General features: G+C 47.4%; 1 long non-coding RNA gene across 1 annotated transcript; it reads right to left on the bottom strand.

The window, feature by feature from the left end:
* Nucleotides 1–11,330: 11,330 nt before the first annotated feature.
* On the bottom strand, nucleotides 11,331–89,383 carry LOC119967498. Its single transcript, XR_005461001.1, has 5 exons — nucleotides 89,263–89,383; nucleotides 85,112–85,284; nucleotides 78,032–78,226; nucleotides 55,944–56,085; nucleotides 11,331–11,446 (listed from the first exon to the last, which is right to left on the bottom strand). It is a non-coding gene; the product is annotated as an uncharacterized LOC119967498 (long non-coding RNA).
* Between the last annotated feature and the right edge of the window lie 54,796 nt (nucleotides 89,384–144,179).

The following is a 144,179-nucleotide window of genomic DNA, read 5'->3' on the forward strand; positions in this document are numbered from 1 at the left end:
ACCACCCGGCCCCTCGGCTGCTCCTACCTCCACCTGCTGTACCGGTACGGCAGTGCTGTGCGCACCAGTGAGTGTACCAGACGCCTCATCACGAAAGTGCCCAACTGAGGTGAGTGTCTCTGCGATGGTGGAGGGTGTTGAAGACAGCAGTGGTGTTGTGTCGTGCGCATCGTTCGAACCGAGTCCATCGTCCCCTGGGGTGGCGCCTCGTCTCCACCCGTCCGCTGTGTGTCACTGTCCTGTATTTCAGTGTCATGTGTGTCGGTGTCCTGGGTAGTGGTGTCCTGGGTAGGGCTGTCCTGGGTAGTGGTGTCCTGGGTAGGAGTGTCCTGGGTAGGGGTGTCCTGGGTAGGGGTGTCCTGGGTAGGGCTGTCCTGGGCAGGGGTGTCCTGGGTAGGGCTGTCCTGGGTAGGGCTGTCCTGGGTAGGGCTGTCCTGGGTAGGGCTGTCCTGGGTAGGGTTATCCTGGGTAGTGGTGTCCTGGGTAGGGCTGTCCTGGGTAGGGCTGTCCTGGGTAGGGCTGTCCTGGGTAGGGCTGTCCTGGGTAGTGGTGTCCTGGGTAGGGTTATCCTGTGTAGGGCTGTCCTGGGTAGGGGTGTCCTGGTTAGGGGTGTCCTGGGTAGGGCTGTCCTGGGTAGAGCTGTCCTGGGTAGGGCTATCCTGGGTAGGGCTGTCCTGGGTAGGGCTGTCCTGGCTCGGCTGTGACGGTGGCTGCTCCCCTCGTCGTTGGATGTAACACGCCTGCGCGCCGCACCCGCACAAGACAGGGGCATCGTCTCCGTGTTGCTCTGGGTCTCCCCTGGCCGCCCTGGGGAGTCCTGCGGGCGGTCGGCATCCACGGGGACGGGTGCCTCGACGTTTGGTCCTGCAATACACAATGCAGCAGCATGGTTAGACACACAGGCGGTGATCGGGGGATATGGGGGAGGGGATATGGGGGAGGGGGGTTATGGGGATATGGGGAGGGGGGATATGGGGGATATGGGGGAGAGGGGATATGAGGAATATGGGGGAGGGGGGGATATGGGGGAGGGGGTTATGGGGGAGGGGGATATGGAGGAGGGGGGTATGAGGGATATTGGGGAGGGGGGATATGGGGGACATGGGGGAGGGGGGATATGGGGAAGGGGGATATGGGGAAGGGGGATATGGGGATATGGGGGAGGGGGAAGGGCCGTGCGTGGCTCACTTACTGGTGGGCCCCCAACCTCTGCATCGGCAACCTCCCGGTCCTCAGGTCCGCCTGCCAGTTCCAGGGCCCTTTCCTCATGGACAGTGAGTGGTCTCTCATCAGCCGGGCACCCTCCAGACCTCTCACGGTCCCTGTTGTTGCATGCATGCTTCTCCTGTGGGGGGCGGGCGGTGGTTGGCAGGGGTAAAGGGCAACAGTGTTAGACAGGTATATGAATGAACGCCAGCGGTTGCACGTATATTGGCAGAGGTGCGCAGCACATTAGGGCTAGGATTGGGTTTGCGTTAGGGTTGGTTGCACCTGGGGGTGTGCCCACATCGCGGGGGTGGGGGGGGTACTCACCCTGGCTGCCCTAACGAGGCCGTTCACCTTCTTGTGGCACTGGGTGCCTGCCCTCGGTGTCACAGCCACAGCGCTAGCGGCCTCTGCCACCTCCCTCCACAGGCGCCGCCTGAGGTGTGGGGCAACCCTGCGGCCATGTCCGGCGTACAGGGCCTCCCTCCTCTCCTGTACTGCGTCCAGGAGGGCCTCGATGTCGGGCTCCTGGAACCTCGGGGCTGCGCGGCAGCCGGCCATCTTAGCAGGTCTTCCGGGGGGTGGGGGGTCCGTCTTTTGTGCTGTGACGCCACGCGGCGTTAATTACGCTGCGCAGCGTCAAGTGACGCGGTGCGTCCATGGTGGGTGACGCCGTCGCGGATGGCGTCACGCCGCTGCTAGCCCATTCGGGCCCGGAGACTTCGCGACATTTGAGGGGGCCCGACGCTGGAGTGATCTGTGCCGCTTTTGGCACCGGTTCCCGGCCATCATGCTGGTTTTGGAAGAATCCAGCCCCGGAAGTCTACAGAGGGATTTAGATAGGTTAAGTGAATGTGCTAGGGTCTGGCAGATGGAATACAATGTTGACAAAAGTGAGGTTATCCATTTTGGTAGGAATAATAGCAAAAGGGATTATTATTTAAATGATAAAATATTAAAACATGCCGCTGTGCAGAGACCTGGGTGTGCTGGTGCATGAGTCGCAGAAAGTTGCAATAGGTGATAAAGAAGGCAAATGGAATTTCGTCCTTCATTGCTAGAGGGTGGAGTTTAAGAGTAGTGAGGTTATGTTGCAATTGTATAAGGTGTTAGTGAGGCCACATCTGGAGTATTGTGTTCAGTTTTGGTCTCCTTACCTGAGAAAGGACATACTGGCACTGGAGGGTGTGCAGAGGAGATTCACAAGGTTAATTCCAGAGCTGAAGGGGTTGGATTACGAGGAGAGGTTGAGTGGACTGGGACTGTACTCATTGGGATTTAGAAATCTTATGGAAACGTATAAAATTATGAAGGGAATAGATAGGATAGATGCGGGCAGGTTATTTCCACTGGTGGGTGAAAGCAGAACTAGGGGGCATAGCCTCAAAATAAGGGGAAGTAGATTTAGGACTGTGTTGAGGAGGGACTTCTTCACCCAAAGGGTTGTGAATCTATGGAATTCATTGCCCAGTGAAGCAGTAAAGGCTCCTGCATTAAATTTTTTAAAGATAAAAATAGATAGTTTTTTGAAGAATAAGAGGATTAAGGGGTTATGGTATTTGGGCCGGAAAGTGGAGCTGAGTCCAAAAAAGATCAGCCATGATCTCACTGAATGGCTCGAGGGGCCAGATGGCCTACTGCTGCTCCTATTCTTATGTTCTTCTTGTGTTCATATGTGAAGCTATTTGTCAGCTTTGTGAACGCTACGTCAACCATCTTGAATTTAGCAACACAAAGAACACCACAGGAATCAGTCACTGAGAGAGGAATGAAATTGTCAAGGTTCACGAGGCTGTGTGCAAAAATGCTTCATAAACTGTCCGGTGAAAGAAAGTTGGCCAACTGGTTTTCCTGCTGCAGAAGATGGCTCATCATAAGCTTATAGGAAATGTATACTTGTGAAGTCTGGCCATTGGTAAAGGGTGTCCACACAGCAGTCATTTACTATTGTCAGTGCTCCAGCTCATCCAGCCATATAGATGTCTGCACCATTGCAACTGCAACAGGTCATGATGTTATGAGCCAGGGTGTGGAAAACTCCAAATTATATCATGGAGTTCACCTGACCTACAACTGTTTATTGAATTTGGCTAAGATGAGCAGAAGAGCCTACCTTTCAGGTGTTATTCAACAGGCTTCTTTGGCGCTTTTAATAAAAAAAAGCAAGCTTTATTCTAAGAATTTAGTTAACATTTGTATGAACACACACAGTAAGATTTTTTATCAACTACAAACATAAAGACCCCACACAGCTACAATAATCTATGTATAACCTGAATGAATTCCCCCTTAACTGTTCCAATTCAATAACAAAATTCAAGTACAATCAGAAACCCCTTTTCAAAGGTGTGGCCCAGCACATAGCATTCTTATGGGTATAAGACTTGTTATTGATACTGGTTTAAATTCCTTCCAGAAAGCAATTATCTCTTTTAAGTTATCAAGCAATCTGGAAACAGCTTTTAAAATGAAGATAGAGAAATGTTTCTTTCAACCTGTGCAGTTCAAACCAGTCCAAATTCAAAGCAAAAGTAAAAACTCACAGTGCCACAGCCCAGTTCCACCCACACAATGACATCACTGAAGCCATGTGATAGGACAAAAACATTTCTTAAAGGGACACTCCCATGAGAATGACACCATGCGGCAAGTGAAATGAGCACGGTTACTCAGGGGCTGATGTCAGGACCTCACATGCAAATCTTTCATGTTGACCTTTTACATGTCATAATTTCAAGTGTGCGCACCCAAATTTTCCTCACCCATAACCGTGACATCAGTTGGTTTTGTTGGGCTTTGTAATTCCAAGAGAGTAATCCAGCAGAGTCCTATAAGCTCCAGAACATACCAGGCCATTTTGGGGTCTCGCACAGTGGTTCCAGCAGTCCAGGACTGTCCTGGATTCTCAGCAATCGATGGAAAAGCTGTTTGGATACAGTTCATTTGATGGAACCGCCAGGGATTCATCCTACCATAGCTGGCAACCGTACACCTATTAACGGGCACAACATGGGATGATGGGTTGAAGCAGGACATTTAATTACACCTGATTAGTGAAAGTACTTACTCATCAATGTCGTCACATTAGTGAAAGTCCTTACTCATCAATGTGGTTTATTGGCCGGCATGGTGGTGCAATGGTTAGCACTACTGTGTACTGCGCTGTGGACCCGGGTTCAATTCTGGCCCTGGGTCACTGACAATGTGACGTTTGCACATCTCCACATATCTGCGTGTGGGCTTCACCCCCACAACCCAAAGATCTGCGGGGTAGGTGAACGGCCACGCTAAATTCCCCCTTAATTGGAAAAACAAATTGGGTGCTCTAAATTTATTTTTAAAACAATCAATGTGGTTAACCAGTTGTCTTGAGTTGATGTGGAGCTTGAATGTGGTCCATTGAGGTGATTTTTCTGCGAAGGATCCGAAAGCTGTGAAGCTTCCCCAGTTGAATAGTCGATATGAATTTGTTATTGTTTTCTTGCTTTCTCTAATCCAATCTAGTTAGTTTTCTGGAAGTCAATCCCTGGTACCATGTTATATTACGTTGTGTAATATCTTGTTACTTATCTGCTGTCTGCTAAGATGACCATATGCTTGATGTTCAGTAACACTCCAAGTCTTCAAATAAAACAAATACTGTTTATTGAGTAACGATAACAATTTAACTATGAGTTCATTCCCTCTTCAACAACTAAACTATAGATTAAATTAACAAGACTAAATGTATATTAATGATGATTAACTGCACCTGCACACTACGCTATCTCTCTCTATCTCTGGTCACTAGTCACTCCTAACATGAAGAGGCGGAAACTCTCCTTGAGTTTATGTTTTATACCATATCAGGTGCTGCTATCTAGTGGTTATCTAGCTGTTACATATCTAGTGGTTATCTAGCTATTACTTCTGTATGTTAACCCTTTACATACACACAGCTATGCAGATCACTGCAACCTGCTCTTATAGCTCTTATATGGATGGTCCAAATAAGTTTCTGTTCAATGGCAGGCTGCAGGATGTTGATAATGAGGGATTCAATAGTAGCAATGCCATTGAATGTCGAAGGGAAGGTGGTTAGATTCTCTCTTGTTGGAGATTGTCCGTGCCTGACGCATTTGTGTCACAAATATTAATTTATGCTGAACAATCTTGACTAGCAGTGTTTCGATTGGTTCATCAATCATGTTGGCATGTGCTAAGGGCCATCTGACACTGCACAAGCGCACTTTCGACATCGGGAATCAGGCTTCGCCCATCCTGTATTTCACAGCATGCAAAGTACACTTGCAGGCCCCTCTGTCACATTGCATTTCAAGGTCAATCCCTCAATGCGGCTGAATACAAACTTATGAGGTGAATATTTCAGCCATTGCGATGCCAGAAAGTCTCAAGGACATGTGGAAATTTCTCTCCTGTTATGGAATTGGCATCCCTTGGCATCTAAGATCTCAAGAGCAGGTATATTAAATGGTTTGACAGCCATTTGCTTCTCAGGGTACATCCATATCCACAATGTTGGTTATGAGAAGTGCCTCTGTGTTATATCTTCCCTGTTGCTAATGGTGCCAGCAACAAAGCCAACCCTGGATACTCAGGCCTACCTTTCAACATTTCCGCCATTGTCCCCCTCTTCATACTCCTCCTCCTTGGTTCCATCTTCACCAACAAAGTTTAATATCTCACCCCCCTCGACCTGCTCTTCTTCCTCCGGTGAACAATCTTCATCACCGGGCTCTGAATCCGACATGTTTACACCCCTTTTCCGCACCATATTATGCAGCAGGCCACCAGCATCCTTGGCGCCCATGTAGGGGAGTATTGCAATGCTCATCCTGAGCGATCGAGACATCGGAAACACATTTTAAAAATGACAATAGCTTGCTCAATTATTGCCACTGTCTGATACAAAACTGCTCTGGCACCATTTCTCGATGGTAACAATGGAGTAAGCAGCCTTCTCCACAACGGATAAACTTTGTCACCCGGTAGCCAGCCATAAACCTGTGGTATCGGCTCAAAAAGGTGCCGCGGGTTGGATTCCTTTAGGATGAATGAGTCATTGCTTCTAGGCATTCTTGCACAGACGTGGTGGAAAACCTTATTGTGGGCGCACACAAGCTGGATGTTGATATTATAAAACAGTTATCCACCTTTCTGCCTTAACAGCAATGTGCATGTAACCTTTTATGTAAGATTCAGCACCCTAGTCTCCAAATCTACTACTTCACTCTCCATCCTGATAAAAAATTATATCATGTTATGGTCGCTCATCCCTAAGGGGTCTCGCACAGCCAGATTGGCAATGATTCCCTTATAATTACACAGTACCCAGTCTAAGATGGCCTGCTCTCTAGTTGGTTCCTCCATATTGGTCAAGGAAACCATCCCGTATACACTCCAGGAATTCCTCCTCTACACCATTCTGGCTAATTTGATTTGCCCAATCTATGTGAAGATTAAAATCGCCCATGATCACCAATATTCCCTTATTACATGCATCTCTAATTTCATGTTTAATGCCATTCCCAACATCACCACTGCAGTTTGGGGGTCTATATATGACACCCACTAATGTTTTTTTCCTGTTGGTATTTCTCAACTCTGCCATACAGACTCCACATTGCCAGAGCTAATATCCTTTCTCACTATTGTGTTAATTTCCTCTTTAACCAGCAGTGCCACTCCACCACCTTTTCTTTTATGCCTGTCCTTCCTAAATACTGAGAACCCTGGGACATTCAGTTCCCATCCCTGGTCACCCTGCAGCCAGGTCCCTGTAATCCTAATTATATCATACCCATTAGTGCGATTAGTTCATCCACTTTATTGTAAATGCTCCATGCATTAAGGCACAGAGCCTTTAAGTTTGTATTTTTCCCATTGTTTGTCTTGCTCCCAATACTTTCCTCTTTTACCCCTTTGAATTTTGCCCTTGGTTTCGCATAATATTACTTTTCTTATTCACTTTTCTACCTTTTGTTTTGTCCTTGCTCCCTCTTTCTCTGACTCCTTGCATAGGTTCCCATCCCCCTGGTGTATTAGTTTAAACCCTCCCCAATTGCTCCAGCAAAAAGGACATCAGTCCCAGTCCTGCCGAGGTGTAACCCCGTCCAGTTTGCACAGGTTCAACCTCCCACAGAACCGGTCCCAATGCCCCAGGAATATGAAACCCTCCCCCTGACACCATCTCTTCAACCATGTATTTATCCAATAAATCCAGTGATTTCTACTCTGACTAGCACGTGGCACCGGTAGTAATCCTGAGATCACTGCCTTTGAGGTCCTATTTCTTAACTTCCTTCCTAGCTCCCTGTATTCTGATTTTAGGACCTCATCCCTTTTTTTACCTATGTCATTTTTTTTAACCTATGTGCACCATGACCACTGGCTGTTCAACCTCCCCCTCCAGAATGTCCTGTACCTGCTCTGAGGCATCCTTTACCCTAGCACCAGGGAGGCAACATACCATCCTGGAGTCTTGTTCGCGGCCACAGAAACACCTGTCTATTCCATTAACAATCGAGTCTCCTATGGTGGCACATTTAGTACCCCTCCCCTCTACTGCAGAGCTAACCGTGGTGCCACGGGTTTGGCTGTTGCTGGTTTCCCCTGAGAGGCCATTCCCCTCAACAGTATCCAAAACGGTATATCTGTTCTGCAGCGGAATGGCCACAGGAGATTCCTGCACTACCTGCCTAGCTCTATTGCTCTGTCTGGTGGTCACCCATTCCCTTCCTGCTGCGGAGTCTGAGCCTGCGGCATGACCACCTCTCTATACGTGCTATCCATGATGCTCTTCGACTCACGGATGTTGGATAGTGTCTCCAGCCGCAGTTCCAGCTCTGAAACCCGAGCTTCCAGGAGCTGTATCTGGAGACACTTCCTGCACACTTGCTGACCCTAGGGACTAGAACTGTCCCCAGCCTGCCACATGGAGCAAGAGGAGCAAACCACAGCTTGGAGCTGTCCTGCCATGTCTTATCCCTTTAAATTAAACTTTTGAAATTAAACTTTTGAAATTATGGTTGGTAACTATATCAAATCACTGTCCATGCACATATTGGTGGAATTTCTTTACACCGTATATAACTGCTAAGCCCTCCTTCTCAATCTGGGGGTAAATCCACTCTGCTTCTGAAAGGTTCCTCGAGGCAAATGCGATAGGGCACTCAGAACCATCTGTCACCTTGTGGGGTAATACTGCCCCTACACCCGTCATGATGCCATGCTGACTCAGCTTCATTATGCTATGTATTTTTTTTTTTAACTTTTATTTTTATAAATTTAGTGTCAATTAAGGGGCGATTCTACCCTACACATCTTTGGGTTCTGGGGGTGGGACCCACACAGACTCAGGGAGAATGTGCAAACTCCACATGGACAGTGACCTGGGGCCAAGATCAAACTTGGATCCTCGGTGCCGTGAGGCAGCAGCGTTAAGCACTGCGCCACCAGGCTGCCCTTTATGTATTTCTAAGTGACCTGCTATTATATCCTTTATAATGGATAATTTTCCCAATGACAGGGTGTTACATGGCAGTTTTCTAATCCTCTGGGACTTTATATAGGCTTAGCATAGTTCGGACATCAAGGTGGCGCAGTGGTTAGCAGTACTGCCTCATGGCACTGAGGACCTGGGTTCAGTCCCGGCCCCAGGTCATTGTTGTGTGGAGTTTGCATATTCTCCCCGTGTCTGCATAGGTCTTACCCCACAACCCATAAGATGTGCAGGATAAGTGGAGTGGCCAGGCTAAATTGCCCCTTAATTGGAAAAAAAAGAATTGGGTACTTTAAATATATAAAAAAAGTTTAGCACTGTTGTTTCTGACCCACGTTGCTCACTCTCAAACTGACAGCTAAATTCTTCCATGGTATGGTCACTGTTTCCTGGGGGATATGTTACTCTGGATATGTTACTCTGGAATTCAGTACCTCCTTACACATTATCAGATCCAAAATAACCTGCTCCCTTGTTGGATCCACAGCCGGGGAGGCACAATGGCACAGTGGTTAGCACTGCTGCCTTGCTACACCAGGGACCATTGTGCGATTCCACTCTTTGGCGACTGTCTGTGTGGAGCTTGCACATTCTCACCATGTTTGAGTGGGTTTCCTTCAGGTGCTCTGGTTTCCTCCCACTGTCCAAAGATGTGCCGGTTAGGTGGATTGGCATGCTAAATTGTCCCTTAGTATCCAAAGGTTAGGTGGGCCTAGGTGGGAGTACTCTTTTGGAGAGTCGGTGCGGACTTGATGGGCTGAATGGCCTCCTTCTGCACTGTAAGGATTCTATGATTCTAATATTGTTCTCGGAAACTGTCCAAAATTCACTCTGAATTCTTCCTCATTTTATTTTCATTACATGTGGATTCTACATCTTCTGATCCAATATAATTTCTTGTTATCGTACTTATCTCGTAAAAAGCCAGTCTACCAACTTTCCCTTCCTGCCTATTCTTGCAAAATGTCATATACCTCTGAATATTCAGTTCCCATCTTTGATCTCCTCAAGTTCGATAAAAATATTGCTTTCACACACCGAGAATGTATTCTCTAGCCTTTCAATTGACTTTTTATCCTTGTTTCAGAGAATTTCAAGTAGCCATCTATTTCATCTTCAATTTTTAAAAGAATCTACCAATAATGTGTGTTATGTCATGTCCAGGGAGGTGAGTCTAACAGACATTCATGTGTTAGATCATGACTTGTATTTCCTCACAGTGCAGTGTAATAGAGCCATTCGTGCATCATGGTAGTCCACACGAGTTTTCAGCCTGACACTGCAGACTTCAAATTTAAAACGTGGAAAACAAAAGGATAAAAGCAAATTACTGCTGATGCTTGAATCTGAAACAAAAACAGAAAATACTGAACGATCACAGCAGGTCTGATAGCTTCTGTGGAAAGAGGGGGGAAGGAGGAAGGAGTTCAAAACAAAGGTATCCCTCATTCACTGAAGTTGAGCCAGATAGCTTAGTAAATGGAGCATAACGCTGTGGGAGTTAAGGTTGCCTGTCTTTCAATCTGTGAGGCATCATTATGTTGATGATCATGATACCGATTATTTTCATTATTATCATATTCTCCCCTTTTCACCTCATTGCCTTCCACAATTGAGAGGACAAGTGGGAGGTGTGCTCTTTGGCTTTCACTAATGTTGCTCAATTTCAGCACTTACAAGACGTGTGAGAATGTTAAAAATAGAACATGAGGCTGGGGTAGATTTACATCGCCGCTGCTTTCAAAGTAATCCTTTCAAGCAAATTGCCCCCAGCTACTTTTTAATTCAATGGATGAAATTTTGGCAACACTGATACGTTCCATCTGATGACTGCCATATAGTTTTGGCAAAATTCTACTCCTGTCTAATTTTCCCACTCTCCCTGTACACAATCCCTTCATTCAGTGTCTCCTCTGGGTGCTATATGGGGAAATTACTTGTGTGCACCCTCGTTACCCAGGCATCTGATGCACTGAGCATCAAACTTTAGGATTTTTGACAGTTCTTAGCAGAGCCATCAGATGGGAATATTCAGGCAGGCAATAAAATCCTGACACTTATTCATTTCCTGCTCTACGAGTGTAAATTAAGAGAGCATGTTTCCTACGTCACAACAGCGACTTCACTTCACAAAGCACTTTTAAATGTCCTCAGGTCATGTAAAGCAATATGCAAATATAAATCTTTCTTTCTGTGTTTTAATCTACCACCGTTTCTAGGCATTTTGACCTTCAATTTTTTTCAGGTCTTTATGTGGTCTGTTACTGACTGTCAAGATATTCAATCGTAAGTCTCAAAATGCCCTCTAAACCTTTATTGCGATGTAGAAGTCCCATCAAAATAAAGTCTGGCAGTTGTCTTAATTTGCTGAATATGCTTGCATCTATTAAAAATATGCTTGTCTGGAATAATATTGTTTTTAATATATTTGCCTATTTTCTGGCTTTGTCCCCACTACCTCTGAAGTCACTGAGGGATAATTTTAACATTCAACAGATCAGCCGCACATTATGGAACTCCATTTTATTTTTCTTCCATTTATCTGCGACCATCAATGGTTAAAAAGTTAAACTCCATCCCACTGACTCCTGTTACAATATGGCATCACACTCAAAGGCCAATTTTCATTATGAATTCAGGTAATGAATGGCGGTTGTCATTTTGTCCATGAGAACCATTACTGCCCAGTGTGGATTTACTTCCACCTTATGTCGTGTTCACGCAAGTGTTGAAAACAATCTGCAAGATAATAATAATCTTTATTAGTGTCACAAGTAGGCTTAAATTAAGACTGCAATGAAGTTACTGTGAAAATCCCCTAGTCGCCACACTACGGTGCCTGTTCGGGTTCACAGAGGGAGAATTCAGAATGTCCAATTCACCTAACAAGCACATCTCTCAGGAATTGTGAGAAGAAACCGGAGCACCTGGAGGAAGCCCACGCTGACACAGGGAGAGCTTGCAGACTCCGCCCAGATAGTGACCCAAACCGGGAATTGAACCCGGGTCCCTGGAGCTGTGAAGCAACAGTGCTAACCACTGTGCTACTGTAACGATTAGCCCATTTGATTATTCACTTCCTAGTCAAGGTTAAATCTCACAGCCCAAATCTGATCAGCTAACTCAGTGCCTATCCGATGGGATTACAAAGAAATTACAGCAAAGAAACACGCTCTTCAATCCAACAAGTCTGTGCCAGTGCTCACACTCCACCTGAGCTTCCTTCTACCTGTCTTCATTCCACACGATCAGTGTATGTTGTTATTCTTTTCTTTCTTAGGTGCTTATCCAGCTTCCCCTTGAATATATCATAGTCACCTCAACTACTCTATGTGGCAGTAAATTCCACATTCTGACCACTCCTTGGGTAAAGAATAAATCTGAGATAAACTGAATTTTGTGATTTGCCTCTCCATCACTCAGTGCCTTTACTCATAATAGAATTGCAAGCCCTTAATAGACATGTCCTAACACCAGCCTAGTTTTATCAGCACACAACAATAATCGGTCATTTTAACTACAACTTGGGTCCACAAATGTTGTCCTTCACAATAGAAAACAACTGATAAAATATGTTTTTTTGCTTTTACTTTTCTTTTTCATTCACAATACTGCCCGTTATGACCATTCTATCAACAACATTCCCTCTTCAGGTGGGGAATGGCAGCCTGATTTATTCACTTTATATGGCTTGTATCGGTTCCATTGCAACTGAGTAACAGCAAATGACTATCTGACGAAGAATTATCCCTCCTTCCTTGCTCACTTTCTCTCTACTGAAACAGGAATCGAGGAAACGTCACCAATGGAGAACAGAATTTTAATTCAGCCATTTATTTGAACCCTTGCCATATGACTCGAAATCAGAGGCTCTACAGCCACACAGACACTCTCAATTTTTGGAGTTGAAATGAAATTTATTTTGCATATAGTTTAAAATGGGTGCAAACTCCACTGTTACATGATTGTTTTGTTATGGTATCGCAGAGAAGTTCGTGCAGTACCGTGGTGGCTACTGGGGAAAAGTCTGCGGATTTCAAGCAATGTAAGAATGTTCTAAAGTTTTATAATCATATACCTTGTTTGAGACCAGCCATCTTCAATGAGAAGCCAAGAACAAAAGTGCAGTCCCCTAGAAAGTTAATTTGTAAAATTAACTTTGTAAAATATAGATGTTTTGCTGTTCGTCACGGTAGATTTCTTTGCATTTAGTAAAACAGGCCAAAATTCACAAGGCGGGATTCTCCGTTAGCTGATACCGAAATCGCAAAATGCAATTGGCTGGAGAATAGGTTCCGCCGCCAAAATCGTGGCCGGCACTGATTTGACGCCAAACTGCAATTCTCCGTTACCTCGACAGCAGCGCCAATGTGGTCTGGAACGCACGTACAGTAAACACTCTTTCATGTCATTGGTGAGCCCAATCTGGGGCCTCGCGAAGCTCCGCCTCCGATGGGCCGAGTTCCCAACAGCGTAGTTCACTTGTGCTTTTAAAAACCGTGAAACCGGTGTGGCTGTTGCTGAGGGAGGGAGAGGGGGTACGGAAAGCACCAAAATCACCATAGTTTGCTGACAGTTGTGCTGCTGGCTGGGTCGCATCTGCCAGGGCCGGGGAAGAGTAGTGGGGGCGTGGCCAGGAGGTGGGCTGTGGGGTCATTGTGGATGGGTACCGAACTGCAACCATGTAGATGTGCATACCGCTAACAGCCCACTGTGAACTTAGGGTCATGGATTGTATAGGAGTCCACCCAGACCACCCCACTAAGTGCCCTCTGGCCCCAGCTGACCCATCAGCTGTATGGGCATGCTCCAGCACAACCAGTGGTATTTGTTGGCTGGGATGAGTGATACTTAGAATTTAAAGATGGTACAAGACAAGGGGAGATAGGTGCTATCTGGCGAAAGCACATTCAGGTTGACGTCAGGTTATTTTCACACACAAAGGGTGCAATTTTCCCAAAATTTGGCAAATTGTCAGTTCTGGCACAAAAACCGGTGTGAATCCTGATGGCCAAGTGGCCTGATCCAGATTACAATTTTTAGGTACTTTGGAAAAAAAATTATTTGCTCACAGGCACGTCAGAAAGATGGCAGTGAAGACGCCAGCTCCCCGCTTCACAGAGGGGGCCCCACCTATCTGCTTGATGCCGCAAAGAAGAGAAAGGGAACAATCTACTCTCAGGTTGGCAGGAAATCCTCCAGCAAGATCACAATCGCTTCTTGGAAGATGGTGGCAGCACTGGCCACTGCCAGCAGCCTGCTCAACAGGACAGGGGTGCAATCCCACAAGAAAATGAATGACCAACTCCATTCTGCCACAGTAAGTGTTCCCAGTCTCCTCTTTGCACTCCAAATTGTCGCACCCCTCAGAATGTAACCTCGCCCCCACATGCTGCCACCTAGCAGATTCTCCAGCACCCAACCTCCCGCAAGCTTCCTCACACACCCCGATATTCCTCTTCTCACAACCCTCCCTGCTCATGCGCTATGCCCACACACACACCAGGTTTCTTCAACATCTGACCCGCCAGGCGGGATAGCTAACATTATCTCCATTTGTGTTCCTGCAGGATAAGCTTGCTCACAACTGCCGCCAGCGAGCGAAGATGGGCGGTGCAATGCCAGAGCTGAAGATTCCAACTTCTTTTGAGGAGAGAGTCCTGTAGCTCTCAGGGGAGGAGCAGGAGGATACAGTCCATCCATCACCTCACGGATGCACATATGAGCGGATGCCTGTGAAATACCACAGAGGTTCCCTGTGGAGCCCTGGAAGGAGCCTTTGGATGGCGTGATCGTTGATGGCCACATTGAGTGGGTGTCCTCTGCCGCCACATTCACAACGACATAGCAGGTCCCAGGCTCCTTCGCAAGGCTGAGTCTTTGACGGAACGTGCTGTTGGACAGTTCTATGAAGGACACACGAGTCTGGTAGATCCTTGGTCCTCTTCAGCACTTTTGTTCCCTCTGTATGGCTGGTGCAGTCACCAGCCACTGGTCCTGCTTTGTGGCCCCCTGGTCTTGTTCTTCAGGATCTTCCCTTGGAGTTGCTGCATTCTGCTGTTGGGCCTGGGTTCCTCCAGTGCAGTGGTTAGTAAGAGAGCCAGCTCCACTGGCTCTATCCCGAAACTGATGGGAATCCTGTGAGGGGTGAGACAGAACGAGAGTCCTGTTCATGTCGCAGCTGCTGACCATAGTTATCTCCCCTGACCCATTGCCCTTCCTGACCTGGAAGTACCCAGGCCCAGAGTTTCACTGGTAGCGATCTCAATTCCCAGCTCAGGTGTCCACTCATCTCCAGAAAAGGGCCGGCCCCCGGCAAATACCCTTGCCCGTTGAGACACACCTGTAGCCTTTGGTTTGTGGTTCATAGAATCTACAGTGCAGAAGGAGGCCATTCGGCCCATCGAATCTGCACCGGCTCTTGGAAAGAGCACCCTACCCCCTACCCAAGGTCAACACCTCCACCCTATCCCCATAAGCCAGTAACCCCACCCAACACTAAGGGTTGCCATTGTGTTATAAATTTAAACTAGTGTGGTGAACCACTGTGTGCACCTGTATTAGGGGATGTTAGGTAGGACCTGCACTACAGGTTCGCCGGTAGCCCCTGTCGGATGGCTCCGCCCATATGAAGCCGTATAAATATGCGTGTCCTCCTTCTGATCAGCCATTTCGCCAGCTGCAGTAGGAGGCCACGCATCTGACTGTAATAAAGCCACAGTTGCACCAATCTGAGTCTTTCGTGCAATTGATCGTGTATCAATTTATTACACTCAGATTTACTAAGAGATGGGTATCAGAATCAAACCAGATCACCTGCAACTGGATCCGTACTCGCCCACGCCAGAAAGGACTTTAATCACTGGCTAACTCCGGACTCATTTTTAACAGGGGGTGAATGTGGTGAACCACTGTGTGTACCTGTATTAGGGGATGTAAGGTAGGACCTGCACTACAGGTTCGCCGGTAGCCCCTGCCGGCTAGCTCCGCCCATAAGGAGCCGTATAAATATGCGTGTCCTCTGTCTGATCAGCCATTTCGCCAGCTGCAGTAGGAGGCCACGCATCTCACTTTAATAAAGCCACAGTTGCACCAATCTGAGTCTTTCGTGCAATTGACCGTGCATCAACTAGATCTGCAATGAATAAACAAAGTGGGGCTGAATAGCCTTAGAATTTCTCCCACACCATAACTTTGGCAGAAAATCTTGTTTGTATATATAACAGGGCTCCTGCCGAACCTCTGCTAAAGGTCTGGTGGCAAGGTAGGAGAAACCTCAAGGAAATCCATCTCCATAACATTGTATGAAAGATGTAGCGCAGATATAAAGAATTAATAAGAAAGGTGAAATAATAACCAGAGAATACAGTCTCATATTATTCGTCATAAATGCTATAAAGTCAGGAATTTTTGGATTGCATTTATCCCTAAAATAGAAAAAGTTCTATTGAGAAAGTTACCTCTAATATATTAGGGAGTTTTAGTCATGGATTTCCCTGATGCCCTGCCATCAGGAAGCAGCCAAATCAGGACCCTACTACAGCCCTGGTCAATGAGCCCCATGCCAGATCCCAGCAGATTAACATGATCAAGGCGAGTGCATTTGGGTTAGGGTACCTGCACTGTTCTATTGATAAGATGAGGAAGCAGGGTACAAATGTTTCTTTGGGAATGCTTGGAAAGTACCAAAGGAAAAGCAGTTCCACGTGATATTCAGCTGAAACAAGAATCCTCTCTGGTACAACACAGACAGAGTCTAGACTCTTTATTGCAGCCTCAGGGCATTCACATTCCACTAAGGCTTTCTTGAGGGTGTAAAAGGTGGAATTCCCTGGGTATTTAGAGAGGCTGTGTGTTTGCGTATGAATGTGTGAGAAGAGAGACATTAGCAATTGCATACCATCTTAGCTCTTGTTCCTTGTTCTATAAACTTCAGAAAGTATATGATCCCCTGCAAGAAATAGTATCTGTCCTGTTTGCAATTGAGTTATTTTTTCCAGAGACTTATTTTTTAAAGCAAGCTCTAATTATCTCACCCACTTATTACCTGTTATGTTGAAAATTAGCTTAGTTTTCTTTGTAATTCATTCTGAATTTTAAATTGTGAAAGAAATAATATTACATGTGGTATGTTGTGAGATGCAACATTAAGAAATGGGAAATGAGCACTCAGTGTCTTTCGAGCTAACTGTGTAATACGAGGAATTCCCTCAGGCATTATAATGGAGCTAAGGAAGACCTGAATTATACAGGAAATTGGGTTTGATCGATGACAGAGATTATGCACAATCATTTGTTTTGCCTCATGAAGCCATCTCTTTATATTTGAACTAATTGGCCAAGCAAAGAAGCAAACAAATTATGTTTGCATTTGCTCTACCTGCAAACCAGTTTGCAGCTTCCGTCAGAGAGAATTGTGCAAAGAAAGATTAGAGTAAAAAAAAACAATGGATGTTTAATGAAAAATCGTAAGCAAATACTTATCAGCTTTCCAATTTTTAGCCTTCACTGTTTTCTGACTGCAGGTTAAAAAGCATCACAGGAAATCCGATGTGAAAAAATATCTTAATGTTTAGGTGAAAGTGAAACAAATTGTAATTAGAAATCTTTGGGTTTCAATCAACAAAACCAATCAGGAAGAAATGGTACAACATTTTGCGTAAACAACACACAATTCCTTCTGTCTACACACATTACAATGCTAAAAGGGGAGTGCAAGCACCATTAGCTGTCGTCTCAGTGCGTCCCTCTGGAGCTTTGCTCAGCTGTCTGTGTGCGGCACAGGCAGCTAAAGCTATATTAATATTGGCACACAAAAAAGATCTGGAGGCCAAACATTGACAATCCAATACTGCTATTGTAATAATAACGGAGTGGAATTTCTTATCAGCTGGAAAATAAAGAGCCTAACCGCATCAGAATTCCAGGAGTTAAGCAATTTTAGTGCATGTAAATCTCTCGCTGATGAGACACCAGCAACGTTAAATCATCCTCTGGCAAAAGGGAATGCATCACTTAAAGAAACAAGGCTGTTTTAAGGAATGCTTTCCTTGCAGCAGCTGATTGCTTTGTTACTAGCTGTTGTAAGAAAGTTGTCTTCTCAATCTGACCTTCGAAAGGCTACCATCACTATATCAATTGTTCTCTGCGGAGACATGGCAGCCTTCCGCCTTCCATCTTCACAATGAGGTCAATAGTGGAGCACCTCAAAGGAGCACCAGTAGGAGAACACTTAAGATTACACACTGGTATTTGATTGTGTTTCTTTAAATTGTCAATGGGTGAGTGTTGATCAGGCAATGTGATTTGATAAAAATGTCCATCCTAGTTTTTAGGTTGCTGCGGTCCTAAGGTGGATGGAAGGAATGGGACTGATACTCGTGGAGATTTCAGTTCAGGACAATAGGGAAGATTTTGCCAAAGGGCTTTTCACTGACTTGCTGTTGGAGAGCTCTTGAGACTGACAGGATTGGTCTGTCTCACTCTTTCCTCTGTTCCTTCCTGGTCTTCAGATTTCTCCACATCCTCACCTTCCTCCTCAGATGATTTGATGAACCAGATAACTTGATAGAAACACTATAAACATAGAAAATAGGAGATGGAGTAGGCTATTTGGCCCTTCGAGCCTGCTCCATCATTTTACAGATTCATAGCTGATCTTTTATCTCAACACCATACTGCTGCTCTCTCCCCATACTGCCTGAAAGCTTTAGAGTCTAGAAATCTATATATTTCCTTCTTAAATGTGTTCAGCAACTTGGTCTCCACAGCTTTCTGCGTTGGAGGATTCCACAGTTTCAAGGATAACATATCACAATAAAACATGTTTTCACGGTTCCTAGGAATTGTCTATGAGGATCTAAAGGAATCAAGGATTCAATAGTTATTCCAGACTAAATACAGATTCAACAGTTGGATCTTACTAAAAATTATGGCCCATGACATTGCTGAAGGATTACTCAGCAAGGATACTTCTGTTACAAATATGTGGTTGTACAATATTGTTATGTTTTGGGACTGTGTCTTTAATTTTGGATAAAATTAAAGGGATCACGTGGCCTGCTCTGAAGTCAGCTTAACAACAAGCCTGAGTGATGTGATTGTTAAAGATTAAAGGGAGGTCTAGGTTGTTTGTTGTAGGAAATGTGTAAGACGTTCACACTTGGGGACAATACCAGCAACATCTGTGTTTAAAGTGGTTGGGCAGATATTCTCTAAAGCCCCAGGGAACTGTTGAGTTGTGTTGGGTTATAAACAGTTATGCTTTAACTTCCATTTATTTTCAAGATAAAAGCGAGGTGAGGTCTCAAGGATTGCTAATTAGTATTTCTACCTGGATATAAGGCTGAAGTGGCCTTTTCATGGAAATGGGCTTTGAGTGTGGTTTCTAAGATATCCCTGAAACCTGCAGACACAGTCCATCTGCTGGGATCAGGGGAGAGAGAGCATCTAGATCTCTATGGTTCACCATGCAGCAATGCAGGTGTGAGCTCATGTTCAGATCAAAAAGACCTGCTCGTGAACAAATTTAAAAGGTGTCTAGAAGATTTGCAGCTTGCACTAAAGGGAGAATTTCCAGGAAAATATTTCACTGTGAAAGACAGTTAAAAGCTACCATGTTGGGAAAGGAAAGGAATAAAAGTAAATCTCAGAAGCTATGAATCATATTAGACTAGATCCAGTAAAATTGAATTTAAGGAACATGCAAACATACTTGTGAACTGTTTTTGTTTTGGTGGTGATTAAAGTAAAAAGGGAAAGTTCTGTTCTGTAGTTTAAAGTAGAAATTGCCTATGAAAATAAAGTCAAAAGCGCTTTTAGTCTGGAAACAGTCGCAGCGAAGCAGTCTAGAAACATGTCCTGCCGTCAGTTATTGTTGGAAAAAACAAAGGGCGTGGGGAAGATTTTCCGTGTCCTCAGCGTAGGTCACCATTGGCTCCCGGCGGGATGTTCTGGGATTTCCCATTGAATCCAACCAGATCCACCATCAGTGGGATAGGATGACCCCACTGGTGAGAATGGTTGTAAATCCTCCCCAAAGAGTGCAATCACAGGAAAACCAGCAGAGCTGGGCAAATGAAAGAGTAAGACTGAGAACAGAGCCGGTCGATATAAGAATGTGAGAAAGAGTGAAAGCAGAGTGATAGCCTGAACTTTGGAGCTCCTGAGGTGACATCAGTATTCAAAGGTGATATGGGGAAAGTGAAAGCAGCTGATTAGGTGAGTACGATCGGGTAAGTACTTACTACTTTTATCACTTATAGTTTGTAAGGTCTATATTTTGTGGTCAATTGTTTGTAAGGGCTATATTTTGCAGCAATGAGTTCAGGGAAGAAGGGCCCTAGATTAATCAATATTATTTGAATTTAAGTATCTTCCAAAAGGTTGAATTTAAAGCAGCAAGACATGGCAGGAGAGCTCAAAGTTGTGATGTGCTCCCCCTGCTCCATGTGGGAAGCCAGCAACAAATCCAGTGCCCAGAGCTATCGTGTGTGCAGCAAATGTCTCCAGCTGCAGCACTTGGAAGCCTGAGTTCTGGAGCTGGTGCGGCAGCTAAGGACACTGTGAAGCATCTGCAAAACAGAGGGTATCATGAATAGCACGAATTGAGAGGTGGTCACATCGCAGGCAAAGGTGTCACAGGTGGGAAGGGAATGGGTGACCACCAGGTAGAACAAGAGGCCTAGGTGGATACGGCAGGAATCTTCTGTAGCCATTCCCCTGCAAAACAGATATACCACTTTGGATACTGTTGGGGGGCGTGACCTATCAGGGGAATGCATCCTTCGGAGTGGCCAGGTCGACCTTGGGTGCGACTACACCTCGTATTCATTGGTTCATTCATGGGCTCCATGTTAGAACAAAGAACAAAGAAAAAATAAAAGTACAGCACTGGAACAGGCCCTTCGGCCCTCCAAGCATGTGCTGAAGATGCTGCCCGTCTAAACTAAAATCTGTATCCCTCTATTCCCATCCTATTCATGTATTTGTCAAGTCTCCCCTTAAACGTCACTATCGTACCTGTCTCCGCCACCTCTTCTGGCAGCAGAGTCCAGGCACCCACTACCCTCTGTGATTACACCAATGTCTCCTAGTAATTGACCTCTACAACCTGGGAAAAAGCTTCCGACTATCCACTCTGTCCATGCCCCTCATAATTTTGTAGGTTTCTACCAGGTCACTGCTCAACCTCCTTCGCTCCAGTGAGAACAAACCGAGTTTATCCAACCTCTCCTCATAGCTAATGCCCTCCATATCAGGCAACATCCGTCAAACATCCTTTGCACCCTCTCCAAAGCCTCCACGTCCTTCTGGTAGTGTGATGACCAAAATTGAACACTGTATTCCAAGTGCAGCATGACTTGTCAATTATATTCAATACCTCCTTGACTACCTTCTCCACCTGCATTGCCACTTTGTGGCCTATGGAACTGTATACCCAGATCCCTCTGCCTGTCAATACTCTTAAGGGTTTCACCATTCACTCTATATTTCCCACCTGTATTATATCTTCCAAAATACATTATCTCACATTTGCCTGAACGAAACTCCAGCTGCCATCTCTCTGCCCAAGTCTCTAACCTATCTATATCCTGCTGTATCCTCGACAGTCCTCATTACTATACGCAATTCCACCAACCATTGTGTCATCCGCAAACTTACTAATTATACCAATTTCATTCTCCTCCAAATCATTTATATATACTACAAACAGCAAAGGTCCCAGCACTGATCCCTGTGGAACACCGCTAGTCACAACCCTCCATTCAGAAAAGCACCCTTCCACTGCTACTCTCTGTCTTCTATGATCGAACCAGTTCTGTATCCATCTTGTCAGCTCACGTCTGATCCCGTGTGACTTCACCTTTTGTACCAGTCTGCCATGAGGGACCTTGTCAAAGGCCTTACTAAAGTCCATGTGGACAGCATTCATTGCCCTACCTTCATCAATCATCTTTGTCACTTTCTCAAAAAACTCTATTAAGTTAGTGAGGCCCGACCTCCCCTTCACAAAACCATGCTGCCTCTCGCTAATACGTCCACTCGCTTCCAAATGGGAGTAAATCCTGTCTCGAAGAATTCTCTCTCAATAATTTCCCTACCACTGACGTAAGGCTCACCGGCCTGTAATCCTGGATTATCCTTGCTACCCTTCTTTTTTTTTTTAAATTTTAGAGTACCCAATTAATTTCTTCCAATTAAGGGGCAATTTAGCGTGGCCAATCCACCTAGCCTGCACATTTTTGGGTTGTGGGGGCGAAACCCACGCAAACACGGGGAGAATGTGCAAACTCCACACAGACAGTGACCCGGAGCCGGGATCGAACCTGGGACCTCGGCGCTGTGAGGCAACAGGGCTAACCCACTGTGCCACCGTGCTGCCCCTTGCTACCCTTCTTAAACAAAGGAACAGCATTGGTCATTCTCCAGTCCACTGGGACATCACCTGTAGTCAGTAAGGATACAAAGATTTCTGTCAAGGCCCCATCAATTTCCTTTCTTGCTTCCCTCAATATTCTGGGGTCGATCCAATCAGGTCCTGGGGACTTGTCTACCTTAATGTTTTTCAAGACGCCCAATAGCTTCTCTTTTTGGATCTCAATGTGACCCAGCCTATCTACACACCCTTCCCCAGACTCATCATCCGCCAAGTCCTTCTCTTTGGTAAATACAGATGCAAAGTACTCATTTAGTACCTTGCCCATTTCCTCTGGGCAAGATTCCTTCCCCTGTCCTTCAGTGGGCCAACTCTTTCCCTTGCTGTATTCTTGCTCTTTATATATGTACAAAAAGCCTTGGGATTTTCCTTAATCCTGTTTGCCAATGACTTTTCGTGACCCCTTTTAGCCCTCCTGACTCCTTGCTTAAGTTCCTTCCTACTTTCTTATATTCCTCACGGGCCTTGTCTGTTCCCAGCCTTCTAGCCCTGACAAATGCTTCCTTTTCCTTTTGGACTCAGTTGGGAAGGCCTGCAGTAAACCCCCAACATTGTAAGGAGCATCCTTAGATCGATAGTCCAACTAGTGCACCTGTCCTATTCTTGAGCTCTACCTATACTGCCTTTCTGCCCCCTGAGGTGTCCTCCCGCACTACAGCTAACTATTCTCCCTAACCAGTAAGTAGTGCAAGTCCCCCACCCCTTTTACACCCTCCTCAATCTCACCTGAAACATCTAAATCCTGGAACGTTATCCCAGGTTCCGCAACTTGCCATACTTATCCTTCATTCTCACAGGAACATGCCTGTCCTGAATTCCTATCAACTGATAGTTGAATGCTCCCACATGTCAGATGTTGATTTATCCGCAAACATCTGCCCCAAGCTAGATTCTTCAGTTCCTGCCTAATATTGTTATAATTAGCCTTCCACCATTTAGCACCTTCACCCGAGGACCACTCTTATCCTTGTCCACCAGTACCTTCATACTTATTGAATTGTGGTCACTGTTCCTGAAATGCTCCCCTACTGAAACGTATGCCACCAGGCCGGGCTCATTCCCCAATACCAGGTCGAGTACTTGAGACAAGTTCAAATATATCAATGCACTAGTTGGACTATCGATCTAAGGATGCTCCTTACAAACTCTGCCCCATCCAATCCCCAACACGAAGTGAGTCAATATTGAAAAAGTTAAAATCCCCCACCAAAACAACCTTGTTGCTTTTACACCTTTCCAAAATCTGCCGACCTATCTGCTCCTCTATCTCCCACTGACTGTTGGGAAGGCCTGCAGTAAACATTGTGACTGCACCCGTCCTATTCCTGAGCTCTACCTATACTGCCTTTCTGCCCCCTGAGGTGTCCTCCCGCACTACAGCTAACTATTCTCCCTAACCAGTAAGTAGTGCAACTCCCCCACCCCTTTTACACCCTCCTCAATCTCACCTGAAACATCTAAATCCTGGAACGTTTAACTTCCAATCCTGTCCTTCTCTCAACCAAGTCTCTGTTACGGCAACATCACCGTTCCAAGTACTAATCAAAGCCCTGAGTTCATCTGCCTGACCTGTTACTTCTCACTTTGAAGCCGTCCTACTGTGTTCAGCAGCATCTCCCTGCCTGCTCTTCCTCTGAGTTTTACTGGCCCTGTTCTCCAGTTCCCCCTCAGTTATTTCATCTTGTGACGTATTGCTCTGGGTTCCATCCCCCTGCCACACTAGTTGGGGCAGCACAGTAGCACAGTGGTTTGCACAGTTGCTTCACAGCAGCAGGGTCCCAGGTTCAATTCCCAGTTTGGTTCACTGTCTGCGCGGAGTCTGCACATTCTCCCCGTGTCTGCGTGGGTTTCCTCTGGGTGCTCCGGTTTCCTCCCACAGTCCAAAGATGTGCAGGTTAGGTGGATTGGCCATGCTAAATTGCCCCTTAGTGTCTAAAAATGGTTAGATGTGGTTACGGGATAGGGTGGAGGTGTGGGGATAGGTGGGGTCCTCTTTCCAAGGGTCGGTGCAGACTCGATAGGCCGAAAGGCCTCCTTCTGCACTGTAAATTCTATGTTTCTATGAAATCCTCCTGACACTAGCAAACCTCATGGCCAGGATATTTATGCCCTTCCAGTTTAGATGCAACCCATCTTTCTTGTACAAGTCCCACCTGCCCCAGAAGAGCTCCCAATGGTCCAGCTATCTGAAACCCTCCCTCCTACACCAGCTGTTTAGCCACATGTTTAGCTGTACTGTCTTCCTATTTTTAGCCTCACTGGCACGTGGCACAGGGAGTAATCCTGAGATTACAACCCTAGAGGTCCTGACATTCAACTTTCTACTTAACTCCCTGAAATCCTGCTGCAGACCCTTGCCCCCTTCCTGCCTATGCCATTAGTACCAATGTGTACCACGACTCCTCCCCATTCATGATGCCCGCTACCCGTTCTGAGACATCCTGGACCCTGGCAGCAGGGAAGAAACATACCACCCTGTAATCTCTTTCACATCCACAGAAACACCTATCTGTGCCCCTGGCTATAGAGTCCCCTATAACTGTTGATCTTCCGCACTTTGACCCTCCCTACTGAACATCAGAGCCAGCCGCGGTGCCACCGCTCTGGCTGCTGCTGTTGTTTTCCCCTGATAGGCTATCCGCCCCCAAACAGGATCAAAAACAGTATACTTGTTGGAGAGGGGGACAACCACAGGGGATTCCTGAACTGACAGCCTGCTCTTTCTGGCGGTCACACATCTGTCTGCCTGCACCTTGGTTGTGACCACGTCTCTATAACTCCTTTCTATGATGCTTTCTGCCACCTGCATGCTCCTAAGTGCATCCAGCTGCTGTTCCAACCGAAACACACAGTCTGTGAGGAGCTGCCATTGATTACTCTTCCTGCAGACATAGTCGACCAGAACGCTGGAAGCATCACAGATCTCCCACATCTCACAGTTAGAGCACTGCACCCCACTGATTGATATTTAAACACTAGTTAATTAATTTAAAATAAATACTTATTAAATTGTTATTGGATTAAGTTACAATTAACTATATGGTCCCTAGTACCAGATTTCTACTGTAAAATTAAATGCTAAATACTAATCTCCACCCTCAGCTTCAGTTACTCCTCTACCTAGTTAATTAATTTGTTTAAAATAATGTTTTTGTTCAAATTTAACACAGATTCCCTCCCAGCCTTACAGGTCACAGCTTTACGGTGACATCACCTGAGTCAGTACCACTTAACTTCACAGACTACACTCCGGATTTCTCCTGCTCACTTCTGGTCCCGATGTGAAGGCCACAGCTCCCTGACGTAATTTTTTATACCACTTACCTTCCCAGACTGCACTCCAGATTTCACCCGCTAAGCTCTGCTGCCGATTCTTAGCATTGATGCTCACTCCAAGTGGTTGGATTTATAGGAAATGAAGTGTACAACCTCACCAGGTAGAGAAATTGCAATAGGCATTTTCCACCCATGAGTTGCCTGAGGTGGGATGGCTTTTACCAGTAAAGCAGCCCAATATTTTATGAGGACCAATGGTATTCAACATATTCAAATTTCTCCCTACCACCCTGCTTCAAATAGACTGGCAGAGAGAACTGTCCAGACATTCAAGGCTGCCATCAAAAAGGAGTCTTCAGCCCCTTTATAACTCAGACTGGCCCGGTTTTCACTCACCTATCATATGATGCTTCACGTCATCACAGGTCCACACCCTGCTAATGGGCAGCTGATTTAGAATGCAATTAGACCTTATATTCTAAATTTGGTGAGGAGAGTAGAGACTAAACAAAATGAACGGAAAAGACACCACTATCCAAAGAAAGTTGAAAGAACATTTGTGGCGGGTGATTTCATTTTTTGAAGAATTTCAGTGCTGGCCCTAGTTGGATCCCAGGAACGGTCATGATCAATAGAGGTCCAGGTTCATGCGAAATTGAAGTACAAGGGAGTAGATTAAAAAATCACTTGGACCACTTTAGAAAAAGAGAACTGCACATGGAACTAGTGGGGCAACCTGGCCCTGGTAGACTTTTCAGCGAGATGGATGTGGATGAAAGCAATGCCACATCCAACTGCCTCAAGGACGGATGCAGTGTTGATCCAAGGAAAACTGATGAAACTATCTGTCTGGATACACCTTCACCTATCGAGAGTCAGCCCATTAAGGGCCAAACACCAGTCACCTCTATTGCTAAAGCAGCCGTCAGTGAATTGCATCACTCTCAAAGGATTAAGAATCCCCTAACTGACTGATCCTATAAGAGACTGTTTTGAGAGACAGTTGTTGCACTTTTTCTCAATAGTTCCTTTTTTATTTGAGAATTTTCACCAGGGCCTAAAGCGGAGGGATGTGGTAGCTTGCCCCTTTTGGGGGGGGGGGGGGGGGGGGGGGGGGGGGTTGAAGTCCCTGGAAGGTCAGGTGACCAAATCAGCCAATGGGGCCAGAGAGTGTGAAACCTGGAGCGCAGTTTCTAGTCAGTTAGGAGTTTGGAGTCTTGGAATATGGCAGCCTTTTATCTAACTGTGTATATTTTTTCTTACTTTAATAAATTGTTAATTTGTTAATCCATCTGGTGGTCACTCGTCTGTCAGGACGTTACAGGAAGGTAGAGAGAAAACACAGAATCATAGACATGTCAGCCTGATTTCGGTAGTGGGGAAAATGCTTGAGTCCATTGTAAAAGATTGAATAGCAGAGCACTTGGAAAACAGTCAGTGTGGATTTATGAAAGAGAAATCATGCTTGACAAATCTACTGGAATCCTTTGAGGTGTAACTAGCAGAGTTGATGGGGGGGGGGGGGGTCAGTGGAAGTTCTTTATTTGGATGTTCAGAAGGTTTTCGACAAAGTTCCACATAAGAGATTAGTGTGTAAAATTAAAGCAGCTGTGATTAGGGCTTGTGTATTGAATTGGATAGAAAGCTGGTTGACAATCAGGAAACAAAGAGTAGGAATTAACTAGACTTTTTCCAAATGACAGGCAGTGCGGTATCACAGGGTCAGAGCTAGGACCCTAGCTATTTACAATATATATTAACAATTTAGATGAGGGAATTAAAGGCAATATCTCCAAATTTGCAGATGACACAAAGTTGGATGGGAGGGTGAACTTTGAGGAGGATGCAGAGATGCTTCAGTGCGATTTGGACAAGTTGAGTGAGTGGGCAAGTGAATGGCAGATACAGTATAATGTGGATAAATGTGAACTTATGCAATTTGGTATCAAAAACAGGAAGGCAGATTATTTTCTGAATGGCTACAGATTGAGAGAGGGGATTGTGCTATGAAAAATTAAATGAAAATTGCTTATTGTCACAAGTAGGCTTCAAATGAAGTTACTGTGAAAAGCCCCTAGTCGCCACATTCCGTCGCCTGTTCGGGGAGGCTGGTACGAGATATGGGTGTCCTTGTACATTAGTCACCAAAAGTAAGCATGGAAGTGCAGCAGGCAGTAAAGAAGGAAAATGATATGTTGACATTCATAGCGAGAGGATTTGACGTGCAGGGATGTCTTGCTACTATTATATAGGGTGTTAGTGAGACCACACCTGGAATATTATGTGGGTTTTGGTCTCCTTATCTGAGGAAGGATATTCTTACTGTAAAGAGGGTGTTGGCGAAGGTTTACCAGACTGTTTCCTGGGATGGCGGGACTGACCTATGAGGAGAAATTGAGTCGCTTTGGATTATATTTGTTGGAGTTTAGTAGAATGAGGGAGGAATCTCATTGAAACCTATAAAGTTTTAACAAGACTCAACAGGGTTGGTGCAGGAAGGATGTTTCCGATGGCAATGGATTCCACAACCAGGGTCACAGTTTAAGGATATGGGGTAGACCATTTAGGATTGAGATGAGGAGAAATTTCTTCACCTGGAGAGTGGCGAGCATGTGCAACGCGCTACCACAGAAAGCAGTTCAGTCCAAAACATTGTGGACAGAATTCTGTCCTTCATGCTAGGGGGAAATCCCTGGTCCTGCTGGCAGTGCACCCTCTCCCATGTTTTTCCCGGCTGTATGAGTTTTTTCAGAGTAGGAATTCCCATTGACAGCGGCGGGACGGGGGAATCCCGCACTAGCAAACTGTTGTATGTTTTCAAGAATTTAGATGTAGCTCTTGGGACTAAAGGAATCAAAGGGTATGGGGGGAAAGCGGGAACAGATTACTGAGCTGGATGATCAGTCATGATCATAATGAATGGTGGAGCAGGATGCAAGAGTTGAATGGCCTACTTCCTGCTCCTATTTTCTGTATTAGTCTGTCTCTTACAGTAACAGTCTTAAAACATGTAATCTTGTGACATCTTTCAGCTACCAACTGGAAGTTAGAATTTCTTCTTGTTAAATTATCGGGCTCTACGGGACTGCATCAGAACAAAGAAATATATTTGAAAGACAGGACCATCATCAATATTTGTTACTCTCCAATAGGGGACTTAACATTTGGCTAACATGGTTTCTCTGTAACGCACCTCAGAAAAAGTTAGTAAAACAGAAGCTTTTCTGCTGTATGTTGCACAAAAAAATAAGGCAATATGTATGTAGGAGATGCACAGTTACAAGAAAAGTAGTTGTTTTCTGTTGGTGAATGCCATGGAATTCTGCAAAGGTCCTTGAATATGCACATGATGCAGTTCAGGTTGCCCTACGCCACAACATCTTTCAATAAACCCTGACGGTTATGTGCTGCTGAGTGCAGGTGCTGATTTTAATGATTTAAATGTTAAGCAGCAAGTCAAAACAGTGTATCAGTGACATGGTAATACAGCAGTACACTGCAAACACTCAGATCCTTGTCAAGTCTCCTGCTGTTGCCTGGAACGAGCTGCTGGCAAATATATGATACACCAGTTTGATCCCCAGAGGAATCTAAGGGAGCAAAAATTCATTAATGCTCTATTAATGTTAAACAGCAAATCACAACATATCAACATATACTTAGTGGGTGTCTAATCTCTAATGTTCGTGTCATTTGTCCTCACACCGGTTTTGTCACTTTTTCAATTACTTTGACATGTGGAGCCATTTGGGGACTCTGGTTACTGAGTTCAGCAGATTATAAACAGATGTGAGGAAACTCTCCAGCTGTTGTATTTTTTAAGGTACAAAATTCACAATCTAAAATTTCTTCAGAAAATTAAGAATTTTTATGCTTGGCAACAATAGAGTTAAAATCTTACAGCTCATGAAAACTAGAAACCATGTTCTGTGGTACATTAATCACTATCATTATACAGATAGTAAGCAAGGAAGCATGGCTTTTATTAGGAGGACATCTATGTATTATCCTATCTGTCTGACAATGATTTTTTTTATCCCAGTGACAAGTCTGGTATCTCCAAGACTGCAAGGTATGACATGAGCAATCTCACTTTGTGAAGAGATCAGGATGTGATTAGATCGACGATTATCCTGTGGGGCCATCTGTAGTCTTCCCCACTGAAGTTCAGCAGCCACCCACCTGTCATAGTGTAAACACTGTGATAGCAGTGCAGAGGAGCATGAGGACATGCAAAGGCAGCTGCAAGACGGACACTTGTACATGGCTAATTTGTTGACTGATTTATGCAATATGGCAATACCTGATTTATAACTTTGGGTTGGAGTTTTTGTTTTGTGGTGACTTTTTATTTCAGTATTTTGGCCAAGTGAATGCTGTGATGATCGTAGCAGAGAGAAGGTCAAATGTGGGACAGTTGTGGGACTCATACCACAAAAGGCTGAAGCAATCACAGGCAACCTCAGCTGGTCACCATTTGGTTTGTGGCAAGGACTATGATGCTTTCATGATTGTAGAATCATAGAATCCCGACAGTGCAGAAGGAGGCCATTCGGCCCATCTGGTCGGCAGTGACCCTTCAAAAGGGCACTTTACCCATGTCCACTCCACCCTATCCCCGTAACTCCATAACCTAATAAACACTTCCCTAGACACGAAGGGGCAATTTATCATGGCCAATCCACCAAACCCACACATCTTTGGACTGTGGGGAAAGAAAACGGAGCGCCAGGAGGAAACCCACGCAGACAGGGAGAAGGTACCAAGTCCACACAGACAGTCACCCAAGGTTGGAATTGAACCCGGATCCCTGGCATTCTGAGGCAGCAGTGATAACCACTGTGCCACCCAGTAGATGACAGAAGCTGAAAGACAGCTGCAGTAAAAAAAAAACTAGAGAAGAGGAAATCCCACAGAAAAGAGGCTGGCAGAGTTAAATACAGAAGCTTGCAGAGAAAATAAATTTTGTTTCAGTTGGGAAAAGTAAATATTACCAGTAAAGAAAAAGAATTGCTGCTGTTCAAAAATTTAACAGAAAAGGCACTGGATGGTGAGACTGGGCAGGATTGCAGGATGAAACAGGCCATGATGATTCACGGGTTCTTCGAAGAACTGTTGGTTCATTTAAAGAGGTCCAGTTGCAGATGCATTGTCTTAACATTGCGTCAGATCACATTTCATGTAGTAACATGATTTTCATTAGATGCATGCTGTCCACATGTGCATGAGTTGTGCACTAGTGTCATGAGCTATGCAGTCAACAGATGGCCCTCAACACCCAGTGGACACCCTCTATTTTGTTATAGTGGTTACAATGCAAATTTTATGATGGAATGCCACAGAACAAAGGCATCATAACCGCTGTAGGGATCCCAGGCATTGATCTGCATGATACACTGTGTAGGAGCGCACAATTGTATAGATCAGTACTAAACCGCAGTCGAGCAAGGTCTCCCAGGCGTGGCTGGTGAGTCACAGGTGAGTCTGGTGTCGAGGTAAGCTTGTTGAGCTGTAAGGCTCATTTAAATATTCAGATCCGGATCTTGCCTAACGAGAGCAAGATCCAGATCATGCCAGATGGAGCGAGTTGGGTGACTCACACAAGTTTTCGCGCCCAGCGCGGAGCCTGATTTGGGGCTAGTACCATTCACCCGTTGTGCCCAGATGCACATTGGGTGCAATGGTATTACTGAATCGCACCCATACAAGCTCAACTTCACGTTCACTGTCAATGCCATCTTCAACCTGCTGTCAGGCTGTAGTTGCATCTACAAAAGGTGGCACATTTCATTAAGGACCTTCTTAGTAAAGCAAAGTTTAACACATTGGCCCATAACTTCCTCAAAGCAACAATCTCTGGTGGATTGCCACTCTGGATGACCTTACTAATTGCAAAGCCATGTCCCGCCAACCTTCCTCACTCGGACTGGTTGAGACAAGAGCAGTGATGCTCCCGGCTCATTGGCGTGGGGTAACTGGGGCACAGAGAAGAAAGGAATACCCCCTTTTAATGGCACTGACTGCAGGAAAGGAGATTTATAAAGGGACAATTTAAAGGGAGAAGGTAAGTTTCAAAGGGTTCAGATAACTGTGGGGGATGGGGGAGGGGGGGGGGGGGGGTCAGGCGGCGGGCGGATCCACTAGGGGATCATGTGTGCAGGATGTCCCATGCGAGGCTGGATCGAGATGTTTAAATAGTTATTCTGCAGTTAGAAATGATTTTTTTTTCCCCTTTCTAACTCTTTCGGAGAAACTATCAGGGTAAAACTGGCAGAACTTCAGGGCAATTGCCAGATTAACCCTTACATGGGACCTTCCTAGAGGAATTACCAAGTGCATCTTTGGGCTGTCCCCTAAATGCGACCCTGGGGAATCAGGAAGTAATGGGGCACTGAGGTTTAGATAGGAGCATTGCTCCCTGAGCACCCCTGGTATATATGGCTTCCTGCTGACAACCCTTCCTCCCCTCCTCCACTCTCTTCCCACAGCCAATTGTCTTGCTCTCTGTGGACTTCAACAAGTTTAAAGAATTCTGGTAACTACCAAAAACTTCCACAATCGTAACATCAACCAATATAAATCAAGTGGCAACTAATCTGAAAATAATTGATAATCCCTTTAAATAGCATTTCTGCTGTTGAACGTATGTTTATCTCTGTGAGTTTAAGAGGCAACTGTAGCTGAAGTGTTGAACTCCAAAATTGCAGTGCTGCTGTCAAATCCACGTTGCTTGTTGATTCATGTAACAATCTAACTTTGCTACGTTCCAGCAGGTTCACTAACGCACTTACTAAACTGGCATTGGGTGTGGTTAGAATAAACTGTGGCTTCATGCATCATAGATGCCAAATTGGAGGCAAAGGAGACCCTGCAGCACCAACAAAGAGGGCAGTACATAACCAAACTTTGCACGTTCAAGTCTCCAGCTTTATCTTTTGAAACTGAATTAAACTTCAAATATTCAGCCAACCAAAAATCTCAAAACACAAGAAAATAGACATTGAACATTTGCCAACTGAATTTTCCCCTAGTAATAAACTGTGATCAAGTGTCTGCCTCTGTGATAGAAAAACTACCACCCCCCCCCCGCCCGTGGAATGGCACCCCCCCCACCCCCCCCCCCCCCCCCCCCCCCGGACTGTGGCGGCGCTGGACTCAGTCCGCAGCCACCACGCCGGGTTCACAAAAATTATCAGAATGAGTGACCCACGGCGTCAGGAACTCAGCCCATTGGGGGCGGAGCATCGGGGAGGGCCTCAGGTGACGTCCTGAGGCCGCCCCAACGGCGTGCGGCACACTCTGTTAGTACGCTATTTTGGAGGGGCGGAGCATCGCAATAGCTCCCCCACCTCCCGATTTCGGCGCAAACAGGGATTCTCCAGCCGATTGCCGAACACAATTTCGGCGTCGGAGACTGGAGAATCCAGCCACTTATGTGGTTTAACAGAATACAAAACTTGTAAACATGTATTAGATAAATTATGCACAGCGGTAGTTCATAAAAATTAAACTAATGGATGTCATTCAATGTATAAACTTCAGCATTCTTTTAGTTCAACAGTTTTCAAAATGTTCTGTATTTTTCCAAAGTTCCTTGGTTCTGGGGCTCTCTGCAATATTTGGTCCACTCTGGACCTTCTGTGCTTCCTTTCAAAAGAGAGCAATCCCAAAAGTGTTATAATGCAGAGAATGTTTTATATACTATATAAATTATGTATGTGCCAGCAACTCAACAATTACAAAGAACAGGAAAAAAATCTCTCACAGAATTCATGAGAGATTGTCGTGACAGCAAAGTTAAAAATCAAACGTCCTTGAGAACGAAGTTCCATCAGCCCAAAGGTCTAGGGACCCCCTGAAAAACTATGATTTACGACAATTGTCGAGTGAAAAAAAATATTTTGAAAGAGCAATAAGATTATTTTCCCTCTGTGAGACAACACCATCTTCTTGAGGTCAGCTAAGTGGATGGGCTGTTTGATGTCAGAACCTCACTGGAACATGTTAAACAGAAAACAATGATAGTTTGTGCCTTTCTGATCCACATGGACAAGCAAGGTTAAAGCTGCATGATCACATTGTTTTCTTTGATTCCAAAATAGCTCTAAAATAATGTCAATCTAATAATGTCAGATAATTGTGAGGAAAGAGCTGTGCTTCGAAAGCTAGTGTTTCAAAACAAACCTGTTGGACTTTAACTTAGTGTTGTAAACTTCTTACGATGAGAGAAAGGACATTGGCAAAGCCACTGACTAATATCAAGGATAAATCTATTTTTAAAACCTATAATGAAAAACTAGTACTGAATATATTTGGGGCAGCACGGTAGCATTGTGGTTAGCACAATTGCTTCACAGCTCCAGGGTCCCAGGTTCGATTCCTGACTTGGGTCACTGTCTGTGCGGAGTCTGCACATTCTCCCTATTTGTGGGTTTCCTCCGGGTGCTCCGGTTTCCAGATGTGCAGGTTAGGTGGATTGGCCATGATAAATTGCCCTTGTGTCCAAAATTTCCCTTAGTGTTGGGTGGGGTTGCTGGGTTATGGGGATAGGGTGGAGGTGTGGACCTTGGGTAGGGTGCTCTTTCCAAGAGCCGGTGCAGACTCGATGGGCCAAAAGGCCTCCTTCTGCACTGTAAATTCTATGAAATATCCAAGAAAACAAGAAACAAAATCAGAAAGCCCTAGAAAAACACAACAGGTCTGGCAGCATCTGTGGAATGATTCTGAAGAAGACTCACATTGACATGAAACATTGGGCTGGATTCTCCATTTGGGAGACTATGGGCTGAATTCTCTGATTTTGAGGCTAGGTCCGGAGGAAGTGTCCAGTTTTACAATGAAAAAGTCGGCGTCACCCGGGCACCGATACTCTGTCCGGTAGGGGGCTAAGCAGCGGCATCGGGTAACATTCCCATCGTTCCTGACATATATGGCCAGAGACCTGCCGGGTCCGTGACCGCACATGCGCATGGCGAAGGCCTGCAGCGGTCACGCAGTACAACATGGCGCCGGCCGCACACGGTCCAAGCTGGCCAAATAGTGTCAATAGTGTCAAATAGTGTCACGCTCGCCACTCCCAGACCACCACCCACCATTCCCCCCAGCCCTCTCTGAAGCTCCCCCTCCCAGCAGCACGGCTCCCCTCCCAACTGTTGCGACGCTAGACACAATCCGCAGCCGCCTCGCCGGGTTTACGAAAACTCAGACCACATGCGGCCTGTGAGGTCGTGAACTGGGCCCACCGGGGCGGAGCATTGGGGGAGGGCCTGAAAGCGACAAGCTGACACAGACGCAACAGCGTACGATGCGCTCCTAGATTGTGCTACTTTGCAGGAGCATCCGAAAAACGGCACCGACCCAGATTCTCCGCCCGATCGTTGGATACAATTTTGCCGTTGAGCAACAGAGAACCCGCTCTAAGTTCCCCCGCTGCAGTAGAATCGCTCTTGTTCAGCGTTGGCGTCAGGTGCAGTGCCCAAAAGCGATTCCTTCTCCCTTGCCATGCCAATTTATGCAAGGCGAGAGGTCATGGGATTCCGTTACGAATCTCGGTATCGGGCCACCACTTTGACTTGGCAGCTGGCCCACCCCTCCCCCCACAATACAAACCCTGTCACGGTATGCCCCACTGGCAAGTAGAATCATCCTTTCCCCCACCCCATGGGAATTATGGGTCAACCCCCCATCACACCATACTTGCATGAGGGTGACCTGACTCCCATCACCAACTGTTCCACCAGACCTTCAACAGAGACCCCATATCAGAGCCCCCCATATCAGAAACTCCCCCATATCAGAGAGAGACCCCCATGTCTGAGACCTGATATGGGGGGATCTCTGATATAGGGGGGCTCTGATATGGGGGCCTGATGGGAGTGGCTGAGCGGAGGTATGGGCAGTATTTACATTCTTGGGGGCAGGGACCATAGAACATAGAACAGAGAACATTACAGCGCAGTACAGGCCCTTCGGCCCTTGATGTTGCGCCAACCTGTGAAACCATTCTGAAGCCCATCTACACTATTCCCTTATCATCCATATGTTTATCCAATGACCATTTGAATGCCCTTAGTGTTGGCGAGTCCACTACTGTTGCAGGCAGGGCATTCCACGCCCTTACTACTCTCTGAGTAAAGAACCTACCTCTGACATCTGTCCTATATCTATCTCCCCTCAATTCAAAGCTATGTCCCCTCATGCTAGACATCACCATCCGAGGAAAAAGGCTCTCGCTGTCCACCCTATCTAATCCTCTGATCATCTTATATGCCTCAATTAAGTCACCTCGTAACCTTCTTTTCTCTAACGAAAACAGCCTCAAGTCCCTCAGCCTTCTCTCATAAGATCATCCCTCCATACCAGGCAACATGCTGGTAAATCTCCTCTGCACCCTTTCCAATGCTTCCACATCCTTCCTATAATGCGGCAACCAGAATTGCACGCAATACTCCAAATGCAGCCGCACCAGAGTTTTGTACAGCTGCAACATGGTTCCGAAACTCAATCTCTCCACCAATAAAAGCTAACACACCGTATGCCTTCTTAACAACCCTCTCAACCTGGGTGGCAACTTTCAGGGATCTATGGACATGGACACCGAGATCTCTCTGCTCATCCACACTACCAAGAATCTTACCATTAGCCCAGTACTCTGTCTTCCTGTTATTCCTTGCAAAATGAATCATCGCACACTTTTCTGCATTAAACTCCATTTGCCACCTGTCAGCCCAGCTCTGCAGCTTATCTATGTCCCTCTGTAACTTGTAACATCCTTCCGCACTGTCCACAACTCCACCGACTTTAGTGTCATCTGCAAATTTACTCACCCATCCTTCTACGCCCTCCTCCAGGTCATTTATAAAAATGACAAACAGCAGTGGCCCCAAAACAGATCCTTGTGGTACACCACTAGTAACTGGACTCCAGGCTGAACATTTCCCATCAACCACCACCCTTTGTCTTCTTTCAGCTAGCCAATTTCTGATCCAAACTGCTAAATCACCCTGAATCCCATGCCTCCGTATTTTCTGCAATAACCTACCGTGGATGGACTTTCAGACACCTCTGTTACATGCCTACCCCTGTGACTCACCATGAACCCACCGTGTCAGGGCCACACTGGAAAATACTTGCATCAATCCACACCCGCACGAATCCTGGCCAAAGGGGCCAGAGCATCATGGACCCGTGAAGAACTGAGCTTCCAGCACGTTGATCAGATGCAAATCAGTTGAAATGATTAATTTGCATCCTCCCGCTGGCACGGAGCATGTAGCTCGCTGCTCCAGTGGCAGCAGGGACTGGAGCATCATCACCGATCCCATTTTTAGCCCAACGCTTGATTGGCCACCACATTGGAAACCTTGCTACCAGTGTCCGGTGGTTGAGAATCCACCCCATTAACTCTGTTCCGCTTTCCACAGATGCTGCCAAACTTGCTGGGTTTTCAACACTTTCAGTTTTTATTTCAGTTCTCCAGCATACACGGTATTTTTCTCTTATCCAAGAAAAGCAGAACTCAAACAGAAATGTAAAATGATTACCTGTAATCTGTACAATCAGGCAACGAAGGTGCTGGAAAAGAAACAGCTACTTTAAAAGACCCCAGGCGCTGACATTGCAATGAATAGGACATGAATTCTAATTTTGAGTCACATTGGGATTTTTCAAATATTTATCCTTGCAATATGGAAAATAAATTTATGGATATTGAACAACAACCCACATCAGAATGCAGCAGAGACACTCTGCACATCTTCACACCAGAAGTTATTGTTTAAACTAAGCAGAATCATCAGTAATAGTCTCATCATGCTTTTCCATTCTGTTGCCTGAAACATCCACTTGCAGAAGAAAGCAAATCTTTAAATGACAGCACGCACCAGACATAACTCATGTCAAAAATGCTCCAGCCTATGTAGATTGCAACCAACAACATAATGCAAGTCTTATGACTTTGGTAATCAATGTGGCTAAATTGTGCTCGTAAATTGAACTCACACAAAACAGAATGTGGCATGAAACACAACTCCTACTTCCTGCAGAAGTGGCTCATCGTCAAAGTACATTCTGGAAGAATTTGTGTTGTAAAAAACAGGACTATGGTTGCTATTCCTGGAATAAACATCCTTTTACCAGAAAGAGAAATTAAGCAGTTTTAAAGGAGCTGGAAACCTCTTGACCCTGGTGGAATGTGTACAAAATGGGGGGCGGGGGGGGGGGGGGGGGGTGATGGTGATGGGTGGGGGTGATGAGGTGGGGGGGTCACAAAGTATTTTATGCCTCTGGAAAATGCTTGAAACTGTGTTTTAAAAAGTGGATTTTTGTTTTATTTGAGAAGAGAAGCATCCACTACTTGAGAGGAAGGCATTTTTGCAGCCTAGAGCCAGTTACATCCAGAAGTGAATATATGCTGCTCTCGAGTTGCTCAACATGCTGGAATAGAGTACCCTCGACTTGTCCTTATGTCTGCCTAGAATGCAGTGCAAGAGTCATTGATTGTTTCGTGGTACGACACTGTGAGACCAAACTTTGCCAAAATTTCTTTTAGTTATTTTATTCTTTTTTAGGGGGTTACATAGAACCATAGAATTGACAGTGCATAAGGAGGCCATTCAGCCCATTGAGTCTGCACCATCCTTCGGAAAGGGCACCCTACTTAAGCCAACGCCTCTACCCTATCCCCGCAACTCCACCTAACCTTTTGGACAATAAGAGGCAATTTAACATGGCCAGCCCACCTAACCTGCACATCTTTGGACTGTGGGAGGAAACCGGAGCACCCGGAGGACACCCACGCAGCCATGGAGAGAAAGTGCAAACTCCACACAGTCACCCAAGGCCGGAATTAAACCCAGGTCCTTGGAGCTGTGAGGCAGCAGTGCTGACCACTGTGCCACATGCTGCCCAGGGGCTTTGTGTGTGTGTGTTGATGAGTTCTGCCTTCTTATTCAATCAGATTGGTTTTAAAGTAAACTAATAAGTTTTATTCATCCATGGGATGTGGATGTTGCTGCCTGGGCCACCATTTATTGCCCATTGCTCATTACCCTTGAACTGAATGACTTGCTAGTCCACTTCAGAAAGTATAATAGTTAACCACATTATTGAAAGAAGCCTGGTTACAGTCTCTTTTATTCTGAACAACAGAGGTGAAGATAAATATTTGGTCATGTTGGCGAATGAACTGAGCTAATATTGTGACCTATGGAGTATTGAGGCTAGGTGAACCGGGCACTTCTTCCATCCATTCCAGTCATAACAAGATTGGCAGCAGTTCTGTGCTTCCCGAAAATGCCTAAATATGCTAACTGTTCCACAGAGAATATAGATCTAGAGGAAGTGGAGTTAAAATTTGCAACCAATACCAAAATGTAAGGTAAGGCTAAATATTCAGGGCATCAAAGTGACAATGACTTATTAGTAAGACGGTTGAATGGAGAACAATTAGTAGATGATAGCCAATGTTAGTGTGTGGTGATACACTTTGGTTAAAAAACAGTAATAGATGTGAACTCACTGTTGTGAAAAGTGGGTACATTTGGAATTATAGCTTCACAGCTATAAAAATAGCTGATTGTATTCAAGGTTTTTTCTCAAGAGGTTATAATGAACCTATGTAATAGCTGGGTCGCTGGACAACTAATCTAGAGACCCAGGGTAATGATCTGGTGATGTGGGTTCAAATCCCACTACAACAGGTTGTGAATTTAAACTCAGTAAAATATCTGGAATTAAAAGTCTAATGATGACCATGTCGACTGTCGTAAAAAAACATCTGGTTCACTTAATGGGATGAAATCTGCCATCCTTACCTAGTCTGGCCAAAACATGTCTCCAGACCCACAGCAGATGTAGGTGACTCTTAAATACCTTCTAGAATGTACTAGCAAGCCACTCAGTTGTAGTGAACCCCTACAAAAACACACAACAAAAATGAAATCGGACAGACCACCTGGTATCAACCCAGGCACCAGAAACAACAACGGCAAACCAGCTCTGTCGACCCTGCAAAGTCCTCCTTATTAACATAGAATCTATGGCATGGAGCCAGGCCCTTCGACCCATACTGGTCCATGCCAACCATAAAGTCCATCTAAGCTAACCCCATTTAATTGCATTTGGCCCATATGCCTCTAAACATTTCCGATCCATGCATCTGTCCAAATGCCTTTTAAATGCTGTCAATGTCCCTGTCTCAACCACTTCCTCCAGTAGCTCATTCCACATTCGTACCACCTTCTATGTAAAAAAGTTGCTCCTAGGTTCCCATTAATTCTTTCCCATCTTAACGTAAACGTATGCCCTCTAGTTCTCGATTCCCCAACCCTGGGAAAAAGACTGAGTGCATTCATCCTATCCATGCCTCTCATGATCTTATACACCTCTATAAGATCACCCTTCAATCTCCTACACTCCAAAGAAAAAACTCCCAGCCTGTCCAATCTGTCCCTATAACTCAGTCCATTGAGTCCTGGCAACATCCTTGTAAATCTCTTCTGCACACTCCAGTTTAATAACATCATTCCTATAGCAAGGCGACCAAAACTGAAGAAAATACTCCAGATGCCGCCTCATCGATGTCCTGTACAATTGCAACATAACTTCCCAACTTCTAAACTCAGTGCCCTGACTGATGATGGCCAGCATGACAAAAGCCTTCTTCACTTCTCTATCTAACTGTGACTCCACATTTAGAGAACCATGCACCTGAACTCTAAGGTCCCTCTGATCCAGGATACTCCCGAAGGTCCTACTATGCAATGTGAAAGTCCTACCTTGATTTGACTTTCTAAAATGCAACACGTCACACTTGCATTAAACTCCATTTGCCATTTCTCACCCACTTCCTCAGCTGATCAAGATCCTGCTGCAATTTTTGATAACCTTTCTCACTGTCTGTAATACCACCTATTTTAGTGGCATCTGCAAACCTACTGATCACGCCTCGTACATTCTCATCCAAATCATTGATATAGACAACAAACAGCAATGGGCCGAACACTGACCCCTGAGGCACACTACTAGCCACAGGCTTCCAGTCAGACAAACATCCTTCTACCATTACCCTCTGCTTCTGACCATCAAGTCAATTATATATCCAATTTGCCAGCTCTCCCTGGATTTCTTGTGATGTAACCTTCCAGAGCACCCTACCATGAGGAACTTTATCAAAGGCCTTACTGAAGTCCATATAGATTACATCTGTTATCCTGCCTTCATCAACCTTCTTGGTCACTTTATGAAAGAACTCTATCAAATTTGTAAGGCACAATGCCATGCTGACTACTAATCAAACCATGGGCTGGATTCTCTGCTTCTTAACCTTTTTCCGAGCTCTCTATAATCACTCCTCAGGACCTCATCCCTATTTCTTTTTACGTCATTTGCGCCAACGTGCACAACGACTTCTGACTGCTCCCCCTCCCCCTTGAGAATGTTCTGCAGCCGCTCCAAGATATCCTTGATCCTGGCACCCAGGAGCCAACATACCCTCCTGGACACCCGTTAGCCACAGAATCTCCTGTCTGTTCCCTAACTGTCAAGTAACCTACACTATGGTACTGTTTACATTTATCTTTTCCCGCTGTGCCCCAGAGCCAGTGGTAGTGCCAAAGATCTGGGTACTGCTGATATCACCTGAACGGTCATCCTCCCCAACAGTATCCAAACAGTATACTTGTTTATGAGGGGAATGGCCAAAGGGGACTCCTGCTCCCTTTGCCTTTCCTGGTCTTCACCCAGCTACTCTCCACCTGCACCTTAGGTGTGACCGCCTCTCTAAAACTCAGGTCTATAAAGTGCTCAGCATCCCGGATGATCCTGAGTGCTCCCTAACTCGGTCTCCCAGGAGCTGCAGCCAGGTGCACTTCCAACAGGTGTAGTCATCAGGGACAACGGAATTTCCCTGAGCTCCCACACCCTGCAGAAGTAGCATATCACTGCCCTCATGAAATGAAATGAAAATCGCTTATTGTCACGAGTAGGCTTCAATGAAGTTACTGTGAAAAGCCCCTAGTCGACACATTCCGGCGCCTGTCCGGAGAGGCTGGTACGGGAATCGAACCGTGCTGCTGGCCTGCTTGGTCTGCTGTAAAAGCCAGCGATTTAGCCGAGTGAGCTAAACCACCCCCTAACCAGTCCCAACTTCACTAAGAGTAAAGTTAAGAGGACGTTACCTAAGATTACCTGTACTCTGCTAAGACACCATTCGCTGAAGCCTCTCTAGCTAAAGACTCACCACTCAAGCACCCTGCTGCAAATTTTTTAATAGCGCACCTCCCTCTCTGCCTCCCTTTTTCTCTTGTGGTCCTCACAGCAGCAGGATTCTTTGGTTCAAGGTGGAGAGAGGGAGGCAAACACTGAAGTAGTGCTTGGGGTTTAACTGTCCCTTGACAACAGCTCCTCCACAAACCACTCTCTGGAGGCACTGACCACCTGATGCAAATCTTCCCCACAACAGCCAATCAGCATCGCCGCTCTGCTGGACATCTGGGAGCTTGTACCAAAATTGGGAGAGCTGTCTCACAGACTAGTCAAGCAACAGCCTGACGTAGTCATACTCACAGAATCATACCGTACAGACAATGTCCCAGAAATCACTATCACCATTCTTGGGTATGTCCTGCCGCACCGCCAAGACAGACCCCAGAAGAGGTGTCGGCACAGTGGTGTGCTGTCAGGATGGAGTTGCCCCAGGAGTTATCAACATCGATTCTGGGCTCCATGAAATCTCATGGCTTCAGGTTAAACATGGACGAGGAAACCACCTGCTGATTACCACGAACCATCCACCATCAGCTGATGAATCAAAACTCCTCCATAATGAATACCACTTGGAGGAAGCACTGAGGGTGGCAAGGGCGCAGAATAAACTCTCTCAGATGGAGAAGCCCAGCACATCAGTGAAAAAGATAAGGCTGAAGTATTCACAACAATCTTCAGCCAGAAATGGCAAGTGGATGATCCATCTCGGTCTCATTTGGAGGTTCTCAGCATCACAGATGTCAGTCTTCAGCCAATTCGATTGACTCCACATGATATCAAGTGATGGCTGAAGGTACTGAATACTGCAAAGGCTATGGGCCCAACAATATTCTGCCAATCATACTGAAGACTGCAGAACTTGCTGCACCCCGAACCAAGCTGTTCCAGTACAACTACAACACTGGCATCTACCCGGCAACGTGGGAAATTACCCAGTTTTGTCCTGCACACAAGAAACAAGACTAATCCAACCCAGTCAATTACAGCCCTATCAATCTACTCTCCACCATCAGCAAAGTTATGGAAGAAGTCATCAACAATGCTATCGAGTGGCACTTACTCAGCAATAACCTGCTCACGGATGCTCAGTTTGGGTTCTGCCAGGGTCACTCAGCTCCTTACAGCCGTGGTTAAAATATGGGCGAAAGAGCTGAATGCCAGAGGTGAGGTGAGAGTGACTGCCCTTGACATCAGGGCAGCATTTGACTGAGTATGGCTTCAAGGAGGGCTAGCAATACTGGAGTCAATGGGAAACAGGGGTGGAACTCGCTGCTGGTTGGAGTCATACCTAGCACAAAGATAGATAGCTGTGTTGGTTGGAGGTCAATCATTTGGAAGCTTTGGAACGGGTGCAGAGGAGATTTACCAGGATGTTGCCTGGTATGGAGGGAAAATCTTATGAGGAAAGGCTGATGGACTTGAGGTTGTTTTTGTTAGAGAGAAGAAGGTTAATAGAGGCATACAAAATGATCAGAGGGTTAGATAGGGTGGACAGCGAGAGCCTTCTCCCGCGGGTGGAGGTGGCTAGCACGAGGGGACATAGCCTTAAATTGAGGGGTAATAGATATAGGACAGAGGTCAGAGGTGGTTTTTTTACGCAAAGAGTGGTGAGGCCGTGGAATGCCCTACCTGCAACAGTAGTGAACTCGCCAACATTGAGGGCATTTAAAAGTTTATTGGATAAGCATATGGATGATAAGGGCATAGTGTAGGTTAGATGGCCTTTAGTTTTTTCCATGTCGGTGCAACATCGAGGGCCGAAGGGCCTGTACTGCGCTGTATCGTTCCATGTTCTATGTTCTATCTCAGCCCCAGGACAACTCTGCAGGAGTTCCTCAGGGTAGTGTCCTAAGCCCAACTTTTTCAGCTGCTTCATCAATGACCTCACTTCCATCATAAGGTCAGAAATGGGAATGTTAGCAGATGACTGCATAATGTTCCACACCTTTCGCGACTCCTCAGATAATGAAGCAGTCCATGTCAAAATACAACAAGACCTGGACAATATCCGGGCTTGGGATGCTAAGTAGCAAGTTACATTCATGCCACACAAATGCCAGGCAATGACCATCTCCTACAAGAGAGGATATAAACACCGCCCTATGACATTCAATAGCATTACCATCACTGAATCCCCCATAATCGACATCCTCGGAATTACCATTGATCAGAATCTGAACTGGGCTAGCCATATTAATACTGTGTCTACCAGAGCAGGTCAAAGGCTAGGAATCCTACGGTGAGTAAATCACCTCCTGACGCCCCAAAGCCTGTCCATTATCTACAAGATACAAGTCTGGAGTGAAATGGAATACTCTCCACTTTCCTGGATGAGTACGGCTCCAACAACACTCAACATGCTCAACCAGGACTAAATAGCCGCTTGATTGCTCCCCCTGCCACAAACATTGAGTCACTCCACCACCGACGAACAGTGGCAGCCGTGTGTATCATCTACAAGATGCACTGCAGGAACTCACCAAGGTTCCTCAGACAGCACCTTCCAAACCATGACCACTACCATCTAGAAGGAAAAGAGCAACAGATACCTGGGAATCCCACTACCTAGAGGTTACCCTCCAAGTCACTCACCACCCTGAATTGGAAATATATCGCTGTTCTTTCACTCTCACTGGATCAATACCCTGGAACTCCCTAATAGCACAATGGGTGTACCTACACCTCAGGGACTGCAGTAGTTCAAGAAGACAATTCACCACCACATTCTGAAGGGCAACTATGGATGGGCAATAAATGCTGGCCTAACCAGTGATGCCAACATCCCTTAAATGAATTTTTAAGAAATGTAAAACGTTATTGAGAGTGCCTTATGTAATATTGGGCCTAAAACTATGGGAAGGCGATTGAAGCTACAATGTAGATATACAGGACTGCTGCCTTAAGAAATTACATATGTGATAAAAGACTTGAACATTTTTTGTTAGATCAACACATATTATGGGGCAATTTAATAGGAATGCTTAAAATCATGAAAATAGGGCAAACTGTTTCCATCAGTTGAGGGGTCAAGGATGAATGGCGATAGACATAAAATACACTGTAACAGGGTTGGAACAGAGGGCAGAAGAAATGGTTTTACATAGTGAGTTGTGAGGCTGTGAGATTCACTTCCACGAACATGGCAGACAGAAACTATGGGCTGGATTATACCAGTTCTCCAGAGACAGGCTGTGATGTGGGAGGGCTCATAAAATGGTAGCAGAAAGCATTGGGATGAAAGCCTGATACCTTGCCACAGCCACCGGTTAGTCCCAGAAGTAGGAATGACAGCAGCACAGCTGTTTGCCCACCAGGCACAGAGGGCCAATTAATTTAATTAGATAACCCATGAATGGTCACTCTCTGCCCCTGACAGCATTGTGCTGCATGGACAGGCAGCTAAGTACGTTGACTTCCCAGGGAAGTCCATTCATTCTGTTCACTGCATTGCCCACAGAGAGGCTCATCACATTGCTCCGATGCTGGATAGTTCATCGCTTTAATCACTGGGGCTTGCTTGCCTTACTCGGGTTTATTTTTAAAAATTCTTAACTGGCCTTCAAGGGCATCAAAACATGGAGGCATCCTCTTCTTCTCCCTACAACCTCAGCAGTGGTCACCTTATCAGTGGAACTACTGAATCATAGAATTTACAGTACAGAAGAGGCCATTCGGCCCATCGAGTCTGCACCGGCCCTTGGAAAGAACACCCTACCTAAGCCCACACCTCCACCCAACCTTCCAACCTAGTAGCCCACCTAACCATTTTGACTTTAAGGGCAATTTATCATGGCCAATCCACCTAACCAGCACATCTTTGGACTGTGGGAGGAAACCGGAGGACCCGGAGGAAACCCACACAGACACAAGGAGGACATGCAGCCTCCGCACAGACAATGACCTAAGCCGGGAATCGAACCTGGGACCCTGGAGCTGTGAAGCAACTGCGCTAACCACTGTGCTACCGTGCTGCCCCGTGCAGATCTTGTGCTGCCAGACCTCCAATTGGGTTGGCAGTTCTGAGAATTGTAGGATGCAGATTTTAATTGAATTACAGGATTACAGAATTACTCTGTGCAGAGGGAGACCATTTGGCCCATTTGTGTCCGCAATTGAGCATTATAACTTAGTGCCATTCTCCTGCCTTTTCACAATACTCTTGTACATTGTTTCCATTTAAGTAATCATCTAATGCCCTCTTAAATGCCTGGATTGAACCTCCCTCCACCACACTTCCAAGCAGCGCATTCCAGACCCGGCCACTTGTATGAAAAATACTTTTCTCACATCACAATTGCTTTTTCCTGAAAATCAGTTTAATCTGTACTATCTCGTTCTTGATCTTTTTCCAAGTTGGAATAATCTCTGTCTAATCTCCCCAACTCCCACATGATTTTGAAAACCTCTGTTAAATCTCCTCTTAGCCTTCTTATTTCCAAGGACAACAGGCCCTACCTCTCCAGTCTATCCTCATAACTGAGTTTATCATCCTTGAAACCATTCTTGTAAACCTGTACTGCACGCTCTCCAATGCATTCATAGCCTTCCCATAGCATGGTACCCAGAACGGCACATAATACTCCAGCTAAAATCTAACTAGTGTCTTATATAAATTCAGCATAACTTTCTGGGTAGGTGGGTGAAAGAAATGGGCTTGAAGGGATATGGAACCAGGTGGATAAATGAGATTATAACTGTTTACTCACATGGCAGATAAATTCCAACATGGGCTGATTGGGATTTCTGGCCCAATATGTTACAAAGTTTGTATACCACTGCTGGTATATCAACTGCTGTACATAAATTATTCTGATACACTACTAATACTACCTACACTGTACAAAACACATTTTCAGTCTTCACTCAAAAACACTGGGCGGGATTCACCAAGCCCGCACCAGGTCAGAGAATTGCCGCTCCGGGCGTCACGGCACCAGTCGGGGCCGTTGAAAGCGGCTCCCACGGCGATTCTGTGCGCTCAACAGGCCGAGTGCCCGCCGAGTTCTGCCGAGTAGTTTGCGTATGGTCCTACCTGGCGGGACCTTGGCGTTCTGGCTGCGGGGCCATCCCGGGGGGGGGGGGGGGGGTGTCTTCACAGTGGTCAGGCCCCGATCAGGGCCAACCGATCGGCAGGCACGCTAATTATGGGCGGGCCTATGTTCCTCTGTGCCGGGCCCCTGTAGAGCTCCGCCATGTTGCCCACGGGCCGGCGCAGAGACAGCCGTGGTGCGCATGCACGGACCTACACGGGTCGGCTTTCCGTGCCGGAGCAGCCTCCCCGGACAGGGGCCGGAATGTGGCGACTAGGGGCTTTTCACAGTAACTTCATTGAAGCCTACTTGTGACAATAAGCAATTTTCATTTCATTTCAGTGATAGCCCCCGAGGAAGGGGGGAATGTCTGGGCCTGGAGCCCCGTTGACGCCGGCGTCACTCACGCCGGTTTTGATGTCGTGTCAACACTTGGCCGGGATTTTGGAGAATCCAGGCCATTGTTCATGAGTAAACATATACAGTGATTGGGGACTTCCGGTGATGCTGGGTGGGAGGCAGTCGCACACTGGAGGGCTCCCGCTCAGGAATAGGAATTTCGGAGTTTTAACACCCAGTCCTGGGGGCAACGAAGGCTGAAAAGCTGTAAGTAGCCACAGGGAGGAGAAATGTCGAGGTTTAGGAGAAAAACGACCGTGAAAAAGGGGGTTAACAAAAGTCCGCCGGGGAGTGAAAAAGTCAGCGCAGGAACTGTAAGGAATGTGGAGGCTGGAGCACCAGGGGAGGCCGCATCGCTCACAGCAGAAGAAATGACCAAGGTGATGGCTGTGGAATTTGAAAAACAGTTCACAAAACACATGGAAGGGATGAAGAAGGATATGGGGGCGATATTGAAAGTGCTGGTGGAGGAGGCGATTGCCCCGGTGAGGGTGGCTGTATCAAGCGTGGCGGCGGAGGTGCAGAAGCAAGGTGAGACGCTGAAGGAAGTGGAAGAGGCATTATTGCAGCACAGTGGTCAACTCACCTCGATGGGGAAGGAGTTGCGGAGGGTGATAGAGACTAACAAGTGTCTGTGAGCCAAAATGGAAGACCTGAAAAACAGATCCAGGCGACAGAATGTGAGGATTGTGGGTCTGCCCAAAGGGCTGGAAGGCCCGAGGCTGATAGAGTATTTTGCCACGATGTTGGCGAAGCTATTGGGGGAGGGGGATGATCCCTCCTGATATGAACTGGATTGGACTCATCGGTCATGGAGGCCTATACCAAAGGCGAGTGAGCCGCCAAGAGTAGTAACTCTGTGTTTCCGTAGGTTTAGAGTGAAGGAGAAAGTTCTGTGCTGGGCAAAGTAGAAGCGGGTGGTGCAGTGGGCTGCAGCTGGTATACACATATACCAGGACATTACAGTGGATCTGGTGAGGAGGCGGGCTGCTTTCGGCCGGGTCAAGAAGGCACTATACATCAGCAAGGTGCAGTGCAGCATGGTATACCCAGCTAAGTTCAGGGTGACCTACAAATCCAAGGATTTTTATTTTGGGACGGCGGAAGCAGCGGAGGAGTTTGCGAAGGCAGAAGGACTGTGGCTGAATTGAGAAATGGTCGTTTACTGATGTAGCCTCATGTAACTTTATTTTTTCATTGCGCGTTCGTGTACGTACTAAATGAGTCGATGCTGTATATATTTGGACAAGGGAAGAGATGGGACTTTCATTTGCAATGATGGTTCTTTGGGGTTTGGGTGTGTCTGCGGGGTTTGTGTGCTAAAGGAGCTTTCTTGGTTTTTCTGGGACCGGGCAAGGGGGAAGGAGACCCGGGCAGGGGCTTCCAAGATGGCCGGTTTAAGCCGGCCAGTGAACGGGAGTGAAGTGGGGGGAGTGGCTCCAGCCATCGGAGCCTGGTAGAACAGGTTTTGGTGAGTCTAGCCGGGGTGAAAAGTTGAGGGAAGGAACCGGGTTGGGCAGAGGAGTTTACAAGAGGAAGTGGAGGGGAGGAGTCTGGGGGGGTGAGGGTGGTGTCTACAATTCATGGGTGTCATTCACAGTACTCTTTCAGGGATTGGATGGCATTGAATATTACGTGGGGGGGGGGGGTTTGTGGGGTGGACTGTATATGTCAATGGTGACCATAGGCGATTCCTGATTCCTTTTTCTTTTTTCCTTGTTTTTTTCCACCTTGGGAGGGTTTGTTTTATTTGATGCTTATATTGTCAGGTGGGTCGCTGTTTGGGGGGTGGTGGGAGGATGGGATCGTTGTTGTTGCTAAGGGGATTGACATTGTATTCGTTACCATTTACTGTTTGTTGGTGGAGTGTACATTCTGAAGCAATTGTGAAAATGGAGAATAAAAATATTTATAAAGAAAAAGATATACAGTGATTCCATTCAAACCATAAAGCAATTGAGTAGATGATAGGTTGGATTCTACAACTATACTTCGTATTTTGTAATATGTAGAAATCGATTTAAATATTTATTTTCAGGTCTTAACTAACATTTGTGTTAATTGAAGATTGGGGGCGTGATTAACTGACACCAAAATTGCGAATCTCGATTGGACGGAGAATCGGTTCTGACGGCAAAATCGCGGCAGGAACTAATTTGAAGCCAAATTGCAATTCTCTGAATCGGAGTGCACATACAGAAAACACCGTTTGCATATCATTAGTGGGCCCAGCCCCGTACTCTCGGGGGCCTCCGCGATTCTCCTCCTCCGATGACGGGGGAACAGGTCGACTGGTCGGGGTGACCCCCCACAGGACTGGGGCAGTGTCCTGGCAGGACCACCATTATTATGGCCATCTTGCTGTGCACTCAATGACCACCACTGTGGTCCCTGGTTCTGCAGAGAGACACCGGCCGTATGGGCGCTCACAACCCCCATCCTGGCATTGCACCCTCCACCACCCATCCTTCACACGCCCGCCACCCGCTGGCAGCCTACCCAGAGCAACACCCGCAGTAGGCCCTATGACAAGGGCAGTGCCAGCAGATGGTACCCCTAGCATCAGGGATGGACGTCAGGGCCAGAGGTCCCCATGGTGCCGACCACTAACAAGTGCAGAGGTGCGGGGATGGGGGGCAGGGACATGCCGGGGCAGAGCCCACATTGCCAACTAGGGCCACCATGTGACCCGTTGAACCTGGTTGGGCATAGGGGTACGCATCATGCTAACATGTCAGCCTCTCACATCCTGCAGGCAATGGATATTGGAATTCAACCAGCAATGGTGGCCTCCTGTTGGTCGCTGCAGCCCGCAGGGATGCCGTGCAGCTGTACGAGCTGGAGCTGCTTGAGTAGGAGGTGCAGCAGCGGAGCGTGCTGAAGAGGAACAGGAGGCAGCTGCCCAGGCTGGAGAGCCTGCCGCCAAACAGACGGAAGAAGAGGGGCTGCCAAGGAGAAGCCGCAAGAGGCCTTGTGTGTATCGGCATTTCCTTTTGAGGACCTGCCGCACCAGGCACGTCGTCGAAGTCTCCGGCTGAGCAGAGAGACAGTGTGACATGTCTGCCAGATGATGGCACCGTGGGTATTTGGGGGAGGACACCCACTCCCAGTGGCTAGTAAGGTGACTGTTGCCCTGAACCTTTACGTGACGGGGTCCTTCCAGGCATCAAGTGGGGACCTGTCTGGGTCCTCAGTTCCTCACAGACCTCAGTGCACAGGTGTCTCCTGGGGGGGTCGGGTTATGGGGATTAGTGCCAGGGACATTGCTGCCTACTTACCCTGGTGCCCTAAGGTCATACAGCTTTTTACAGCACTGCAGTCTGCCTCCTGTGCCCAGGCATTGCAAATGGTGGAAGCTGGCAGCCTCCTCCCAGGCCGGGGTATAGGATCATCTGCCTCTCCTCAATCTTGTCCAAGATGGCCTCCAGTTCAACATCAGTAAATGTCGAGGCTAATCTCCTCTCTGCCATCTTGTTGGCTGGGGTGATGTGTGTGGGGAGTGAAGTGTATATATGGCTGCAGCTTGTCTGCCTCCTGAGTGTCAATTGTGAAATCGGCAAATCCAGCACCGTATCTCATTCAAATCGATTGTGGTCTACGTGGTGCCGATGCTAGCCCCTTAGCAATAGGGGATTTGGCCCAGGTGTGGCCACTGTCGTAAAAGTCCACGGATTATGCGTTGGAGTCAACAGATAGACCGGGATTCTCCATCCCGCCGCATTTCTGGTACGGCACGTTGTTGGGATTCTCTGTTTCACCGGCTGGTGAATTCCCATTGTGGGGCAGCCCCACGCCGTCGGGAAACCCCCAGGCTGCCAGCAAATTGGAGAATCCTGACGGCGGAGAATTCAGCCCCGTAGTCTCAGAAATGGAGGGCGGGATTCTCCGAACCCGGGCTGGGTCGGAGAATTGCTGGGGGGGGGGTGGCACGATTCACGTGATGCCGCTCTGACACCAGTCCGCTGATTCTCCGCTCTACGCGACGCTCCCGGTTATTCTCCACACGCGCTGGGCCGATTGCCCGCCGAGATAGGCCGAGTCCCGCCGGCGCCATTCACGTGTGGTTCTACCCGACGGGACCTCGCCGTTCATCCTGTGGGGGGCGGCCTGGTTGGGGGGGGGGATCCGATCCCAGGGGTGCCTTCACGGTGGTCTGGCCCACGATTGGGGGCCTACTGTTCGGCGGGCGGGCTTATTCTGGTGGGGGCCTATGTTCCTCCGCGCCGGGCCCCTGTAGCTCTCCGCCATGTTGCGTCGAGGCTGGCGCAAAGAAGGCAACACATGCGCATGCACGAACTCGCGCCGGCCGTAGCGCGCATGGACAGATCCGCGATGCCCATTGTGACTCCAGTAACGGAAGCTGGAGCTGCGTGAGTCGCTCCAGTGCCGTGCTGGCCTTCTGTGTGGCACAGGATCGCTACTCCTCGGGGCCTGTTGACACCGACGTAAAATGTGACGCCATTTACGACGGGTGTCAACACTTAGCCTCAGGATCAGAGAATCCCGCCCGGAGAATCCTGCCCTGGGTGAGAGTCAATGCTCCATGACAGGCTTTGTAATTTGAAACTGGGTAGCTCCACAATGTTCCAGATATCAGGGGATGGATTCTCCAATCTCCGATGCCAAAATTGCGTTCGGCGACGGGCGGAGAATCCCCGATGACGCCAAAAACGGGGGCGCCGCTGCTTTCTTGATGCTCGTACACAACATGCCATATGTGATAGCAAGATGGCGCCGGAGCGAGGTGACTCTCTGCAATCTCTCCCCAACAGATGCACTTTTAACTTAACTTATACTCGTTCTAACCTTTTATCTTGTGTTGCCCTATTATGTATTCTCATGTATTTTCTTGAATTTTGTTTAATTCTCTTTTCTTCCATGTACTGAATGATCTGTTGAGCTGCTTGCAGAAAAATACATTTCACTGTACCTCGGTACACGTGACAATAAACAAATCCAATCCAATATCCACGGCCTCCGTACATTGGTTGAGGTTCACCTCGCGATGCTCCGCCCCTGACCGGCCGAGTTCCCGATGGCATGGGTCGCGTGTGGTCTCACCCTTCATGATCTCAGCTTGGCGGCTGCGGACTCTGTCCATCACTGCCACAGTCGGAGAAGGGCCGAACTGTGGGCAGGGGTGGACATATTCGGAATTGGGGGCACTGTGTCGGGATGGTCCGGGGCGCACGAGACAGCCGAAGGGGGGGACTAATTCATGGGTTGGGTCCGCGAGAGGCCATCGCCATGTTGCACGGCCGTTGCAGGCCGTCGCTGTGAGCATGCGCGGCCACAGACCCGGCAATTCTCCAGGAAGTATCGGCAGCTAGAGCTGGGAGCTCTACACTGTCTCCCTGCTAGCCCCCAACAAAACAGGGAATCGGTGGCCGTTTTTGCGACAATTCTCCACCGTTTTCACGCCGGAGTGGGGACATAGTCTCCAAATTGGAGAATCCAGCCCTAGGCTCCTTTCTTGGGCCTTAAGATATTAGCCTTGACTCAAGGGATCAAAATCCTCTGAGTCAGGATGTTCTGGATTCGGGGGCTGCATTCTCTGATTTGGAGACTATGTCCTTAAGCCGGCGTGAAAATAGTGGCGTTTTATGCCAGGAAAACTGGCACAAAAAGGCCACTGATTCCCTGTTTTGCTGGGGGCTAGCAGGAAGGCAGCATAGAGCACCCGGCTCTAGTTGCCGATACAGCCTGGAGAATTGCCGGGTCCACGGCCGCACATGCGCATAGCGGTGGCCTGCCACTCATGGACCCGGCCCGCAAAATAGTTTGGCTGGCTCGCACACCCAGGATCACCCCACCACAATGCCCCCAGCCTCGAATATGTCCACCCCTGCCCGCGGATCGGCCCTCCCCCGACTGTGGCAGCGCCGGACTGAGTCCGCAGCTGCCAAGCCGAGTTCCCGACAGGTGAGACCACACGTGTCCCACACCGTCGGGAACTCGGCAGGTCAGGGATTGAGCATTGCGGAGAGGGCCTCAACCAACGTACGGAGGTGAGTACGACGCTTTTCAGGTGGCGGAGCATCTGGAAAGTGGCGTCGCCCCCGATGTCGCCGTCATCGGGGATTCTCCGCTCCGTTGCCCAAGGTAATTTTGGTGTTGGGGATTGTAGAATCCAGCCCCAGGTATCCACTCCGGAGATTTGAGTACAAAGGGCTGGATTCTCCAATTTGAAGACTAAGTGCTAACCTGGGGCGGGATTCTCCCCTACCCGGCGTGACGGAGGGTGCCGGCGTAGGGGAGTGGCGCCAACCACTCAGGGGTCGCGCCTCCTCCAAAGGTGGGGAATTCTCCCCACCTTTGGGGGCCAGCCCCGCGCCGGAGCAGTTTGCACCGGTAGACTGGCGCAAACACCCGGCGCAGTCGGAAGCGGGGCTGGCCGAAAGGCTTTCGGCGGTCGGCACATGCGCCGGCAGTGACGTCAGCGGCAGCTGGCCGCTGACCTCACTGCCGGCGCATGCGCGATGCGGGGTTCTCCTCCGCGTCCGCCATGGCGGAGGCCGTGGCGGCGCGGAAGGAGAAAGAGTGCCCCCACGGCACTGCCCCGCGGAGTGAGCGGGGGGCCCCGATCGCGGGCCAGGCCTCCGTGGGGGCACCCCCCCGGGTCCGATCGCCCCCCGCCCCTCCCAGGACCCCGGGGGCCCGCTCGCGCCGCTGAGTCCGCCGTTTCCGAGGTGGTGTACACCTCGGCGGCGGGAGAAGGCCTCCCAGCGGCGGGACTTCGGCCCATCCGGGCCGGAGATTTAAGGTTAGTTGTTAAAAAAAGAAATCCCGCCGGCGCCAGCTGTTTTCACAGGCTGCCGGCGGGATTTGCACAACGCCGGTTTTTTACCGGCGGGAGAATTAGGAGACCTGCGGGAGCGGAAATCACGCCGCTTCCCGCCAATTCTCCGACCCTGCGTGGGGTCGGAGAATCCCGCCCCTGGTGTGGGAACAGTGGTGTTTTACGCCAGAAAAACAGTGCAAAAGCTTCACGGATCCTCCATCTGGGGGGGGGGGGGGGGAGCTAGCAGTGGTTAGCACAATTCATTTTTTCCAATTAAGGGGCAATTTAGCGTGGCCGTTCCACCTACCCTGCACATCTTTGGGTTGTGGGGGCAAAACCCACGTAAACGCGGGGAGAATGTGCAAACTCCACACGGACAGTGACCCAGAGCTGGGATCAAACCTGGGACCTTGGCACCATGAGGCAGCAGGGCTAACCCACTGTGCCACCGTGCTGCCCCTCCAGAGAAGGTTTTTGATGTCTTTGCGGGACTTGGAGCCACCAAAGGCGGGGTTTTGGATGACTTACCTGCAGAATTCCTGCAGTTGGAGAAGGTCAGGTTCGCTATGCGGGGGTCAGCAGAGGGGTTCACACAGAGGTGGAAAATGTTCATTGATTTCTTTACGAGGTTTGAGGGGTCAGCAGGGAGGAGGGGGGGTGGATGCGGGGGGGGCTAGAAAAGGGGATAAAATTAGTAAGGCGCGATGTGGTGGGGCGTTGGTGTCAGGGGAGGTTGGGGATTTGTGGTTGTTCGTTCAGGTTTTGGTCTTCTGATATTTTTTGTACATCTGTAAAAAACCTTCAATAAAAATATTTTTTAAAAGAAAAATGCTCCTCAGTCTACCTATACAGAATGAGGGATTAGTGCTAGGATAGTTTGGATCTGCTGTGGTACTGCCTGATTCACCTAGTTTTCTTCATCATTGCTCCTCTTTTTCCAGTACCTGGATCCTCTAAAGTGGAATTTCCATTTGGGAACCCACTGTGTAGCACAGCAGCTGTTAGATCGTGAGGCGATAATTTTCTGCCAACACAGAACTTTTTTTTGATTCGCATATATGCGATGTGGGCATCGCTGGCAAGAGCAGTATTTGGTGCTCATGCCCGATTGCCCTTGAACCGAGTGGCTCGCTGCGCCATTTCAGAGGGGAGTTTGGAGTCAATCACATTTCTGTGGGTCTGGACCAGGTAAGGATGGTAGATTTCCTTCCCTAAAGGACATTTGTGATCAAGATGAGTTTTTCCAACAGTTGTTGATAGTTTTATGGTCACCATTATTGTTTTGTAGTCCGGGAGCTGGATTCTCTGTTTTAGAGAATCCGTTTTCCGGCGTGAATACGGTGGTCTTTTACGTCAGGAAAACTGGCGTCAAAAGGCCACCGATTCCCCGTTTTGCTGGGGTCTGGCATGGAGGCAGAATAGAGCTCGCTGCTCTAGGTGCCGATACGGCCCCCAGCGCTTCCAGTTCAGAGGCCGCGCATGTGCACGTCAGCGACCTGCAGCGGCCACTCCATGTATCATGGCAGACTCAGCCCGCGGACATGGACCGCCAAAGTGGTGCCCCCGATCGACCGCTCATGCACCCCAGAATGCTCGCCCACATTGCCTCCAGTCCCGAATAAAGCCCTCCCGGCCTTCCGATCGGTCCTCCTCCGACTGTGATGGCCCCAGATTGTGTCCGCAGCCGTTACGCGAGCTTCCCGAACGGTGTGAGCACACGAAACCCACGCCATCAGGAATTCAGCCGGTCGGAGCATCGCGGGGTGGGTCTCAGCCAATGCCTGAGGCAATGGATAATCGGCCTGGCGTACTCCTAGAGTACACCGCTTTTCAGGGGACGGAGATTTCAGAAACCGGCGCCGTTCCCGATTCTGCCGCCAAAACGGATTCTCCACCCCTTTGCCGAATGTGATATCGGCATTGGGGAGTGGCGAATCCATCTCCTGATTTTATTAATTGAATTCAAATTCCTCCAGCTGCTGGGATTTGAATTCATGTCACCAGATTGGGTCTCTTGGCTACGAGTCGAGTGATACAACCACTTACCGAGGGTAATGGAGAATTTTTCAGTGAATTCCATGGTACCACCAAGTGCTTTGAAAAGCAATCTCAGTTAACTATGTTAATCAGCTTCCACCTTGATGAACTGGTCCAGACAAATTGTGTCTTTTAACTGGCGGCGCACCTTCTGAAAGACAGATGGGAAGTCAGGTCACATAATTTCACTCTTAACTCCACCTGGCAGGACAGGCATTTCTGCAGTACACCACAAAACTGTGAAATTTAGGTAGGGTCGCTTTCTCCACTGGAAACCCAAAGTGCATTGACCCCATCAGAAATTCCTGACTCCGAAAACACCAAATTGCCAACTTCCCCCATTCCTGAAATTACAGGGCCCAATACATTTTACATATGCACCACTGATCTAGAGTTCACAGAATGCAACTACCATCTTCTGTAATACTGAATAAGGATAAAATAAATAAAAATATATATCATTCCAGATTCATAAATTTAGCAGCCTCTGGCTGCACCAATGTTGGCACACTAATTGTTTGAAGTTTACCTATCTAATTTCATGAATGAATACACCAGGAAATAAGGAAGGAACTAAAATCGGTGAAATATACCAGACTGGAACCTGCAGCGGAATATACAATTAAGAATTGAAAGAATTGCATATAATGCTGAAGGGATTGTATTATTAACAAGTAAAACAGAGACAATATTACTTGCTTGCACACAGGAACTAATCGATTGATCTTTCAATGCATATGGAACTTTGGAATGATTGGGACAATCCATCAGTGGGTAGTTTTTCCAACCCACCTGCTTGCCTGTTGCTGAGTAAAGGAATGAATGGTAAGAGCAAAAATTTGATTTTGATTCATCCTGACTAACCAGATTGCAGGAATAATATCAAAGTACAAAAATGTCTTCTAATATACAGGTTGTTTTATTTAAATGCAAATGAGAATTGAATGGCTCTGATTATGCACATAAAGTCATTAAGCAGTTAGTATCTGTCATTTATATTAGACTGCAGCACATCATTTGTTGACTCAGATTAATATGTCTGCTACCTATTAACTCGGACATAGCATGTAAAAATAAACAAAATTGTCAGGACTTAATTATCCACTTTATTTGTTGCATCTTATTGAACGACTTGGAACAACATCTACTTTGACAAAGGCAGCAAGAAATGCTTCACAGCATTTAAAAGAACAAATTGAACGTCATCACCCTTAAAAAAAGATTTTGTTTATATTGATATGACGGGGTGAAGAGAAAGTTTGTTACATCCCCTGAGAAACTCGCTTATTTTAATACACAGTTGTTACTACCTTGTAGTCCTAGTATATTTAGTTTAATTTCTCTTAATGATTTAATCTTCAAAACCACAATCTGGCCGTTACAATTAATCTCAAACACTTCAGGAGCAATAAGAGCTAATCATTGTGTTGCTTAGGGACCAGCAAAGTTGTTAGCATTGCAAAGAGTGGAAGGTTGGGGGGGGCGGGGGGGGCAGAGAGGCGATTCAAAGTGCACTATGCTTCATTTTTAAGAAGATTGAAAATGTTCTTTTCTAAACAGCAGCTGAGGATATGAATTCTGCAATCAGCCTTGTTATTGTTTTGCTTGGGTGGGAAGAGGAAGACATTGTTGGACGAATACTAATTGCACTCAGGAAAATCTTAGCAATTCTGAGCAGCACTTTGACAGACCTGATCAGACAAATTCAGTCATTAAGCAGGTGCATACCTCAGCCAGTATTTTGTCATTTATATTCAACTGTAATATATCATTTGTTGACTCAGATTAATACAACTGCTATTTATCTACTGGCACATGACATAGGAAATAAAATCATCAGGACTTAATTATCTGCTGCAAAAGAAAAAGGGGAACATCCAACGGTAATGTTTGTTTATAGATTGGGCCTGAAACATTAACATTTTTCCTTTCTTTACTGCCTGACTAGCTGAGGTTTCGGAGCATTTTCTAATTGTGTTGTATATGTCTAGCATCTGCAATATTTTGTTGAATAAATTCACTTATTTATCACTCCCAGCAGGGAGTCACTCTCAAAGAGTACCAGAAGGACAATCAAGGCCACAGCCCACAGTATTGTAGTACATAGAACATAGAACAGTACAGCACAGAACAGGCCCTTCGGCCCTCAATGTTGTGCCGAGCCATGATCACCCTACTCAAACCCACGCATCCACCCTATACCCGTAACCCAACAACCCCCCCCTTAACCTTACTTTTATTAGGACACTACGGGCAATTTAGCATGGCCAATCCACCTAACCCGCACATCTTTGGACTGTGGGAGGAAACCGGAGCACCCGGAGGAAACCCACGCACACAGGGGGAGGACGTGTAGACTCCACACAGACAGTGACCCAGCCGGGAATCGAACCTGGGACCCTGGAGCTGTGAAGCATTGATGCTAACCACCATGCTACCCTGCTGCCTAGCTTTGTGCTAGCTTTGACTATGCTCTTTGACTATGCTCTAGTCAAATTTAGCTTCCAGTTAGAACTACAACATTTCTTGGGAATTATTCACTTGTGATAGCAGGACACCATCTCATTTAAGGAGAGCAGCTGGGTGAATGCATCACTTTGGGCACAGATCTAACAGCTATAGTGGTAGTGTTATCTAGCTCCTATTCAAATTCTGCCAACTTTCCTATTGGTGGCCTGGTCAAGAAGGACTAATATGTGAAAAATGAAAATGAAAATTGCTTATTGTCACGAGTAGACTTCAATGAAGTTACTGTGAAAAGCCCCTAGTCGCCACATTCCGGCACCTGTTCAGGGAGGCTATTACGGGAACTGTGCTGCTGGCCTGCTTGGTCTGCTTTCAAAGCCAGCGATTTAGCCAAGTGTGCTAAACAGCCCAGACAACATGAGTTCCACTCATCAGCTTATTGGCTGCCACACATATGCTGAATATCAAGGCAAGGAGGAATTCCCAGCCTAGGCATTTGCTGCCGTTGACCTTGCCTTTGCCCATCATTTGAATTGCTTGGGTCAGCCAGAGGTTCTGCCCTTTACAGAGTGCCGGCAAAACACCTGGAAATATATGAAACACTTGTGGAATTATAAATTATTTTTCTAATCAAGAAAAAGAAGCAACAGCATTAGAAAATGGAGCATTCTTTCACTGCACCTGGTGTCAGGATAAAACACCCCATGATCAACCGAGCAGCAGGAAGATACACCATAAAGGTACCTCCAACTCGGCTCTTTCTATATACCTTGACTCAGATTGAAATATTTTACAGGGTAAGAGAATTGTCTGTATGCTCAGTAAATATTTTAAGTCAGCAATTGCAAATCGGAATGTATAATACAGGTGGGCAAGAACATATCCTCTGCCATGAGAAAACTCAAGGAATTAAATGCTTCCCAGGTATTAGGCTGATAGTACCTGATAACTGGACCAAATTTTAATTCTAAAATTAATGAAAAATTGAGTATGAAATAGATGAGGCTACATGAAATGTGGAACTCCATTACTGCTTCATGCTGTAAAATGGCTGGCCTAGATCTTCTATTTAGTCACAAGACAAGGGTGGAGCTCAAGACCATTTAAATATTGTTGAGTGGGCTCATGCCATTTTAGATTCTTGCAGATGCACAAAGGGCCAAGAAGTGGCAGGCAACAAGAGGAAGAAGAGTTTGAGGAAGCAATCCTTCTGGGTGTGCTGCAACCATTTTTGAAGACAGTACGCTGGAAGAACCCTGGCAGGGCACAATGATAATCAGGAACGGTCTGTTTGGTATATGAGGTAGTGGTTGCCGTCATTGGAGGAAGATAACATTAAAACTACCTCCTAGACAGCTTAATATATCGGTTATGACTGAACCACCTTGTTTTCAGAACAAACTGTTTATGTCCACAAACACATTTCAGGATCAAATCCTTTGAAGTTAAATTGAAAACATTAAAAACTTCAATTTTACTAAACACAATAGAGTGTAAGTTCTACCATTCTAGCAAAGAAATAAAAGTTTCATATGATCTCCTGTGACACTGCATATGGTAAGTCAGGGGATTGGGTTTCTCTTATTTCTGCTGACTTTGTGTCGATATTCTTCTCTACGCTCCATTACATCTTAAAGTGCATGCAAATAATTGACAGTTGTTGACTCATTACAACTCAGAGGATATTGTAAATCCAGACTGTTCATTGACAAATGTACGTCTGCTGTGATGTTTTAGTTGTTAACGGGTTGATAGCCCATTTCTCAGACAACTATAAAAGAAACATTGGGAGCGATTTACTGGCCTTGTTGCACCCGATTTGGTGACGTGTTCAGTCCACTGAATCTCGCGAGAAGCCTCTCCGGTTAAGGGTTGGGGGTCCTGAAAAGGGGGGAACTTAGAGACCCCATTGGAGAGTGTCCTCACTTGGTGTGTATGGAGGACCCTCAAGCTAACTTAGAGATCGGGGCCCCTTTTGAAATGGTGGCCTGTTCTCCGAGGAGCCGGCCACTCCAGCGAGTTCAACTACCCAGTGAGGAAAGAATTTCTCAGGGTGCGATTTAACAAAATGACACTAAGTGTCATTTTGGCCGCAATTAGTGGGGTGTTTCTCAGCGGCTGCATTGGCAAGATCACAGCCCATATTTAACGGTACATAGTGCCAGAAATGGGCCACCACAAGCTTCTTGCCACTACTAGCTGTCTCACCATCTGGTTCGCCAGAGTCAGGCCTTGGGGGTCGGAGGAACAGCAGCAGGGTCACCAATACTGCCTGGAAGGCAGTAGCAGCGCCTGTCAGCGTGGGCAGTATGACTAGGAGGATCAGCATCCAATGCAGGAAGATCAACAACCTGCTACAAGGGTAAGTTACCACTTCTCTCCTGGCAACAGTCCTGCTTGCCACCCCACAAATTCCCAACCACCCGCCCCAACAAATCACTGGCTGACACCTCGTACCCTCCACACATCCGATCATTGTGCTTGTTCCTCAGCAGCCCCTAGCACCACCAGCACCCACCAGCACAACCCTTCATGTCCAGTTGCAGTGCCCACATATGCCACCTGCTACAGGCACCTCACTTCCTCCACTATCAGCCGCGTTGACAAACAAAGCCCTCTTTGTCCTGGCAGGAGAATATAGCCCTTAATAAGCGGGAAAGGGCCAAGACCAGGGTCAGAGTACCAGAGATGAGGGTCCTGAGCCCCTATAAGGAATGGGGCCCTGGAAATCACCGGGTTGCCCGAGGAGAGAGCAGTCACCAACAGGGAGGTTGGCTTGTGTCGCAAAGGTGAGGATCTACTGCCCTTTCATCCAGATAAACTGTCTCAACTGAGTTGTTCATGACAGACAAAATAATCCTTCCCTTTCACTGACCACATGCCATTCTCTCGCAGGATCTCCATCTGATGGAACTGGGCCATCAGACTTGTTTCCCCCTGCCCCAGCCACCCAAGAGAACACCTCGGAACGGATTTCCGAGGAGATCATCACAGCTGACACCTTCCACCATCGCAGAGACACACACCTTGGTGGGCAACATTACAGGGCAGGTTTCTGGGGCACAATCTGGTGACCACCACACAGTTGCTGATGCACATCAGATGGAGACAGGAACATTGAAGGGAGTCAGCGGTCAGAGTTCTGCTAGATCCCAGAACTCAGCTGAGTCCCAGTCAGATCCGGAGCGTCTGGACAAGGTTCTCCCAGAGCTGATGCAGATGCTGGGACACAGCCATGAGATTCAGGAGGCGTGTCAGTGACAAGTCCCAAAAGCTATGGGAGTTGGCACCGACAATGCGTGGCACCGAGGCCAACACTGCTAGGGTGGTGACTGCAGTGGAAAGCCTGCAGCATGAGGTCAGTGTCTTGAGTGGTGGCACCCAAGGTATGGCTCAGTCTGTGATGACCATGGCTGAGGGCCTCCACATCATGTCCCAGTTGCTGAGGGACATGTCCCAGATGCAGGTGGACATTACTGAGACACTGTAGAGCGTGGCCTAGTCACTGAAGACCCTTGCCAAATGCATCAACACCATGGTACAGGCAACGGAGGAGCCAGATGATGCAGGCATTTCTGGTGCTCACTCGAGCTGCCCCTCCATCCCATGTAGACCCCCGGGCCCTGCAGGCATTGCCAGAGAGGAGGAAGCGCTGGAGGAGAACTTGCGCCTGCCACCAAGGTCGTCAGTTCTTCCAAATCCCCCCCTCCTGACACCGGAGGGCAAAACAGGGTGACATGGCAATGCCAATGACACCGGTATGGAGGTCGGGCTCTCCAGCTCCAAGCCCTCCAGAGCTGCCTCCATCTATATGATCTGCATCCTGGGGCCACACCTATACATAAGAGTAGACCGTAGAAATACAGAAGAATACTCCTGATGTACATCTGGGGATCAACCTAGATGTGATGTTCTGGCCCGCCAGACCAGAAAAGTATATACTAATGTGGTAGTATGAATAGAGGTACTATGGTACCTGGGAGTGTGAGCTACCATTGGTGGAGAAGGCTCGCTGCTCATTGGCCCAAGTGTTTGCATTTCATTGGTCGGGATGTAAGGTAGCTCCGCCCAATGAGGCGGGGTATAAGAACCTGTGTTTTCCAGCAGCCAACCTTCTTTCTGTACTCGAGCTGCTGGGGAAACATCTTGTTGATTAAAGCCTTCAATTCGGACTACTCCTTTGTTGCAGTAGTTATTGATCGCTCATCAACTAGTTAAGTTGGCACAGGTGCAGGGCTAGGGCATGTATCTGTATGTATGTTTTCACATAAATATCTGTGCACAATGTTACAACCTGCCTCGGTGCTCTGTCAGAAAGGTGTGAGGGATGGGCTGGTCTGGGATGGCAGCAGAGGGGGCAGGGGTAAATGTCGGGCACGGAAATGGGTGGACATTGTGGGTGGGCTGGGCCCAGGGACCGCAGTTCAGCCAATGAAATGAAATGAAATGAAAATCGCTTATTGTCACGAGTAGGCTTCAATGAAGTTACTGTGAAAAGCCCCTAGTCGCCACATTCCGGCGCCTGTCCGGGGAGGCTGGTACGGGAATCGAACCGTGCTGCTGGCCTGCTTGGTCTGCTTTATAAGCCAGCGATTTAGCCTTGTGAGCTAAACCAGCCCCTGTTACAATGCTGCATGATGTTGTGGAGGACATAGCAGATCACTATGATGCGGGTGACCCTCCCAGCATCATACTGGAGGACCAGGCACCTTAGCCGCGTCTTCAGGAAGCAAAAGCACCGCTTGATCATGCTAACCGTTCCGGTGTCGCAGTACCCCCTCCCCCCACCAAACCCCACCTCCACAACCCCAGGGATTCAATGGGACTGTGTGATGGAATGACCAGCTTGCATGCAGGAATCACCCAGTTGGACGGTGGAGAGTGCCACAATGGGGAGGAGTCAGATGTTGTCAAACGAGGCAGAGCCCCTGAGCTCATCCCAGAGCGGGTAGTCATCACCCTCCATCCCATGGACCAGACCCGCTGTTACTGCCAACTCAGGGCCCACACCTACGTGGCAGGTAGGAATCATGGAGGGGGTTTCAGGTGAGGGTTTGGTATGGGGGTGGGATGTGGTGTTCATGCCCCAGTTTGCCACCCCCAGTCGGTGAATCTGGATGCAATCTGAGTGTCCCGTGCTTGTTGGCCCTGGCGCCAGCATGTTGCCCCTTCTCCAGCATGTTGCCCCTTTGCTGCATGATGTTGTGGAGGACATAGCAGATCACTATGATGCGGGTGACCCTCCCAGCATCATACTGGAGGACCAGGCACCTTAGCCGCGTCTTCAGGAAGCAAAAGCACCGCTTGATCATGCACCTGATCGCTGCATGGCATCGTTGTAACGGGTCTCCGTGTCAGTCAGTGGCCTCCGGATAGGCGTCATCAGCCACGACCATAATGGATGCCCCTGTCACCCAGGAGCCAGCCCCCCAACCTGGGGTGCTTCTTGAAGGGGCCAGGAACCTTCAAGTGTGCCAGGATGAAGGCATTGTACATACTGCGCAGGCAAATGGTGCAGGCGTGAATGATGCGCAGCTGATGGTCACATACCAGCTGCACGTTCATCAAGTGGAATCCCTTTCAATTTGTGAAGAGCGCCCTGTCATCTGCAGGTGCTCATAGGGTGACATACATCCCGTTAATCACCTCCTGGACCCAGGGCATGTCGGTGATGGCTGCAAACCCTGCTGCCTGGGCATCCTGGTGCGCTCGGTTCACATTGAAATGGATGTATTGAGCCAACCAGGTATATGGAGCCTCAGTGATGACGCAAATGCACCTGTGCACTGAGCTCTGTGAGATCCCGGACAGATCCCCAATAGAGGTTCAGGGCGACCGTCACCTTGACGCCCACCGAGAGCAGGTGTCCTCCCCCATTCCCACACGTTGCCAGGTGTGCCACGATCTGGCAGATATGTCACACTGTCTCTCTGCTCAGCCGGAGTCTTCGACAGCATGCCTGGTCCGGCAGGTCCTTGAATGACAGGCGCTGCCGGTTCACGTGAGGCCTCATGCAGTGCCTCCTTTGCACTTCCACCTCCTCGGCCTGTTGGACGGCCAGCTCTCCATCCACAGCTGCTGCCCCCTGTTCCTCTGGGGAACACTCTGCTGCTGCAGCTTCCTACTCCTCGGGCAGCTCCAGCTCGTACAGCCGCAATGCATCCCCCAGGGCTGCGGATGGTGAAAGGCGTACATGATAGCATGGAACAATTTAGCATGGCCAATCCACCTAACCCGCACATCTTTGGACTGTGGGAGGAAACCGGAGCACCCGGAGGAAACCCACGCACACACGGGGAGGACGTGCAGACTCCACACAGACAGTGACCCAGCCGGGAATCGAACCTGGGACCCTGGAGCTGTGAAGCATTGATGCTAACCACCATGCTACCGTGAGGCCCAAATCATACCTCCTCTCTCTCCCTCATCAGCCAAGGCAACTGTTTCCAGGGGCACAGTGCTGCCTACTCACCCTGGCCGCCTTGAGGAGGCTGTGCATTTTTCCTGCTCTGCTGGCTGATCCTGGCACTGTTGCTCACAACGTTCAAGATCTCTGTCATATGCAGCAGGTTCGGTGCATGGCAGCGGGTGGCAACCTCCTTACCACCCCAGGGTACAGGGTGGCCCACCTTTCCGCCACGGCATCCAACAAGGTCTTGAGTTCAGCATCAGTGTACCGGGGTGCCACTCTTCTTGCTGCCATCTTGTTAGCTGGGATTAGTGTGTGTGGGGACTGGAGTGTTTACATGTGGCTGCAGCTTGTCAGTCTCTTGAGTATCAGCCCCGACCCCGGAGAATTAGACACCGCTTTTCATTGGAATCAATCATGTTCCACGTGATTCCGGTGCTGGTGCATTCACAGTTGATGAATTAGTCCGGGAGCGGTTCCTATTTTGCGGTCAAACAAGTCCACCGATTCAGTATCGGCGTCAAAACTCAGCGCGGGATTCTCCATTGGCTGACGCCGAAATCGGGAAACACGTTTGGGCGGAGAATATGTCCTCACAACAAAATTGACGCCTAATCTCAATTTTCCATCACCTCAACCGCAGCGTCAATGCGGTCTGGAATGCACGGACAGTAAACACCATTTGCATGTCATCAGCGGGCCTGCCCGGTATTCTTCGGGCCTCCACGATTCTCCTCCTTCGATAGGCTGAGTTCCCGATGGCGTGGTTCATTTGTGCTTTTAAAAATCGTGAACCCAGTGTGGCAGCTGCTGAGGGAGAGAGAGGAGGTAAGACACAGAGAGGGGCGACTGTGGGCTGCCGGGCCGGACACTGGCTGGGTTGGCCGTGGAGGGGGGTCCCTGCCAGGGCCAGTAGATGGGGGGGGTGATGGGGGAACAGTCCGAGTGGCCGACGTGACCCCCATAGGACTGGGGGGGGGGCTGGTGTCCAGTCATGGACCGCCATTACTGCGGCCTGCAAATCAGCCATCTTGTTGCGCACCCCACTGACCACCCACCCTGGCCCCTGGTTCTGCAGAGTGACACCGGCCAGATGAACACCCGCAATAGTCAGCGGCGCCACAGTCAGCCGGGAGCTGTGCCGCTGGCATGGGGAGGCTTCCACGAGGGCTGGGGACACTGATGGGGGAGTGGCCAGGAGTTGTCCTGTGAGGCCGTAATTGTCCCAGGGGCTAAATTACTACCTTTGAGCCAAAGCTGACATTTATAAAGTTATTTTACCATTGAAAGCCATAACAGTTGGCAAAGTATCAACATATTATTTGCATAATATGTGCAACAAACTGTTGTAGCCAGTCTATATTTGGGTAGATAAGACGTGGTGGGCTGGAAACCATCTTTGGCACAAAAATGAAGATAAAAGTCAGAAAGAACAAATATGGTTGCAGAATCTGAAAGTGTTCTAAGAAATCATGCAATACATAAACATAAATTACATGCATCGGTTACTTATACCAAATATGTATAGTTTTCATGGCTGATATTAGTATTTTGTTGGGTTTCCATAGTTTTAGTTGAATCAACAATTATAAATCTTTTTCAAAAAGATAAAAAACTTAAATAAGGAAGCTTTCTTGAGTCGAGTGAAGAGTTTTTGCATTTTTACACTCAGTTGGGTAGATTTTAACTTGTATCACGGAGTGAAAACAGAGTATTAGCAGAATTAAAACAGTTGGACAGGACTTAAATGATGATCTAGTCACCGCCATCTTAAAAGGAGGCCACCATTGGGCAGCCAATGTGCCCTACATTTCAACCAGTAGGACCCTTTAATATATACAGTGTGCACAGCACCTCCATTACTATTGTAGGACACAACAGTACAGAGCACTCACTGTGCATGTTCCATCCAATATTGTTCGTGGTACAGCTGAAGGGACTCCAAAAATGGCCATTTTAAATTATTTTTCAGGCTGGAGCAAACACCAACTGGGTTTGTGCTGCCCCAGGCTGCACCTGTTCTGTGACCACCACCCCCAAACCCCAGGACTTATCTTGTGCCAGAGTGGCTACACCCATTGTTTTACATTGCGATATCCATTGAGTCCATACAACTTGTGTATTAAATGTGCCCCAGGCCTCAAAATGGGAGACAGGAAGCTGATAGAATAGGTCAATCAGCCAACTGAAAGTTATTAGCCGGGATTCTCTGATACCGGGCCAGGTCAGAGAATCGCCGGGGGTGGGGGTGGGGGGGGGGCGCGAGAATCGCGCCACGGCGCTCCAACGCCGGGCCGCCCACGATTCTCCGGCGCCCGCGGGGGTCACTGCCGCACTGGTCGGGGGCCGTTGAAAGCCGCCCTCCTGGCGATTCTCCACACCTCGACGGGCCGAGTGCCCGCCGGGTTCGGCCGAGTCTCACCAGCATGGGTTACGTATGGTCCTACCTGGCAGGAACTTGGAGTTCTGGCTGCTGGGGCCATCCTGGTGGGGGGGCAGGAGGATCTGACTCCAGGGGTAGGCCTCCATGGTGGCCAGGCCTGCGATGGGACCTACCGTTCGGCCGGCCGGCTAATTCTGTGGGGGGCCCATGTTCCTCCACGCCGGGCCCCTATAAGACTCTGCCATATTGCCCGGGGGGCGGCGCACACCCGCACCAGCCGTGACGTGCATGCGCGGACCTGCGCCGGCCGTGGCACACCGGCTTTGGAGCGCCGGAGCAGCTGACACTACTCCAGCACCATACTATCCCCTAGGAAGGGGTGAATGCCTGGGTCTGGAGGCCTTTTGATGCTGGAGTCTCTCGCACTGCTTTTGACGCTGGCATCAGAACTTGGCCGCAAGACCGGAGAATCCGGCCAATATCTATTTAGGTCATAAAATGTCATAGAATACCTATAGTACAGAAAGAGGCCATTTGGCCCATTGAGTCTGCATCTGCCCTCTCAAAGACCATCCTACTCACGCCCACATCCCCGCTCTATCCCCACAACCCTACCTAACCTTTTGGACACAAGGGGAGCATGGCTAATCCACCTAACCTGCACATCTTTGGATTGTGGGTGGAAATCGGAGCACCCGGAGGAGACCCACGCATACATGGGGACTGCAAACTCCACACAGTCACGCAAGGCCGTAATTGAACCTGGGTCCCTGGCGCTGTGAGGCAGCAGTGCTAACCACTCATGTATGTAACATGTTAGTTTTAGGTTTGCATGCCTGAATCCATCCTTAGAGTGTAATCATTCCTAGTGAGCCTCTCCATAAAAACATTCTTCTTCAGTCCCGCACAATGGGAGTTTTCACAGTGGCATGGGATTAATAGGAGTGCTTTCAAAAGAAAAACACTGTGGTTGCTGGAAATTTGGAATAAAAACAGAAAGTGCTGTAAATACTCAGCAAATCTTCCAACACCTGTGGAGAAAGAGGAACAGTTAATATTTCATATCAATGACCTATCATCAGAACAAAAGGTACACAACTAGTTCTAAAGATTTCTTGTGAATAGTACATGTTTCCTTTCAGATGCAGAGAGTACTTGATAGGTACGGAGGATAAAAATCAAGGGCTGGATTCTCCAATTTTGAAGCTATGTCCGGAGGATCTGTGTTGTTTTACATGGAACAAATCGGCGCTGCCCCAGCACCGATCGTCCGACCGGTGAGGGGCTAGCAACCACGCCACGTAAAACACCCGACCACCATGAAATAAATGGCCGGAGAATTGCCGTGTCCGTGGCCGTGCATGCACGTGGCAACGATCTGCAGCAGTCGCGCCGTACACGCCCCGACCTGCCAGATAGTGGCCCCCCAGCCAGTAACATGGCTCCCACTGCAGGACACAGTCTGCAGCCACCACAGCGTTCACGGAAACTGAGACCACACGTCCCCGGCGAGGTCATGAACCCGACCCATCGGGGGCGGAAAATTGGGGGAGGGCCTTCAGGTGATGTCCTGAGGCCGTCCCAACGGCGTGCGGCCAAGCCGCAATGATGCTGCTTTGGAAGAGGCGGAGCATGTGAAAACAGGCACCGCCCCCGATTCGGTCGTAAAAGTGGATTCTCCGCCCAATCGCCGTATGTGAAATTGGCGGCGCATATCGGAGAATCCCACCCAAAGTCTCTTCCATTCTTCCAGGATATGCTTGGGGAATAATCACTTATGTTAACCAGCTCTTGAACCTCATTCTGCACTGCATCGCAATTTATAGGGTGCTTGAAAGTGTTGTTTTTTCCATAAATTTTGAGAATCCAATTATTATTTTTTTTCCAATTAGGGGCAATTTTTAGTGTGGCCAATCCACCTGACCTGCACATCTTTGGGTTGTGGGGGTAAAACCCACGCAGACATGGGGAGAATGTGCAAACTCCACATGGACAGTTACCCAGGGCCGGGATTCGAACCCGGGTCCTCAGTGCCGCAGTCCCAGTGCTAACCACTGCGCCACATGCCACCCTCGCTTGAATCTGTCCTGACCATACTCTCTCTCCATAATGTTTCTCCTACTCCATTCTGTTGTCAGTTCCCTAGAATCCATCCCTTCCTGTTGCAGTTCAGCAAGTAGAAAAGGTATGCATTCAAAAACTTGGAACATTCCCTCCAAAGCTTGATTTTTCATTAGTTATTTATGCAGTCTTTCACTCCATGTGGTTCAATTCTAAAATCCACAAACCGCATGTTTAATGCTGCAGCAAAATGTGCTTTTCCTCCTCCTCAGTGCAGTAAACCACTGTAAACGTGTCTCACATACATGATTACAACCATTCCATGAAAAAACAGTGAGCATATTAAACAGCCAAATGGATGGCAGAAGTCCTGCCCTGCTGTTAGTCCATCAATCGGAGACGCATATCGCTCTAGTTTCAAAGCAAAACTGGACACTGAATTCCAACCAAGACCAAACCAAATCCATGTCAATGCTATGATTCTATTGCCTGGAGTGCGTATGCAATCTAGAAATAGAGTTTTCCATAGAAACATAGGAGCCGGAGGAGGCCATTCAGCCCTTCGAGCCAACTCTGCCATTCATTATGATCATGACTGATCATCCAACTCAATAGCCTAATACCACTTTCCACCCAACTCCTTTGATCTCCTTCGCCCTAAGTGCTATATCTGACTGTTTCTTGAAAACATGCAATGTTTTGGCCTCAACTACTTCCTGCGGTAACAAATTCCACAGTCCGACTCCTCTCTGGTTGAAGAATATTTTCCTCATCTCTGTCCGAAATGGTCTACTGCGTATTCTCAGACTGTGATGCGTAGTTCTGGACAACCCACCATCGAGAACATCCTTCCTGCATCTACCCTGTCTCTTCTTAAAAGAATTTTATAGGTTTCTATGAGATCCCCTCTCAATCTTCTGAAGTACAGCGAATACAATCCTAACCAATTAAATCTCTCCTCAAACATCAGTCCTGTCATCCCAGGAATCAGTCTGGTAAACCTTCACTACACTCCCTCTGGTGCAAGAACATCCTTCCTCAGGTAAGGAGACTAAAATAGCACACATTGGGCGCGATTCTCCGAAACAGAGAGAAAAGGCCGACGCCGGAGTGAAACCCGGAGTGTTTCAATACACTACTCCGCTACCATGTGCTTTAATTTCATACGCTAATCTTTTATGTTTTTTTTTTAAATTTAGATTACCCAATTATTTTTTTCCAATTAAGGGGCAATTTAGAGCGGCCAATCCACCTACTCTGCACATTTTTGGGTTGTGGGGGCGAAACCCACGCAGACACGGGGAGAATGTGCAAACTCCACACGGACAGTGACCCAGAGCCGGGATCGAACCTGGGACCTCAGCGCCGTGAGGCTGCTATGCTAACCACTAGGCCACCGTGCTGCCCGACGCTAATCTTTTATGTGGGACTTTGTCAAAAGCCTTCTGAAAGTCCAAACATACCACATCCACTGGTGCCCCTTCATCAATTCTACAAGTTACATTCTCAAAGAATTCCAGTAGATTTGTCAAGCATGATTTCCCCTTCCTAAATCCACGCTGACTTTGTCTGAGCTTGACACTATTTTCTAAGTGCTCTGCTTTAAAATCTTTGTAAGAAGTCTTACAACACCAGGTTAAAGTTCAACAGGTTTGTTTCGAATCACTAGCTTTCAGAGAGCAGCTCCTTCCTCATCAATCAAAGACTTTATGGTAAAACAGTTGAGGAACAGTGGAGAACCTTCCAAGCGATTTTTCACAGTGCTGCAAAGGTTTATACCAATAAAAAGGAAGGACGGTAGAAAGAGGGAAAATCAACTGTAGAAATCTAAGGAAATAAGGGAGAGTATCAAATTGAAGGAAAAAGCATACAAAGTGGCAAAGATTAGTGGGAGACTAGAGGACTGGAAAATATTTAGGGGGCAACAGAAAGCTACTAAAAAAAGCTATAAAGAAGAGTAAGATAGATTATGAGAGTAAACTTGCGCAGAATATAAAAGCAGACAGTAAAGGCTTCTACAAATATATAAAACAAAAAAGAGTGGCTAAGGTAAATATTGGTCCTTTAGAGGATGAGAAGGGAGATTTAATAATGGGAGATGAGGAAATGGCTGAGGAACTGAACAGGTTTTTTGAGTCGGTCTTCACAGTGGAAGACACAAATAACATGCCAGTGACTGATAGAATTGAGGCTATGACAGGTGAGGACCTTGAGATGATTGCTATCACTAAGGAGGTAGTGATGGGCAAGCTAATGGGGCTAAAGGTAGACAAGTCTCCTGACCCTGATGGAATGCATCCCAGAGTGCTAAAAGAGATGGCTAGGGAAATTACAAATGCACTAGTGATAATTTACCAAAATTCACTAGACTCTGGGGTGGTCCCAGCAGATTGGAAATTGGCAAACGTGACACCACTGTTTAAAAAAGGAGGTAGGCAGAAAGCGAGTAATTATAGGCCAGTGAGCTTAACTTCGGTAGTAGGGAAGATGCTGGAATCTATCATCAAGGAAGAAATAGCGAGGCATCTGGATAGAAATTGTCCCATTGGGCAGACGCAGCATGGGTTCATAAAGGGCAGGTCATGCCTAACTAATTTAGTGGAATTTTTTGAGGACATTACCAGTGCAGTAGATAATGGGGAGCCAATGGATGTGTTATATCTGCATTTCCAGAAAGCCTTTGACAAGGTGCCACACAAAAGGTTGCTGCATAAGATAAAGATGCATGGCATTAAGGATAAAGTAGTAGCATGGATAGAGGATTGGTTAATTAATAGAAAGCAAAGAGTGGGGATTAATGGGTGTTTCTCTGGTTGGCAATCAGTAGCTAGTGGTGTCCCTCAGGGATCCGTGTTGGGCCCACAATTGTTCACAATTTACATAGATGATTTGGAGTTGGGGATCAAGGGCAATGTGTCCAAGTTTGCAGATGACACAAAGATGAGTGGTAAAGCAAAAAGTGCAGAGGATACTGGAAGTCTGCAGAGGGATTTGGGTAGGTTAAATGAATGGGCTAGGGTCTGGTAGATGGAATACAATGTTGACAAAGGTGAGGTTATCCATTTTGGTAGGAATAACACCAAAAGGGATTCTTATTTAAATGATAAAATATTAAAACATGTTGCTGTGCAGGGAGACCTGGGTGTGCTAGAGCATGAGTCACAAAAAGTTGGTTTACAGGTGCAACAGGTGATTAAGAAGGCAAAAGGAGTTTTGTCCTTCATTGCTAGAGGGATGGAGTTTAAGACTAGGGAGGTTATGCTGCAATTGTATACGGTGTTAGTGAGGCCACACCTGGAGTATTGTATTCAGTTTTGGTCTCCTTACCTGAGAAAGGACGTACTGGCACTGGCGGGTGTGCAGAGGAGATTCACTAGTTTAATCCCAGAGCTGAAGGGGTTGGATTATGAGGAGAGGTTGAATTGACTGGGACTGTACTTGTTGGAATTTAGAAGGATGAGGGGGGATCTTATAGAAACATATACAATTATGAAGGGAATAGATAGGATAGATGCGGGCAGGTTGTTTCCACTGGTGGGTGAAAGCAGAACTAGGGGGCATAGCCTCAAAACAAGGGGATGTAGATTTAGGACTGTGTTGAGGAGGAACTTCTTCACCCAAAGGGTTGTGAATCTATGGAATTCCTTGCCCAGTGAAGCAGTTGAGGCTCCTTCATTAAATGTTTTTAAGATAGAGATAGATAGTTTTTTGAAGAATAAAGGGTTCTGGTGTTCGGGCGGGAAAGTGGAGCTGAGTCTACAAAAGATCAGCCATGGTCTCATTGAATGGTGGAGCAGGCTCGGGGGGGCAGATGGCCTACTCCTGCTCCTAGTTCTGATGTTCTTATGTTCAAACCTGTTGGACTTTAACCTGGTGTTGTAGGACTTCTTACTCTGCCCACCCCAGTCCAACGTCGACATCTCCATGTCATGGCTAAAATCTTTGATAATGGATTTGAGAATTTTCCCTACTACTGAGTTCAGGCTTACTGGTCTATAATTTCCTGCTTTCTCTCTCCCTCCCTTTTTAAATAGTAGAGTTACATTTGCTGCTCTCCAATCTGCAGAGACTGTTCCAGAGCCTTTAGAATCCTAGAAGGTGACCACCAATGCATCCAGTATTTCTGGAGTCACTTCCTTAAGTACTCTGGAATGTAGATTATCAAGCCGTGGGGATTTACCAGTCTTCAATCCCATCAATTTCCCCAACACCATTTCTCTTCTAACATTGATCGCCTTCAGTTCCTACCTCTCAATCCCCTGCATTCCCCAACACTTGTTTGTGAAAACAAAACCAATGTATATGTTTAGTTGCTGAGCCATTTCTTTTTCCCCTGTTACAGATTCCCTGTTTCTGACTGTAAGCGACCTACATTTGTCTTCACTTAACTTTTTCTCTTCATGTACATCTTCGTCAAACCGGCGCCTATCTCGATTTTGGCATCGGAGGCTATTCTCTGCCCAATCGCGTTTTGCGATATCGCCGTCGTCGGTGGAGAATTCCGCCCAAGGTCACAGAAATGGAGAATCCCGCCCCGTAGCTGGCAGGAAATTCACATCTGAAGGAAATCCCAGTTTGTTGTGTTTCATTCAAAGAAGAATGCCTTCACTTCACTCAGTACTGCTGCACAGCAGCATCAATCAATGTGCTCTGATCCTGCCTGAACCTCACAGAAATCCAAACACACACCATGGGCGAAATTCTCCGAAGACCTGCGTGACGGCCATTTCCGGCGTGCAAAAGCGGTGCGGATGACTCCGGCGTCGGGGCCTTCTTTTAAGCCGTAAATCTCCGTTTCCGAAAGGGCCAGCAGCGGACTGACGCGATACGCGTCAGTTTCACCCGCTGCGGAAGTGGCGCGTTGAGAGAGAGAGAGGGGATGGGTACCGGCGTTGAGAGGAGAGGGGGGGTACCGGCGTTGAGAGGAGGGGGGGTACCGGCGTTGAGAGGAGAGGGGCGGGTACCGGCGTTGAGAGGAGAGGGGGGGGGGTACCGGCGTTGAGAGGAGAGGGGGGGGTGGGTACCGGCGTTGAGAGGAGAGGGGGGGGGGTACCGGCGTTGAGAGGAGAGGGGGGGGTACCGGCGTTGAGAGGAGAGGGGGGGTACCGGCGTTGAGAGGAGAGGGGGGGGGTACCGGCATTGAGAGGAGAGGGGGGGGGGGGGACCCGGCGTTGAGAGGAGAGGGGGGGTACCGGTGTTGAGAGGAGAGGGGGGGTACCGGCGTTGAGAGGAGAGGGGGGGGTACCGGCGTTGAGAGAGAGGGGGGGTACCGGCATTGAGAGGAGAGGGGGGGGTACCGGCGTTGAGAGAGAGGGGGGGGGCGGCGTTGGAGGGGGGTAGGGGTGGTGGGGAGGGGGTAGGGGTTGGTGGGGAGGGGGGTAGGGGTGGTGGGGAGGGGGTAAGGGTGGTGAGGGGGTAGGGGGCGTTGGAGGGGGGGCGGCATTGTAGGGGTGGTGAGGGGGGGTTGTGGGGTGGGGGCAGCGGGCGTGTCAAGACGGGGGGGCGACGGTGCGGTTGGCCCCGGGGCATCCGTCGCCCCCCCCCTGCACGCCGCTGCCCCCTACCCCAACCCCCCCTACCACCCCTACCCCCCTCCAACACCCCTACCCCCTCACCACCCCTACCCCCCCTCCAACGCCCCTACCCCCTCCCCACCCCTAGCCCCCTCACCAACCCTACCCCCCTCCAATGCCCCTACCCCCCCTCACCACCCCTACCCCCCCTCCCCACCACCCCTACCCCCCCTCCCCACCACCCCTGCCCCCCTCCAACGCCGCCCCCCCCCCCTCTCTCTCAACACCGGTACCCCCCCCTCTCCTCTCCTCTCCTCTCAACGCCGGTACCCCCCCCTCTCCTCTCCTCTCAACGCTGCTAGCCACCCCCCTCTCCTCTCAACGCCGGTACCCCCCCCCCTCTCCTCTCAACGCCGGTACACCCCCCCCCCTCTCCTCTCAACGCCAGTCACCCCCCCCTCTCCTCTCAACGCCGGTACCCCCCCCTCTCCTCTCCTCTCAACGCTGCTATCCACCCCCCTCTCCTCTCAACGCCGGTACCCCCCCCCCTCCTCTCCTCTCAACGCCGGTACACCCCGCCCCCCCCTCTCCTCTCAACGCCAGTCACCCCCCCCTCTCCTCTCAACGCCGGTACCCCCCCCCACTCCTCTCCTCTCAACGCCGGTACCCCCCCCCCCCTCCTCTCAACGCCGGTACCCCCCCCTCTCCTCTCCTCTCAACGCCGGTACCCCCCCCCCCTCCTCTCAACGCCGGTAACCCCTCCTCTCCTCTCCTCTCCTCTCAAATCCGGTACCCCCCCTCTCTCTCAACGCCGCAACCCCCCCCCTCAACGCCGCAACCCACCCCTCTCAACGCCGCAACCCCCCTCTCAATGCCGCAACCCCCCCTCAATGCCGCAACCCCCCTCCCCACACCCCCCCACACACCCCCCTGACACATCCACCCCTCTCCCACATCCACCCCTCTCCCCCCCCAATCCACCCCTCTCCAACGCCGCTACCCCCGCACTCGATGTAGGTTACTGAACGGCGTCAACCATAATTAATGGTTGACGCCGTTATAAACCTACTGTGATTTTCGCCGACGTGACCCGTGGCCACGTCGGCGGGACTTCGGCCCATCCGGGCCGGAGATTTGTTGAAAGTAAAAATTAAATGACATCCCGCCGGCGCCAGCTGTTCTCAGAGGTTGCCGGCGGGATTTGCACAACGCCGGTTTTTGGCCGCTCGGAAAATTCAAAACCCGGCGGGAGCGGGAATAACGCCGCCGCCAGCCGATTCTCTGACCCTGCGTTGGGTCGGAGAATTTCGCCCCATGTCAGTAATCAGTCAGATATAACAAGCACTGTTGGTAATTCAGAATCAAGTATGACCCAGGTCAATGGGAGCAGCAGCAGGATGGAGCAAAATCTGCTTTGCCTAAACTATGATTTCAGAGTCATGGAAATAATCATCATCTGACGCATGGATATTTTTAAGAGGATATACAGAGTACTTATTTTCTCTGAACTTTTATCTATTGCTGTGGATTATGTGGATGTGCAAGATTAATTAATATGACATTTGAATTATTTACATTTATTTCACCATCTGTTGACTAATTTATAGACTTATCTTTTCTTATCATGGAAATGTTTTAAGTCTAAACACATGCTGTTGTGGAAATCATAATAAAGAGATATTCCTCAAGGTTCAATTTAAGGAAATTTATTTACTCAAATATATTTGTTGAGAGAGAGTGCTTCAGCTGCAAAGCCAAGGCACTGCACTCTGAGATTCGATTGAAGAATGCATATTTTATAGTCCTAAAAAAATAGCTTGAAGTAAACAGGCATGTTTATATTAAATAGACCTTAGAAAGTACGTAAGATGAAATACGTAGAACGTATGTTCTTGCCCTTGGATAAACAATTTGAGTACACATTTTGTTATCTTTCGGAGGACAATTGTTTTCATAATAAGGCTGAGAGCAGAATATTAAGCAGCATTTTGTTTATGTTACCTGACCTACTTATTTTAGTCCAAAAGCATGCTTGAATTATTGTCAAGAATTTCCCAACATGCTTCTAAATTGGCAACTCATTAATTTCCCTTCCACAATTCCCTCCTTGTTGATCTTTTGATCAACACCTTTTCGTAAATTATTGTGTCCTCCGTAGAGAAGGGTGGTTTACAATGGCGATTATAATCCAGAACACAATCCTCTGTCCTAACGATCCTATCATCCAAAGCTAAAGGCCCATCCCTCATTTTCATGCCATCTTGTTACTTCTCTACGAGTGTGATCCACCAGATTATCAATTTTCTCTGAGTTATCAGGGATGTATGTGCAACAGTCACTTCCAATCAGGGCACAAGTGCCTCCCTTTTCAACTAACAAGAAATCAAGAGCTAACAGCTTCTGCAGTGTCATTAGCTACCTGCTCAAGGCTGTCTCGTAGTTCGCGTAGTTCATATGCATTAGTGGCTATTCCTAATGGTGGTATCATTATTCCCAACATTTGTGCCCATGTCAGAATACTTTGTATTAGTGGCTATTCCTAATGGTGGTATCATTAGTCCCAACATTTGTGCCCATGTCAGAATACTTTGTGTCGTCCTATGATGGGGATGGTCCTGCAATTGCTGAATGTGATGCACATAAGTAACTGCCTATCCCTAATAGCAGGAGTCTTCCGAATTTTCTGGTATGGCCACAGATAAAGTACTTGCCATTATATGCGGTCAGGTTTCCTTTACTATCAGTCATCATTCGTCTAATTGAATCCCCTTCCCAGAAGCGTCCACTAGTTCAATTTTCAACTCCTGACTAATCAAAGATGAATAATCCTTTAGCTGTAAGGTGGAGCATAGGGGGTTGCCAGTTCAAGGTCTGGTCACACTGACTCGTGCCTGCTGAGTGGGTCCCATATGTTTTATGATTCTTAAAGCATATACTTCCTTTTGGGACTCCAGTATAATTGGGAAGGATTAATAGGGCGGTTGACGTGTTACATTAAACCTAGGCCCCCACCATTCCTCAAACCTATTCATATCGTATCCAGCTAATCTCCAATCTAACATATTCTGTGTATCTTCACCATATCCTGTACTATTTTGTCTTGGAGCCCATTCTGCTATCTCTTTACTGGTGAATGGAATAGGTCGCACAGGGAAGCCCTTCCCCGAGCATCTGGGAATTGGTGTACAAACCCAACAGCTGAAATTATTGACCCTCTCTGCGTATGAGTGAGACATGTGTATTAAGGTGTTAGTATGCAATTTACCCTTTACATGATGTTGGATTAATATGATAATATAAAAACATCAACACCGTCATTCTCTTCAGGTCAGCGTTTCGCTAGTACTCTCAAAGTTCCGTATGATGTAGTTTACTCCGAATTGCGTGGATCCCATCTTGCTTTTCTTTTACTTTAACAGCTGTTCGGGTTGTTAGCAGCACTTGGTAGGGCCCATTCCACCTAGGAGAAAAAGAATCTTTGTTTAGTGCTTTCACATATACTTGATCTCCAGGTTTAAAGGTGTGTATTTCCCTCTTTTGGATGCATCTGAGCCTGTCGCACCTTTTCATGTATTTTTTTTTAGCGGTTTCACACATGGCCTGGGCATATTTTAGTGATGCCTCCTCTGCCCATATTAAGGCTACTGCCACTGGAGTCATTAAGGGTTTAGTTCCAGTTGTCATGGGACGTCCCATTAATATCTCATACGGTGTTAAACCCGTATTACGATTTCTCTGATTTTGCAGGGCGTACGTTACTATGGGTATAGCATCTGGCCGTAGCAGCCCATTTTGTTGACACACTTTTGTAACTGCAGCTTTAACTATTCCATCCGCCCGTTCCACCATTCCTGAGGATTGTGGCTGATATGGTATATGCAATTTCCAATCATATACCATGGCTTCAAACCCTGGCTTCTGTCAGGGTTTTGGTCAATTTGCTGGTGAAATGAGTTCCCCTGTCACTGTTAATCATACATGCACTTCAACTTCATCTTCACTCTTTGATTTCTTCTCTTGTCTTAAACTGTGACTTTGCGACCTTGTTACTAGACAATCCGGAAAAATCCCAGGATATTCGTCATTCAACACTTCAGTTGCCTGATTTTCCACTGGCTTATCAACCACAGTAGGCATCACTCCCACCTGCGATCCAGCTATTTGATTACCCAAGATAAACTGTATTCCTGGACAAGATAGTTTCTCTATTACTCCTACTACCACTTCACCACTCTTCACTGAACTTTCCAACCTTATCTTATATAGAACATAGAACATAGAACATAGAACGATACAGCGCAGTACAGGCCCTTCGGCCCTCGATGTTGCACCGACATGGAGAAAAAAAAAACTAAAGGCCATCTAACCTACACTATGCCCTTATCATCCATATGCTTATCCAATAAATTTTTAAATGCCCTCAATGTTGGCGAGTTCACTACTGTTGCAGGTAGGGCATTCCACGGCCTCACCACTCTTTGCGTAAAAAACCCACCTCTGACCTCTGTCCTATATCTATTACCCCTCAATTTAAGGCTATGTCCCCTCGTGCTAGCCACCTCCATCCGCGGGAGAAGGCTCTCGCTGTCCACCCTATCTAACCCTCTGATCATTTTGTATGCCTCTATTAAGTCACCTCTTAACCTTCTTCTCTCTAACGAAAACAACCTCAAGTCCATCAGCCTTTCCTCATAAGATTTTCCCTCCATACCAGGCAACATCCTGGTAAATCTCCTCTGCACCCGTTCCAAGCTTCCACGTCCTTCCTATAATGAGGCGACCAGAACTGTACGCAATACTCCAAATGCGGCCGTACCAGAGTTTGGTACAGCTGCATCATGACCTCATGGCTCCGGAACTCAATCCCTCTACCAATAAAGGCCAACACACCATAGGCCTTCTTCACAACCCTATCAACCTGGGTGGCAACTTTCAGGGATCTATGTACATGGACACCGAGATCCCTCTGCTCATCCACACTACCAAGAATTTTACCATTAGCCAAATATTCCGCATTCCTGTTATTCTTTCCAAAGTGAATCACCTCACACTTCTCCACATTAAACTCCATTTGCCACCTCTCAGCCCAGCTCTGCAGCTTATCTATGTCCCTCTGTAACCTGCAACATCCTTCCGCACTGTCTACAACTCCACCGACTTTAGTGTCGTCTGCAAATTTACTCACCCATCCTTCTGCGCCCTCCTCTAGGTCATTTATAAAAATGACAAACAGCAACGGCCCCAGAACAGATCCTTGTGGTACGCCACTCGTAACTGAACTCCATTCTGAACATTTCCCATCAACTACCACTCTCTGTCTTCTTTCAACTAGCCAATTTCTGATCCACATCTCTAAATCACCCTCAATCCCCAGCCTCCGTATTTTCTGCAATAGCCGACCGTGGGGAACCTTATCAAACGCTTTACTGAAATCCATATACACCACATCAACTGCTCTACCCTCGTCTACCTGTTCAGTCACCTTCTCAAAGAACTCGATAAGGTTTGTGAGGCATGACCTACCCTTCACAAAACCATGCTGACTATCCCTAATCATATTATTCCTATCTAGATGATTATAAATCGTATCTTTTATAATCCTCTCCAAGACTTTACCCACCACAGACGTTAGGCTCACCGGCCTATAGTTACCGGGGTTATCTCTACTCCCCTTCTTGAACAAAGGGACCACATTTGCTATCCTCCAGTCCTCTGGCACTATTCCTGTAGCCAATGATGACCTAAAAATCAAAGCCAAAGGCTCAGCAATCTCTTCCCTGGCTTCCCAGAGAATCCTAGGATAAATCCCATCCGGCCCCGGGGACTTATCTATTTTCACCTTGTCCAGAATTGCCAACACTTCTTCCCTACGCACCTCAATGCCATCTATTCTAATAGCCTGGGTCTCAGCATTCTCCTCCACAATATTATCTTTTTCTTGAGTGAATACTGACGAAAAGTATTCATTTAGTATCTCGCTTATCTCCTCAGCCTCCACACACAACTTCCCACCACTGTCCTTGACTGGCCCTACTCTTACCCTAGTCATTTTTTTATTCCTGACATACCTATAGAAAGCTTTTGGGTTTTCCTTGATCCTACCTGCCAAAGACTTCTCATGTCCCCTCCTTGCTCGTCTCAGCTCTCTCTTTAGATCCTTCCTCGCTTCCTTGTAACTATCAAGCGCCCCAACTGAAACTTCACGCCTCATCTTCACATAGGCCTCCTTCTTCCTCTTAACAAGAGATTCCACTTCTTTGGTAAACCACGGTTCCCTCGCTCGACCCCTTCCTCCCTGCCTGACTGGTACGTACTTATCAAGAACATGCAATAGCTGTTCCTTGAACAAGCTCCACATATCCAGTGTGCCCAACCCTTGCAGCCTACTTCTCCAACCAACACATCCTAAGTCATGTCTAATGGCATCATAATTGCCCTTCCCCCAGCTATAACTCTTGCTCTGCGGGGTATACTTATCCCTTTCCATCACTAACGTAAAGGTCACCGAATTGTGGTCACTGTCTCCAAAGTGTTCACCTACCTCCAGATCTAACACCTGGCCTGGTTCATTACCCAAAACCAAATCCAAAGTGGCCTCACCTCTTGTTGGCCTGTCAACATATTGTGTCAGAAAACCCTCCTGCACACATTGTACAAAGAACGACCCATCCAATGTACTCGAACTATATCTTTTCCAGTCAATATTAGGAAAGTTAAAGTCTCCCATAACAACTACCCTGTTACTTTCGCTCTTTTCCAGAATCATCTTCGCCATCCTTTCCAAAGGAAATATAATGGAACACTACTCCTCTCACCCTGAATTCCACATATTACCACCTTTTCTGGCAACATTCTTCCCAGATTACATAACTCCTCATCTCTTATCATCAAAGATTGACTAGCTCCCGTATCTCTTAAAATTGTGACTTCTTTACCTGCTCCTCCTGATACACATGAGTAAACTTTACCCACACAAGTAAATTATTTTTTAAAATCTGGCACCTTCTTATCAATCATCTCTTGATCAGGCTGTACAATCTTTTGCACCTCCTTCACTTCACTTGGGTTTTCCTTTACCACTTTAACAAACCCCACTGTCTTATCCTATTTTACCACGTCAGCCTTCCCAGTGCTTTTCTTCAACCACCAACACTGTGACTTTACATGGCCTAGTTTATTACAGTGAAAACATTTGAAACTTTTCATGTCTCTTCCACCCTCCTGGATTTCCTTTTTGGTCTGAGGTACACTCTCCTTATTATCTCCCATCAGATCACCTTTACCTTTACCACTTAAGTATTTCTCATGTCCCCAGTTTCTATCCCTCACAGGCTGAAACTGATGTCGGAAACCAAACTTTGATTTATGGACTAATCCATAATCATCTGCCATTTCTGCTGCTAACCTCACAGTTTTAACCCTCTGTTCTTCCACATGAGTTCTCATTACATCAGGAATTGAATTTTTAAACTCAAAGTATAAATTCTCTGAGAGCTTCATACGTTTGGTCCATTTTCAAAGCCCTTATCGACCTATCAAAATTGTCTTGATAGCAACCTGCTTTTAGCCAAGAGCAATGCTCCTGTAGGGAGGCTTGCTCCTGTGCCTGTTTTAACTTTCGTTCTGTTATGGTGGATGGAAGCTCAACTGCAGCCGCTTGCTGTTGTGGCTGCTGTTTGAGAGACAATTCCTTTGCTATTTTATCAGCAAATCTATTGCCGCATGAGACTTCATCGTCTGCGGTAGTGTGCGCTTCACACTTTAAAACGGCCATCTTGCTGGGCAGCTGAACAGCATCTAGTAAATTGAAAACCAATTTAGCATGTTTAATAGGTTGGCCAGAGGAAGTTATGAATCCCCTGTTTTTCCCATAATTGGCCAAAATCATGTACTACCCCAAAAGCGGATCGAGAATCATATAAATATTGACTGTTTTATTTTTAGCTAGAATACATGCTTTAGTAAGAGCAAACTATTCGGCCGCTTGAGCAGATGTTCCCGAAGGCAGAGCAAAAGCTTCCATTGCCTTGAATAGAGTTACCATTGCATAGCCGGCCAGGAGGGTCATATCATTTGGTCGGTTTGCTGACCCATTGGTGAGAAAGATGATGTCTGGATTTTCTAGTGGGTGACTCAATAAATCAGGTCGAGGGGTTGTGGTGGCTTCAACCAATTGTAAGCAGTCATCATAGATATCATAGAATTTACAGTGCAGAAGGAGGCCATTCGGCCCATCGAGTCTGCACTGGCTCTTGGAAAGAGCACCCTACCCGAGGTCAACACCTCCACCCTATCCCAATAACCCAGTAACCCCACCCAACACTAAGGGCAATTTTTGGACACTAAGGGCAATTTATCACGGCCAATCCACCTAACCTGCACATCGTTGGACTGTGGGAGGAAACCGGAGCACCCGGAGGAAACCCACGCAGTCACGGGGAGGATGTGCAGACTCCGCACAGACAGTGACCCAAGCCGGAATCGAACCTGGGGCCCTGGAGCTGTGAAGCCATTGTGCTATCCACAATGCTACCGTGCTGCCCAGTCATGATCATACAGATGTTCTGCTTCCGAGGGCGTGGGCAAGAGTGTTGCAGGATTGACAGTTGGCACTTGCTTGTAGGTAAAGTTGGTTTTAGAAAGGATTACTTCGTACCCAGTGTGTCGAGTCGCAGTAAAATGCTGCATTGTGGATGAATTAAGCAGCAGCAAGACTGATGTTTTCTACTATGGCCGCTGTGGCTGCTACTGCCCTTCAGCAATTTGGCATACCCTTTACCACACCATATAGAGCCACCGAATAATAGGCAAGGGATTTTTTCCCTCCTCAATGCTCTTGCACCAGGACCCCTGTTGCAACTCCCCCTGCTTCATTCACATAAAGAGTAAAAGGCTTGCTGAAATTAGGAAGTCCCAAGGCAGGAACGCTAATCATGGCTTGTTTCAAATTACGAAATGCTTTCTCCCTCTCTGGGATCCAGGTAACAACTGAAGGGGCATCCTGTGGGGTAGCCTTGCACAGTACTGCGTCCATCTCTCTATAGTCCGGGATCCACTGCCTGCAATAGCCCACCATGCCGAGGAAGGTAAAGGTTTCCTTTTTCGTGCGTGGAGTTGGAACCCTTGCTACAGCCTGTATTCTTTCAGACCCAAGCCTCCGCTGTCCTTGCTGCAGCTGAAATCCCAAATACTGAACTGTCTCCTGACAGAATTGCAGCTTATCCATTGAGATTCTATGCCCTCTTTCTGCCAGATGTGATAATAACAAAAGGGTATTCTGTTGACAAACTAGCCCTCCCTCTGAGGCTATCAATAATTGTCATCATATTGAGGGAATGTTGAGCCTGCAGACAACTGGCACTCGTCCAAGTCTCTTTTAATAATGTTAATTCCGATATGTAAAGGCAAACAGATATTGACTTTCTGAGTGCAATGGTACGGAGAAAAAGGCTGAGAAAGTATCCGTTGTTGGTGGTATAGAAGACAAAATGACATTTGTGTCCAGCACTATTGGAGCAATAGTGATAACAGTTTTATTGATAGCTCTAAGATCTTGCACAAACCACCACTGGTTGTGTGTTCCTACCTTTGGTCATTTCCTTCATTCAAATGATTACCATTTTTGGGAACCCAGCCCCCATTTATGTTGGGTGTGACTGCAATCCCAAAGCTTCAGAGCTGACCAAGATGCACCATAAGAGTATTTTAGAAGCAGCAAAACATCCCCTGGGAGGGGGCTATGAATAGCACACATTTAGGTCAATTTCCAATGATTGACTTTATAGGCATTAGCTATTCTTAGAGACGTATATTTTTTCTTTGTTAATTCTGAAAAGATCAACTGTCTGCTGAAATGGTTAATGTTTCCTGCGGAACCTAAGGGGCGGAGTACTTGGCATGATGCCATTTACGTCTTTTCACAATCTAAAAACTTATTCATATTCAATTATTTTTATTCTTAAAGGCACTTCCTTTCTTTTAAACTGATCGTAATTTCCAATGTTTTCGTTCATTAGAGAAATCTCAACAAAAATCACTTAAGTTATAATCTCTGACTCTGACTCACAATGACAGACTATAAAAAGTACAACCCACTTAGCACTTCATGCTTTGACTAAAATTAATTGGTTAAACAAAACACACAGATTCTCACAGCTCACAAATATCACAGTTAACCGTTAGCCTTATCTCACGGTTACAGAAAATCTGAATTCCTTTATCGACAGGAACTCATCTGTTCCGCTTTTACCTTAATCTTCTATTTACTTTTACTCCTCTGTTTTTTTTTCTCGAGAGGGGGGTCAGCTTCATTAGATTCCTATGCGGGACATATAGGTTTTCCTACCTCATTCCGTTGCTTTACGATTGTTTCTTTTCATTTTCTTACTCATTTTGACTCCCTTATCTGTCCTTTTTAAGGCGTTCCCTTCTTTCTTGCTTCGGATATCTTTACGGAGGCTTCGGGACGTCCTGTGAGGGGGCATCGAGTTTATTGCTCATCGTTCCTTCTGCAAAATACTTTAGAACATATACATAACAATGACAACTGCACTGCATTCTGAGATTCGGTTGAAGAATGCATATTTTATAGTCTGAAAAAAAAACAGCTTGAAGTAAACTGTTTATATTAAATAGACCTTAGAAAGTACGTAAGATGAAATACGTAGAACGTATGTTCTTGCCCTTGGATAAACAATTCGAGTACACATTTTGTTATCTTTCGGAGGACAATTGTTTTCATAATAAGGCTGAGAGCAGAACATTAAGCAGCGTTTTGTTTATGTTACCTGACCTACTTATTTTAGCATGCTTGAATTATTGTCAAGCATTTCCCAGCATGCTTCTAAATTGGCAACTCATTAATTTCCCTTCCACACATGCCCAAATCAAATTCTCAACCCTGCACTTAAATGAAACAAGGCAGCACTATCATTTTATCATGAGATATACTATCCAAAAGGTAGTAAAGCTCACACAGTACTACTGTTTCTTTTATAGATTTGATAAGAAAGGGAACATGGTGCACATGATTAAAGCAATTAAGTGACTTTTTAAACATAGAATCCTTCTTTGGATTTGGATTTGATTTATTGTCACGTGTGAAAAGTATGGTTCTGCGTAGAGTCCAGACAGATCATTCCATACATGAAAAAACATAGGACATACATAAATACACAATGTAAATGCATAGACACAGGCATTGGGTGAAGCATACTACTCAGTAGAGAAGATGTGTGAAGAGATCAGTTCAGCCCATAAGAGGGTCATTCAGGAGCCCGGTAACAGCGGGGAAGAGCTGTTTTTGAATCTGTTCGTGCATGTTCTCAGACTATTGTATCTCCTGCCTGATGAAAAAAGTTGGAAGAGAGAATAACCCGGGTGGGAGAAGTCTTTGATTATGCTGCCCACTTTCCCAAGGCAGCAGGAATTTGAAGCTGTCATCGATCTCCACCTCCGCACCATCGATGCAGACAGGTGTGTGCATGATATTTTGCTTTCTGACGTCAATAACCAGCTCTTTAGTTTTGCTGACTTTCAGAGGGAGATTGTTGTTGTTATACCATGCCATTTGGTGCTCTATCTCCCTCCTGTACTCTGACTTATTGTTGTTCGAGATGCGATCCACTACGGTGGTGTCATCAGCAATTTATTGCATAGCAGAGCACCTTATACTGCAAAAGGAGGCCATTTGACCCATCAAGTCTGCACCAGCCCTCCAAAAGAACACCACAACCCAGGCCCAATCCGCCGCGCTATCCCCATAACTCAACCTAACCGTTGGACATGAAGGGGCAATTTAGCACAGTCAATCCATATAACCTGAACATCTTTGGACTGTGGGAGGAAACCAAGTATCTGGAGCAAACCCAAGCAGACACGGGGAGAAAGTGGAAACTTCACATAGACAATCACACAAGGCCAGAATTGAACCCGGGTCCATGGATCTGTGAGGCAGCAGTGCCACCTTGCCATCCATGGCCTACTCCTGCTTCTATTTGTACCTTGGTATGGAACGAAAAGAAAAAGAAAATCGCTTATTGTCACAAGTAGGCACAATGAAGTTACTGTGAAAAGCCCCTAGTCGTCACATTCCGGCGCCTGTTCGGGGAGGCTGGTACGGGAATTGAACCCACGCTCTTGGCCTGCATTGGTGTGCTTTAAAAGCCAGCTATTTAGCCCTGTGCTAAACCAGCCCCTGCCACCAATCGACAGCACTGTATGGGAGCAGCTCATGCAACTCCAGCTTCCACCACTGCTGAAAGCCAAGAGCCAGGCCACACAACTGCCATGTGCACCAGCCATTAACACAAGAAGAAATGCCAGCAGCAGCACCAGTTGTTTCTCCTCAGGTACGTTCCCCAACAGGAAGAGGATCAAGTCTCTCAACAAATCTGAGCACCAGCACCTCAGGAAAAACTTATGCAATGATCAACTATAGAAATGATTACGTCAGCTGCTGCCTATATCTTCAGTCTCATTGAACAAAACCTTTTTCCCAGTGGGGCAAATGGGCACAGATTGCAGATAACCAACAAAGTATCACTGGAGAGCAATGCCAGGTGCACTCCAATCCCAAACATCTCTTCCCCTCATCAAGTTGTGAACTACCTGCTCCTTACGGCAGAGAAAGCTGAGAATTGTGAGTGCTGGTAATGCTTTGTGTGGAGAGGAGCCTTGGAGATTTTCCGTCTCGAGTGACACACACACAAGGCAGACTAAGCCGGTAACAGCCTCCCCGAACAGGCGCCGGAATGTGGCGACTAGGGGCTTTTCACACTAACTTCATTTGAAGCCTACTTGTGACAATAAGCGATTTTCATTTCATTTCATGCCTGCTTTCAAAAGCTAAATTATCCTGGAACAGATCACGAGCCCGGCACCAGAAGCTGTAGATTGGTCACAAGCAGTTATAGCTTCAGGGACGCCAATCCACATCAAGCTGACCAGGAGACACTCCAATTCTTACCATCTGCCACAGGCCTTTTAGAAGGATTTACAGGTTGTTAATCAACGTGTTTGGCCACATTATGAACAGTCAAATCCGAGAGTGAGACTTGAACCTGGAGCTTCTGGGTCAGAGGCAGGGACACTACCCATTGCACCACAAGACTTCCCACTTCAAGAGGAGTGAAATGCATTATTCGTGGAGGGTTTCTGTGAAGCATGGTTGGGAAAGGGCAATGTGATTAAGTTGAGTCTAAGTGTTGGCTGCTCAGGTAGGGATTTGAGGGGCCTGGGGAGAGGGGATGAATAGCGTTGCAAGGTGTGTTGACCTGAGAAGTGTTGTGGTGGAGAATGCTGGAAAGTTAGAGTGTGGGTGCTTAGCGCCTCAAAATGTTATGCCAGTCACCTGTCATGCTACCTGAGTTCCCATGCGCTTGGGGCCCTGCGTTTAGGCTGGAGGGGCAACACTTCTGCTGTTGACTGCTTAGGCACTTCGAAATCTACTTTTCCTTTATTTTCTTCACTTATTTAATAATGGTGCTGACTTGTGCTGAAATACAGTTTGACATGCAACAGAGCCATCAGGTATTGACTGATGCACGATCAATCACTACTGAAGCGAGATTGTAGTCCAATTGAAGGCTTTAATGAACAAGTAGTTACCCCAGCAGCTCCGGTACAGAATGACTGCTGTGGGTGAAACACAGACTCTTATGCTCCACCTGCAGGCAGGTTCTACCACTCATACTACAGTATAAGGTACATCCCACCTAGGTACCGCGATACCCCTAATATAGCCTACCACATTGAGAAATAGTATTTTCATGGAAATTCCCCCAATCATCTGCCATAACATTAGTGCAAGGTGCTTGAAAACCCAGGAGAATCGCATCAACAATGTTTTGGTTGATTTTCAAGAGTTTTAACAAGTTTTCCACAAAATGACGGTGGATAATTGGGAAGATCCCTGTAAAAGTTCAGCCCGTCATGAAGCTACTTTTTGTTTATTCATTTACGGGATGTGGGTGTTGCTGGTTAGGCCAGCATTTATTGCCCTTCCCTAGTTGCCCTTCAGAAGATGGTTATGAGTTGCCTTCTTAAACCCCTGCAGTCCTTGAGGTGCAGGTACACCCACTGTGCTGTTAGGGAGGGAGTTCCAGGATGTTGCCCCAATGATAGTGAAGAACGGCGATAAGTTAAAGTGGTGAGTGACTTGAAGGGGAACCTCCAGGTGGTGGGGTTCCCAGGTATCTGCTGCTCTTGTGCTCATAGATGGTAGTGTTCCTGGGTTTGGAAGGTGGACTGCGGAGAGCATCACAACCAAGTCTGATCCTGTCTGTAGATCACTTTCATGTACGTGTTTACTAAAGATTTAGTAAAGGTAAAATAAGATAAAGTCACCATAGTTCTAGATGACCATAGGCTGCTTTCCCCTTTGAGGGGGTGAGCTAACTGATGGTGATTTAACCCGAGGATCACCACACCTCAGGCAAGGGGCAATGTTGAGAAGGTGGGCCTACATAAATAACCAGTTCACTGTATAGCACTCACCAGAGAAAATGCTGCGCAATTATTCCATTCCAACGCTGGACAACACTGACACTCACTGTAATGATCACACATAAATAAAACCAAAATTGCTGGAAAAATTCAGCAGGTCAGGCAACATCTGTGGAGAGAGAAGCAGAGTTAGCATTCCAAGTCAATGGTCTTTCATTAGAAATGATGTCACTATGGTTTTTGCATGATGAGCAAACTTAACAGACCATCAATAAAACTGAGGAACTTCCTATTTGGACATTTAACAGTTCACCACTGATCCATTGGGTAATTTCCTCTGACATTTCCAGAAGACATGTAAGAGATCATAAACTGGTTAAATCAAACCTCACTTTCTGCTTATTTAAAATTGACTTTGCTGGACCAAAAACATGGCTGCTACAGGTCACATAATTTGAAAGTCCCTCAACGAGCACCAGCTGATGAAGGGCCACTCTACGCAAACCGAAAGGGGTTCCACTCGTTGAACGTGCAGCTGACTTGTGATCATCTGCTACCCATCATACGTGTCTGCGCGCGATACTCTGACAGTGTGCACAATGCCTTCATCCTGGCACACTCGATGATTCCTGATATGTACAAGACGCCCCCCCGCCCCGGGCAGGGAATGGTGCTATGTCTTTTCGTCCGACGTCATTTCGTCCAACGACACTTCGTCCACGTCTTTTTGTCCAACGTCTTTTTGTCCGCCCGTCTTTTGGTCCAACGTCACTTCGTCCAATTATCCAATTACAAATAGTTTAATTTAGTTTTTCAATGTTACTGCTCAAGGATCCTCTCCACCTTTTTCGCCTCTTGAAGTTGAGTTCTGCATTTGTGCTGCTTGATCTCCAGACATTATTAAGATAAGCTGCAGGATATTCACCCATGTATGCTCCAGCGTGATGAGAGCCATTGTATCTGATGGAATATTTGATCATTTCAGACCTGTAATGTCAGAAGCCACTGCCAACCCTAATCACTCGACGAAAATCGAGTTTAAATCTGCTTCTTTCAGAACTGCACTCATTGTCTAAATCCAAATAGACTCCCACTTATATCTGTGTCTGTCGGAATTGTAGAATATCAAATCATCTTGTCCTCTCCCCATGATTCTCTCTCGGGTACAGTTCTGGAAATGTAACTTTTAGGGTATTTCGGGAATTTACCATTTACATCAATTTTAAGTAATTTCGGGAATTTTAAGTAATTAGTAAACTTTTAGATTTTTTAACTGCATTTTTAGATTTTTTAACTTTTTAACTGCATTTTTCAACTTGCATTTTACTTGCATTTTATCAATGACTTGCATTTTAGCAAGTAAATTAACGGAGTTAATTTGTAATTGGATAATTGGACGAAGTGACGTTGGACCAAAAGACGGGCGGACAAAAAGACGTTGGACCAAAAGACGTGGACGAAGTGTCGTTGGACGAAGTGACGTCGGACGAAAAGACGCGACACGGCAGGGAATAGCTCCTGGGCGACAGGAGTTATCCACTACAGTCTTGGCTGATGACACATCTCCGGAGACCACAGACTGATCCACTCTGTGATACATACCTGCCACATTACGGCGTGCGGGCCCTGGGTTGGTAGTGCCAGCGGGTTTGGTCCATGGGATGGAGGATGGTAGCAACCCGCTCTGAGATGAGCTCTGATGTTCCACATCGTATGACAACTTCTGGCTCCTGCCATGGTAGCACTTTCCACCACCCACCTGGGTGTTCCCTGCATGCAATCTGGTCATTCCATCACACAGTCCCACCGGATCCCTGGGGTGACAGTGATGGAGACAGTTGGGGGGGGAGGTGGGGCGCCCGGGCAACCCACGACGTCCGGGTGAGGTGCCCAGGCCGCCCATAATGTCCGTCCATCTCCCCCCCCCAGTGTTCGCCCATTTGCCCCCTTCCCATTTCTGGCCAGCCCAGACCAGCCAATCCCTCACACCCATCTGACAGGGCACCGAGGCAGGTTGTAACAGTGCTAACAGGTGTTCATTGTGAACACATATTTACATATTTGTGCCCTAGCCCATATAACTAAACTGTGTCTACCTTTCTGGCCTTACGGGCCCTAATGCGACATCCTGGTGGATCCCCAGACAGTACAGTAGGAGTGGAGGTGGCCAGTTGTTATTCCCGCCCTGCAACCTGGGTCCCAGTTGGCAGGCGTCTTCTGGGGTGACCGGGCCTGGATTCTCAGGTGTACCAGGTGGAGTGGTGCGACACTTAGAACATAGAACATACAGTACAGAAGAAGGCCATTTGGCCCATCGAGTCTGCACCGGCCCACTTAAGCCCTTCACTTCCACCCTATCCCCGTAACCCAATAACCCCTCCTAACCTTTTTGGACACTAAGGGCAATTTAGCATGGCCAATCCACCTAACCTGCACGTCTTTGGACTGTGGGAGGAAACAGGAGCAATTGGAGGAAACCCACGCAGACATGGGGAGACTGTTCAGACTCCGCACAGTGACCCAGCGAGGAATCGAACCTGGGTCCCTGGCGCTGTGAAGCCACAGTGCGATCCATTTGTGCTACCGTGCTGCCCCCCCACCAAATGTACCCGGGGGGGGGGGGGGGAGGGGGGGGGGGGGGTAGTTCGAGGTGCTGCACTGTTCCAGCAACTCCACTGCAGGAGTCACTGGCACGGGCCCCATCACCTCCTCCTCCCTCGGGGTGCCTGATGGCCCCCGGGCTACTCCTGGGGACGATGAAGCAAACAGAGCTAACTTCTGAGGCTCTCCCGCTGACAGTCCTGGAGGCCCGCTCTGGTCTCGACCAGAGTCTGCATGCTTGCAGCCATGGAGCACAGGGAGTGGACGGTTTCCGTCTGGGACTGCGCCACATCACCCATTGACTGTGCCAACACCTTCTGGGTGATGCACTATCAATTACCACAAAGACAAGAGTAGTGGAATAATCGAGGCTTTATTGAGCAAAGAAGTTGCGCCTCCTGGTAGCTGGAACCGGAAAGGCTGTCGCACCAGCGAGCACACACATTTATACGCTGCCTACTGGGCAGAGCTAGCAGGCAGGGATTTACCCATGTACCTCTACTATACGGGCCTTACCATAATACATGTAATACTACTAGTGGTGACTTCCACACTGGGTTTGTATCACATAGTATTGACTGCGATATCTCTCTCTGGGACTGGGCCACATCCCTCTGTGTCTGCGCAACATCACCCATTGACTGTGCCATCACCTTCTGTGTCAGTGACACATCAGCCATTGACTGTGACAACACCTTCTGGGTGTGTGGCCCATCAGCCATTGACTGCGCCATCTCTGTCTGGGACTGGGCCATCTCCCTCTGTGCCTGCGCCTCATCAGCTAGCGCCTGGGCAATGCTGCCGACGCTCTCAGCCATGGCCCACTATGGCTAGTCGCCTGTGAGCCGGCAACCCTGTCCTGGGCTTCATCCAGCGCCTGCGCAGAATGCCCCAGGCCTTGGACATGCTGATCCATGGACCAAATCATCGCTCCCAATGCCTCCACTGTAGATGCTACCCTTGCGGTGTGACCTGGTGGCATGCATGGTCAGCACCAACTCTTGCTCCTGCACGCGATTGGGCTCCTGCAACTGCACCTGCAGGGACAGGATGCTTGTCAACAACCCCTCATGTAGTCCCTGGCTCTGCGACTGCATCTCCACAATTGATGGGAATGTCTGTTCCAGAAGCCTGAAACCCATCTGGACGGCAGATAGTCCCTGGGGTCGGCCTGCCCTCCGACCGTCCACCCCCCTCAGGCGTTCCTACCTACATCTCCTGACCCGGATCATCTGTGTGGTGCGCACCAGATGGTGTTCTAGGAGCCTCTTCACTAAAGTGCCCAACCAAGGTGAGTGTCTCTGGGATGGTGGAGGGTGTTGGAGACAGCTGTGACGGGAAATCACTGTCATCACCCGACCCAAGCTCTGGGTCTCTTGTGTCTAGGACTGGTGCCGAGCTGCTTTCTTCGTCACTGTTAGGCTCACGGGGGGCTCTGGCTGTGGCACTGGATGGGGGCGGGGGCACCCCATCACCAGTAGGTCCTGCAAGACAAAATGCATGATTAGACAGTGTTGGGGGGGGGGGAGTGGGGGTGCTGAGGGTGAGCATGAGGGTGGGGGTAGTGCAGAGTGAGGATTGGGGTGAGGGTAGGGATGAGGGTTTTGTGGGGGGGGGGGGGTGGTGTTGGGGAGGCCATTGACACACGTGTTACAACTCAGCAGGCCTCACTACCTCGCCTGCTGCAGAACTTCTCCCCAGTGACCTCCCTTTCCACGTCCAGGGCCCTCTGCTCTTCCACGTTTGGCTGTCCAACTTCAGAGTCTTCTCCTGCTCCTGTAGGTTATGGGTAGCCTTTTCCTGGGACGGCACAAACAGAAAATAACAGTTTTAGACAGTCCAACGCAAGCAGCCCCGGGAGTGGGTAACTGGTGGCCTCAGTGGCCAAGGCATCCGGCCATGGCAGCCAGTATGCTGGCGTGTGGTTCAGGGAAGAGGTTCGGCATCCCTCCAGGTGGGGGGTGGGAGTTGGGTTACGTGTGTATGGTAAGGGGGTTAGTGCCAGGAGCATCGTGCTGCCAACTCACCCTGGCCGCCCTGACGAGGTCATACAATTTCTTCTGGAACTGCTGACCTGTCCAGACAGTGTTACCCACGGTGCTGACCGCCTTTACCATATGCACCCAGGCAAAGTAGATAGTGGTGGCTAGCATCCGCCTCTCCTCCACCATGTCCAGGAGGGTCTCCAGCTCAGCTTCAGTGAATCCTGGCGCCGTTCTCCTTGCTGCCATCTTGTTGGCTGGGATGGTGTGTGTGGGAAGTGAAGTGAGTATATCCAGCTGTAGCTTGTCAACTTCCTGAGTGTCAATCTCGGACTTGGTGAATCCCCATCGATTCTCATTGGGATCGATTGTGTTTCACGTGGTGCCAGTACTAGCCCGTCAATAGTAGCTGAATCAGTCCAGGTGTGGCGCCAGTTTTGCTGTCATGGAACTCCACAAATTCTGTGCCGGCTTCAACACTTAAGGCTGGGTTCTCCGCTCTGCCACGGCACAAACAGGCGCATGCGCAGACTGACCGTCGCGGTTGCACGCATGCGCGGTGGCTCCCTTCTCCGTACTGGCCCCGACGCGACAGGGCATAGGGCTACAGGGGCCGACGCGGAGCAAAAGAGGCCCCCAGCCCGAGAGGCCGGCCCGCCGATCGGTAGTCCCCGATCGCGGGCCAGGCCACAGCGGAGCCCCCCCCCACCGTTGTCAGACACCTCTCCGCCCCACCAGGCCGGCCCAGTTGAATGCATGCTGAGGTCGCGCCGGGTAAGACCACACGTGGACAGCGGCAGCGGGATTTTTTTTATGACCGCTCGGCCCATTCCGGGCCGAGAATCGCTGGGGGGGGGGCCGCGTAGAGCGGCCTCCGACCGGCGCCTTGCCGCTGTGCTGGCGCCAATGGCATCGATTCTCCGCTCGCTGGAGAATCGACGGACCGTCATCAGGGCAGCGTCGCGCGAATCGCGCCCAGCCCAACGATTTTCTGGCCCGGACTGGGCTGAGATGATCCCGCCAAGGGTTTCCTTTCCGATGGTTGAATATTTAATTTGGTGAATGTTGTGTTTTCTAGAAAAATAACTGATTGTTCTTTGAATTCCTTCATCATCTTCCTGCAGCAGTACAGAACCAAAACCCACATCGCTTGCATCGATAGCCACAGTAAATGGTTAGCCTAATTAGGTGTCATCAACACTGGTGCGGTGGTTAACACTGTCTTCAAGTTATTGAATGCCTCCTGACATTCTGACGACCACTGATATTTTCTATGCTGTTTTAGAAGTGCAGTCACTGGAGCAACCACACTGCTGAAATGTTGTCTGAATTTCTGGTAGAAAACATTAATGCCCAGAAATCTCAGTACTTCACTCCTAGTTAAAGGTGTTGGAAATTCTCCAATAGCTTTCGTATTCACATTCCGTGGAGCCATTCGACCATGTCCAATGGCACGGACCAAAAAGGTACAAATTCACCCTTAGCCAAATTTACCACAAATCCAACTTCTTTTAATGATTGAATATGTTTTTTTTAGTGCTCCAAATGCTCCTCCCATGTTTCACTGAACACCATCAGATCATCAATGTATACTGCACAATTGTTTCCAACAGAGAGTACATTGTTGGTTAATGTTACAAACGGCATGACCTTAAATTGATACAGACCATTTGGCATCACAAAATCCGAAAGTTCCTTCATGATGTCTGATAAAGGCACCTCCCAATATCCTTTAAGTAAGTCGAGTTTGGTAATAGACTATGCTTGTCCCACCTTTTCAACACAGCCTTCCATATGAGGAATAGGGTATGAATATGACTTTATCATTGCATTGACCTTTTTATAGTGCACACACAATCTTTGTGATCCATCCAGGTTTGGTACCAAGACAATCAGTGAGCTCCAATCGCTACAACTCACTTTGATGATATCATCCTTAAACATATTCTCGATCTCCTTTTGAACCTATGCTAACTTCCTGTATCTACATCATTGCCGGGACTCTTATTTTACCTTCTAATGAGGGTTGATAGTCCGGTTGACTTTCAATGCTCAAGCACCGTTGGTAATTCAGAATGAAGTATGGCCCAGGTCAACAGAAGCAACAGCAGGACGGGGAAAAATCTGCTTTGCCTAAACTATGATTTCTGAGGCATGGAAATAATTATCATCTGACATAATGGATTTTTTAAGAGGATTTTGTTGCTTTGAACGTCTGTCTGGTACAGTGGATTATGTGAGGATGCAAGATTAATCAATGTACAATTTGAATTATTTACAGACTACTATCTTTTTGTAAGATGGGAATCATTCAAGTCTAAACTCATATCCAAGTTATATTCTTTGTCATGCACAAATATTATATATGTAATTGAAGCTGCAATTAATAATGAAACCAGAGTTAAATTCAAATTGTGACATAAATGACACAAGGAGGTATTGAGACAGGTAATCAATAGCTTGGCCAAAGAAAATGAAATGAAAATCGCTTATTGTCACGAGTAGGCTTCAAATGAAGTTACTGTGAAAAGCCCCTAGTTGCCACATTCCAGCGCCTGTTCGGGGAGGCTGATACGGGAATCGAACCATGCTGCTGGCTTGCCTTGGTCTGCTTTCAAAGCCAGCGATTAGCCCTGTGAGCTAAACAGCCCCTGAGCTAAACATGCCCAGAGGCATGTTTTAAGGAACCTTAAGAGAAGAGAGAAAAGTAATGGGGCTGAAGAAACGAATTCCAGAGATTAGAACCTAATCACTTGAAAGAACATTAACCAATAAAGCAAAGCAAGTAGGGCTGTGGAAGGGACCAGAATTGGAGTCACTCAACCTTGGTTAACTACTTCTCCACTCAGGCCTCAGGTGAAAACAGTACTCTAGCTGATCTTACTACTGGATGGTCAGATCCCAGAATGGAACCTAGCTCAGCAGATCCTAACTTTCTTTTTTAGTTTAGAGATGTGGATGAACAGAGTCACAGCACCACCAATTTATTTATTAACAAAAAATACACTATTCCTTCACCACCCAGCTATACCTTTACAGATATACACAGATGCATTAGGATAACTCAAGTTACAGAATATATTTTACACTCCAGTGTTTTCAGTAAGTACACAGTCCATGTAAACCACCAGGTGGAATGTGGTCAGAGACACCACACTCTGAAACCAAGTCACAGGTGCCATCCAAAGCAACTTCTGTGGATTTCTCATCAAATTTCCCAGATGCTTATTACCCTGTAAGCCAACTGGTCTTGTTGGAACTTTGACTTACAAATTCTTGTCTTGCAGAATGCACTTTCAAATCTTCTCTCACAAAATGTTTTGTCATGGATGACTTCATCAAGGATCCACATCCAGGATTTGTACCTCTCCTTTCGCCCTGGAACACCATGTGCAATCAAGCCTCCACACAATTTACCAGATATCCAGCCATGCCAACAGTATATTAGTGCTTCACAGACTATATTAAGGTGTTATCAAACTGAGGGGGCTGAATTCTCCGTTGCCCAACGCCAATATCGTAATCGGTGATCGGGCCGAGAATCAACTCCGATACCCAAATCTCATGCTCCGTTCCCTCGGAAATGGCATCATCGTGTCACTCTGCCCCCCGATGGTCCGATTTCCTGATGGTGCGGGACACGTGTGGTCTCAGCGTTGCGGGAACCCAGCATGGCAGCTGCAGACTATGTCCAGCACTGCCACACTCAGCCGAGATTCGTGCCGCTGGCTGGGGGGGGGGGGGGGGGGGGGGGGCTTCCATGAGGGCTTGGGGAACTGGTGTGGGGTGGCCAGGAGTTTGTCAGGGGTGGCCTGTGTGGTCACAGATGGCAGGTTGGGTCCAGCTCCACATTGTACAGCGCGACCGCTGCAGGTTGTCAGCCATGCACATGCGTGGCCAGGGACACAGCCATTTTCTAGTCGTTTTCAGCACAGGAGCAGGGAGTTACACCCGGCGCTGTTGCTGGCCCCTCACCAGTCCTGGAATCAGTGAGGGGTCGGCACCGGTTTTTCTTTATAAACCCCCCTCGAATTCTCTGTTTGAGCTGGAATTTAGCTGCTGAATCCAGCCCAGGATATTTGGCTTTGCGCTAGTTGACTTCTCTAGGTCTGCACCTTGATGCTCTGTCTTTAACTGGGAGCCTCTATATACCTCATTTTTAACTTCAGTGAACAGTACTTTGTTCAACAGTCTGTTCTTTGTTCCTTTGACTTCTGTCTTCCTTGGACTTTAGGCTTTCCATTCCCTGATCTCTGTAACTATCTGTTCTTTAGTTTCTGGGAATTGCTTTCTGCAACTGTCCTGACTATTCTGGCAGCTACTGCGAAAAGCATTTTGATTCTGGGTGACCTGGTTCCAGATTGAAAAGAACTTCTGCTGATTTTCAGTGTGAGCCTATGATAACTAAGCAACAGCTCAGTTTTTTTTTAAGCTTGTAATTGCTTTTATGCCTTAAATCCTTAATTAGAATGAAGGCAAAGTTTAAAGTGAAACTAAAAGCCACAGACAGGCAGGCACCTGTGTTTAACATGATGCTAAACTAAAGTTGTTACCCTTTCTGAGAACATAAATACAGAAACATAAAACAAAACTTAAACTTAAAACTCTACCCTTTTTTCAAACACACATAATACAATTTTAAATTATTTATACTGTCTCTATCTCCTAACACACTTAGCAGGAATTAAGTGGCTCAAATTGAGTAACCCCACCTCCAATGCATTTTGACAGTCCACCACTTAGTTGCCAGCAGGCTGGAGAGATTAAATTTACTCCATAAGGACAGTTGCTAAATTGATGTAAAATCTAGAACGTTTTATCATAGATTTAGTGACACGCAAATGCAAATTATTTGCTAATGTTGGCACAACATTGTGACCTGATGGTCTTTTGTCCCAATTTAAATGCAATGAAAGTGGCTAAGATTGATAGCTCCGAATACATTGCTATGTCAGGCAAAGCACAGCATCCTATTCATTTTAAAGAGTGCCAAACATTTTGATTGAAATGAAATCTATCTTGAGCTTTAAGTTGCCGAAACAATACGTGGTAAATCCTACCAGAACCAACAAGCTTTCTCCACGACTAGGAAAGATACGACAAATCCTCCTTTGAACCCAATCAGTAACAACTGTTCTATCTTCAAACCTGTAGCTAATAGACAACTATGAAAAAGAAAGGAGGAAACCCCACTGCATACAAATTAAAGCGAGCCAGCAATGCTAAATAGTCCCTATGCAGTTGCAGCTTGGCCTCCTTTACCCTCATTGTCTTGAGCCATTGATTCAGCTTTTGACTGAAATAGTGAGGAGCTCTGTCCTGGTACAAATAAGTGGGAATGCAGTTGAACAGTGTGAACTCATTTATTTCAGCTTGAGTACTGTCTAGACTGTCAATTACAGGCAGAAAAAGAACACAGTGGAGTGTATGGGGCCCAATGTAAACGTTTCACACCTTATCCAAGCTCCACATGCTTGTCAAAGGTTATTGACCTGTTTCTCTCTCCACGGATGCTGCCTAACTTGCAGAGTATCTCTGGCATTTTCTCCTTTTATTTCAGATTTCCAACAATGCAGTAGTTTCTTTTCATAATCAGAATAGCTTTTGGTACAACTGGCTGATCTTCACATCATTGTTTCTAATTTAAGTTCTGCAGACTCTACCCCTCACGGTTCCCCAATCAAACCCCAACTTCGGACAATCATGTTTTAACCTAAAGCATGAGACAGGTAGCATTTTGATATTAGTTAGTTCAAAATCAATCATTTCTTCAAGCAGCCAATGATAGAAAAAATTTAAAAGATTTGTAATTTGGTTCCCTCCAGTTCAGAACCAACGAACAGGATAAATATTTTCTTCCATTTGTCAACCATTGCACAAGAGTTGATGTCTGCCGGATTTTCAAGGTGATGCCAGGACCCAACACGCAGAAGAATTCTAGGTTCTGACTCCACTGCTCAACTACGTTGTTGATGCAATGCTGGGATGGATTCTCCGATTCCCAAAGCCAGAAAAACAAATCACGATTACGTGGAGAATCGCAAGTAACCCAAAGATCAGGGTTTGATTCCGACACCATGCTCCGGTCCCTCGCTGGCGGCTATTTCAACATCCGCACCTCTCTTCGACTTTAGTCTCTAAGGTGCAAATTAGTATTGACAATTGGGAGCTGGGCACCATGGCTGCAGAGATGGAGCGGAAGGCTACAAAAACACTGAAAGGCCCTCGAAAACTATTGGGCTTACTGGAGGTGGCTGCTCGGGCCGAGGGATGTAGCACGGAGCGAATTGGTGCCATGTCGGTGGAGTCAGGATATGCCCCTCGGGATCTGAGTGGCCCGGCTCTGATCGCCATTGCTGCAGTTTGCCTTTTAAACACACCCCTTTGGTGCTCCTTACAGGACCCTGGCTGTTTACTCTGCTGAGTACTGCCTGTGTCCTTTGAATGTTCAGGGATCCTCTGGTCATCTGGGAGCCAACCCCGGCTGCCCCTCTGGACATCCTCATACCCCAGCTGAATCATCAAGGGGATGGGGGTGGCCAACCTTAATCAAGGGCCCACCAGGTGTTGGCACTCCTCAGAAATGCTGCCCCACTACAGAGGAAGTAGGGGATCAGCAGAACTCACTCCAATCAGAGGACACCTGCACCATGGCTTTGAAGACCTCTCTAGTTCTCTGCCCTTCTCAGGGCAGAGGCCTCACCAGTGACACCCCCCCCCCCCCCCCCCCCCCCCCTCAAACGCCTTCCGAATCACCAGCTCTCTCCTCACTGGCATGGAGCTGTGGGTCCAACTCGGACTCCCGACCTCAGGGGACAGATCCTCTGTGAGCCATCTTGGTAGCTGCAGTGTGGTAAGTGGAGCGTTTAAAAACAGCTCCAGCTGCCAGGCTCTTTAGCGCTAACTCTGACACCAGTGGTGCTGGGATTTGCTCTGAATTCACACTGGCAGAATGTTGGCCATAAGACCACAAGACATAGGAGCAGAATTAGACCACTTAGCCCATCGAGTCTGCTCTGCTATTCAATCATGGCTGATATTTTTCTCATCCCGGTTCTCCTGCCTTCTCCCAATCAACCCTGATCTCCTTATTGATCAAGAACCTATCTATCTCTGCCTTAAAGACACGCGTGATTTGGCCTCCACAGCCTTCTGCGGCAAAGTATTCCGCAGATTCACCACCCTCTGGCTGAAGAAATTCCTCCTCATCTCTGTTTTAAAGGATCGTCCCTTTAGTCTGAGATTGTGTCCTCTGGTTCTAGTTTTTCCTACTAGTGGAGACATCCTCTCGACATCCACTCTATCCAGGCCTCTCTGTATCCTGTATGTTTCAATAAGATCCCCCCTCATCCTTCTAAACTCCAACGAGTGCAGACCCAGAATCCTCAACTGTTCCTCATACAAACAAAGATTAAAATTTGCAAGTTCATTGGGACAGGTTTTTAAGATCCATAAATTCGAGGTGAGCAGATTTCCTGTTCCGACCCCTCCATCAACCCTGTGAAAATTCCAAATTTTCCCAGGACTACTGGGATCCAGGATCCTAATTTTCAAATTTCACACAAATCGGAACCTGTGACTGCAGCATTTGAAAATCCCATAATGTTTAAATGGAAGGGGAAGGGTGCCCTTCTAATTGCAGCTACCATTCCCGTACCAGCCTCCCTGAACAGGCGCTGGAATGTGGCGACTAGGGGCTTTTCACAGTAACTTCATTTGAAGCCTACTTGTGACAATAAGCGATTTTCATTTCATTCCCCAACAACAACCAGCACCAAAGCATACACATCAATTAGGGAAGATGTTGGATCATCCTCCTCCTAACAAATATATGAAAATGAACTTCAATGTAAAATTCTGTATATAATAACACAAAATCATTAAAATAACATAGTGCAAGGGCATACAGCCATCTCTTCAGATCAGATGATCTTACAGGGCAAATAAGGTTTCCTCTGACACTGGTGACTGTATCAGCACGCAACAGTAAACATTTAAACGGTCAATCTTGCTCCATATTTAGTGAACAATATTGCATAATATGGTTCTGTCATGTTGAACTATGCACTAATATACATTTCCTAACAATTCACCAATAGCAGAAGAGCACATATTAATCAAAGTTAAAATAAGGCGGGCAGTCTGATTTAATGACCACATTAAATGACCAGAGAAAGTTCTGCCCAACAACAGGAAACAATAATATTCCATAGTTTGTCCAAACCACCTTCGAGTAACTGGTGCTCAACGATATAAGCAGGAGATTTTAAAATTGGCCATGTTAATGCAAATGTTTTCATATAAAATGCAGTCGAGCTTGTGCTTTTATTACAATCCCAGCCAAGACCCGCAACAGTGGCTAGGATACTGGACAGAAACCTCAATATTTTATTAATTTTGTAAGACTGTGAGGAAAGGCTACTTTACTCCAGGAGTGATTTCACGAAGAAACAGGGATATGATATATTTAAACAAACTTTATTACTAACACAGAATTAACATATCATAGAATCTACAGTGCACAAGGAGGCCACTTGGCCCTTCGAGTCTGCACCGTACTCAACCCATGCCTCCACCCCATCCCCGTAACCCAGCAACCCCACTTAACTTTATCGGACACTAAGGGCAATTTAGCATGGCCAATCCACCTAACCTGCACACCTTTGGAGTGTGGGATGAAACTGGATAACCCAAAGGAAACCCATGCAGCCATGGGGAGAACATGCAGATTCCACACAGACAGTGACCCAAGCTGGGAATCAAACCTGGGACCATGGAGCTGTGAAGTAACTGTGCGAACCACTGTGCTACCGTGCTGCCCCATCTTTAACATTGTACCAGAAAATATCTTACAATTACCCCTTAAACAATACAACTGACTACAGTGAATACAATATCCATGATTACTATCTTTATACCCATTTAAACAACAAGAAAACAAATCATCTCAGTTCTCAATCCACTTTAATTACCAATACCACGCAGGAATATTTGCTTTAAGAGATTTTTAAAAATGTGTTCTCGCAATGCCAGCATCGTTGGCTGGGCCAGCATTTATTGTCCAAGTCTAATTGCCCTTGAACTGAGTGGCTTGCTCGGCCATTTCAGAAGGTGGCAGATAAGAGTTAACCGCATTACTGTGTGTGTCTGGAGTCATGTAGGACATTAATGAACCAGATGGATTTTACAAAAATCGGCAATGGTTTCATGGTCATCATTATACTTCTAAATCCAGATTTCTTTTTATTGAATTCAAATTTCACCATGTGCCATGGTGGGATTCAAACCTGGGTCCCTCGAGCGTTATACTGGGTCTCTGGATTACTAGTCCAGTGACAATAACACTACACCACTATGGTACTGATAACAGGCTGAGAATAAGCCAGGACACAAACTATCACATGAGGCCCTGGCTGGAATCAATACTGGCCATCTACAAGAGCACTCAAGTCAATACAAGCTCATTAATGCTATGTGGACTTTGTGATTACCCACTCACGTCTATACAAAAGAACAAGACCATGCTATGAATATGTTACAAACTTCCAGATACAGGTGATCAACTTTGCAACAGGTCAAAGGACAGACAAAAGAAGCTATCAGACTCCACAAAGAGCTGATGGCTGGTCTGACAAGGGTGTTTCAGAGGATAATGGGTCTTGATTGAATCACCCTCGATAAACAGGAGTATCCTATTTTTCCCATTAATGAGTTGGGATCTGAATGGGACAATGGCCAGTGAGAGCAAAACCACTTCACTTCTTCACACAGCTTCATTAGATGATAACTGCACTGCTTTCTCAATAACTGATGCCTTAGCTCCATCTAGCAATTACATCATCTTACCAAGCTGAAATCTCATTAACTCCACAGGGAATCCCCTTAATCAAAACAAAATTCCATTACCAAGCTTTTTACAACAGCACCCTTAATTGCACCCCTGGCTCCCAACTTTTCAAACCAAGATTCTTTTAAAACATGACTACAGCAGTCACACACAAACACTACCCCAGGCTTCTAACCACTACTGCACCAAATACCAATAATACAATGAATGCGTCTGAAATTCCTACATTCATCACACTGGGGAAATTATATTATGTTGGGATAATGGTGTCCCATAGCATAATGCTGTTGAGATAATTTAATTAGCAAGATATGGTTGAATGTATGTGTGTAATGTATACACATTAGTTTTACATAATAAAGATGTAGTTTTGTAAATTTGAATGCTGCAATTTGTGTGACTTTCACAATGGGAAGTAAGGTGGCAGTTCAGCAAAAAGCATGCTAAAAGTTGGGGACCAATAAATGTTAGTTAAATCTTTCAGGTGACAAGAGAATTATGCGGAAAACATGACTGATATTTGGTTTACCAATTTCTTGGAGTAAAATGTCAAGGTTACATTACCCTCTTTGAGGATTTCAGAAATTTATAACCTCTGCAAAACATCTCCATAATAGAAATGCATGACAGTAAATGAAGGTCAAGACCTTAATGTTTTATCAACACAAGGCAAGTGTATACATGGAGAGGTTGTCAAAGTGGATTTCATTTGTGTGAAGGGCCTCAAACCTGAATGTAGTTTTTCATTTTAAGCTGTGTCAAACAATATTGTCACATAAATTAGCTAGGTGAAGATGAAGAACTGGAAAGAGAAGTGCAAATATTTTACCATGTTGTATCTGCTTAAAGCCAAATTAAACCTGATTTGTGTTTGCAACAAAGTGGAATTTTATAGAATTAATATCTCCATTTTATACAAGAAAAATATGTTGCTTGTTGGTCTTGAAGGAACTGGAGCATGGAGCGAGTTCAATATGACTACATTGAGAAAACACTTACAAAATGCAACATGGTTTCTTTATAAAAACTCTCCTTTAAATTTTGATGAACACCTAAACTAAAATACCTAAAATGAATATATAAAGCATGTAAGGCTTGTCCTATTAGCCGTATTATTGCCTGCTCTAAATTTCAAAGGTAAAATTAAACTGTACAGTTATAAGTATACATAATGACAAGTAAAAGATTAATCTGTGAGAAGAATCTGATCTTTTGATCTGGTCACATGCAGAATCTATTAAATTATGATCACAGTGCTGAGAAACATGAATTGAAACATTGCCCAACGTGAATATTAATTTGTATCATCGTCACTCTAGAAGAAGCCTTTGAGATTAATTTAATTTGATAGCTTTTAAAGTAGCTCAGTGGGAAACATGCAAAATATGAAACTATCACTTGTTTTTCCAGCAACTCCAGGAATCAATGGCTCCATTCTGTTTGGTAGCAGTAAAAATTGCAGCATGTACACAACACTTCAATGTTCTCTTTTTTAAACTCAACTATTAGCTCTATTAGTTTAGCATATAAAGCAACACTTTTGATTTTGGCCATAAGTGAGCCCCACTTGTTTCTAAAGAAAGCTGATCTATCTAGCACCTTGTACTGTAACAATATAGTGTTAGATACACTAATCATAAATAAGACAAAATTGTGTCTCATGGCCTCTGGACATTTCAGAGTGTTTTAAAGCAAGTGAACTACTTAAAAAGTGTAGTCACTGTTGTTGTGTGGGAAATGCAGCAGCTAGTTTGAACAGAGAAGCTCCCACAAACAGCAATGTAAAACACAATCAACCAATGATATGAGTTGAGAGATAAGTATTGGTCAGGACACTGAGTACTTTCCTTATCATAAGAATAGCAACAAGAAATACTTTTGAAATTTAAGTGGAGTAATATTCTATATGATTAATATTATCATAAAATAACTTCCATAGCCAAAATAGCATAGTAATAAAGCTGATAACTAGCATAACCTTGAGAACTAGTGGATGGATTAAAGGATAGCAATGCAAGTATGGTTTTAGCTCCTTCTGGTGGTTGTAAGCAAAAATCTGCTACCCCAGTTCATTTCAATAAATCTTCCTTTATCTCCTCATGTTCTGGGCTAGATGGGAGCTCCCGAAGTGCAGAAACATGCCCCTTCATGCTTGAGTGATTTTAAAGTGCTGAGCTGGAAATTAACTCTTTGATGTGGTTGATGTTTGCAAACATTATGGTTTTAGCACTTAGACTTACCCATGAAGATGTTGAAGCAATGTTCACAGATGTTTTGTCGATGCTGTCAGTCACAGTCCACTACCAGAAATGAATGAATGGCTTGTAACTAATGGATCTGAGGGGTTTAAACATGTCACAGCTGTTAATGAACATGTGGTGCTTCCAGGTAAATGTTACAACTGCATTTTCTTTCACTGCCCCTGTCTGAGTGCTGTCTAGCTTCCAGACAGGGATCTTTTGTGAGTGGTGGGGAGGGGGGTGGGGGGGGGGGGGTGTGGAGGTCTGTGGGGGGTTAGCTAGGGTGCCCCTTTGGGGGTTCTCTGTAGGGTGTCCTTCTGATTATCTGTCAGAGGGGTAGTTCTTTAGGTAAGGGATTCCTGTAGGGATTTCCTTTCATTCAGGGGTCACTTGGGGCGGTTCCTTTAGTTAGCGGTCTCTGGGTGTCTCTCTATTTAGTGGGTCCCTGGGGGACTCTCCCTATTCAGGCGGTTTCTCAGAGGGAGGGGTCTCCCTATTTAGGGGGTCTCGGAGAGGGGGCTGGGTCAGGTCACCCCCATATTTGAGAGAAGGGGTCACCAAGAAACGCCGGGGGTGGGGGCTGCTTTGCGATATATAGGGGTGGGCTTTGGGGGGCTGATTTGCATTGTGGAGGGAGAGGTGCAGCCGTGGTACTTTGCTATCGGACCGCCCGATCAAAATGGTGGCCCAATAACGGGATTCCCTCAGGAACACCTCAAATTCCTCGCCATGCATAAATTTGCATGGCGAGGGATACTGAATTTCCCTATGTGGGAGAGCAAATCACATTCAATTCAACTCCAGCAGGAGAACATAGGGCTGGATCCTCCCGTCAGCAATGCCAAAATCTTGATGCTCCATTCCCTCCAAAGCAACCTTGATGCTCCTGCTCCGGCCGGCTGAGTTCCCTACGGTGTGGGTCTCTCATGGTCTCACGCATTGGGATCTTTGGCGCGGGGGTGGAGAATAAATGTTTACGCGGGATTCCGCGATTCTCCAGGCAAAATGGGCCGAGCTCCCGACGGCATGGTTCTAACCACGTATTGCCGGTCGGGAACCTCAGGTGGCGGCTGCGGACTCAGTCCGCAGACACCCTGGTGGGGGCCGGGGCGATCGAGCACCGGGGGGGCCTCATGCACGGCTGGGGCGGCAATTGGGTGGCGCAGACCTGCGGGCGCGCGCTATATCGGGGGGGGGGGCTAAATTGTCGATGTTGGTCCGCGGTCTGAATCTGCCATGGCACATGGTGCGGCCGCTGCAGGCCACCACCGTGCGCATGAGCAGAATCCCAACATGAAGTGCGGGGGCCGTATCCACAGCCAGAGGTGCCAAAAGTACTCGGGGCCCTCCTAGCCATCTGTAGGTAAGTGAATCTCTCTTGACAAGACATGGTGGCATAGCCCCATTTTTGGAGAATCCAGCCCATGATTGTACCTACTTGGCAATAACCACAAGAAACTATCCTCACAAGGTTCAGGTAAGCAAAAAGGCAAATGTAGAACTGTGCTATCTGCTTGAAGGACACACTATAAACAATGGACGCAATTCCCCAGTTGTTTGCTGGAGGCTGGATTTTCTGGTTCCGCCGACAGCAGATTCCTGCCTGCGGGCTTCCTGGTGGCATGGGTGTCTTCAATGGAAATCCATTGAGACCTCGCTTCCCGCCATCGAGAAACATGGGGTTGGAGGACTGGAGGAAACAGCCTAATACGACCAATAAAAGTAACTGTCAGCTCAATCTGTTAAGTAATGGATTAAGAGGCATTCCAATTAGTTGTCTCATTTATGCTAAGTATCTAATAATTGACACTGATATGTAAAAGGCTTCAGGTGGCCTTTGTGTCAGGTGATTTGGTGTTAGAGTTTTGTGCAGTCTGTTGAAGCAAAATAAAGGTGTTTGAGAAAAGGAGCAGAACCTTTGACTCTTTATACAACAGCAGCTAAATGTCGAACATAATCCACAGCTCTCCAATTCCTTCTAAACTTGTCAGGATGGTTCACTAAGGGCTAACCTCTTTTCAATAATTTGATGCCTCATGCCAATTCAACTGGAATATGAACATACATACGAATTAGGAACAGGAGTAGGCTGTTTGTCCCTCAAGCCTACTCCGTCACCCAAGAAAACCATGGCTGCTCTGATGGTGTCTCAATCCGATTTTCCTGCATTTGTCTCCCTTGTCAATCAAAGATCTATCAAACTCAGCCTTAAAAACATTCAAGGACTCTTCCTCCACTGCTCTTTGAAGAAGAAGACCATTACACAGACTAACAGCCTTCTGAGAGACAAAACAAAACCCCTCACCTCGGCCTTAAATGGAGAAGTCTTTTTTTTAAACTGTGGGAGCTAGCTCTAGCTTCTCACTGAAGGGGAATGTCCATATCAACCCTGACAACTCCCTTGTGGACCTTGTATTTTTCAATAAGGTTACATCTCATCCTTCTAAATTCCAATTAATATAGGTCCAAGCCGTCAAATACAATATTTAAGAGGAATAATGATGTTGTCTAATGTAGAGTGGAACATTGGACTTAGGAGCAGGAGTCAGCCAATCGGCCTTTTAAGCCTGTTCTGCCATTCAATAAGATCATGGCTCATTTGATTTTGGTCTCAACTCCTGCCTGGCACTCCACCCATATTGCGTACAATTCTGGTCACCACACTGTCAGAAGGATGTGGATGCTTTGGGGAGTATACAGAAGGTTATCGAAGAGGTTTACCAGGATGTTGCCTGAAATGGAGGGTATTAGCTATGAGGAGAAGTTGGATAAACTGGGATTGGTTTCAGTGGAATGACAGAGGTTGAGGGACGACCTGACAGAGGTTTACAAAATTGAGTGGCATGCACAGAGTCAGAAGCTTTTTCCCAGATTGGAAAAGTCAATTACTCGGGGACATAGGTTGAAGGTGCGAGGGGTAAAGTTTAGAGGAGATGTGCGAGGCAAGTTTTTTACTCAAGAGGGTGGTGGGTGCCTGGAACGCGCTGCCGGGGAGGTGGTGGAAGCAGATATGATAGCGACGTTTAAGAGGCATCTTGACGAATACATCAATAGGATGGGAATAGAGGGATACGGACCCCGGAACTGCAGGCAGTTTTAGTTTAGACAGGCATCATGATCAGGGCTGAAGGGCCTGTTCCTGTGCTGTACTTTTCTTTGCTCTTTGTTCATATCATTGACTCCCTTGTCTGGCAAAATCTATATAACTCCGCCTGAATAAATTCAATGGCACAGCCTCCACTGTTTTCTGAGGAAAAGGCTTCCACAAACTAACAACCTCATAGCTAATATCCTCCATATCAGGCAACACCCTGGTAAATCTGAGAGAAAAACATTCTCCTGATCACCATTTTGGAAGGGAGAGCTCTACTGCGGGATTCTCCACCTGTGGGATCCTCCACTTCGCCGGCAGCACACCCACACCCTCGGGAGCGGGCCTAGGTATAGGTGTATAGGTGTAATAGATATAGGACAGAGGTCAGAGGTGGGTTTTTTACGCAGAGTGGTGAGGCCGTGGAATGCCCTACCTGCAACAGTAGTGAACTCGCCAACATTGAGGGCATTTAAAAATTTATTGGATAAGCATATGGATGATAAGGGCATAGTGTAGGTTAGATGGCCTTTAGTTTTTTTTTCCATGTCGGTGCAACATCGAGGGCCGAAGGGCCTGTACTGCGCTGTATCGTTCTATGTTCTATGTTCTAGGTAGGGTGCCCTTTCAGCGGTTTGGTGCAGACGCGATGGGCCGAATAGCCTCTGTCTGCACTGAACGAATCCTATGGTTCTATGGGTCTAAGTCCACTCAGGATCTTATGAGTTTCAATAAGATCACCACTCATTCTTGTAAACTCCAACGGGTAAAGGTCCAAATTGTGCAGCCTTTCTTCATAGCATGAGTTCTTCATCCCAGGAATCAGTCAAGTAAACCTTCTCTGAACTGCTTCGAAAAGCAATTATATCATTTTCAAATAAAGGTCTCCGATGCCGAATTCACGTTTGGCGATCGGCCGGAGAATCCACGTTTGCGCCGAAATCAGGGGTGGCGCCGCTTTTGCTTTTGCAATGCTCCGCCCCCTCCAAAACATGCACTCAAGGAGTATGCCGTACGCCGTCAGGGCGGCCTCCGGACGTTACCCGAGGCCCTCCCACCCGATGCTCTGCCCCTGATGGGCCAAGTTCCTGATGGCGTCGGTCACGTGTGGTATTTATTTTTCGGGAACTCGGCATGGAGGCTGCGGTCTAAGTCCAGCACCACCACAGTCGGGGGAGAGCCGATCTGCGGGCGGGGGCGGGGGGGGCGCTTTGGCAGGGGCTGGGGGCACTGATGGGGGTGGTCTGAGACTGACGAGCCTGGCCAAAGGGAGTTACTATTTGGCAGGCTGGGTCCGCTGCAGGCCGATGCCATGCACATGGGCGGCAACGGACCCGTAAATTCTCCAGCCGTATCCGCAGCTAGAGCCGGGGGCTTTATGCTGTGTGCCTGCTCGCACCCCACCAGGCGGAGGATCGGTGGCCATTTATTTGGTCGTAAACGCCACCTTTCCCACACCAGCGTCAGGACTTGGTATCAAAATCGGAGAATCTAGCCCAAGGAGTCCAAACTGCACACGTATTCTAGCTGTGGTCTCACCAAGGCCCTGTACAGACACAGTGAAGCTTCACTTATTTTATATTTCATTCCCCCTGCATTCCATTTGCCTTCCTAATCACTTTCTGTACCTGCATACTAACCTTTTTGTGATTGATGTGTGAAGTCACCCAAATCCCACTGTACCACTGAGTTCTCCAATTCCACTCTATTTAAGTAGTATACTCCTTTTCTATTCATCCTGCCAAAGTGGGCAAGTTCACATTTTACCGATCTATGTAGACTCTTTACCTCCTCTTGACAACTTACCCTCCTAACCTATCTTGGTGTCATTGAAAAATTTAACTGCCATACTTTCAGCACCTTCATACAATTTATTGATATAGATTGCAAACAGTCGAGGCCCCAGCTCTGATCGCGATGACACTACACTAGTTACATCTTACCAACTCATAAAGACGCATTTATCCCTACTCTGTGGTTCCATATGTAGGGAGTGATCTGTCAGGTCTGTACGCAGAATAATACTTTTCACTGTACCTTGGTAATTCCTGTTAGCTAAGAAGCCTTTTATCCATGCTAATGTTACCCCCACACCATGAGCTCCGTGTAGTACCTTTGATGTGGCACCTTGTCAATTAAAATATTTCACATATATCCAGAGCAATCACAAGGGGACATCATTTTCTCTTTTCTCACTAAGCAAGGACAATGGCCACATTTTACCGTCGCTTACATACAGTGAACACAACCTCAGAAGCACAAGTTTCAAATTGTAAATCTCTGAAGAATGTGACTGTGTTTGGAGGGCAAAAAAAATAAAACAGCAACTTTGAAACGCCTTCAGTAATGATCCTCTAATGGTCTTAAGCAACCAACCGGCCAATTCACCAGCATAAATGTTGTAAAATCATTAAGACAGTTGTGCATTTCACAGACATAGAAAAACATTGGCAGTAATGTAGAATTGGAGACAGCCGCAGTACAAATTACATTACACATGTCATGATGGGAAACAGAATGAACTACAGGAAAAAATTCCCATGGGGAAAATTGCATCACTTGCTGCTGTCATGTTAAGGGCAAAACTCACACAGAACTGAGAACACAAATAGAAAAAAAGAGTGTAAACCGTATGACTCAGAAACAAGTCATTATGTTTGAGGAAGAAGTAGATACGTTCAAAGGCTGCACAAGTATGTACCACGCTAATCATATATTTATGATTATGCAATATCATATATTGATTTTTCCTGTCATATTGTGTACAAATAAGCAATTATACAGTATTCAAAACCATCCAAAGGCAAGTTCACGATTGATGAGTGCTCCTTAATAGGAGATTACATCTGCAGCCAACACAAACAAGCTTACAGCACACGAGAACTGAATATTGTGCTGCACCGCAAATCCTTTCAACATCTTAATAAAATTAATTCACTTTTCTTTTAACAATATTTTATTGGAGCCACTTTCAAATATGTACATAACAAAGAAGAAAAACAAGAAACATCCGCAGCAAATAGCCATAGCCACCTTACACCCCCCCCCCCCAAAAAAATCTCGCCCCCCCCTGCTCCGCCCCACTCAACCCACTGCCACCCCGGCACCTGCCCCCCTTTTTCAACTTTTTTTTTTAAAATAATTTTTATTGAAGAAATTTTTCAAAATACAAACATTTTAACCCCCCCTACATTTACATTTAAATTATAACAAAACAAAGTCAAACCCCCCTACTTAACAAAAAAAAAAAAAAAGAAAAAAAAGTCCCCCCCCCCCTACTCGCGCGTCCCCCCCCCCCCCCCCCCCGCCGGCGAACCGACAGTCAGACCAACTTATCATTTCTAGCGGCGTCCTCGGGCAGGCCTTGCCCGTGCCACCACCGCTACCGTACTTCCTTCGTCTTTGTCCCCCCTCCCCCCCCCCCCCTCCCCCCCCTCCCTCCCGCCCTCCCCTCCCCTCCCGGGTTGCTGCTGTCACGGCCTCAGTTTCTATCTCTGATCCAAGAGGTCTAGGAAGGGTTGCCATCGCCTGAAAAACCCCTGCACCGACCCTCTCAGGGCGAATTTGATCCTTTCCAATTGGATGAAGTTTGCCATGTCGTTTAGCCAGGTGTTAACACTCGGAGGCCTTTCGTCCCTCCACTGAATCAAGATCCTCCTCCGAGCCACCAAGGACGCAAAGGCTAATATTCCAGCCTCCCTCGCCTCCTGTACCCCCGGTTCCTCCCCAACCCCGAAGATCGCAAGTCCCCATCCTGGCTTGACCCTGGACCCCACCACTCTCGACACCGTCCCTGCCACCCCCTTCCAGAACTCCTCCAGTGCCGGACATGCCCAAAACATATGTGCATGATTCGCAGGGCTTCCCGAACATCTAATACACCTGTCTTCCCCCCCGAAAAACCGACTCATCCTTGTCCCCGTCATGTGGGCTCTATGCAGTACCTTAAATTGAATGAGACTTAGTCTCGCACATGACGACGACAAGTTGACCCTCTCCAGGGCGTCTGCCCATGTCCCGTCCTCTATCTGTTCCCCCAGCTCTAACTCCCACTTATCTTTCAGCTCCACTACTGGTACCTCCTCCACCTCCTGCATAATCTTATAGATGTCCGAGATCTTCCCCTCCCCGACCCAGACCCCTGATAGCACCCTATCACTCGCCCCCCTGTCGGGAAGCGCGGGGAACCCCTCTACCTGTCGTCTGGCAAATGCCTTCACTTGGAGGTACCTAAACGTGTTCCCCGGGGGGAGCCCAAATTTCTCCTCCAGCTCTCCCAAGCTCGCAAACCTCCCCTCTATAAACAAGTCCCTCAGTTGTCTAATACCCGCCCTCTGCCAGCTCTGGAATCCCCCTCCTGTATTTCCCGGCGCAAATCTGTGGTTCCCTCTTAGTGGTGCCCCTATCAGACCTCCCACTTCCCCCCTGTGTCGCCTCCACTGCCCCCAGATCTTGAGGGTGGCCGCCACCACCGGGCTCGTGGTATACCTCGTGGGAGGGAGCGGCCATGGTGCCGTTACCAGTGCCCCTAAGCTTATGTTGCCGCAGGACGCCCTCTCCATGCGCTTCCAGGCTGCCCCCTCCCCTTCCATCATCCACTTTCGTACCATCGATGTATTTGCCGCCCAGTAATATCCTGAAAGGTTGGGTAACGCCAGCCCTCCACTATCCCTACTCCGCTCCAAAAAGACCCTTCTAACTCTCGGGGTGCCATGTGCCCACACATACCCCATGATACTACTCGTTACCTTCTTGAAAAAGGCCCTGGGGAGGAAGATGGGCAGACACTGGAACAAAAACAAGAACCTCGGGAGGACCGTCATTTTAACTGACTGCACCCTCCCTGCCAGCGACAGCGGCACCATGTCCCACCTCTTAAACTCCTCCTCCATCTGTTCCACCAGTCTGGAAAAGTTCAACCTGTGGAGGGTCCCCCAGTTCTTTGCCACCTGCACCCCCAAGTACCTAAAACTTTTAACTGCTCTTTTGAAGGGGAGCCTCCCAATTCCCTCCCCTTGGTCTCCCGGGTGTATTACAAAGACCTCACTTTTCCCCAAATTTAATTTATACCCCGAAAAGTCCCCGAACTCCGCTAGTATCCCCATTACCTCCGGCATTCCCCCCTCCGGGTCTGCCACATACAACAACAAATCATCCGCATAGAGCGAGACCCGATGTTCCTCCCCTCCCCTTGTCAGTCCTCTCCACCCCCCTGAACCCCTCAGTGCCATCGCCAACGGCTCAATCGCTAATGCAAAGAGTAAGGGAGATAGGGGACATCCCTGCCTAGTACCTCGATGGAGCCCAAAATATTCTGACCTCCTCCCGTTTGTTACCACACTTGCCATCGGAGCTGAATAGAGCAGTTTTACCCACTTGATAAATACCTCCCCAAACCCAAACCTTTCCAACGTCTCCCACAAGTATTCCCACTCCACCCTGTCAAATGCCTTCTCCACGTCCAGCGCTACCACTATCTCCGCCTCCCCTTCCACTGCTGGCATCATAATCACATTTAACAATCTCCGGACATTTGTGTTAAGTTGACGTCCCTTTACGAACCCCGTCTGGTCTTCATGGACTACCCCTGGCACACAGTCCTCTATCCTGGTTGCCAGGACCTTTGCTAACAGCTTGGCGTCAACATTCAGGAGGGAGATGGGCCTGTAGGACCCGCACTGGACCGGGTCCTTGTCCCGCTTCAAAATCAAGGAGATCAGGGCCTGCGACATTGTTAGGGGCAGAACCCCCCCCTCGCGCGCCTCATTAAAGGCTCGCACCAGCACTGGACCCACCAAGTCCACAAATTTCCTGTAAAACTCCACCGGGAACCCATCCGGCCCCGGCGCCTTCCCCGCCTGCATCTGGCCTATCCCTTTAATTAGCTCCTGCAGCTCTATCGGCGCCCCCAACCCTTCTACCAGCTCCTCCTGTACCTTTGGGAACCCCAATTTGTCGAGAAAGTTCTTCATTCCCCCTCTCCTCTTCGGCGGTTCAGACCTATACAATTCCCTATAGAAGTCCCTAAAGACCCTATTCACCTCTTGCCCCTTCTGCACTACGCCCCCACCCCTCTCTCTCACTCCCCCAATCTCTCTGGCTGCATCTCGCTTACGAAGCTGGTGTGCCAGCATCCTGCTCGCCTTTTCCCCGTACTCATACGCCGCACCCTGCGCCCTTCTCCACTGCATTTCCGCCTTCCTAGTGGTCAGTAGGTCGAACCTGGCCTGCAAGCTACGCCGCTCCCTTAATAGCCCCTCCTCTGGTGCCGCCGCATATTTCCTATCTACTTCTAGGAGCTCCCCCATCAGCCTCTCCCTTTCCTGCCTCTCCTTCCTCTCTCTGTGTGCCCTTATGGAGATCAGCTCTCCTCTAATCACTGCTTTCAAGGCCTCCCAGACCGTCCCCACCTGCACCTCACCTGTGTCATTCGTACCCAGATAGTTCTCAATGCCCGTTCTCACCCTTCTGCACACCTCTTCGTCCGCCAACAGCCCTACATCCAGGCGCCACAACGGGCGTTGATCCCGCGCCTCCCCCATGTCCACGTCCACCCAATGTGGTGCATGGTCCGATATCGCAATGGCCGAGTACTCCGTGTCCTGCACTCTCGGTATCAGCCCCCTGCTCAATACGAAAAAATCGATCCTAGAGTACACTCTGTGGACGTGGGAGAAAAAAGAATACTCCCTCGCCCTAGGCCTACCAAATCTCCATGGGTCTACCCCTCCCATCTGCTCCATGAACCCCCTTAACACCTCTGCCGCTGCCGGCCTCCTATTCGTCCTGGAACTCGATCTATCCAGCCCAGGGTCTAACACCGTATTAAAGTCCCCTCCCATGATCAGGCCCCCTGCCTCCAGTCCCGGGATGAGGCCCAGCAGGCGCCTCATAAAACCCGCGTCGTCCCAGTTCGGGGCATACACATTTACCAGTACCACATTCTCTCCCTGCAACCTACCCCTCACCATCACGTACCTGCCCTCCTTGTCTGCCACCACCTCTGCCTCCACAAACGACACCCTCTTTCCCACCAAAATCGCCACCCCCCCCGGTTCTTGATATCCAAGCCTGAGTGGAACACCTGTCCCACCCACCCCCTTCTCAGGCGGACCTGATCTGCTACCCTCAAATGAGTCTCCTGCAGCATTGCTACATCAGCCTTCAGACCCTTCAGGTGTGAGAAGACCCTTGATCTTTTGACCGGCCCATTCAGCCCCCTTACGTTCCACGTGATCAATCGGATCGCAGAGCGACCCGTCCCTACTCCCTGTCAATTAGCCATGTCTTGTCCCTTGCTCGCCCCGGGTCATCCCTCCTTTTCTGACCCGCTTCCCATAGCGATGCCCCCCCCCCCCCCCCCCCCACCCCCCCGGCTCTCCCTTCTCGTCCCTGGTCTTTCCAGCAGCAACCCGGTGTCCCCCCCACCCCCCCCCCTTCCCCCCCCCCTTCCCCCCCCCCCCCCCAGCCCCCCCCCCTTCCCCCCCCCCCCCCCCGGCTAGGACCCCTCCTAGCCGCGATGTACCCAACACCATACTCCCGAGAGTCAGCTGGTCTCCGCTGACCCGGCTGCTCCTGCCACATTCCGACTCCTCCCGGTTCACCCCATCTGCGCCCGTGAAAGATCCCCTTAACACCCCAGAGAAAGACCCGCATAATCAACCCGCTCCCCCCCGTCCCGTCTCCCCAACTTAACGATATAAATACCCAATGGCAACTAAATACATAAATACTTAACTACATACTTAAATAACAAAATAATTAACAGCTATCAACTAACAGTGTGCCCAACCATCACCCTCCATCAAACAGTATAAATAACCGCAGATAACCATAACCCGAAAAGAAAAAAAAGAACAAAAAACCCCCCCCAAGCACCCAAAGAAGAAGGGTAAGAGGGGTAAATAACTAAGGGAAATTGGAAACGGGAAAAAACACCCCATAAGAAGCCAACGACCCACACTAGAGATTTCAACAGTACAAATATACAGAAACACCCAACAACTCGAAACCTTCAAGATATTCAGAAAAGTCAACCGTTCGAGAAAAAACACCCCAAACAATCCACGAAACTGTTACCCAGTTCCGACCTGGCCTGAAAAAGAAAAGGGCCACTTGCTCAATCAAGAGTCCCCAGGCGGCTACGACCGCCGGTGCTCCCAGGTTTTAGTTCGTGTCCAACTTTTCCTCTTGTACAAAGGTCCAGGCCTCCTCTGGGGACTCGAAATAATGATGTTGGTCCTTGTAGGTGACCCACAAGCGCGCCGGTTGCAGCATTCCAAATTTGATCTTTTTCGCGTGTAGCACCGCCTTTGTCCGGTTGTACCGGGCCCGCCGCTTTGCCACCTCCGCACTCCAGTCCTGGTACACCCTTACCGTCGAGTTCTGCCACTTGCTGCTTTTCTCCCTTTTTGCCCACCTCAGGACTTTCTCTCGATCACTTAGCCGCTGGAACCGCACCAGCACCGCCCTCGGGGCTCGTTTGCCCTAGGCCTCCTGGCCATGACCCGGTATGCCTCTTCCAATTCCAGGGGCGCCGGACCGGCCCCTTCCCCCATCAGGGAGCTCAACATCTCCGCCACATATCCCGGGAGATCCGACCCCTCCAGGCCTTCTTCCAGGCCCAGGATCCTCAAATTTTTCCTCCTCATCCGAGTGTCCAGCTCCTCGAAGCGGCTCTGCCACTTCATATGGAGTGCCTCGTGCACCTCCACCTTTGCCCCGATGACTGTGGCCTCCTCCTCCCTCGCGGTCATCTCCTGCTGCAGATCTTTAATCGACGCCTCTTGGATCGCCTGGGCTCCCACCAACCTGGTGGCCGTCGCGTTCATGGACTCTAAGAGCTCCACTTTCATCTCCGTGAAAAAACGGAGGAGAGCGGCCTGCTGCTCCTCCGCTCATTTCTTCCACTCCTCCGATGCGCCGCCGGCCGCCATTTTGATTTTCTTCCCCCGCTTTTTTTGGGGAGCTGCTGCCGTTTTTCTTGCCGCTCCACTCCGGGTACCGACCATAAAATCGGTCTAGTCTCCTCAGGGGACCTTCCCCCACCGGGATTCGTTTTTTCAGCACCGTTGGGGCCCTCCAATTGGCCCAAAAACACCTTTGTCGCAGGAGCTTCCAAATGTGCGGCTTAGCTAGTCATAGCCGCAACCGGAAGTCCCCTTTTTCAACTTTTAACCCAGACTCCCATCCCAAATAAAATAACCCTCCACAGTCTCCCAGCCCCCGCTGACAACTCAATAATCCTTAAAGTAGTCGATGAACAGCTTCCACCTTGAGGTGAATCCCTCCTCTGCACTCCTGATGGTGAACTAGGGCAGCACGGTAGCATGGTGGTTAGCATAAATGCTTCACAGCTCCAGGGTCCCAGGTTCAGTTCCTGGCTGGGTCACTGTCTGTGCGGAGTCTGCACGTCCTCCCCGTGTGTGCGTGGGTTTCCTCCGGGTGCTCCGGTTTCCTCCCACAGTCCAAAGTTGTGCGGGTTAGGTGGATTGGCCATGCTAAATTGCCCGTAGTGTCCTTAAAAGTAAGGTTGGGAGGGGGCGGGGGTTGTTGGGTTACGGGTATAGCGTGGGCTTGAGTAGGGTGATCATTGTTCGGCACAACATCGAGGGCCGAAGGGCCTGTTCTGTGCTGTACTGTTCTATGTTCTATGTTCTCTAAATGTAGGAACTGTGCAAAATCGCTCCCCTGTATCCTAGAACTCAGGCGTTCTAAGTCCCACCAGCACAACAAGTTTTGTTTCCGGGCTATCAGGGAGACAAAAGGCAACACATCAGCCACTCTTCTCACCTGCGCTCTTGGATCCTCTGACACTCCAAATATTGCCACCTCTGGACTCAGAACTACCGTTACCCCAAAATCTTCGACATTGTATCTGCAAATCATGTCCAAAACCCCCGTAAGCTCGGGCGTGCCCAATACAAGCGGATATGGTTCACTGGCCTCCCCGTGCACTGCCCACACCTATCCTCCACCCATGGAAAGAACCGACTTATCCTGGACACCATCTTGTGGGCCCTGTATACCACTTTGAAATGGATGAGACTTAGTCTTGCACACGCCAAGGCACATTAACCTTCTGCAAAGCCTCATTCGACACTCCAGCCTCCAAAGCCTCCTACTTCTGCCTAACCTACTCCACCAGGGCTCTCTCTCTCTTCAACAGCTCCCTGATGGCCGAGACCTTGCCCTTTCCTATTTCTACTTCAGACAAAAGTTTGCCCTACAGCATCAGGGGTGGCAGTGCCAGAAACAAAGGCACCTCCTTCCTCATGAAGTCCCTAAGCTGCAGATACCTGAACCCATTCCTCTCCAGCTCCTCCAAGTCCGTAAACTTCCCTCCAACAAACACGTCCCTAAAATATTCTATCCCCATCTGGCACCACCCCCAGAACCTTGCATCCAACGCCACCAGGTAAAACCTATGATTTTTGCAAATTGGCACCCACAGGGACACACCTTCCATTCTAAAATGCTGCCGGCACTGGTCCACACCCTCAACGCTGATACCAACACCCGACTCGTGAAGTATCTGGCCGGTCAGAACTGAAGGGGTGGTGGCAATAGTGCCCTCAAACTGGTCCCTTTATATGAGGCCGCCTCCATCTGCCCCAACGACTGCTCCTCCACCGCCCATTCCCTATCCATTGAAATATTTGCTGCCCAATAATAGTTTTGAAACACAAACAAAACCTTCGGCAACACTGTCATCTTTACCATCTGGACTCGACCAGCCAACGACAATGGCAGCACATCCCATCTTTTTAAGTCCATCTTCATTCTCTCCACCAATCGCACCAGATTTAGCTAATGCAGTTGGGCTCAGGCCGCGCCACTTCTATCTCAAGGTATCGAAAACCACCAGTCTCCCCAAATTACACCCCTGTCCTTGGGTATTAATCAGGAATATCTCACTATTCCCTATGTTGAGCTTGCACCCCAAATCCCATGATCCTGTCAAAGCTCCCGATTGGGTCTGAAATATACAGCAGGAGATCATCCGCGTACTAAGAAACTCGATGCTCCACACACCCCCCCCCCCCCCCCCATTCAATACCCCTGCACCCTCTAAAGACCCTTAGCACCATTGCCAGCGGCTCAATCGCTAGGGCAAAGAGCAGCGGGGAGAGCAGACACCACTGCCTCGCCCCCCACCGATGCAACCCAAAATATTCCGAGCTGACCCTTGTTAGTCCAAACACTATACCTATACAGCAGCTGAACCCAGTCCACAAATCCCTGCCCAAACCCAAACCGCCCCAGCACCTCGAATAAATACACCCACTCAACACGATTGAAGGTTTTTTCTGCGTCCATCGCCATGACCACTTCAACTTCACGACCCTCCGAGGGCATCATAATTACATTTGTAAACTCTGGACACTTATCCACAGCTGCCGCCCCTTCACAAATCCTGTCTGGTCCTCACCTATCACTCCTGCCGCACAATCCTCTATCCACGTCATCAGGATCATCGCCAACAGCTTTGCATCTACATTCAACAACAAAATCGGGCAGTACGACCCACATGGCACTGGGTCCTTCTCTTTCTTTAAAATGAGAGATATTGAGGTTTGAGGCAGTGTAGGGGGGAGCTCTCCCCTGTCCATTGACTTGTTATACATTTCAACTAATAGGGGCCCCAGGTCCTACCCAAACTTCTTGTGGAATTCGGCTGGGAACATTTTTGGACCCGGGACCTTCCCTGTCTGCATCGACCCCACGCAATCTATTATATCTCTCAACTCAATCGGGGCCCCCAGTCCCTGCACCTTCGCCTCCGTCACTCTCGGAAACTCCAGGCTATCCAAAAATTGCCTGATGCCCTCAGTTCCCACCGGAGGCCCCAAGCTGTACAATTTCAGGTAAAAAAAACCTCAAACACCCCATCCATCTTCTCTAACTCCATTACCACCTACCCTCGTCTTCTTTCATCCACCCAATCTCCCTTGCCCCGCCTGCTTCCTTGGCTGACACGCAAGCATCCTGTTGGCTTTCACCCCATATTCATATACTGTCCCCATGGCCCTGCGCAGTTGCCCCACCACCTTCTCCGTGGACACAAGTCCAACCTCCATCTCTGCTTTAACAGCGCCTCCTCAGGGACCAGCGAGTACCTCCAGTCAACGCCCAGAATGGCTTCCACCAACCTCAACCTCTCAGCCCACTTGCTCTTTTTTGTGTGTCCAGATGGAGATAAACTGCCCCACTTACCACCGCCTTCAGCGCCTCCCACAACAAGAAGGCGGAGACCTCAACCGTCTTATTTTGCCACCCCTATCTTATTCCAAACCTCCTTATCCGCCAATAACCCTGCATCCAACCTCTCATGCAGCTGTTGGGGAGTCCCTTTCGCCACCCGCAAACCCACCCAATGTGGCATATGGTCAGACACCATGATCGCCAAATACTTCGATCCAACCACCCCGACAACAGCGTCTTGTCCAGGACAAAGAAATCAATCCAGGAGTACACACGATGGGCGTGCGTGAAGTATGAAAGTCCCTTCCCCCTCGGCCTCTCAAACCGACATGGCTCTGTCTCTCCCATGCGTTCCATAAACTCGAATAACTCCTTTGCCATGGCTAACACCTTCAGGGACCTAGGACACGACCAATCCAACCTAGGTCCAGCACCGTATTAAAATACCATCCCCATAATCAGCCGATGCATGTCCAGGTCCAGGATCTTTGTCAAAATCCACTTCGCGTGACCTCGAAGCGTCCCCAAAATGTCCTCCACCATCCCCCTTTAACCAACTGTGCCACACCAAGTCCACCCAATTCAACATTCTCCCTATATAGGGTGAAAAGGATCAAACAATTCTACCTCCAGCAGGAGCCACCAAATGTGCGACCACTCACTCCATGGCTGTCATCGGAAGTCAAAATTAATTCACTTTTAACATACTGGTTCATTGTACAGGAAAGAAAGTGTTAAAATTCAAAAGGTCTGTTCTGTTTTTAGAAATAGAGCAATATACTAAACAGGACCATTAGACACAAACATTGCTTTGAGAAAAAGTACATCTTTTTGGACCAACACAAATGACAACAATCATCACCTGTCAGTAAATGATGCAGTAGAATTGTTTTCCTGCAGGTAAAGTGAGTGTTACCAAGGTGTCACATCTGAAATGTTTTGCAGAGATTCTGGACCTGGAGGAAGGTTTGGAAAAAGTGCTGGAATCACTTTCTTTTCTGCAAAAATGAATATGTTACGTAATTCTTACAATCTTCAGCACTTTTTTAAAAATAAATTTAAGATCAAACAGCTGGATAAACTCCAAATCTTCGCAATTAAAAAGTGCTGAAAGGGCAGCACAGTGGCACAGTGGGTTAGCCCTGCAGTCTCCCGGTGCCGAGGTCCCAGGTTCGATCCCGGCTCTGGGTCACTGTCCGTGTGGAGTTTGCACATTCTCCCCATGTTTGCGTGGGTTTCGCCCCCACAACCCAAAGATGTGCAGGGTAGGTGGATTGGCCACACTAAATTGCCCCTTAATTGGAAAAAAATGAATTGGGCACACTAAATTTATTTTTTTAAAAGTGCTGAAGATTGTAAGAATTACGTAACATATTCATTTTTCGCAGAAAAGAATGTGGAACACTATCATTTCAGAGAATATAGTGAAAACTTAGTTTTCCACGTTGATGATTCATGTTTGAAAAGTGTAATGTTACAATCCCTGGAGAGCTAGCTTTAAAGAAAGAAATGTACATTTCTAACTGGTATCTTAAAGGATGACATAACAAGATTTCACATTTTAAGACTTTTACAGTAAGAGCCAGACCAAAAGCACTAATCATTAAACACTATTTTTGTAGGCAATTTATACTTTAAAATCCAGAATTGAAAATTATCATTTTACTTTTAGCAAAACCGAAAAATCAACTTCACAGGTAATGTATACTGTCCCCGAAGTAGATATTCAGTTCTCCTGGCATCAGTCCAAAGCTATTTGTAGTTCCCAAGGGTTTACTACTGTTCCATCCTTTCTCATTTGGTAACTTTGTGGTGAGAGAGTTTGTGAAAGTCCTTCCTCCAGTGCAAACTAGATGAATCTTCTGGCCTTGTTTTAGCTCCTTACATAGAACATAGAACTGTACAGGCCCTTCGGCCCATGATGTTGTGCCGAGCTAATCTGAAACTAAGATCAAATCAACCTACACCCAATCATTCAGTGCACTCCATATGCCTATCCAATAACCGCTTGAAAGTTCCTGAAGTGTCTGACTCCATTACCATAGCTGGGAGTGTGTTCCACGCCCCAACCACTCTGAGTAAAGAACCTACCTCTGACATCCCTCCTATATCTTCACCGCTGGTGACTGGACTCCAGGATGAAAATTTACCATCTACCACCACCCTCTGTCTTCTATGTGATAGCCAGTTACTGATCCAATCGGCCAAATTTCCCTCTATGCCATGTCTCCTTACTTCCTGCATGAGCCGACCATGGGGCACCTTATCAAACGCCTTACTAAAATCCATGTATACAACATCAACTGCTCTACCTTCATCTATGTACTTAGTTACTTCCTCAAAGAATACAATCAAACTTGTGAGGCAAGACTTACCCCTCACAATCCGTGCTGACTAACCTGGATTAAGCTATCTCTTTCCAAATGATCATAAATCGTATCCCTCAGGACCCTTTCCAATAATTTACCTATGACCGAAGTGAGACTAACCGGCCTATAATTCCCAGGGTTATACCTATTCCCTTTCTTGAACAAGGCGACAACAGCCGCCTCTCTCCAGTCTTCTGGTGCTATTCCTGTAGGCAGTGAGGACATAAAGATCAATGCCAAAGGCTCTGCAATCTCATCCCTCACCTCCTAAAGAATCCTAGGATATATCCCATCAGGCCCAGGGGACTTATCTATCCTCAAGATTCTCCAAATTTCTAACACATGTTCCTTCCGAAAATCTACCTCCCCCAGCCTACCAGCCTGTATCGGACTGTCCTCCTCAACAACATGGCCCCTCTCCTTTGTGAACACTGAAGAAAAGTATTCATTTAGAGCCTCTCCTATCTCTTCTGACTCCATGCACATGTTCCCACTACTGTCCTTGACCGGCCCTAACTTCACCTTGGTCATTCTTTTATTCCTCACATAAGTGTAAAACGCCTTGGGATTTTCTTTGATCCTACCCACCAAGGACTTCTCATGCCCCCTCCTAGCTAATCTAAGTCCTTTCTTGAACTCCTTCCTAGCTACCTTGTATCCCTCAAGTGCCCAAACTGAACCTTGTTTTCTCATCCTTACATAAGCCCCCTTCTTCCTCTTGACAAGGCATTCAACCTCTTTTGTAAACCATGGTTCCCTCACTTGACCATTTCCTCACAGTATTTGCTCCTTGAACAAGCTCCACATCTCAATTGTGCCTATTCCTGACAGTTCCTGTTTCCATCTTATGCTCCCAATTCTAGCCTAATTGCATCGTAATTACCTTCCCCCCAGTTATAAACCTTGCCCTGCCATATGTTCCTATCCCTCTCCATTGCTATAGTGAAAGTCACCGAATTGTGGTCACTATCTCCAAAGTGCTCTCCCACAACTAAATCTAACACTTGGCCCGGTTCATTACCCAGTACCAAATCCAATGTGGCCCCGCCTCTTGTCGGTCTATCCACATATTGTGTGAGGAAAACCTCCTGCATACACTGGATAAAAACATCCCCATTCCAAACTATTCGAATTATAGTGGTTCCAATCAATATTTAGAAAGTTAAAGTCACCCATGACAACTACCCTGTGACTACCGCACCGATCCAAAATCTGCATTGCAATCTTTTCCTCCACATCTCTGTTACTGTTTGGGGGCCTATAGAAAACTCCTAATAAAGTGACCACTCCTTTCCTATTTCTAACTTCAGCCCACACTACCTCAGTGGACAGATCCTCCTCAAACTGCCTTTCTGCAGTCATTATACTATCCTTGATGAACAATGCTACTCCTCCATCTCTTTTACCACCTTCCCTAATCTTACTAAAACATCTAAACCCCGGAACCTCCAACAACCATTCCTGACCCTGTTCTATCCACGTCTCCGTAATGGCCACAACATCGTAGTCCCAAGTACCAATCTATGCTTCAAGCTCACCAACCTTATTCCTGATGGTCCTCACATTGCAGTAGACACACTTCAAACCACCTTCATTCCTGCAGGTCCACTCTTGTGACCTTGGTACCTTCCTCAGTACTGCACTACCCTCATCTTCCTGAACTCCAGCAATGCCCACCTTTGTGAGTTTTTCTTAGAAACCACTCTCAAAGCCCACCACTCTGGCAAAGTGAATCACTTGAATCTTGTAAAGAGAACGCTGATTTCCTATCCTTGTAACCCCAATTCTCTTTTATCTTGGTAGTAAACAGATAATATAAAGCATAACAACTTGATATTCTCAAAACCTTCCTGTGACTTTGTGGACTAATAGTCTAATAACAAATGCTGCAGCCATTGTCTCTGAGTGTGAACACATTAAAACGTTTTCCAGTGAAACTATCTAAGCCCTTTCTTTCATCTTTAAAAGCCACTCACCCAGGCCAGTTATCAGGCCAGCTTCAGAACGTGTCACATGACCATCTTCATTTTACCCTAATTTAAAGACACAGACCAGGATTTCCGGCTGTGCTATGGTTGGACCTACTGTGGGAGATTCGACAACCCAACCAAAAGTCCATTGACTTTCGACGGGATCCAGCAGCGGGAGGGGCTGCAAAATCCATAAATGTAACCCTCATAGTTATAACAGTAAACAGTAGCAGGAATGGTTTCCCAGCTAGGAAATTAAAGATAAAAACTGGAATTATTTAAACAGCAATTCTGTGCGCTGTTCGGCAGTCTGGGTGAAATGTAGTAACACAGGAATATGGGAACAGGAGCAGAGAATTAGGCCCTCACACCTGTTCAACCATTTTGTCACATTAGGGTTGATCCAACGCTTAACTTTTTATCCCTTGATGCAGTTACTGAACGAACATCCATCAATCACAGTCTTGTAAATCTTGATTAATCTTATATGCACAGTCTTTCAGGGAAGAATGGCCTACTTCATCTCCACTTGTATTTGGGAAGAGAAGTGTAACTTCATGTTAGCTTATTAGATGTAACCTTGGTTCTCGTCTTAAATGAACGGAAATAAAAATCAGAGCAGATGTACAAAAGGCTGCCAATTCACGCTTACTGGTTTTAAACTATTGCATAAGGTCATAATCTGTTCCCTTTAATTGAATTGCTGCACCTTCTGCAGAGTTGGTGACAAAAGTACCAATAGGCTTGAAGTCAAATGTTTTTAATCAGTGGTATATCACTGCTAAAATATCACTCTTGCCATGCATTTATGCATGAAGTACACACTAGTTATATATAAACTCAGCAGAAATTACACTTGCGCACTCCATTGTTTAAGTTTATTGGCATTACACGATTGCTGTCTGTAAGCAAAGAAACAAATCATGTCAGAGTTTAAAGAAAGTCAAATGCCTTTGAAGAAAAGTAATTAAATAATCATTCTACCATGTCATATGCTTTTATCTTTTCTACTTTCTGAAATAATCTATGATTCAGCCATTTTGCTGCAGTGTTTAATTCATTTAAGCATTGCCCTTGACCTATATTGCACTAAAGGCGGGTTTATTACTGCTAAAAATTTACCTTAAAGGAAAAAGATATTGATAACATGAAGTGATCAATCTACCCATTTCAGAGTTTCAACTTTTAATGCGTAATTTTAATATAATGAATAAATGCATAATGCGCATGCAATCAAATTGGTAGGAGGATAAGAAGTGAATATTTACTTTCTGGTATCAATATAGGGCAAGGCTCTCTGGCCTCCTCGCTGTCTGTCTCTCAGTGGCAGGAGATGACACACCGTTGGCCGGTGACGGGATCTTCTATCCCACCACTTCCAATGGGATTTCCCACTGAATCCACCCCATGCTGCCAGAAAACCCGGGGCGGGGGTACGCCATCGATGAGACCAGAAGGCCTCACCAGTGTGAACAGTCAAAAGATCTCGCCCATAATTTATTGTTCTAATTTGGATCCAAATAAGAACTAGCTTACATTATAGAGTGCCTTTCTTGAACTCAGAATAATTATAACCAATGAAGTACTTTTGAGATAATCGCAGTCATTATGTGGGAAACAGAATAGTCAATTAATACACAGCAAGATCCCAGCAATGAGATGTATAGGAAGCAATTCTCCCGATCGGTGACTAAGTGCTCCCGCAAGCAGGAAAATCAGACTGATTCCCACTGAGAGTTAGGTGGGTCACGTAGTGATTGGTTAGCCATTCTTGGCTTTGTCATTAAATTGTGGTTAGTTCCAACAGCTTGTGCTTTCCTTCTTCTTAATTTTTCTTTGGATTTGCTTAACAGTGCTACCTATATCCTTCTAAATATTAATGATCTGGAGGCCCTGTGGTGGTGATGTTGTAAGGTTGGCCTTGGTGGCTCTGACAAACAGGGATCAATTTCTGAAGGTTTTTTGGCCCAATCCATTCCTTGTGTTGATAGTCTTCTTCTTCTGTCAATCTGTTTTTAAGTTATGGGTGGGAGGTAGGTCTAAACTGATGTTTGTATCCATTTTGGGTGCAGATGAGTCATTTATTTGTGGGAAGAGCTTGCTGGAGATCTGTCCCTGATTCATCCGGTTTGGTTGTTCCTAACACTGTAATGGCTCTTGTTCTTGGCTGTACCTGTTGTACATTGACACCTGTAGCTGTCTTTTTTATTTTGCTTGTTTTGTGCAAAGTTGTGTAAAACTTGAAAAGCTCAAATAAACAGATTTTTTTTAAAATCCGAAATTAATAGTCTAATGATGACCATGAAATCATTGCCAATTGTTGTAAAACCCATGTGGTTCACTAAACCTGCTGTCCTTACCTAGTCTGGCGTATGTACACGTGACTCCAGACCCACAGCAATGTGGTTGACTCTTAACTGCCCCCTCAAGGGCAGTTAAAGAGGGGCAATAAATGATAACCCAGCTAACAGTACCAACGTCTCATGAATGAATAGATAAAAATGGTCCTCGATTCAACCCCAACAGCAGCGCATACCATGAATTCACATACCATAAAGTAGAGGATTGTCACTTTGCGCAAGTCGAGGAGACACAGCCAGAGTGGGAATTTGGAACTTGGTAATTTGGTGCAGTGAGGTAATTCGGTGCAGAGTGGGAGAAGGTGCTTTTTTCCTACTGTTTTGTTCTCTCTCTTTCTTCTGGCCTGTAACTTTTAATTTGCAGGGAGAGAACCAGAGAGCATCTGAGAACCTGAGAAGGTAACTGATTTTTATTTGTTTTTATTACCTTTTCAAATTGTGTGGGTGGGGGGCAAAACCGAAGTGACATCACAGTAAAGCTGTGACCTGATTGGTTGGTTGGGAAGCTTCACTAAATTTGAAAATTAAACATTGTTAAACTAATTAAACATAATTACTTAATTATAATTTAGAGGGGTATCTGAGCCAGAGATCGGAGAGTACTGTATTCAGCTTTCACGTTTATAGTAGAAATCTAGTGCTAGAAAACATATAGTTAACAGTAACTTTTTTTTTAACTTTTAATTTACTAATTAATTGACGTAATGTCGATTAGAGGGGTGCAGTGCTCTGACTGTGAGATGTGGCAGGTCCGGGAGGCTTCCAGCGTCCCGGATGGCTTCATCTGCAGAAAGTGCACCAACTAGAGCTCCTCACAGGCCGCATGGTTCGGTTGGAGCAGCAGTTGACTGCACTTAGGAGCATGCAGGTGGCGGAAAGCATCATAGATAGCATTTATATAAATGTGGTCACACCCAAGGTGCAGGCAGAGAAATGGGTGACCACCAGAAGGGGCAGGCAGTCAGTGCAGGAATCCCCTGTGGTTGTCCCCCTCTCAAACAGGTGTACCCCTTTGGATACTTTTGGGGGGATAGCCTATCAGGGGAAAACAGCAGCAGCCAGAGCAGTGGCACCACGGCTGGCTCTGATGTTCAGCAGGGAGGGTCAAAGCGCAGAAGAGCAATAGTCATAGGGGACTCTATAGTACAGGGGACTCTATAGAGTGGTTCTCGGGTGAATGTGCTAAATTGGGGGAAGGCTAATTATAACAATATTAGGCGGGAACTGAAGAACCTAGATTGGGGGCGGATGTTTGAGGGTAAATCAACATCTGACATGTGGGAGGCTTTCAAGTGTCAGTTGAAAGGAATTCAGGACCGGCATGTTCCTGTGAGGAAGAGAGATAAATACGGCAAATTTCAGGAACCTTGGATAGCGAGAAATATTGTAGGCCTCGTCAAAAAGAAAAAGGAGGCATTTGTCAGGGCTACAAGGCTGGGAACAGACGAAGCCTGTGTGGAATATAAGGAAAGTAGGAAGGAACTTAAGCAAGGAGTCAGGAGGGCTAGAAGGGGTCACAAAAAGTCATTGGCAAATAGGGTTAAGGAAAATCCCAAGGCTTTTTACACGTACATAAAAAGCAAGAGGGTAGCCAGGGAAAGGGTTGGCCCAATGAAGGATAGGCAAGGGAATCTATGTGTGGAGCCAGAGGAAATGGGCGAGGTATTAAATGAATACTTTGCATCAGTATTCACCAAAGAGAAGGAATGTTGAGTCTGGAGAAGGGTGTGTAGATAGCTTGGGTCACATTGAGATCGAAAAAGACAAGGTGTTGGGCGTCTTGAAAAATATTAAGGTAGATAAGTCTCCAGGGCCTGATGGGATCTACCCCAGAATACTGAAGGAGGCTAGAGAGGAAATTGCTGAGGCCTTGACAGAAATCTTTGGATTCTCACCGTCTTCAGGTGATGTCCCAGAGGACTGGAGAATAGCCAATGTTGTTCCTGTGTTTAAGAAGGGAAGCAAGGATAATCCAGGGAACTACAGGCCGGTGAGCCTTACGTCAGTGGTAGATAAATTACTGGAGAGAATTCTTCGAGACAGGATCTACTCCCATTTGGAAGCAAATGGATGTATTAGTGAGAGGCAGCATGGTTTTGTGAAGGGGAGGTCGTGTCTCACTAACTTGATGGAGTTTTTCGAAGAGGTCACAAAGATGATTGATACAGGTAGGGCAGTGGATGTTGTCTATATGGACTTCAGTAAGGCCTTTGACAAGGTCCCTCATGGTAGACTGGTACAAAAGGTGAAGTCACACGGGATCAGGGATGAGCTGGCAAGGTGGATACAGAACTGGTTAGGTCATAGAAGGCAGAGAGTAGCAATGGAAGGGTGCTTTTCTAATTGGAGTGCTGTGACTAGTGGTGTTCCGCAGGGATCAGTGCTGGGATCTTTGCTGTTCGTAGTATATATAAATGATTTGGAGGAAAATGTAACTGGTCTGATTAGTAAGTTTGCAGATGACACAAAGGTTGGTGGAATTGCGATAGCGATAAGGACTGTCAGAGGATACAGCAGGATTTAGATCGTTTGGAGACTTGGGCGGAGAGATGGCAGATGGAGTTTAATCCGGACAAATGTGAAGTAATGCATTTTGGAAGGTCTAATGCAGTTAGGGAAACTACAGTGAATGGTAGAACCCTAAAAATTATTGAAAGTCAGAGAGATCTAGGTGTACAGGTCCACAGGTCACTGAAAGGGGCAGCACAGATGGAGAAGGTAGTCAAGAAGGCATATGGCATGCTTGCCTTCATTCCTGGGCCACTGAGTGTAAGAATTGGAAAGTCATGTTGCAACTGTATAGAACCTTAGTTCGGCCACACTTGGAGTATAGTGTTCAATTCTGGTCGCCACATTACCAGAAGGATGTGGAGGCTTTAGAGAGAGTGCAGAAGAGATTTACCAGGATGTTGCCTGGTATGGAAGGCTTTAGCTATGAGGAGCGGTTGAACAAACTCGGTTTGTTCTCACTGGAACAACGGAGGTTGAGGGGCGACCTGATAGAGGTCTACAAAAGTATGAGGGTCATAGACAGAGTGGATCGTCAGAGGCTTTTCCCCAGGGTAGAGGGGTCAATTACTAGGGGGCATAGGTTTAAGGTGCGAGGGGCAAGGTTTTGAGGCAAATAGGCACCTATGAGGCAGGTGTTTTACACAGAGGGCAGTGGGTGCCTGGAACTCGCTGCCGGAGGAGGTGGTGGAAGCAGGGACGATAGTGACATTTAAGGGGCATCTTGACAAATACATGAATAGGATGGGAATAGAGGAATACGAACCGAGGAAGTGTAGAAGATTGTAGTTTAGTCGGGCAGCATGGTCGGCATGGGCTTGGAGGGCCGAAGGGCCTGTTCCTGTGCTGTAGTTTTCTTTGTTCTTTGTTCTTTGTCACTTTGTTCCTTGTCACAACGCCCACCCACAACCTCCATCAACATAGAGACACACACCTTGGTGGAACCTAGAGACACACACCTTGGTGGAATTTAATTCTAGGGAAGCTGTTGAGCACATCACTCTCTCAGAGTCACAACCTGTGGAGGCAGGAACATCCTAAGATGCCAGGACTCAATATTTCTGGAGGCCAGAAATCTGCTGAGTCTGAGTCAGATGAGGGGCGCGATTCTCCACAACGGACGACGCCAGAGTGAAACCCGGAGTGTTTCACTCAGGCGTCGGAAGCCGTTCCTCGCCCCCTATTCTCCTCCACCCCCCCCCCCCCCTCCCCGGGGGCTACGAGTGGCGTTGCGAGAAACTTGGCCGCCGGGCCTTGACGCTTGCGTCAAAGCGGCGTGCCGAGAATAACGCAGCCAGCGGCACCTAAATGACACCAGCCGCGCATGCGCAAGTTGGCCGGCTCCAACCCGCGTATGCGTGGTTGCTGTCTTCCCCTCCGCTGCCCCGCAAGACGTGGCGGCTTGATCTTGCGGGCCGGCGGAAGGGAAAGAGTGCGTCTGTTAGAGACGCCGGCCCGACGATCGGTGGGCACCGATCGCAGGCCAGACATCTGACGAGCCCGCCCGTCGTGCTTGATCTTCTCCCCGCCCTCCACAGGCCCCACACTTACCTGTCACGCGCTGTTCACGCCGGCAGCGACCAGGTGTGGTTGACGCCGGCGTGAAACGGTCGGGGTCGTCAGGCCACTCAGCCCATCCGGGGCGGAGAATCGCCGGTCGCCGTGAAAAACGGCGAGCGGCGATTCTCCGAGCGGCGTGTCGCAAAACGTGACACGCCATTTAAGGGGGGGTGGGAGAATCACGGGGGGTGCCAGAGCGCCCCTCCTGCGATTCTCCCACCCGGTGTGGGGAGCGGAGAATCGCGCCCGATGTGCCTCTAGACTCCACCAAGCCTGAGTTGCTAGAACAGCAAATAGAAGCTCTGTAAAATCAGAAAGGGATGTCGATGACACTCCTCACAAAGCACAAAGGATGAGTCTATCATCTTTAAATTTAGGTGATTGCTCTTGCGAGCACTGTGAGTGCTGGTTGGCTGAGTGAGAGTGCTTTTGGAGTTAGGTGGAAACAAGTTCAAGTGGTGAGTTATAAGGAGGCAAATAGTAATTAAACTTGCTTTCAGGGTTAGCTAAATGCGTTTTTAAATTGGGAATTAAAAGCTGCACTTTAGTTAGTTGCATTCCTGAAACAGGAGTCAGCTGAGTTGCACTCAACTTTAGCAGGTTAATTGTGCAACTGGTTCAAACCAGTTCCAGAGCATTGAAATTTGAAACTTCGAAAAGCAGAGCCCTTTAAGTGCTGCCTTGTCAGCACCTGTAATTGCTGGTTGGCTGAGTGAGAGTGCTTTTGGAGTTGGGTGGAAACAGAGAGTTAGGTGGAACTGGGAGGCTACAGAGAGAGAGCTGATTGGTAAGTGGTGGGTAAGGTCATTAAGTTTTTACAACTTCACTTTTATGGCTTCAAAATCTGTTTTCTGGTTCATAATCTGTAAGGGCTATAATTGGTAGTTATAAGGAAAAGGAAAGAAGTTCCCTAGAGAATGAGATATAATCTGATATTAAGCATCTTCTAAAGGTTGAATTTAAAGGGTTACATTGTGGCAGAAGATCTCAAAGCTTGGTTTGCTCTTCTTGCTACATGTGGGAGGCCGAGAACATTTTCCAGTTGCGAAGCCTGGGTTTCGAAGCTGGAGTGGCAGCTGAGGACACTGTGGAGCATCCACAAAGTGGACAGTGTTGTTGGACAGCATGTATAGAGAGGTCGTAACACCACAGGCTCAGACTCCACAGGCATGAAGGGAATGGGTGACCGCCAGGCAGAACAGTTCATCCACTTTATTGCGAATGCTCCTCGCATTAAGGCACAAAGCCTTTTTAACATCACTAGTTCCGCTCCCAATATTTTTCACTATGGCCCTGTTTGAATCTGGCTCTTGGTTTATCTAACACTCGCCCCGAGGCACCTGTAGGTCAGCCGCAGAAAACACAAAATAAATCTGGGGGCGGAAAGATATTAATGGATAACTCTTCCTGCAGTAGCAAGTCCTTGTTTGACATTTAAATACATCAGTTATCGACCTGGTTCGGTCCATAACTTTTATAAATGGCCAAGTGCCAGAAATTAACAGCTTGTGCAGCCAATTTACATGCCATCAAAGGTTAAATTTTCCACCTCCAAACAACATATTGGAACCCAGAAGGCAAAGTGATAAAGTAAATGAAGTATAATTTTCTAAAGAAAAGCATCTTGCAGAATGTGAATTTGCACATGCTCATAGCAAAGCCAAATATATTATGTTGAGCCAATGAATCTTGTGCTGATACAGTTTTGTCGGTTCACATGAAGGTTATATCCCGTTTTTTTGGAGTTGGTAGGCTCAGTTGTTTGATTAATTTCATTGAAATCTATTAGTAATTTAAAAATAAATGTAAGATGAACTTTTAATGACTTGTTAATATGATTAGTTTACTGAAAATATTTTTAAGACTTGCGCTGAATTTTGTGATACACTTTCTAATTAGGTAACGATACATCAATCTGCATTTTAACGTGCAGAGCACTAGGCACAAACTCAAGCCCACAGTTTTCTACTTGGCTACTTCTGACCTTGGTTGCTACAGCATATAAAGGCAGTTAAAATTGCACAGGGCAGCTCTTGCACAATCTGTTTTCTGCTGAAGAGCAGCACTGGTAGACACTCAGATTCATGTCTCCAGCTTTCCTTCTTGACTAAAGAGTCCAACCTAAGGACAATTAAAGGAAGAAGGAGAAATTAATGCATTTAAAATACGCAGTAATTTATATTATCATCATCATTAGAATCTTATGAGACTAATGATGCAAACATGAATGCTATAGTTAAGGATACATATTAATAAGTGCTATTTCATTTATGAATAGTCTGTTTACACACTTAGATTTTTATATGCCAAAACTACTCTTAATTTTTCTTGGAGTCTAAACTGATCTATGCATTATAGAGCAATGCTCATTAAATGTAAAGTCTTATTATCCATACACATAATACATATTTCAACAGGACACTAATGGGCTCATTTCCAGCTTTGCAAATAGTGAACCATTAATTATTCATCCCAATCCATCAATTTATTAAACATTCATCGCAATCAACCAGTTCAGCATCACACAGTTCATTAAATGCTGGAGTGGGGTCACTATGTCATTGTACAAGTCATACTTCAAATCTTTCCACAAAGCTCACCAAATGACCAAACGTAACTTTCAGTGTGTGTGATTCTCCAATTTATCATACAGATGAATCCAAAGCCTTCTACTCCATTAAGCACAACAGCTTGGTCAGCAAATATGTCATGGGTCTTGTGCTTCCATTAACATTCTTAAGATGACTTAACTTGTCCTTGCCAACAAAGAAAATGTATAAAATAAATCTGTATTTGATGAATCACTGTCTGGCTAACATTGATTTAGTCTGATTTTAAAATCATATTATTGGAATTGTGAAATCAGACTAATGATAATCTTTCTTGTCACAAGTAGGCTTACATCAACACTGCAATGAAGTTACTGTGAAAATCCCCTAGTTGCCACATTCCGGCACCTGTTCGGGTACACCGAGGGAGAATTCAGAATGTCCAATTCACCTAACGGGAATCTTTCGGGACTTGTGGGAGGAAACTGGAGCACCTGGAGGAAACCAAAGCAGACACGGGGAGAAAGTGCAGACTCCGCAGACAGTTACTCAAGCCGGAAATCAAACCTGGGACCCTGGCGCTGTGAAGCAACAGTGCTAACCACTGTGCTACTAAGGCAATGATATATGATTTGGAGTTGCAGGCTGGGGTTTTCTGGTCCTATCCATAGCGGGACCGGGAATTCCCACCCAAAGTCAAATTGGGGGTCCGTCAAATTTCCGTCCCCTGCTGCAATCATTCCCGCTTGTGTCACTGGAAAATCCTGATAACATGCATGTTAGGTTTGGATTCTACTCTGATACAAAGAAGCAGAGAAAGTAGAAATTGGGCCGGAAAGTCTCCAATCAGATTCATCCCTGTGAATGACACTTCACATCTTTCTCTTCATCAGCCAACCCCTAATGCTGCAGGAATCTCAGCCACTCACTCCTGGGGTGGAACCTTCCATTCTGGAGTCTAGTTCCAGTGGTGGGCGGGGAAGTCAGTTTAATTCTTGCTGGCGGCGGCTGAACTTGTGTGACCTTCCACTGTTCAGCTGATTAATTATGCAGCCATGAGGAACATGGCGAATCTCGTGGAGGGGCAGGCAGCAGGTCGCCCACCCAACCATTACCTCACGAGGTCCTGCCGCCATATTTAAACAGCAGGCAGACAGCCATTCACAAACGAACAAAGAATAAAGAACAAAGAACAATACAGCACAGGAACAGACTCTTCAGCCCTCAAACCTGTACCGGTCATGATACCAACCTTGGTCAAAACCCTCCGCACTTCCTGGTGCCATATTGCTCTATACCCATCCTATCCATGTGTTTGTCAAAATGCCTTTGAACGCCGTTAATGTATCTACTTCCACAACCTCCCCCGGCAATGCAATCCAGGCACTCACCAGCGTCTGCTTAAAAACCCTGCCTCGCAGATCTCCTCTAAACTTTACCCCATGAACCCTGCCTCGCACATCTCCTCTAAACTTTACCCCATGGACCTTAAACCTATGCCCCCTGGTGACTGACCGCTCCACTCTGGGAAGGAGTGCCTGCCCATCCATTCTATCCATGCCCCTCATAATCTTGTAGACCTCGTTCATAGAAGCATAGAATTTACAGTGCAGAAGGAGGCCATTCGGCCCATTTGGTCTGTACTGGTCCTTCAAAAGAGCACCCCACCCAAGCCAACACCTCCATCCCAGCCCCGTAACCCCACCCAACCTCTTGTTTGGACACAAAGAGGCAATTTAGCATGGTCTATCCCCCTAACCTGCATATCTTTGGACTGTGGGAGGAAACGGGAGCATCCGGAGGAAACCCATGCAGGCACGGGAAGAACGTGCAGACTCCGCCAACAGACAGACAGTGACCCAAGCCAGGAATCGAACCCGGGACCCTGGAGCTGCGAAGCAACTGTGCTAACCACTGTGCCCTATCAGGTCACCCCTCAACCTCTGTCGTCCTAATGAACACAGTCCGCACCAATTCAGCATCTCCACATAGCTAACACCCTCCCAACCAAGCAACATCCTGGTAAACCTCCTCTGCACCCTCTCCAAAGCCTCCATATCCTTCTGGTAGTGTGGCGACCGAAGGGTCTTTACTATGCTGTAAGACCTCTGTCTTGATGACTCTATTGCTCTCTGACTAAGGTGTGAGCCATGTGTGAGCAGGGTCCCTCTGACACTGTTGCCTTGGTAGCATAGAAAGAATAACTACATGAGGCGGGATTCCCTTTCCGGGGAGTAAGTCCCCTCGCTGGCGGGAAAACCGGTATGAACCACTGCGGTGTCAACGGTCCCTGAAAGTGCAGAATTCTCCGCACTTCCAGGGGTTGGGTGGAAGCCGGAGGGGTTTGCGGCGCACCAGCCGGCGCCGAAGGGACTGCACGAGTTTGCGCATGCGCTGAAAGGCCGGCATGATCTCGCGCATGCGCAGAACTGCCGGCGTGGTTCCGCACATGCGCAGACTGGCCATCGTATTCTGGCGAATGCGCAGGGGGTTGTCTTCTCCATGCCGGCCATGGCGGAGACCTACAGGGGCCGGCGCGGAAGGAAGGAGTGCCCCCATGGCACAGGCCCGCCCGCAGATTAGTGGGCCCCGATCGCGGGCCAAGCCACCGTGGGCCCCCCCCCCCCGAGGTCCACCCCAGCTGATTTACCTGCCAGGTCCTCCGTGTGTGACCATGTCTAACACATGCCAGCGAGACTGGCCAAAACCGGATGGTTGCTCAGCCCATCGGGGCCAGGAGAATTTCTGGGGGGGGGGCTGCTGCCAACGGCCCCCGACCGACGTGGCGTGAACCCCGCCCCCGCTCGAAAGCCACCGCCACAAAATTCAACAGGGGGCGGCGGGGTGGGATTCGCGCCCCCTACCCCCCTCCCCAGGAATTCTCCGACCTGGCGGGGTGTCAGAGAAGCCCGCTGATGAGCTCTTGTCAGGTATGACTATTCACCCGGAAGTATGTAGGTTTGGAGTCCACTAGATGCAGAGGCAAACACCTACATTCCTCTCTTCATCCCTGCATCTGACTACAGCAGATGGCAAATTGTACAGAATGGACGGCAGTTCATCACCTTACTTGGATCTCAATGTTATGAGACCCATGAGTTGGGAACAAACCTGCTGCCGTGTGGGTTTCACCATCGAGAAGAGAACACAAGTGAGCATGGTGAACATCCAGTGGCCTAATTTTCTGGGTGTCCATTTAGTTGGCCACTTGTGCTGACCTTGAACACGGCCTCCCACTTGGAGGGAGCCCACTGACTGACTAATTGCATGGTCAAGATCAGACCAAAATGCAATGTTTCACCTTCCAAACTCGGTTCTACCCTCCTCCTGTCACCCACTAATGTCCCTCCATCACCCTTGACCCACCAAATATCACCATTCCTCTTTCATCTATCACCCTTGGACTTCCTCCCATTGCCCTGGACCAGTTCATGATCCTCCTCCGTATGCCTTCCTTTACCCCCCCCCCCCCCCCCCCTCAGAGCTGACACCCATTATTATTCCCATGTCCACCCTGGTCCTACCCACTCCTGTTTTCCGAGCCACCGGTCTCACCTCCCCCTCCCCTCCCACCACCATGAAGTCTTCACCTACCAACATCTCACCCCTCACTCTGGACCTGCCCCGCCCACCGCATCCTACTCCCCCTCTGACTGAGACTGTTTTCTCCTATTTCCTGTACCCTAAATTAACCCCTCAGGACCTCACTGCTTGTCGCCACTGACCCTGCCCACTGAGACAATCTCTGAGCCCGCACCCCCCAGACACCCGACCTCCTTCCTCGCTTAACCTGCCTTACTTGTCCTGTCTTTATTTCACCCTACCATACCACCCACCCCCACCTTCTAGCCTTCACCTCCTTTCCGTGCCCAGCCTTGCCATAGCTTTTGCTGCCAGGACTTGATATGAGTGAAGTTATTTGTGGTACTCAAGAAGGCGAAAGCAGCTTCTACTGATGTCAAAGTCATGGAACAACTGTACCTCATCAAGTGCACATCATTAACACACTGTCCTGCGGGCAGCACGGTGGCGCAGTGCGTTAGCCCTGCAGCCTCACAGCGCCGAGGTCCCAGGTTCGATTCCGGCTCTGGGTCACTGTCCGTGTGGAGTTTGAACATTCTCCCCGTGTTTGCGTGGGTTTCATCCCCACAACCCAAAGATGTGCAGGGTAGATGGATTGGCCACACTAAAATTGCCCCTTAATTGGAAAAAATGAATTGGGTACTCTAAATTTAAAAAAACACACTGTCCTAATTCTTGCTCGTGTAGAACTTAATTTTGATGGGCAAATCTAATTCCAGTGTGATGGCCTTTTAATGAGCATGCATGAGATGCTAATGCATGCAACTGGGGTTCCCAACATTGTTCATCAGGTAGATCTACCGGTCTTTAGCCCACCACAAATGTCGGGAGAATAAAATTCAAACAGTTTATCCCACTGTCGGGAAACAGGGGCACGATTCTCCGCAAATGCGGAGAGTCGTAAAGGCTGCCGTGAAACTGGCCGTGTTTCACGGCAGCCTCCGCGCCCCCTCCCGGGGCCAGGGGCGTGATACTCCACTGCCCATGACGGGTCGGAGAATAGCGGGAGGACCTTCCCGACATTTTTCCCGACCTCCCGCTATTCTCCCCCCGCCCCCCTCCCCCACGACACGAATCGCTGCTCGCCATTTTTTACGGCGAACAGCGATTCTCCCCTGGCCGATGGGCTGAGTTCCCAGGCCTTTACGGCCGTTTTCACGAACGCAAACACACCTGCTCTCACTGTTCGTGAAAACGGCCGCAAAGTGTCGTCCCGGACCACCATGGCACCGATTGGAATGGGCCCGCGATCGATGGGCACCGGTCACGGGCAGCGGGTCCGATACCCGCGCACTCTTTGTTCCTCCACCTGGGTCACTCCACCGCCGGGCGGCTGAGGGGCATGACGGCCCGCGCATGTGCGGGTTTGACGCATATGCGTGATGACGTCATCTGCGCATGCGCGTGTTGGAGCTGTCCAACCCGCGCATGCGCGGCTGACGTCATCGTGCGTGTCAACCACCGTGACGCTTGGCGCGCGGGCTTAGCGACGGTTGCTAAGCCCACGATGCCGTTCTTCACGTGGCCGCGCTGCTAGCCCCGCCCGGGGGGGAGAATCGGGTCCCGGGAGGGGGCGCGGAGGCTGCCGTGAAACACGGCCAGTTTCACGGCAGCCTTTACGACTCTCCGCATTTGCGGAGAATTACGGCCCAGATTCTCCCCCCTGGGCGGGGCTAAGCCCGCGCGCCAAGCGTCACGGCGGCTGACGCGCACGATGACGTCAGCCGCGCATGCGCGGATTGGACGGCTCCAAACCGCGCATGCGCGGATGACGTCATCACGCATATGCGACAAATCCACGCATGCGCGGTCCATCATGCCCCTCAGCCCATCGGCCAGGGGAGAATCGCTGTTCGCCGTAAAAAACGGTGAGCAGCGATTCGTGTCGTTGGGGGGGGGGGGGGGGGGGGGGGGGGGGGGGGGGGGGAGAATAGCGGGAGGTCGGGAAAAATGTCGGGAAGGCCCTCCAGCTATTCTCCGACCCGTCGTGGGCAGCGGAGAATCGCGCCCCAGATTTTTTGCTCCCAGCCAAATTAAGTGTCCCCACCTGCCACAATTCTCACTGCTGGCTGGAACTGAAGATTCTGCACCTTGTGTGACATGCCACAACTAACTGATGGCAGATGGACAGACCGAGGGAAACTGAATGACTTTCCTGTCATCCTGCTGTTGTTCTATAAACCCGAGATAAGATGTGGATGGGGGAGGCAGCAAGAAGACTACTGAAGGGCCCAATAAAGGGAAGGGGCCTGATAATGATCATCGCCCACCCAAAAGGTAAAAAACGGATAAATAACAATACTGGTCTGAACTGTTTCTTTCCTTCTGGGCATCTCTTTTACTCCAATAACCCTGAGAACAGTGGCCACAACTTATTGGATTTAGACAGAGTATCATGTTTTTACAGTTGTGGGGGGAATTTAATTACCTCCAAATTTCGGCCTGTTTGACTATTTACAATGGCTTTCTCTGGGTGATTTGCCCAATTACAGTGGATCACCTGAGCAAATATTGGAAAATCAAACCGATTGAAGACCACGTCTCTAAAATAACCCATCCAGTTTCCTTCTATTAATTAGATGGTTTGGCCATGCTAAATTGGTGATACAGTAGCACAGTGGTTAGCACTGTAGCGTCACAGTGCCAGGGACCCAGGTTCGATTCCCGGCTTGGATCACTGTCTGTGCGGAGTCTGCACATTCTCCTGTGTATTTATTTATGCAATATTAAACGGTGTGAAAGGGACTGAAGGTCGCCTCATTGGGATTTTCACTGCTTCTGATAGATCTACAGTTTTATGAGCTGATCAGAGCGACAACAATTTTGAAAGGAAATGTTGAATCACTGTTTTGTTTTCATTCCGACTCAGGGCTAGAGTTTTCCCATGGTCCTCTGAGGTGCCATGAACCACCTTTATTAACAAAATGGGCCTGGCTCCAAAAATTATGGGGTGTGGGCTGAAAGACCCACACCCACAATGGAGTCAAAAAGAGTAGGACTGCTGCATGTGGGCTCGCTACGCAAACCATGATTCCACACCTGCAAAAATGGCCAGAAAGAAGAATTAGGACAAAAATCCCAGAAAAGTTTTTTTTTAAATGTTTGGCCTGACTACACAAAAGCCTGGACCTGAGTCTTGGTGCATACTGTCCAATCGTTTGTTGGTTTCCTATCTGATTGATTACTATCTTACAAATATCAAGTATTTGAAAGCTGTAGGTACATCGGTTACACTTGTACATAATTGACAATTATAACTCTTCATGCTCTTTTGTTCATATTGATTGTTTATTTGTTTAGACTTTGTAAGCTGTTCATCTGTTAAAGTACATTGATAACTTATTTTACAGGTATGATATTTTGTTTATTTTAATGTAAATAGTGCTTAGTAACAGTACACATGCAAGTGCTATATCTTCTTGGAGGAACTGGCAAATGTCCATAAAATCACAGGTTTAACTCACTAATCGGAACTTTAAAATTCTTTGAAAATTCCACATTTAAATGATACATGCAATTTGCTATGAAGAATTTTGCAGGTGTATAGTTAGAATTACAAATTCATAGACCTCCCCTGCAGCTCCTCAGAGTGAGTTGGAGGAATATTTCTATCAGAGGTATTACCTTCTGCATGTTGCTACTTGCCTTTCTCTTTACTTCCTCTCCTTCAGTTTTTTTTTATTTGTTCATGTGATGTGGGCCTCGCTGGTTGGGCCAGAATATTGGCCATTCCTGAGGGCATTTAATAGTCAACCACATTGCTGTGAATCTGGAGTCACATCTAGGCCAAATCAGGTAAGGATTGTAACAAAAAGGGTTTCCTTTACTGCACAACAGGCTGGTATTGGGTGTCACAGATAACTGTGGGTGTCTCTCTCCATCTGGCAGGTGTTAAAACCACGACCTGGAAGTGTCGCACTGGGACAGCTTCGCAAGAGAGAGGGGGCAAGTCTCACTGTTTATACCTAACCAGTGAGGTTGTCCGTATGCCACACAGTTATCTTGACTGCCACCTACCCCTGTGTGAGTCTCTCCCGTAATGGTGAAATGTCACCCGGAAGTGCCCCACCAGTGCAACTTCCCAAGAGAGAGAGAAAGAGGGATCACTGTTTATCCCTGATCAGTAGCCTCTCTTGAGTGAGCGGGTTCGAAGCGATCAGATTCCCTTTTTCGGTCCTTGACTATGTGATTATGTCCTGGCAATTATTGTGACTTGACCAGAGCGGACAGTGAAAGGAAGGTGAGAACCACAATAATGGTAGTTTTAAAATAATTGATTTATTCAAGAGAAATTAAGTCTTCTGCAACTCAGATTAACCCACACACACAAACACCGATTATGAAATACTATGTGTAAAACAAGAGACTAAACGGCACATCGAAAATTCTTACAGCAGAAACACAGATACATTCACTCACCCATCCCAAACCTCAACAAGCTATACTAATTGGGAGTTTTCTGTGAGCTGGAGGAATATACTCACTGCTCCAGGGACAGGATAGTTTAAAAAAAAACAATGACACAGATTTCTTTAGATCTTCTTCCAAGCCGACTGGTCCTTGCGCCTGTTGCTCCTTCAGTTCTCATGGTCTCTTTTCAGCCAGTTGAAGCATGTGTCAGGCAAGAGAGTAGAGTTTCTTTCAGGCTAGTAGAGTTCCTTTCTTCTCACAGTTCCTCAGACTTTACTTTTTAAGGGCAAAACTCTGAATGGGTCAAACACTGACCCTCCCACAGGTGAGTTCCAGGACAAAGGAAGCCTTTCTGATTGTTGGCAGAATGGAAGTGATCAAGTTCCCCAATCACAAGGTGTCATAATGTAATTTGATTTTAATCAGTGCCCTTACAAAAAGCTTGCAATGTCTCTGGTTTCTGCTGGTCTCTTGACAATGGTCGCTGGAGCCAACTTCGTTATCTCATTAAGGTATTGTGCTTCCGTCTGGCCAGGACAATAAGTAATTTGCATTTCAACTGCCCCTAGTCTCTTGATGAGATTGGGCTGTTTCATGACTCATGGCCTGTTTGTCTTGATTCCGTTGTCTGCCTGATCTGCTCATTTAAAATGGAATGTCCTGTTCCAACATGTCCAGTTTATTTTGGTCCTTTGATGAGTTTGCTACAACTTACAGGTTTATACCTTTGCACCTCAAGTGTTATATTAATAATAACAATAATCATTTATTAATGTCACAAGTAGATTTACATTAACACTGCAATGAAGTTACTGTGAAAAGCCCCTTTCGCCACACTCCGGCGACTCTTTGGGTAAACCGAGGAAGAATTAAGAATGTCCAATGCACCTAACAGCACGTCTTTCGGGACTTGTGGGAGGAAACCCACAGAGACACGGGGAGAACGTGCAGACCCTGCATAAACAGTGATGTTGGTCGTTCTGGGTGAGTGTGCTTAACACTCAATGTGGCTCTGTTTCTTTACTTAGCTCTGGAGTCGCCAGGTATCGTTAAGACACCGCCACAAGCTTCAAGGTGAAATTCAAAGCAATAAAACCATACACCAATTAGGAAGTCCAAACAACTGAGTTTATTATAATACAATTATAATAACTACCCATGCACACGCTAAAAGGATTAAACTTATTCCTACCGCTAAATAAACTAATAGTTATCTCGAAAGAACTGCCGGGTCAGGGAACAAGGCCTCTTGCTCTGCTCTGGTCTGCAGACTGCAGGTTGGTATAAGTTAAAAGGGGTCAGGAGTGTCTATCTCTGGTAGCGATTGTTGTGAGGCACTTACTTGCTGGCGGCTGCTGTCCGAACCCTCTCCTCTCTCTCGTTCAAGGTCTTCATGGCAAAAGCTGGTCGAGGTGCTGGTCCACGGAGGAGTGCTAGTCAAAGAGAGAGGAGGGCTGGAGGGCTGGATTAGAAGACTGAACCATGTGTGGGACCTGTCTTTTATAGGTCCCAGGGATCCGTGCCCCTTTGGGCGGACTCCCTTACCTGCTTGGAATCGATTGGGTCTCTTCTCAATCGATATGTTTGAATCCCCCCAATACTGAGGCTTTTCCTTAGCTACTGGACGGGCCTTCAGGCTCTTTGTTTTCGAACCTTGCTGGTGCCTGAGTGTCTGGTATCCTTTACAATGTTGCA

The sequence above is a fragment of the Scyliorhinus canicula genome, chromosome 6 (assembly GCF_902713615.1).
Source record: "Scyliorhinus canicula chromosome 6, sScyCan1.1, whole genome shotgun sequence".
NCBI lineage: Eukaryota > Metazoa > Chordata > Chondrichthyes > Carcharhiniformes > Scyliorhinidae > Scyliorhinus > Scyliorhinus canicula.